Here is a 144,179-nt window from a genome sequence, read left to right as displayed (position 1 = left end):
TATAACTGGTATACTAATGTGGAAAAGTCACATTTTGCTTAGCTGTGCAAATGTTGGTGGGTTTTGGGTTGTTTCCAGTTTTGGGCTATTCTGGATGGTCCTTAAGTAGACATAACTTTCCATTTATGTAAAGGAAATATAAACATCTAAGAATGGAATTGTTTTGTCATGTGGTTAAAGTAGGATGTAAAGAAATGTTTTCAGTTCCAGGGAACAAACAGTTATGACTGGGGAGGCTTGTGAGTAGAAGCTGGAAGCAACTGGTCACCACGATGTAGCCACATCAGGATGGAGAGATGAATGTTGGTGTTAAGCTGACCTTTTCCAAGCCATAAAGCAGGGCTGCCCATATTCAGAGTGGGTCTTCTTAGCTCACTCAGTCCTCTCTGGAAATGCCCTTACAGGCACATCCATAGATTTTTCCCAGGTGACTCTAGATCCTGTCCAGTCTACAATCATCATTGCCCATCACAGATGGTTATTTTGTTCTCAGCAAACCTGTAAGTAACAAGAAGCTACCTCCAAGGGTCTCAAGGTTCAAGACTGCTCTAGAATCCATGTGTTATAATTATAGTTTCAGCAAGAGCCCAGCAGGGGATGGGGCGGTGGCTGGGGTCATCAAAGAGGGGATCCCCGAGTTCTGAACCAAAACCTGAAGGCTATTAGGGTGTGTGTGTGGCCTTCAACAGGGTGACGGTGCATGCTTGTTGCGATTGCTGTCACAAAGGGTGTTGTGAATGGAAGGTCTTTGCCCTGTGCTACAGAGCCAGTGTCTTCTGCTGTCCTGTTATCTGTGAGTCCCTTTAACAACTTCCAATCTTAATCTTTTGGATTTTTTTTCCTTCAAGCTTTTAATATTTTCTCAAAAGCCAATCTTAATCAAACTTCTTAATCAGACTAGCTTCTCTTCTTTGAAATTGCTTCCCTTTGACAATATCTTAATAGTAACTAAGGCATCCATGCAGAAAATTAGAAATGTATTGTGGTTCACCTTCCAGCCTCATCCCCCAACAGGAAGTTAGGAATGGGAAATGGGTGCTTGGCTGCAGCTGAAGGTTTTGACAGAAGAAAGAAACCTCATAATCGCGCCAATCTTCGCATCCACCCTCCCTTTCCTTAACCCGGCTTTCCAGTTCCCCCAACCTTTCTAATAGCAAGAAGCTGCTAGGCTCTGGGTTGCTGGAAGAACACATCACAGCAATGCATTTGGTTTAGGGGAAAAAATAGCCAAAGTACTCAGGAAAGTGCTGAATCCTATAAACCAAAGATTCTGGACTTGGAGCAAGAAAAACCATTCCAACCTCACCTGTCTGTTTCGTGACTGAAATCCCTGGGTAGAACACTCACCACTGGTATTTTCCCATTTGTGAGGGTCAGTGAATAAGAGGGCCACGTGTGTAGTTGTTTGTTGTGGAAGAATTAGATGACATAGAATAGTGTTTGATGCACATTAAGCACTGAAAGGCAATTTTTAGGGACAGTAGGGTAAAATACAAATCATTCCAACAGTGATTACAAAATTAATATTTTAACAGCCAAAAATAATGAAAGGGAAGCAGATACAAAGAATCAGCTGGGATAATTTTAAGGCAGACACATTAACAGCCTAACTCCTAGGAAATGGGTCTCTTTCATAGCTCATGAAACACAGTTCAGCAGAGCACCTCCAACACTCTTCCTGTGAGTCAAGTACAGAAATATGCTGTGTTGTAGTCCTGTCATCCGCACAAAACTCTTCCTTACCTTTTTGTGTCTGTGTACATATGTGGTGTATGTGTGTGACAGTGCATGTTCATGTGTGAGTGTGTAAGGTGTGTGGAGGCTGGAGGTGGTAGATGTGTCTTCCTTCCTGTCACACTCTGCTTTACTTTAGCTTTTTTAAATTTTAATTTGTGTGTGTGTGTGTGTTTGTAGGGTGTGTGGAGGCTAGAGGTGGATGCTGGGTGCCTTCTTCAATCACATTCTGCTTTACTTTATTTTTAGGGATTTTCAAAAATTGTATTTTAATTTGTTTAGTGTGCGTGTATGCATGCATGCTAGAGAGAGAGAGAGAGAGAGAGAGAGAGAGAGAGTCTAGGTAGGTACCTTCTGTGGTGTACTCATGGAGATAAAAGGTCAACTTTTCTCTCCTCCCATGATGTGATTCCTAGGAATAGAACTGAGGTTATCAAGCCTGGCAGGCTTGGCAGATGGAACTTTTCCCAGCTGGCTCTCTCCACCTTATTTTTAAAATGGGTTCTCACTAGTGGTGAAGCTCGCTGATTCCATGAGGCTGGCTAGCCAGAGGGCTCAGGCTCTCTTCAACCCACAGCACCAGGATTGCAGATGTACATTTCAACTTCTGGCATTTTGCAAGAGGGCTGGGGATGGAACTCAGATCCTCACAGTTGGAGAACTTGGCTATTTTAAAAGAAAACATAAAGTCTGAGTAGTGGACCAAGCAGGTTAGCAACACCAGGAGCAGAGGCTGAGAGGTGGCTGGGAGCAGTGTCCTGTTCTGCCTAGTGGCTTTTCAGGGGCAGAGTATGGGAACCTATTTGGCTAGGGCAGGGTATTTGGCTTTGTCTATGCTTGGTATGTCTTTTTGGGAATGTTAGGGGAGCGTCTCTAGTTAAAGGTTAGTTTCCACCATCTCATTGGCTGAACTTAAGCTTCATTTTACTGATCAATTGTTTTTTTAATTATTTTATTTAGTTAGGTTTTTTGGCTTTATTCACTTAGGAACCAAAGGCACCAGAGATATCTCAGCCCGGCTGCCTTCCAGTTAATGTTCTTGATGCAAAAGGAGTGGCATTTTGGAGACAACAGACTTACCCTGTGCTTAGCTGGGTGTCCATAACAATCGTTTATAATAGCAATCACTGTGCCACTTTAAACTGTGATTTCTTTGAAAGCAGCCTTTCAGATTGACAGATTTCCTCGTGGTTGTCAGAAGTATCTTTGTCCCATTTCAATCCTTTTATGCACCCTCTGTGTGCCCAGTGTTGGACACATTGAAAGCAGGTGGAAAGTGAATGCCAGGATAGTTTCCCAGAAATCTTCAGTATAGATGGGAAGCAGCAAGCATCCCAGAAAGAGTAGGAGAACAACTAGGGTTCTGCTTTTTGTGCCCTTTGTACCAACACAACCCACGGCATTCCTGATTGTTTCTGTGAAGCAGACCGTGGATACACCAGGTTCAGCTTGTCGGGTCATTGTTTTCTAGAGTAAGTAGTCTTGAACAGATCGCAAGGCTTGACGCCTTAGGACCTAGGCTCGCCCTTTAAAGGCGAGTTCTTATCTACTAAGTTTAGCAGTGATAAAGAGAGGCACCAAGATGAGAAGGAAAACAACAGAAACTGCCCGTTGAAAATGAAATTGAAAAGCTGTGGCGGAGCTGGAGAAAGCTAAGAAAAGTAGTAGCTTGTTTCCCAACCCTCTCAACAACTTCATTTCCAATCTTCTGGCCCTTCCTCCCCATTTAGCGTGCCTTTTTTCCGCAAGAGTCAATGGAATGCATGCTTAAGATCTTGGTGAATACCATTAAGGAGCCCACACATTGAAGGAGCTTGACATCTTCCTATGGAAAGAAACCAGGCCTTTGTCTCCTCAGTACACGAAGAAGTGAAGAAGTGGTTTGCGGGAGGGGAGCTTGTGAGGGAGAACATCATCCTATATTCACGAAATCAGAAGTCAGAGCTCCAAACAATGCCATTTTCTCCTGCTCTGCTGTGGTCTGTACACAGGGGAGAGTGCACCCCCCAGACTTTTGTCTTCAATGATCAGCACTTACCACAGGCCAAGGACTTTCCTTTCTTCTGGTGGAAGGAGCGGAGGAGGGATAGAGAGTTCTCTATGGTTTTTTTTTTTTAATTCTTTTTTAATCTTATTTTACATATCAATCCCAGTTCCCTCTCCCTCCCATCATCCCATGACCTCCATCAACATCCTCCTCCCCCCAGCCCCACCCCCATTCAATTCAGGGAGAGTGAGGGTGAGGCATCCCACGAGGGATCATCAAAGACTGTCATATCATTTGGGGGAGAGCCTAGGACCCCTGCATGTATCTAGGCTGAGAGAGTATCCCCCCATGGGGAATGGGCTCCCAAAGTCCATTTGTGCACTAGGATAAATACTGGTTCTTCTGCCAGAGATCCCATAGACTGCCCAAGCCTCCTACCTGACACCCACATTCACAAGGCTTGGTTCTGTTCTATGCTGGTTCCTCAGTTTTATGACTGGGGTCCATGTGCTCCCACTTGGTGAGGTCAGCTGTTTCTGTAGGTTTCTCCAGCCTGGTCTTGACCCCTTTGCTAATTCCCCTCCCCTCTACAACTGGATTCCAGGAGTTCTCTATGTTTTAAGCATCTTCTTTTTCTTCTTTCCAATAGTTTTACTTGTTTGTTGAGTTGGTTTGGTTTTGAAATATCTATATTTTGCCCCAATTGAAAAAACAAAAAGGGAAGGTGATCTGGTGATCTTGGTTTATTCTAGGAACTCAGTTACTCCAACAGACAGAATGAGTGAGGCTCAACATTTGTCCTCTTGCAGAGAAGATCCAAAATCTTCACACATTGGAGATGATGTTTGAGGGCTTAGCAGTTTAAGGAAGAATAACTTGGCCCAAGCTGATAGGTTTCACAGCCAAGCATATCCCCAGTTCTAGTCTGGGTTTGAATTGAAAAAATTGTTTAATGGATAAGCCAAATTGCCTCCATCTTGGGCTTGAAAGCCACCTTAGAGTAAAGACAAGCTAGATCCATTCCTATTTATCATTAAATCTGTCTCTTAAGGATTGGGCTATGCTCTTCCTGTAACCTTAAGTACAAATGCTTTTGTATTGCTCATTTCAGGAAACAGAAACCATGCTTTTGTTTCAGGAGTTTGTTATGACTACCTTGCAACCATGCCTTTCTTTCAGAAGGTTGTTATGGCCAACTTGTTATGCTTATGTTATGCTTCTGCGACTCCTGCTTATTTGCTTCCCAAGTCCCCTATTTGGAAAACCCTTGCTCCTGAGCTATAAAATCCTTATCTTCCCCATGTCTATGTCCTGATTTCTTGAATCCTGCCTTAGTGAGAGACAGCCCATGTGCAGGAATAAAGCTTGCTCTAATTAATTTGGTCATGAGTTATGTTGGCAGTCTCTCTCCTTGAATCTATGGGATTAGCATAACCTATCAGTATGATTGTTTCTATCAGTGTGATACTTTTTTTTACCCTTACATTGTCCAAGACAAGCTATTTTTAAGATATTAATTTTATTCACCTAAATTATAATCTGAAGCAGATACATTAGGGATGGATTCTGGGCTTTGTGGATGCTGGGCAAATACTCTACTACTGAGCTATATTCCCAGCCCTCCATTTTAAAATAGTATGCAAGATTTCCCTAAATTGCTCATATGGACCATGAACTTGAGATCTTTCCCTAAATAGAATTAGAGTCATGCCTGACTGCTTAGTCTCCTATTTTTTTTTAATTTAATTTGTATGTACATGGGAATTTTGCCTACATTTGTGTCTATGCACTATGTTTGTGCCTGGTGACTGAGGAGGCCAGAAGAAGGTGTTAGGTCCCCTGGGGCTGGAGTTACAGATGGTTGTGAGCTGCTATGTGGGTGCTAAGAGTAAAACCTTTGTCCTCAGAAAGAGCAGCCAGTGCTTTTAACTGCTGAGTCATCTCTCTCTTTTCTTTATTTATTTCTGAGACAGGGTCTCTCCTAGCTCTGGGATGTCTTGGAATTTACTGTGTAGACCAGCCTGGGGTTCCAGACTCACAGAGGTCAGCCTGCTTCTGCCTCACCAGTACTAGGATTAAAGGTGTGTGCCACCACATCCAGCTCTTTTTAAAAAAAATTTTTTTTAAAGTATAATGTTCAGTGTTGTTGATCCCACAAAGTAGAATGCCAGCATTCTGCTTCCATGTTGATCCCAGAAAGAAATTTCTGCCCTGAACACGCTGGCTGGTCATTTGTGATGTCCGTCTTGGTTAGAGGCCTGGCTTACTGCTTTTTAGTCAATGTAGCTTCAGTTCTGTTAGGGTGTGACGAACATTCTGGACTTCCTCTACACCAGTGGATATTAATCCCATTGCCAAGGCCATAGCCACACAAACATCCAGATGTCGCTCTGTGTGTGCCTTTCTTATTTTTAATGTTTACTTCTATACTGAGCAGAAAGGAAAAGAATAGAGAAAGCCACTTTTTCAGAAGTACAGAGTGAAGAGTCTGGTTAGGGATGGAATCATCTGCTCCTTCGGCAACTCTTGTATATACAAAGATTAGAAGGCAGAACTACCGAGTTAGTACAAGTACGTACCTGAAGACGCAGATATAGATTCCTCTGATGTTCTGGCAGGTAAGCTAAAGTTCTAAGGAAAACGGGAGATTCTTTTGGTGTATGGACTCTAAGACGAAAATGTGGGTTTTCTCACTAGAGTGATAGTAGACTGCATGTTCAAGTGGACGAAAATGCTGATAAGAGAGGCAGGACTGGGAATGTACAGACTCAGACTTGAGTTGTGGTTTTGCTGACATCACAGTAGCTGCACGAAGCTCCCTGGCTCTTATACTTGTGGCTCGCTCTCATTTCCTTCTCAAAAGGCTCTATGACCCCAAGGAGTCTTCACAAAACTCCGCGAATAGGGTATTTTAGTTCTACTCTTTTTTTTTTTTTTTGTCTTTATTTATCAAAACCCTGGGTTTATTACTTCTTCTCCATGCTATTCCTTTTTATTATTGAGAGCTCAGACATCGTGTTCCAGATACCATTTCCTCACCCGCCAGGTTTACGGCAGTTCACATTGTTGCATATTCCTTTGGCTTCTCATCAGTTAGTATGGTTTAGTTCTATGTCCTATGACTCTGAATGAAGGCTCGCTGCTTCTGCTTGATCACCATAGAACAGAAAGGGGCTGTGGGCTGTTGACTGCTAAACAACATGACAGGAAGAACGAGCCGTGCTACAAGCATAGTGCTAAGAAAAAAAAAAATTAAAGTGGACAAAGAAAGACCAGACGGAAGAAGGGCACGAGCTTCTGGAATGTTCTCTTTATTTAGCCTCAGATGATTGGCAGCAAGTTGAGGCCTTAGTACTCAAAGCATTTTGCTGCTATCCAAAAACAGTTGTTGCAAGTGTTCAGTATGAACAGTAGGCCTGTGTGGTGCCTGGTTTCCCGTCTTCTGGCTGGATGGAGAGGAATGTACACAGCCTGCTTTTGATGATTAGCAGTGGTTAGAATCAGCGCCTGTTGCTGGTTTGTAAAATCGATACAGTCCTTACATGGTCTCATTTGGAGAAGGGCCCTTTCCCTCTTTTGATAGACGACATGGACATATCAGGGAACATTTGTAAAGACACAGATGCAAATGAAGATGTATGGCAACCTCAATAACCACACACTTGGAATAAATCTTGTGAGAAATGCATGAGTAAAAGGATATGTACTCACTACAGTTGGCAAAGGAGACCGGGGTGGGGTGGGGGTGGGGAAGCACCCTCTTATATCTACAGAGTCTTTAAATTACTTCTTGATTCCTGAGGGCTTGGCTACACCCACCAGAAGAGTGGAAGCATTGAGGATATTTGAAAGCTAAAGGGGCGGGGGGGGGGGGGGACTGGGATAAGGCAATTTTGCTTTGTAAGAGAAGAGAATCATATTGCAGGCCAAGAAAATAATTTTGGAAACTCAGATAATTGTGATGGTGAGGCTGAGCCCGAGTGTGGTTAGAGATACAAAGGGGATACTGTTTCTCTCCTGTAAGTGATTTCCCGTATGTAAAGTGGGACCGATCCTAGCAGGTGACTTCAGAGCCCTGGAAAGATTTAACCATGCAGGAATAAATCTTGCAAACACATTTGAGGGGGAAAATGCAAAGTATAACCTTTAAAATAAAACCCATGGCTGTCGCATTTCAAGACTGAGAGCTCTGAAAGTGAGGTTTGTCTGTACCAGCCACAGAGGCTAGGGGCTTGCAATTTTATTGCATTTCTCATCCCAGGAAAATATTTACACTTGGAGGAGATGATGCATTTTTAACTATAAAAGCCCACATAGCATATTTGCAGAGAGCCTTGCAAATAAAAAATGGTTTTTATCCCCTAGGCTGACAAAACTGACAGTTTTGCTTAAGCCATCAAAAATGGGTGAAGAAATTGTACTATGTTTTAAATGTGTGAAGCTTTTTATTCTTAATAGAGAAGTGAATGGGTGACCCTGAGAAAGTAAAAGGTCTTTAGTGAGTGTACTGTTGTCTATTGCTACAAAATCCAGGATCCTAAAGTTCTTGGGAAGCCAGATGCGTATTACATTGAGGGGAGGAGGAAAGAAACCCATATAGAAAGTGAAAAAGAAATCACATTAGCATATCCACAGTGCAATAGACCAGAAGCATACAGAATGAACTGGCAGTGTGGATACATGGAGTGAATTCAGAGGAATTTAACAGTGTTCGCCAGTTAATCATCGATAATGTAATTGTTACAAAGCAATCACTTACTGATTTAGAATTCAGTTAGCTTGGGAGAAAAAAAAATGGGGGCCACTAATGCAAACTAAATATTAGCCATAATTACTGGCCATCGTGCCAAACAGGAAAGTCTTTATTTTTAGCTAAAGTCTCGAGGCTTCCAAAATAACAGCGGCAGGAATAAAGCAGAAGCAGCACACAAGCTAGAGAAAGAGATCCAAAAATGGATGCGCCAACACTCGCTGACATTTTGTCTTTCCAAAAGAAACATCTGTACGCCCGGAATTAGAAGGGGCTGAGCAATGTCCTTAGAGTCTTTCCCGTCTCTGGCCGTCTCTGCAGCATTCAAGGAGAGTTTCATGGCAAAATCGAGAAAAACTTTTCAAACTATGCTGTGGGGCGGGAGTTTAACTGCAGGATGGGGAGGCGACAAAAACTTTGCCTTTACTATGGTTTTTGTCAGTGCTGTTAAAGCACTCTGCCGTTGTGGACAGGTGAGTGGGACCGTAAGCATGTGATTAGGTCACCAGAGTGCTGTGTTTGTTGATGGACTGAGATTGAGACGAGAGTGGAGTGACTATCTTGGAGTGCAGGCTGGATGGAAAGAGCCGACTTCTGCACCATTTCTAGGCTGTTTTCTGACTCTTGTCCTTTCTTGCTATTTGTCAGGACAGTGCCCTTGAACTTCCTAGCTTCCAGGACCTTGGGCCAAAATGTGTTTCTATTGTTTGTGTACTGCTCAATTTCAAGTGTTCCATTATAGCAGCGAAAAATGCACTAAAATATTTACTTCCTAGAATTGTGACTGGGCTTGAAACTTAATTGACATAGAGTAGACCAATGAGAGGAAAGCACTCAGGTTTTCCCATGTGCCTATGGGTCTTCAGGAAAATGAAGACCCGAGTAGTCACAAAACCTCATGCTTCGGCAGCAGGTTGAAGTTACAGACAGTAGTGAGCTGCTGGGAATTGAACCTGGATCCCCAGGAGGAGTAGCTATTACTCTTAACCACTGAGCCATTTCTCTAGTCCCCAAAGTTGCTCATTCCTATGTGCAGATTTTTCTGAGCCTTCCTTCCCTTCCTGGGCATTTGTGAGAGGACATTTTCTCTGTCATGGTTTAGCTCCCCTTACGTGGGAGCTTCTCCAGTCCCTGTGGTGATAAGCATGCCTCTCCTCTCTTTACTCAGACTGTGCAGACCATCCTTTTTGTTTGGCTGTTTATAAAATACCTTAGCTCCAAATAAGGTCCTCATGCCACAGTGGCCTATTTGGTGTGGCTTGTGCTAGCCTGTAGCAACAAAAGATCTTTAGAATATGAAAATGGATGAATTCAAAGCTTCCACGTTTGCATTACTGTAAGATCATGATGCGTTTCGAAATATACTAACCCCACATTTGATATAGCTTGGCATTTGATAAACTAGCAGAGGCTGAAGGCTCAGACTCATCTTCTAACTCAAATCTTTCACACTTTATGGAAATTAGCAAACCTTGGATGGCCTCTGTGGTCTCTTTTCTCAAAGCAGCTCGCAAGGCTCTCATTTGAGAGATAATTTGCCTCTCCCTCCATACCATATCCAAAGGAAATAAGTGGCCTGTGTCATAAGCAGTGATAGAGTACTTGCTTAGTCTGAACAAGGTCCTGGGTTTGATCCCCCATACCACAGACAAAACACAGTTGTTTATTTATGACGATCACATTCTTTGTGGTTTCTGTTCACATGTATAAATAATAACTGCCTAGTCAATGAAACTCTAAACCACAAGAACAAAAAAAAAAAAAAAAAAAAAAAAAAAAAAAATTCAGGACAATCTTAATTTGTCCCATGTTCCCTCCCATTAAGTTTTGTTGTTGTTGTTTTAAATTCATTTTGTAGCAGATACTTTTCCATTAGCAAAATATGTAATCGTGTGCATGTGATTGTGCATGCCATGACACACCTATAGAGATCAGAGAACAATTCTCCTTCTACCTTTTGATGGGTCCCAGGGCTCAAACTCAGGTCGTCCAGACTTGTGCATCCTTGATAATCAACTTTGCCTGATGAGCCATCTCAGCCCTCCCCTCCCCATCAGTCACTGCCATGGTCTATCTGTGGTGTCACTTTAGTTTCAGAAGTATTCTAACACATTGCCCACTCTGTATGAATTTTGCTTATCATGAATACAGACTAATATAAGAAATCATTAATGAAGATGCAAACTTGCAAAGCCCCCATGCAAAATGAGGACATCACAATCTCCCATAACTACTTAAAGTGGTTAGATTACAGTGCAGGTTCAGATGCCGTAAATAGAAATGCTAAGCTGAGTGCTGGTGGGGTTGTCTGGAGTCATGAGTTAATTCACAGTTCTCCATTATCCGGAATAGAGTGTCTTCAGATGACACCACCGGTATATCAGACTGGATGGAGGGACCTTTATACCAGCAATGCCAAGTTTAAGCAGCTGTAGTGTAGTTTTCTGTGGTGTAGGCTAAGGATGATTCTAGATGTCTGTGTCCAGAATCAAAGAGCCCCAACTCTACTATATGCAGTGCTTTCAAATGGCTTCTTTCCCTGCTGATGGACCCTGAGCAGCAAGCCAGGCAGCCTTCCATACTTATCCGTATATTTCCCCCTTCTACTCCCCCTCCCCAGCTCTGTCCTCTGATGTTGTTTTTGCAAAGTGTTGGCAAAGAAACGGCAACAGAGCATTTAGGAGAATTAGATATTTCTGTATCGACTCTCATATTCTTCCTCAAGAAGTCTGGAGAAAGTCATGAGATGATACTAAAACAAAGGTAACATTTATTTTCTGTTGCCATAACAACATGTTTAAGACCAGATAATGCATGAAGGTTTATTTAGGTCATCAGTTTGTAGGGAAGTAAAGTCAAGGTCTGGCACTGCTGGTTCGGCCCCATGGTGTTGCAATGCTGAGGGGATGTGTGGAAGAGAAGGAGCATGATGAGACAGGAAACCAGAGAGATCCAACAACCAGGCTTACTCATTTCACAACTTACTTTAGTGGGGACTAACAAGTGTCCCTCAAAAACGTATCATCTCGTGAATTCCAACATGGCTGACTTCCCGAAGCTTGAACTTCCAGAGCAATCTGTGGATAGATACATGGAGCAGGCTATAGGTAAATTATATTGGATGGAAACCAGACTGGAAAGTCTGTCTGGAGCTTATAGGGCTGGATGAATTTCTATCAAAGGGGAATAGAGAAGAGTCCACTGGAATGGAGGTTAAGTTGAAATCTATATGACATGCAAAGCAACCTAGTTTAGAGGTTGGTGGCGTATGGCAGCTGGAAAGGGATTTGAATGTCATCACAGACCTGGGCAGCCTCTGAGTATGGGTCCAAGATAGAAAATTCAGAGCAGGGTCTCCTAGATCTCTACAAGCTTCAAAGCTATAGTGTCTTCCAATCTGCTTTGTCTGAATTGCTTTATTTGGCTGGGGCTGTAGCTCAGTTGGTAGACTGTGCACCTAAACTTACACAGAGTCCTGGGCTCAATCCCCAGCACCATGTAAAAGTGGGTATGGTAGCTCACGCCTGTGACCCCAGTATGGAGACGGTAAAGGCAAAGGGTGTCGATAGCTGGAGGTTATCCCCGTCTGCCTAATGATTTCAAGACGGGTCTGAGCTACAAGAGACCCTATGTCAAATAAATTAATTAAATAAAACTGCTTTATTATTTGCAAAAGCGTTCCTTGTCATTCTGATTTTATGTTGTTTCCCACCCCCACCCCCCACTCCCACCCTGGTCCACTGTTTGCTTCATTTCTAGCACTTTGTTTACTGTGGGTAGAAAACTCTTTTGAAGTCCCGAACTCTGACTCTGTGTGAGATTAATAATCAAAGATCCTCTCAATGTGTAAACTCCTGTGGGATTTAAGCAGATTAGCTACAGTCTAGTCCCCAGGCGTATAACACACCTGCTCATTGCCTCAGACAGTCTGGAAATAAAACCAGTTTGTCCTCTAGAGCAAGGCCTTTGAACTTGAGCAGTTTTTTTTTTTTTTTTTTTTTTTTTTTTTTCTTTTCCTTTTTAACTACAGTGCTGGGAGAATGGGGCCTCCTTACATTTTGGCCCCTGGGCGCCTACTTGCCTCACCCTAATCCTAGCTCAGTTTAACAAGTCTGCAGATACTGCGTGGGAATACAAGGCGAGGATTGTATTGGGGGAAAGTGTATTACTAGGAGGGTGGCCTGAGTGAAGAATGTGATCTGGTGAGTCTCCATCACGCAGATAAGGAGGATGGAGCCTCTGGCAGCTGCACAGTGAATGATATCCTGCAGTGTGCCACCCTTGGAACCTGATCACACAGCTGTGGGTGTTTGTTGGAAGATCCCCGAAAGGAATTCCAAGGCTCTGCCTACACTCACTGCCTTTTAGAATGAAAGCTCCAAGGCCAGGAGTTGTTGGAGTGGGTTCGGTGATTGTATGCCATTGTTAGGCTCAGCCTGTCAACTGACCTTGATGGGTAGACCGTTTTGTTGTTGTTGTTTTTGTTTTGAAAATCACTCACTAGTAAATCCTTAATTATATAGCAGTATCAGGAGTATGTCTTTATGTCTTTGTCTTTGTTTCTTGTGTGAAATGTTCAGTGATAGAATGCTGTTGGTTTCTGTTTTTTTTTTTTTTTTTTTTTTTCCATGCTGGATCTTAAAGAATGTGCAGTCTATAAATGTAAACAATGTAACAGAATCGACTCCGGCTTGCTACCTATTATCTCACGAGGACCTTCACTTTCAGGTTGATAATATAGGCTGGAATTTAAGAAAGGTAGAAAAAAAAACGTGAAGTTCGTTTTTTGGGAGGGCATTCTAGATAATTTTAAACTTTTTATATTTCGTTCTATCAGTGTTTTGCCTGCATGTGTGTCTGTACACCACTTACATGTCTGGAACTGGAGTTGTGACCTGCTTTGTAAGTTCTGGGAATTGAACTTAGGGCCTCTGAAAGAGCAGCCAGTGCTCCTAACTGCCGAGTCATCTCTCTGGCCCCTGTCCTAGTTAGCCTGGTGTATCTGTTGAGGGACTGCCCATATTTCTGTGTGCTGATGGCCTAGACTGTTAATTGGTCTCAAAAGGGCCAGACCACTGTGGGAAGTACCATGCCCTTGGCAGATGGGAAAGGGCTGTATAAGAAAGACAGGCAAGCATGTGCTAGCTAGTGAGCAGCCTTCTCTAAGGTTCCTGATGTAACTTTTTGGCTGTGAAGACAGTTCTTGGTCAGGGGTGATGCTGTATGGAAGAGGAAATAGAGGAAATAAGCCTGCCTCTAACTTTCTGCTTGAGTTCCTGCCCTGACTTCTACCAGTGCTAGACTGCGACCTTGAAGTATAGCCAGATAAGCTCTCTCCTCCTTTTTGTCATTGTGTTGGCCACAGCAGCAGAATGAAAATGGAACAGAAGGAGAGTATGGTATAATCTGCAGGACCCACAACATACACACACACACACACACACACACACACACACACACACACACACACACCCCTACTTTTCATGTGTCTGTACTCATTTATGAACAGCTACCCAAAACATAGGCTTGGGCAGACAGTGACTATGTCACATATGTTCAGCTGACCCTTGAATGACGTGGTGGTTAGTGTTGCCAGCCTCTGAAAGTAGCAGAAAATTCAGCTGTAACCTTTGCCTCCCCAGGAACTTCACTAAGTAGGCTGCTATGGACCAAAACCTTTATAGACAACAAAAAAAGTCTGTGAACAGGTATCGTGTCACCGTAGGTGCTGGAAACTATGCACCGACTGTGAGAAATCGCTTTTGGTTGTGATATGCAGAGTCTTGGGAGAAGAGCAACTCATGTGCAGGCAATTTGTGTCATCACAAGGCTCTAATGACACTAGCTGCCTCTGCAATAGCAACAGGAAGAAAGGGAAATGGTCTCTCCAGTACAGTGCACACTGTAGTGAATGTTGCTGTGATGTATTGCTGCGTCTGGGCTTCTGCTTTCATTTCTCTGATTGTGATGGTGAAGGTGGGGTTTAAATGAGTTCACCATTAAATGATAAATAGGTGTTTTATTGAGGAACAACTTACACAGATAAGAGTAAATAACCACCACGGCCTTCCTGCTCCAGAGGATGTAGTCTCTGACCTTCTGATACTCTCTGCGACCCAAGAGAGGGCGCGCCCACTGCTCCTCTACCTTAAAAGGGTTGTGTCTGCACCAGAAACCACGCCCAAAGGGTGTGGCCACTACTACAAGTTCACTGGCAAGGCAAGATGCCACTACATGATGGTGCCTGCATTTCTATAGGTGGCATGTGATGGCTGTTCTTGGTTGTCAATGCAACTATATGTGGAACTAACTAAAACCCAAGTGGCTGTATATCCATGAGAGATTTATTTTATTTTATTTTTTAACTAAATCATTTGAAGTGGGAAGACCCACCTTTCATCTTGATCTTTTGAGGTGGGATGATCCACCTTTTATCTGAAACACAACTTCTAGTGACATCCTTTGTAAAGAATTTGGGAAAAGGAAGCTCTCATTCTTTGCCTGTTCTTTGCTCTGGCCAAATCCATTCCTTCCCTGGCATTAGATCCTACTTTTTCAGGATTCCAGCACATACTCAAGACCAGTGAAGACATCTAGACTCGAGAACTGAACACCTACTGGATTTCCACTGGTAGACAATGATTGTTAGATTTGCTAGACCAAAGACTATAATATATACAATGAGAACCCTAATACATGTGTATTGGTGGATTTAACCTTTTACAATAGATCAATATAAATTACATGGTAATAGAGGTAAAGTAGATTTTGTCTACATAGATTTTTATGTTATAACTTTTGTTTAGTTTTCTTCCAGTGTTTCAAAGCTGTATAGTTCATCTGTAAGCTTTTGAAAATTATAGGAAATTTCCTAAATAAAATCAATAGCACAGAAACAAAAAGTATTCCTATCTAAGTAAAACCGTGACATTCAAATGCACGATGCTCATGGTTAACTATGTGATTATAAATATAAAGTACACACATACACACACATACACACTTGAAAATTATGTTTGTAAGAAACAGAAAGTCCAACTCAGAAAGTTCTGAAGCATAAAAGAGTTCATGAACCCTCCAGTGGTCCTCCTTCTGTTGTCCTGTATATCTCAAAGCTGTCCCATGTCTGTGGAACATCACTGAAGCATAGTAGGAATGGTATGCCAAATAAACAAGCAAACAAACAAACACAAACACAAACCCTTTTCGGTGGAAGGCAAAATGTTTTTCAGAAGCAGGTGGACTTTCTCTGGCATCTCCAATTCCCATAAACAATGAGATGAGATATGGAGATGGACATAAATGAGTCCCTGGAGATAGTGAGTTATTGGGTGGGACTCTATGTCACCTTTTCTAGAAGCATTTAGGCTGCACAGGACAAACAGAAGTCAGACTCTGCTACTAAGAGGCAGGTTAACTGGATCCAGGGCAACCCAGATAAGCAAATATCTTTGTCCTCTGCTCCTAGAAATGAACCAAAGGCACCACAATAACCAGAATTCTCATTATTGAAGATTGCCATTATTGCTTTCCTTCCTCCAACTATATTTTGACAGACTCTGTCTACAGAGAAACTAAGAATATCATTAAACTGATTTAGCCATGCATTTCCATGCATGAGAAACCGGTCTTATCACAGTAAGTTTATGTAATTCCAATCTGAAGCAATAAAGTTGGTGCTCGAGATTGCCTGGACGGCCTTATGGGAAATAAATTCAGATTTACAAATAGAATTATTGAAAAGTGCAGAATAGTACATGGTTAGTAGGAGTCGCTGGGGCTGTTTAGAAAGTACTTTCATACCAGGGTGCTTCTTAGGTTAAGTGTTGACCAGTAGTAACACTTGTTAGGAAAGTGCTGACCAGATCATGTAGAGTATCTGGATGGCTAAACTACTGTCCCAACAGCTGTAGGATTGGCCTCTTACTTCTCACCTCATTGTGTTCTCTTCCACTTTCTTCATTTCCATTTCCCCTCAATGACACTATCTCACTGATAAGGGACAACTGCTGGAGAAAACAGCTTGGACCCTAAGACACACCCCTACACACACACTCTCTCTCTCTCTCTCTCTCTCTCTCTCTCTCTCTCTCTCTCTCTCTCTGTGTGTGTGTGTGTGTGTGTGTGAGAGAGAGAGAGAGAGAGAGAGATCTAGCTGTTATTCAGAGAATTTATTAGTACCTCTCTGACTGGTGGCTTAGTAAAGTGAAAATGTACTCTTACTAATGGGGTAGTACTAAGGTTTCTTGGGTGGCCAACACAGAGTCTTGTTCCATGCATAGTACAAGTCTCCTTCTGTCCAAATACTGGAGCCTTGACATCTTCCAGTAGAGCCCGTGTCTCTAGCCAGAGGATGAAAGGGAAATGAATGGTGACCCATGCATAGGTCATGAGTCATTGTGTACTGAGATGGTACAGAAGCCCTGTACACTAACCCTGGGGCCATGCACATGCCAGAGAACTGACAGATTATGCTAGAGAGTGGGTCCAGATGGAAACAGGAAGATGATTGCCTTTGATGTCTAGGCACCCTTGCTGTAAACAGACAAATTAATGTTCAGTTGCAACCCTGCTTTCCTGCTAATACACACACACAATGGAAAAATACATATATAAGACTGGAATGATTCAGTTTCTGAACCTCAGTAATTCCAGGAGGAGGTCGAGATTTATGAGGCTGAACCTTTACTTTTTTATTTACTTTTTTAAAAAGCTTCTTTTACAGTTCAAGTAACAGATTTTTTTTTCTTTCATTCTTCTCTCACACATTATATCCTGGCCATGGTTTTCCCTCCCTCCATTCCTCCTAGTCTCTTCCCCAACCTCTTCTCCTGTCCACATCAATTCTTCCTCAAGAAACAGAATTTTTGGGGAAGGGGAAAGGATATGATCAAAATATATTGCATGAAAAAAAACAATAAAAAAATCAAACAACTCATTTAATTTCCTTAACCTTATAGGGTAGAGACTTTATAGCTTTGTTATGAACGGAATGTAAAGTGTCTCCCACAGACTCACATGCTTCAATCCCTGGTCCCACAATGGTGATCCTGTTTTAGAAGGATTTGGAACCTTTTGGCAGAAATAGGGTTCTAGGGGGCAAAGTTCAAGGGTTTTTAGCCTGGCCAGCCCATGAAATGAGACTACGCTGATAGCCCATGGCCGCTCAGACCAAGCTGTTATGATGACTGTGTCTGCTTACTCCATGAACCAAAATAATCCCTCTCACCTGAGGTTGCATGAAAAGAAACTCACAAGTTCTCAGCATTTTCCAGGGCAGGAGTGCTCTTGGTTACCCTAATGCAGCTGGTGGCTCTGATGAGCAGGAGGGAGGACTGCCGGATCTCAGAGAGATTAATGTGAGATTGGGATTCAGTCCATAGGTTAGTACTTCAGTCCAGTGGTGTAAGGGCTGAGTCTGCTCATAGCACTATAAAAACTCAACCCAATCCAAAACAACCCCCTCCCAGCAAATTCCGTAGTCAAAAGACCATGCACTGTAGTGGCTTCCGAGTGTGGGTATCTTGATATTAACCAATAGGGAGAAAAACTGGGAGGTGGAAAATAGGATCATTAGAGACTTTTGAAAAAATTAGTCTTCATAAAGCCTAGATCATGAAATGAGGTGGAAGGGATCTAAATGACAATAAACTTCAGTCACTCTTTCTGGGTGAAGTAATGGAGTCAGAATTCTTTTCTGGCAAAGAAAGTAGAGGAATGCTGTTTGCTGGCTCACTCCATTTCTGCGCCCCCCCCCCATCAACTACTATGTTTATTTTGGAAAATATTTGTCAAGGTCTTAGATAGATTTATTTAATTAGTGCATCCATTTGTTTTACTTTTCTACATATTTGTTAATTCCTTTGTACAGAAAGACTTTAATTTTTTCTCAGACATTTCAGCTCTCTCTGCAATATTGGTTTCCATTGTAGGGGAGTTGATGATGGGGCATGGATGTGCCATGGGTTTTGTGACGCTTGTTATATTTTGCAGATATGTTGAAATTAGTTTGTTTTTGAATTCCTCATCTGAGCCTGTGGGATATTCTGGCATGAAATCTAGCTAGGGTACTGGTTAAAGTTGTTTTGATTTAACTGAAATGAGTTGCTGAAGTGGTCTCATTTTGGTTTTGTGTGAATAGGACCAATAGAAAGACATTCCAGGCACCTCCTTGATTGGCAGAATTAATATTGTGAAAATTGTGATGTTATCAAAATTGATTCACAGATTTAATGCAATACCTAAGAAAATTCCAATATCATATTTCATAGGTTCAGAAAACAATACGAGGGTTCATACAGAGCAAAAAGAAATCATGAATACCCAAAGACGTTGTAATTAGTCAGAACACTACTGAATATATTTCAATACCCAATCTCAAATTATAAAGACAGCCTGGTATTGGCATAAAAATAAAAAGATCAAGATAATAGAGTACCTGTAAATAAATTAACACAGCTATGCCTGCTTAATTTTTAACAAAGAAAGCAAACACACACATTGGGAAAAAAATCCTTTTCAACACATGCTACTGCAAAATTGGATTTCTGCCCATAGTAGAATGACATAGATTCTTATATCTTATCTTGTACCTAAACCGAATCTAAATCGACCCTAATTTAAAACTGGAAATTTCTAGAATTAACTATAAGGATTCTCTTTAAGAGACTAAGGAAGGGAAGAACTTTCTGAATAGAACATCAACAGCACAGGAATTAATTCCAAATATTGACAGATGGGACCACATGAACACCAGAAGTTTCCATACAACAAATCATCAGAGTTAATAGATAGCCCACAGAATGGGAGAACATCTTTACCAGCCACATTCCAGATAAGGGTCTAATGTTTTGAATTTAAAGATTGCAGAAACTAAATACCAAGAAAGTAAAGAAAGAAAGAAAGAAAAAAAGACCAAACAAACAAACAAACAAACAAACAAAAAACCAAAAAGACAAACTGAATAGACATTTTTTAAAAGTAACACAAGTGGCCAATAATTATTCTAAAAGTGTTCAGTATTCCCAGCCATCAAAGAAATGCAAATTAAAGCTACTTTGGGATGCCTTCTTACTCCAGTCAGAAGAACTATCATTATCAAATCTAACAACAAATGTTGGAGAGGATGGGAAAAGAACCATTACTCACTATTGGTGAGGGTGCAAGATTAATACAGCCATTGAATAAACCAATTTGAAAATTTCTCAAAAAAGTAAAAATAGAACTACTATATGACCTAACTATTTCACTTTTAGGCATAAAGCCTGAGTATCCCATTGTAGCGATATTATGTTTGTATCCTAGCAAATAAAGCTTGCCTGAAGATTAGAGTGCAGAGCTAAGCCATTAGTTAGCCCCCACCCCACACTAAGTCACTAGTTAGCCATAGAGGACAGACAGACAGTAGTGGCCACACTTTTAATACCAGCATATAGGAGACAGAAGCAGATGGATCACTCTGAGTTCAAGGCCACCATGGGCTATCATCAGTCTAAAAGAGAAACACAGCTCACATCTTTCATCCTATCACTGGGAATGACACACCATTAATCCCGGCACTAGAGAGGGATATAAGGCAGAAGCTTAGAGCAGTCTGAGGTTTGATGGAGAGCACTGCAGTCTGCAGTCACAGTGAGGACAGGATCACCCCCCCCCCCACTTTGGTCTGAGCCTTGGCAGACGTAACAACTCTCCACTGTATCTGTTTCTGGGTTTTATTAATTGTGCTACACTCTATACCCTACCATAGAGGTATTTGCACCCTGTGTTTACTTCTGCTGTATTCACTACTGTAAAGAATTAGAAACAACCTACTTGTCCATATATAGATGAATGGATAATAAGAATGTGATATTTTGTATATATACATATATATGTTTATATATGTATATCATATATGACTTCAGAGTTGAATATCATTCATACATACATAAATAATATTCAATGCTTAAAAATGTAATTCCCCCAAATTGCAGGAAAATGGATGGACTTAGAATATGTAATGTTGAAAGAAGTCACACAATTTCAGAAAAATAAGATATGCCCTCTCAGATGCTGAGGCTCACCAATAATAGTCAATAATAGTTGTGAGTATATAAAATGCATGCATGTATAAACATATAAACAAATTTACATGTGGGTATAGTATAACATGGAGAAAAGAGAACAAGAAAGTCTAAACTTATAAGAGGGGATGAAGAAGAAATGAATACAGTTAATAGACATGAGTTATGAAGGATGATGTAAGGCTAATGGCTTCTCTAGTTCTAAATCTTGATGGGAGATGTCATTCTGTAAATATGTTTCTCTTATTGGTTAATGAATAGAGCACTGTTGGCCAATAGGAAAGCAAGATAGGTGGGACTAGGAGACAAGGAGGATTCAGGGGGAGGTAGGAGGAGTCAAGATGTAGGACGGGGAGAGCAGAATTCCAGCCCCTCTCTCCGGTAAGATAAGACCATGTGGAAACACTTAGATTAGTAGAAATGGGTTAATATTTAAGACAGAGCTAGCCAATAAGAAATGCTAGCAATAGGCCAACAGCATTACATCTAATATAGCATCTCTGTGTGTTATTTGGGGCTGGTGAGGCTCTCAGACCAGACTGGCAGAAAACTGCTCCTAACAAAGTCTATGATGGGTTTGTCATTTTCTGCAGTGGTAAGTACATAAAATGATATTAGCTCATTATGTGACAGTGTAAAATCCAATGTGAAGATCTACAGCTGTTTCAAATGATTACTCTAACTGGATCAAAGTTCATTGACTTGTATAGTCTTTGCATCTGGTTAATTTCAATGTGTGTTGATTTAAACTTATAATGATTTCTATAACAAAGTTTGAAAGTAAACACAAAAATAGAGGAAGTAAGCAATTCCTACTTCTCTAAGATGTAGATAAAAAATTCATGTTTTAGAGTCACAGAGGCCACAACTCAGGAATCACTAGGGGAATCTGTAAAGACAAGAAGGATAGAGGGTTTGTGGGTAACATTAAAGGTACTAGCAGATGGGCAGGAAGAAAGCGCTGGGAGGTCTAAGAGGTTCTGTGTGTGTGTGTGTGTGTGTGTGTGTGTGTGTGCTCGAGTGCGTTCACACATACTCTCCTGTGAGTACCTGTGTGGAAGTCAGAAATTAACTCTGGATAACTTTCTGTGATTTTACATCTTACCTTTTGAGACAGGACTGGCCCCTAAACTGTGATCTTGAGTCTCCTGAGTGCTGGGATTGTAGGCATGGGCCACCGTTTCCAGTTTCCATTATTTTAAGCGATGTCAACAACAAGCAGTTTAAAAAGTTTTCAGGTTCAATGTCTAATGCAGTATACAGCCATATATATCCCACATTAAAAAAAAAAAAAGAGCCTTTGAAACCTCAGTTATGTTTGTGAGTATAAGGAGTTGTCGATACTGCAAAGCTCTTGAGAGACGGATCTGTGAGATGATGGACCAGGGCTGAGAAAGAATAATTCTGCATTTTGGGTGCAAATAACTTTAGAGACTTTGGATCACAGAGAAGGATGTTGTTCTGTCTGGGCAGGAACCCAGGAATCGCCTAAGGAGTTAGCAGGGTACACAGAGAACACTGGTATTTTGTGTTTTAACCCATTTGTGAGCCTAAATAATTGCAACACTGCCATCTAGTGCTCCCTAATGAAAATATTTAATCCCCTCCCCCTCCCCGCCTGGTTTATACAGACTGTTCCAGAATTGAGTAATTCTTTGGGTTAAATGGGTATGCCTGCATTGCTGATGCCTATGTCCCCGATTAGGTCATTTTAAACGTCTTGAGGGTCTTCTCATCTTCTGTGTGTGTCTAGGTCCTTCTTAGGGTTAGCTTTCCCATGGGTACACCCTTTCACTTTTTATACCCCTCCCTTGTGGAGGCAGCAACTCACTTCCGGGTTGAAGAAACGGGACCACTAACTTTTCTGTAACCAACTCCTTTCTCCACAAGGATATTTTAAACGCCAACTTTTAATTGTGGATTGTTTGGGCCTAAAGAAAAGTTGCAATGTTAGTTTGGAGAGTCCCGAGAATACCCTTCCCACCCGGTTTCCCTGTTAGCAGCAATCCACATCACTATGCTGTGCCCACCCAAGCTCTATCCAATGACAGCAATGTCCACATTTAGACAGAGGCCCGGGGCGGGGGGGGGGGCAGAGAGGGAGGCCCAGGGTGGGGGGAAGACAAGACTGGCTGCATAAAAAGCATAGGGCTTAGGTTGTCACCACACCCCTCCATAGGCATACCATTAGCCAGAAAGCCATGAACCAAAGGCGTCAACCGCATGACCCCCGCCCACCGCCCCATTCCACCACATGCACGCACAAAGGGATTGGGAGGAATTGGTTAGAGGAACGCTCTTGGCGAATTATGTAACTTAGAAGCCATGCCCATGTCCTACATTAAAAGGGAAAATATTAACTTGGTCAGAACCTGGACTATCTAAGTCTGCTAAGAACAAAGGGAGCTGGGAGAAGAAAGTCTAATGCTTATCTTGGACGCCAGGGCTGGGAGTCCTGTCACAGGTGTGGCCACTTGAGTGGGGGCCTACTCCAGCCTAGGGCTTTTCTTTCTTTTCTTTTTTTTTTGTTTGTTTATGTGTGTTCCCCCCATCCCCCTGTGTTGCTTTGGAACCTGTCCTACTGGAACTAGCTCTGTAGACCAGGTTGGTCTCGAACTCACGGAAATCTGCCTGCCTCTGCCTCCTGAGTGCTTCTGCCTCCTGAGTGCTGGGATTAAAGGCGTGCACCACCGACACCTGGCCCTAGCGCTTTTCTTATTTTCTTTTGTGTTTGGACTCTGAGGCTGAGGTCTGGGGTGAGGGGTCACCGGTTTTCACAGCTGCTCAACTTCGCTGGCTGGAGTCCGGACCTCGCCATTAGCTCCTGTTGTTAGCCAAGGGTGACGCTCTGCAGCCATGGCTTTTCCTGTAGGGTTCGGATGGGGAGCAGCCACTGCCGCTTATCAAGTAGAAGGTAGGAGAAGATACTTCTCCCTCACTGGGGCTGGGGATGGATGCTTGCGGTGGGTTCTGTATTTCTTGGGAGGAGGGTGGTGCGTTGAACAGGTGAAAACGGAAGCAAAATGCAAAAATGTACAAATGAAACTGTCTCTCTTTAGACAGAAGAGGCAGCATCCCTTGTCTCCTTCCTCAGATACAGAGTGGTCGGTGAGGGATGAGGATACACGGCTGCCTTGCACTCGGTCCTAGCTACCTGAGAAATCAGTTTATGTTGGATCAGCTGCTGACTGGCTTCTTGAATGAATTTGCCCAGTGTTTAGAAAAGAACGTTTTCTCCCACTGGCTAGAAGAGTGTTGAATAAATTCCTCCCAAGAGCTATTTGTTAGCTGGTAAACATGATCTGTTCTGTTCCAAGTGAGCCAAAGCTAAGTTACCTTGAACATGCCACCTATTTCCTGGGTTAGTTCATGAGAGATGAATAATGAGCTGCACTATCAGGTATAAATAGTAGGTCCAGGTGTGTTTAGTGTCTTAGCTCCAGTCTCCACCTCCCCCCATGAGTGAAGCCATTATTCCCTCCCCTGTCATACACATGATTTGTTCATCTGTGAAACTGGATTCATTTTTCTAAAACACAAATATCCTCTTTCCCTATCAAGGAATGAAGAATTCTTTTGTTTTTGTGTTTGGTTTTTCCAGACAGGGTTTCTCTGTGTAACAGCGCTGGCTGTACTAGAACTCACTCTGTAGTAGATCAGACTGCCCTTGAACTCACAGAGATCTACCTGCTTCTGCCTTCGAGTGCTGGGACTAAAGATGTGTGCCACCACTGCCTGGCAGAATGAGGATTTCCTAACAGCTACTACAGTGAATACCTTTATTTGGTCATAGAAGCATGTGGTGAAACCCTGGGTTAAACAAGAATAAAAGGTTTCTTGTAGCTTTTTTAGGTCGCTGCAACAAATGATGCCAAGCTGTGAGGTTTACAAAACTAAAATTTGTTCTCTGAGAGTCCCAGATGCTAGTACCAGCTATTTGCGTGAGTAATTAGCTACATTCTACTGGAGTAGGGTAGTGCTCTACTGATCCACTATAACTGTCTTCTTACAAAGAAGTTTAGACACAGAAAGAGACCCACAAGAATACCATGCAAAGTCAGACAGGCACACCTTTAATCTCAGAACTTGGCAGGTGGACCTCTGTGAGTTTGAGACCAACCTGGTCTACAGAGTGAGTTCCGGGACATCCAAGTCTACAGAGAGAAACCCTGTCTCAAAAAACAAAACAAAACAACAACAACAACAACAAAACAATACTCCTAATCCTCCCCCAACAAACAAATCAAAAAACTAAAACCATGTAACAATAAATATGGACATTGGAGAGACACAGTTATAAGCTAAGAAACCCCAAGAATCAATGGTCACTACTAGGGTCTGAGAAGAGGTGAGAAAGGTTTGTGGTTAAGGTTCTAGTAGCAGCAAGACTGTGTTGACCGCTTCAGTTTGAGTTGCTCCTTTTAAAAAAGGGATCAGATTTCTGTGATTCTTACTCATTGTGTGGGCCTTCCTTACAGAAAACTAATACCTAAGTGGGAACAGGTCAGTCAACGAATTAGTTTCTGACTGTGTAAGGGCAGGACTGCCAATCAGTTGCTTCGAGCAGTCACGTGGAAGGCTGGAGACCTAAACAGGAGCTTTGGAATCAGCGTTATTTCACTTAAAGCTTAAAGAATGACAAGGGAGCCATTTGAATGGGCGACATTTTCTAGGCAGTGTGACAAGGACAGGTTCATCTCTGCACAGGCAAGGCTGACTTTTGGTCCTCAGCATTTACTGTCACCCTCCAGATCTGTAAAGGAGAACTCTTACTGTGACTGCCATATACAAGGCATCTCCATGGGAGGATGAGAGCTATGACTTAAGTGACCTTTGAAAGGCTATCTGCGAATGCTTTGCTCAGCAGGAATTCCATGCCACATCTTCCCTGAAGGGTCTCTTTACTTCTACATAATTTTTCACTGGTCAGGTGGATTATAGAAAGGGTGTACCTCTCTCACGATAGAAGAGATGATCTTAGTTCCTTTTCTTTTTGGAAGGTGGCCCAACAGGTTAGGGAAGGTGGCATTTCCTTGGAATACAGTGTGCAGGACTAGGCTCCAGAAACATAAGAACATTGTGATTGTGAAGATGGGCCCTGGTGCAAGCCTTTGGAGATGCGGGACCCATCTCTACTCCTTCCTAGCTCTGTGGTTTTGACAAAGTCTTTACTTCTCTCTTCCGTTTTTAACTGTCATTTTTTTTTTTTGAATGTTTTACCTACATGGATGTCAAGGCACCATTTGCTTGCCTAACCTGTGCATTTCCTGGTACTGGAGTTACAGCCAGCTGTAGGCCATTATGTGGATGCTGGAAACTAAATCCAGGCCTTCTATAAGAGTGGCAGTTCCTTTAACCACGGAGCCGTTTGCTCAGCCCCTCTGTTAAAGAAAATTACAAAACAAAACAAACAAACAAAAAAACAAAACAAAGGAGGGCTGTAGAGATGGCACAGTGGTTAAGTGTACTGGCGATTCTTTCAAAGGACCTGGTTCAATTCCCAGCACTCACATGGCAGCTCACAACTGTCTGTAACTCCAGTTCCAGTGGATCTGACACCCCCACAAAGACATGCAGGTAAAACACCAATGCCTATAAAAAATGTTAAGACAAGAGGAAAGAAACAGAATTTGGGCAAATGAAATGAACAGTTTAACTGAGTAAAAAAGGATTCAGGAACCAGGCGGCTTGCAGGGCTCTACATATTCCGAGAGCTCCACCCAGCAATGTGAGCAGACAGTGTAATAGGGAGATGAAATAAAATAATGGAGCGATCACTGGACTGGCATAGCTCAACAGTTGCCATGCCCATGTCTTACAGTTTGGAGCCTTTGGTCAACTGACAGCTTGGCTTTAAGACTGCCCCAAGCTTTATTTTTGTGCCTTCTGACAGGGATGTTATACCCACAGAGCTCTCAACAGCTCTGATTGCTGCATGTAACCTGTACAAGGCCACCCTGGTCAGCATCCCAGCATCCCAGCATCCCAGCATCCCAGCAGGGCTCATAAAGCCTGCCCCTAGCGGAGGTACTACATGGAGTAAGAAGCTGCTGAGGGAGGGAGACTCAGTTTTCTTCAGAGATAAGCCACCTGATAGGTTGCCCATGGCCCAGTAGACATCCCTATACTCTACACCCGTGTCTACACCCATTTACATATGACTGGCACTGATTGAACTCAGTAGGAGCTGTGAATATGTCATATATCATATATACATATACATACATACATACATATATATGCATATGTATATATATATATGAAAAGGACATGAATTTAAGAACAATATAGGGAACAAAGGGAAAGGAGAAATGGATATGAGCAAAATGCATTGTATTCTACTTTGATTATTTTAAAAAGCAAAAACCCTACCTCTTTATTTTTTTAAAAGAAAATATTCTTAGGTTGTAGTTTATTTACATTTAGGTTAAATTTCTATTCTCTTTGTCTATAAAGAACTTTGGGTGAAATTTTGATGATTCTAAGCCTTCCTTGTTAGCTTCTTAATTTTAGAGCTAACTTAAAGCTTGGCACTGCCACCATGATTACCATTGTAAGGAGCTTATTTGGTTCAGTATTGGCTTCAGAATTCCTAGTGTCCAATTAATTGGATGATTCTTTATGTCTTAAAAAGTGTTGATTTATTTATTTTATATGTGTGAGTGTTTTGCCTACATGAGTATATGTGCACTGACCACTCATGCCTGGTGCCCAAGGGTATTTGGATTTTCCAGAACTGGAGTTACAGATGGTTGAGCCACCATGCGGGTGCTGGGAACTGAACCCCCATCTTGTACAATAATTAATTGTAAGTGCTGTTCATCAGTGATTCATCTCTCAAGCTCCTCTATGCTCTCCTCCCCATATCTTTGCTATTTTAACCACAGTGAGGCCACTTGATGTACCAAGGATACTGCATTTGTGATTCTTCAGTAGATGTAACCTGTTGGGGAGAATATTGTGGTAGATATTAGGAAAATGTGATAAGAAATTATTCTTTTTGTTGATATTGTCTATAAGAAAAATTTTACCAAACAACTAAAAGTTTAGGCCATAAAGATGGCTAATCAGTATTTAAGTTCATCTGGTCCTGGCATTTGGGGCATGATGGCAATTAAGACTCATAGTCACTACAAAAAAAATGATCTTTTAAAAAAGTTATCTGTTTTTGTAGTTATTCTGAAAATACAGCTGTAGTCCACCTAAAGAATTCCTAAAAACACAGTCTGAAACTTGTTTTTTCAGAGATATCTTCTTTTAAAAGAAGTTGTTATTTTATATGTATGGATGTTTGCCTGCTTACATGTCAGTATAGTGAATGTGTGTTTGGTGCTCATAGAGGCTAAATGAGGGCATCAGATTCCCCAGAACTGGAGTTACAAACAGTTATAAGCTGCTCTGTGAGTGGTGGGTATTGAATTCATGTCCTTAGGTAGAGAAGCCTGTGCTCTTAACCACTAAGCCATCTCTCTAGTCCCCAAAAGAGATTGCCTTGAGGAATCATGTTGAATTTAACCAAGTTATTTTATTTAATCCTTCCCTGTATTCTGTCTAGTAAAAAGTTGTCAAATAAGGCTAAAGATCCCCCCAAAGCACAAGTCTATGAAGCTCAAATTTGATAGACAACTTACCCATGACCTCATATACAGCCAAATATGAATGGATTGGATGGGTCCTTCAAAATTGTGTTTGGTACTCCTGAGCTTCCTGAATATGTAGTTCAGGTCTCACCTCTGATGACAATCTGTTGAAAGGGAAACTTTAGACAAATTGATTTTAGCAGAGTTTATTTGAGCAAGGAAATGACTTACTAATTGGCTTGTTCCTTGAACCAGCCAAGATTCAAAAGCTCAGCATAACAAGGGCAAATAAAATACCTGTTTCTCAGTTTCCTTAATTGTAGAATTTGAAACTAGCCAGGTTCACTCTATGGATGTTGTCTGGGTGAGCATATGCTCTACTGAATCCCCAGCCTACTACCTTTATCCAGTCATTGATGTGAGTAGTCAGTAATTGAAGACAGAAAGGGGAAGCCACATACAGAAATAGTTCAGGAACAACTCAACATTTGCCTAATTTGGACATGTCTGAATAGTTAGCAGCTTGTGACTGGCTAAGTTCTTGGCTGCTATGATTTGTCCAAGACTCAAGTACTTGCCATAAGTACACCTAGTTAGCTTGCATCTATTTATATATTAAGCAAGGTTACAATTCATTATGTATAGGGGCAGTTTTATACAAATTAATATTTTTCACCTTATAAAATGGGGAGGGGGTAATTATAGTGTCTACTACAGAACAGCCATGTATTAAGTGCTCTGTACTAATAGGTGTTCTAGGTGTAATATCCATATTTAGGCGCACCACAGAGGATTGCTGAGGATGGTCCACTATAGAACTTTATATATAACTTGGCATAAACACATAATTAGTTCTATAAATGTATAGTGGGTTTCAGTCACCAACATCCAGTTCAGTGGAGAACCTGGGGCTACCTTAGCCAGTCTGTCTTACCCTTTTGTCTGTCTGGAGAAAGTCATTTCCATGCTATTCTGCACTGGTTTGCTTCTGCCTTGCATTAAGGTCTTTGTTTGTGGCCTCTAACTTGCTATTATGTGTTAACACTCCCAACAACAGCTTCTAGGCTGGAGAAATTGACCAATGAGCTTTGTCCAGCCCTCAGCCTGCTACCTTTATCTAGTCACTGAATGGCTTTTCTGTGTTTGCTTGTTTCTACCTTAGAAGTGCTGGGTTTGAATTTTACTTTAAACAGTTCTTAGTTTAACAAGTGCAGATGAAATACTCATATCTCAGTTTCCTTAATTGAAGAACGTGAAACTAGCCAGGTTCACTCTATAGATGTTGTCTGGGTGAGCATATGTAATTGGGACACAAGAATGCCTGGTATATCACAGTGCTCATTAACACTAACACAAATGCTCACATTAGCACCAATATCGTTTATCTTTGTCTTTCTGCTATGCACACCCCAGTCTGTTCTGGTGGGCAGGGCAGCATCATCTGCTTCATTTAGTGGGAATGCCCATTTTTTGCTTTGACTACAACTTATACACTACCCAGTCCTTTCATGTTATCCACTATTTCTTTGAGCAGCTACTGAGAGAGGGAGAGAGACAGAGAGAGATGGACAGAGAGAGAGACAGAGAGAGACAGACAGACAGACAGAGAGAGAGACACACACACACACACAGAGAGAGAGCTTCGCCTTCTCATCTACCATTGTTTCAATTACAGAAGCAGGAAGTATGCATCTCAGATCCACACAGTCTGAGTTTAAAAGCTGAGATCAGCTTGTCACTTTTTTACTCAGAAAATCTTTGAATTTTTGTTAGACCTTTGCAAGTCGCAGCCATTGAACAGAAAGGAGGACTGAATGAGAATGCTGTTTGTAAGAACAGTTTAGTAATTCGGTGGTTTTGTTCCGAAATGGCACCACGTGTCTATTTTTCACCGACATTTTAAAGCATGTTTGTCTGAGTAGGTATATTTGTTTTCACTCTCTTGGGAGCTCTGAGGAATTCTTGCACTCAAAATTGAGATATTGTGGATCTTTGGTTTGGAACAGAGGTCAGCATCAGAATATTTACAAGTGGGGCCAACTGAGTCGTCACCCCTCCCCACGTATCCATGGTTTGCTTATATAGATCCCCAGAACCATGGCCTTCCTCCTGTGCCTCTTAGCCATTCTGCCTCTCTTCTGGCCACTTTACTGTTTATGCTTCCGAAGAAGAGTTTAATGTTTATTACAGAATTGTTTGCTGTTGCAGTGCCTTGGGCCTTTTGGAGGAAGGCACAATATAAATCTCATAAATAAATAATAAATAAGAGGTATAAGCAGGAGGAAAATTATGCGTTTTAGGTGAGTTGTAAAGAACACTGCACAACCTATAAAATGTATTTGTTGAAGTAAAGAGGCAGGGAAGAAAATGCCGATAATCATTTTACCCATAGAAGCGAGACTCACCATTTTAAGCATGGAAAACTTGTCACCGCTTTTAACCCTCAATGAGGCTGACTCTGTGCTCTTTTGGGCTAGATGGCAGGTAAGGAACAAAGCTGGGGTCAGCTAGCTCAGTGGTGTGTTTATTTCCTAGGTACGCCACAGAGGAACTATGAAAATGACATTTAGAACTGATACTGTGGCTCTTAGAAGCTTGGAACTTGGGGTTGTAAGTATTAGGTTTTTCCGCCCGCCACCTGATCTTGTCCCACCTCTGCGCCAGCCCCAATGAACACACTGAGACTATGTATTAGATATAATTCTGTTGGCCAGGTACTTGTTTCTTATCGGCTAGCTCTGTCTTAAGTATTAACCCATTTCTGCTGATCTAAGTATTTCTCTTACCGGGGAGCCGGCTGGCATACTGCTTTCTCCAGACTCTCCATATTGACTCCTCCTTCTTATTTCCTCTTTCCTCCTTGTCTCCTAGTCCTTCCTATCTTCCTTTCCTATTGGCCAACAGTGCTTTATTCATTAACCAGTATGAGAAACATATACAAAATGACATCTCCCATCACGGGGTGATTTTGGAGAAGTCACTTAAAGAGTGACTGTGCTCTGTAAAACCCTGCAAGTCCTTAGCAGAGTCAAGCCTACACCACTGAGGCTTCCTATTGAAGCTGGGGTTCGTGTTTCTAAAGGAGGCAAAGGCCTCTGCTTTATGGGGTCGTTATGAGCCTCTCATGCAACACTGGTAGCTGTATTGTGTTGCCTTTTGATGTAACCGTGACTTTGGCTCCATGGTCGCTTTGGCTGTTTCTTGCTCTGTTTGTCAAAGATGGAATTGTACAGCCAAGAGATCTGAAGTTGTGTCTACATTTAAAAAGCAGGAGAACCAACAGGGTAGTTATATGAGTAGGATTTGGTCAAGTTTATGACCATTCTATACTAACTGTTCCTCTTCCCTTTCTTCTAAAAAGTCAGCAAGTCCACACAAGAGGCACATTTCATTTGCCTGCTGTAAACACCAGCCCAAACTCTGCTCTCTGTTTGCTTTTTCTGTTTGCCCAAATCTAGCCACTTGTCTTGTTTCCCATCTTCTACTAATTAGGATTAAAGATCCTATTTGGTACTAGGTGAGTAGCTACCCTTGTATTTTCCTTGGAATAATCCTGGCTAGATAGATCTGTTTTTCATTCAGGTCACCTAAGAAAGAAAAAGGGAAACACATTTCAAGCGTTTGCCTTGTGTTGCATTGGGAAAAGGAAGAAGAAACAAATTTACACATGAAATCTACCATGGTTTAGCTAGTAGAAGTTGTTTCTGTCAGACCAGCTTTTATTTTTTCTCATTGCTGTAACAAAATACTTGATAGGAGCAACTTAAATTGTCAAAGGTTTATTTTGAATCATGGTTTCAGAGATTTCAGTCCATCACAGTGCAGAGAGTACAGGAGCAGCAATTAAGGAGGAGGCTTGCTCACAGGGCAGTTGGTCTGGAAGAAGAGAGAGGAGGGGAAAGGAGGAAGGGGAGAGGGAGAGAAAGGGAGGGAGGGAAGGAGAGAGAGAAGGAGAGAGATAGAGGGAGAGAAAGAGGAGGGAGGGAGGGAGGGAGAGAGAGAGAGAGAGCACGCTAGATGGGAACCAATGGCATGTATGTATTACCTTCAAAGGTCGTTATCCTGTGACGTGTTTCTACCAGCCAAACCCCACTTCCTAAATATTCCACAGTTAAAAAAACAAAGAACAAAACACCAGTAGCTGAGGACTGGGAATTCAAAACATGAGCCTGTGGGTTATGTTTCACATTCACACCATGTCATCATCTTTATTTCATTCTTCTGGTCTTAAATTTGAGAGCCACAAAAAAAATCTCAAATTACTGATTTTGTTGTTGTTGTTCACACCCTGACATAGACAGTGGAAAAAAGTGTAACTTCAGGCTAAAATGACTTTCAAATGTGCATCAGTGGACATCCGCTCACCAACCACATGCCAGATACAAAAGGTAGGTGTAGACCAGAGACACCAGGCAGGGGACAAAAACAAACAAACAAACAAACAAACAGATAGATTAATAAATAAGCAAAAAATTAAAAAAAGTAAGAAAGCGGATCATAATGATGTCGGTTGAATTTCAGCCTTGGGCTCAGGAGCACATCAGGCTTTACGTATGGACTGTACAGAATTGAATTCTAGCTTCTTGGAGCCTCATGTCTCACCTGCAACATTGCTCATGTGATGTAATATGATGCCCATCCTTCTCCCCACCCCTTGCTTATTTCATTGAAGCAATATTGGGGATACGTAACATTTGATGATTCTTCTCTGGGTTACTTTCCCTAACCTTTCCTTCTAAATGAATATCCTTTACCTGTATTAGGGATTTAGCTGCATTCACTCTATTTCTCAACCCCTCTATTAAGTTGTAATAATCCGTTTTATAACTTCTAGGAGCAGCTTATTTAGTTGCCTTTCAAAATTGGTTTTGGAACGTCATGCTTTGTTTCTGAATATGGTTATCCTTATAACTCTTTAGTATTGCTAATGTAAAAATTAAGTTGTCAGTGTAGCAGCCACACTTTTGGGGTTTAATCCTAAAATCTGAAACAAATTTGTTGGAGAGTTCATCTCATGTTCAGTGCAATGTTTTCCATAAGCCAATTGTGGCATCAGCCTGTACTCCCCAAGAGATGAAAAGCCAGGAAAGCATGGTGTTGGCACACTGTAAAACACCATGCAGCATTAAATAGAAAAACAAAGCAAAATCTGCTTCTGTCAGCATGGGTAGAAATGGACAACGATATACTCAATTTAAGAAGTCAGGTGGAAAGAGAATGCTGCAGCAAGCTCTGACTTACTGTGGGATCTAAAAGAACTGTTAGCAAAGTGGAATGGAGGCTGCAGAGTTCTAGGAGAAAGGGGAATAGGTCAATGATGGTTACAGGCACAAAGGCAGGAAAAATACATGTTTACATATAGTTTGGTGAATACAGTTGAAAAGTGAGCGTTGTACGTTTCAAAATTGTCAAGAATGTACATTTCAAAGTTGTCAATGAAAAATGTAGTATTTGAGGGAATGCCTAGCTGGTTCATCCATGAAATAGTCACTTTATAGTCCACAAGTAAATGTAAGTATAACTTGTCAGTTTGCAAAAGATGAAACAGAAAAAGATTTAAAAAGGAAAGGAAGATTAAACAGAGAAAAGAGAAGAGAAAAAGAAAAAAAAACCACTAAAAAAACATCAAAAGAAAAGAAAACAAAATTTTCTTGTTAAAAAATAGCTTTTTATCATTTTGGAGATGTTTTGAGACAGAGTTTTGCTGTGTAGTATATATAAATAGGCTAGCTTGAAATTTGATACTTTGAACTCATGTTTTTTTCTGGCTCAGCCTCCTGAATGTTGAGACTGTAGGTGTGGACCACAGTATTCTGCCTTCCTATTTTTTATTTGCTTTGGTTTTTTCATGTTGGTTGTTTTCATCCTGTGCTGGAAGAGCCTAAGATATTTATGAATGAACTAATAAGCTGCTTAATAGCAGCAACATATTTCAACTTCCTTTAAACTAGATTGGTACCATCAACTAGAACAGGAATGCCTGCAGAGGGACAGAGTTCTGTTTGTTACGTGAGGGGGTTGACAGTCAACCCTCACAGATGGGGTGATGTGTGTGTGAGAGGGGAGCTAGCCAATATTTAGAGCATAGAAATCTCCAGATGTGAAGGATTTAAAAAGTTGTGTTTACCTTTGTGCTGCCACTGAAGTTGCTGCTCCCTCTCTTTCTCTCGCTGCCATCTGTCTGTCTGTCTGTCCCTTTCTCCGTTTGTTTCTCTATTGCCCCATTATGCATGCTAGAATCCTTCCTGATAACATCTGTGACTCTCATGAAGCATCTCTTAGGACATCAACATGGGGTAGAGGTAGCATTTTCTTGTTGATGGAGGAGATGAACCCAGCAGGCCATCAGTGGGACAGATGATGCCTGGATTAATTGCAGGATGGGAGGCCACTGTGCTGTCCCCTGTGATCACTGCCTCAGAGGTTGTCAAGCAGAAGCTTTCCAATCTTTTGCAGCTTTCTCCAGAGCCCGTGAGTCCTTTGTTTTAGTTTCTCTGATGAATTGGTCCTATTTTATTTCCATTTTCCAGAAGTACTTGAGTAAATGTGATGTCCTATTGGGACCTTTTTAATGGAAGCTCAGTTGTGGATCTTATTTTCTGTCATTTCAATGGAGTGTGAGAGGGAAAAGAATTAATATGCATGTTCTACTCTGTTTTGAACTTGAAATCTTTATTAACATAAAGGCGATAATATAATATTCATTTATGTGTAAGTCTTTATTAACATGAATTAACATATGGGAGCACTTCTTAAGCAATGAGGTATTATTTAAAATTAATGAAGTGAATGAGTTCCCTCTTCCTTTTGCCATTATCAGTCTCTTCTCAGCACTAAGGCATCCAAGTTCTGGAAATTTCCTCGGCCTCTGCTTTGGTAGTAAAGATGAGTGCTGCATACAGAATGTCCCCCTCTCTACTAAAGTTGTAGGGAGATATTCTAATCCTCAGTGTGAAGCTTTCATTGATGGGTTCCCTGCCTTATAAGAGAAATCCAGAGGCCTGACTTCTCTCTTCCATCCAGTGTGAGCACAACCCGGGAGACTACCTTTGATCCAGGAAGAAGTCCTCCCTTCAGTCTGACTGAGCTGGTACCCAGGTCTTGGACTTTTAAGCCACTTAGATTCTGGTGTCCTATTATAGTTGCCTGAGCAAACTACGATGAGAAAATGCAGAATCAATGGAATGTTGGACCTTCTAACAGTAGAAAGTAAAAAACTCAGATAATGTGGGGAAGCCTACTTGGGGTAGTGGTCAGTTAGTGTGTCTGAGAGAGGCCACAGATCTGTGCGTTTGTTTCTGGGATAAGTTGTCATCTCTTACTGCTATTTCTGAATTCACAGAATTTTCTTTTGTTTTCTAACATAATATTTCTAGTGATTATTTGGGAGTTTCACATGATGAGTCCTGACCACACTCACTTCCCAGTTTTCTCAGGTTCCTTCCTCCGCCCTTATTGTCTCCCTCAAGTAAAAGAAGAAAAGAGAAAGAAGGAAGGAAAGAGAGAGAAAGAATGAGAGAGAGAGAGGGGGGGGGGGAAGGAAGGAGGAAGGAAGGAAGGAAGGAAGGACGGAAGGACAGAAGGAAAAACCTTCTTGTTCCTTGTTGGCTTCCTGGGTAGGACCACAAAGGAACCATTGTCATCACTACTGGCTATGAGATATGCATCGATAACGCTTCATGTTTCTTCTTGTACATCCTTTTGTATTGACAGGGACCTGAATTGAATGCTTTCTTATCATATATGTTTCTGGAAAAAATATTATTCTAAGAGTAATATAACTGTAGAGCCTGTAAAACACGCAAAAACTCAGGTGAATATTGTCATTTAAGAATCTTAAAATTTGGCATTAATATTTTCAGGCTCTCTCTGCCCATTTACGGAAACATTAGGCACACAAGGTTTTGTTTTCATACCAGGATAGCAATGGTCTGAAAAAGGGGTTACCTTTATTAAGATATTTACAAATATCTTCACAACATACAACATTTTTTATTTTTTTGGAATAAGATACAGCACATTTTGATTTTTTTCTCTTCCCATGTCCTTGTTTTCTTGTTTATCTTTTATAGTTGTGCCAAGGATGTTATACAGAAAGCTAAATGTATTTAACCTTGAGAAACGAACAAGTCATGGTATCACAGTAATTTATTTGAAGGATGGGTTCTACCTATTGGCCCGCATTTGTTCATGAATTCTTTTGCAGCAGTAAATCCTTCACTTAGGACTGAATATTTTCTCATTTGAATGGATGCGTGCCAGCACAGAGCTGGACAAAGAAGGCACTAGTTGTGTTGTTCTTCCCTGGGCTTCCCCTTCTCACAAGGCTTTGCTGTCCAGCTAAGTTTACTGCTGTATGAGATAAAGTGACTCTTCAACATTTACCAGAGCATGAATAGATCCCAGGGCCAGCAGCATGGAGGTCATGCAAAATCTTCTCTTTTATGCCTGCAGTAATTTAGTCATCTCTTGTTTCTGGCTTATGTAAAGCTCTTTCTTCATTATTTCTATTTTTCCATCAGTTCTACAATATATAGTCTCTTAGTCTCCTTCCTTTTCATGCCGCTCTGATCTCTTCTGCACATAAATCCCATCATTCTCTCTTACAGTTCTACCATTTCCTTATTCTTAGAGGTGATGACAGCTCTGAATATGGGGTACATATTGCATTTGTACCCCACCTCAGCCCCCCCCCACTTCCTTGTTTGTAAAACAGGCACAAGAAGAATGCCTATCTCGGTGAATGTAAATATTAAACTTGTTCAATAGTATCAGATGTTTAGGACAGTGTTAGTCAAACTGTATTCTAAACATTTTAATAATCATTAAAAAAAACCTTCATATGTTTTTATTTCTATAGGAATTGAATTTACATTGCAGAAAATTATACTCTTTTCTCAGGTGAGCCCTTCCCACTGTTTTCTGTCTGTTTATTCTCTGCTGGTACCCATTCTTTAACCCAAATGAAGCATGTGTATTTTTTAAAAAATGCCATGACCTTCGTATCTCTGTACCTTTGCACATGCCGTTCTGTTTGCTTGAATGCACATCTCACTTTGGCATGAATAAAGAGAGGCAGAGGACAAAGGTCCAGGTGTTCTCATTTTCAAGCCTTGGATTTTCTGCTCTGTCACACAGCGGTTCTCTGGTTTGTCCTCTGTGTTACTATTCCAAGGCTGTCACTGGGAACCTTGTAGTGATAGTGGGCAGCTTGGTTCTTGTTTTAAGGAAACCCTCAAAAGTAGGAATTTAAACTGCATGCCATCAATTGATAAGTGATCATTTAAAAAATGTTACACTTTAATTAGTTGGTATGTTTGTGTGTATGTGTGTGTGTGCGTGCATGCGTGTGTGTGTGTGTGTGTGTGCGTGTGTGTGTGTGCGTGCGTGTGTGTGTGTGTGTGTGTGTGCATGTGCCTTGGAAGCCAGAGGACAACTTGTGAGAGTTAGTACTCTCTACCATTTAAGTCCTATGTAGAGAATCTGAGCCATCAGACTTGGTGGCAGGTGCCTTTACCCACTAAGTCCTCTTGTTATTCCCTAATAACCTATTATTATACTATGTAGGGCACCATGCCTTTTAATCTGGGAGCGTTTGAGCATAACTCCATGCACTGACGATAACTACTATCATTCTGGATGTTCATATGGATATTGTCACTGTGTGCTTATATTGCAGGGAGGTTGTCTCTGTTAGTGGCAGCTGGAACGCTGCTGCTTTTCTTTCATTACACCCTGGGTCCTCTTCCTTGGGGTGCCTGGAGCCAGCTGGGCACATCAACCTTGCTGGTGCATCCTTCTCAAGGTGTCTGCTCTTCCTTTCATTAATGCGGGTAATCAGAGTTTGATTGTAAAGTATGCCTGGGCCAAATACAAGGGCTTTTGAAATTATCTGCTGTTTTAGATTATCCAGGCCACTGCTCCCCCTTCCTTACCATGCATAATTGAGAGTGGACAGGGCTGAAGAATTTTAAGCAGAACTGATTGACAAAATAAACGAGATTTAAAAATCCTTTACATTAACTATCTAAAAAGGTATTTCTTTTAATTTAAAATAACTTCTTTTCTATTTCAAAACTGTAAATATATTTGCTTATAAGTTCCCTCAAGATAGAAAAAGATTTTCTATGATGCAGGCATTCACAGAATACTAATTGTGATATACATTTAAAGGAGTTATGAGAAGACTTGAAAATAAAGACAGGAGGTCAGGCAGCTTCAGATTCAATGTCAAATCTTATAACCAAGCCTATGTTTCATCTGTGTAACAGCCAGCATACGAGACACTTCAAATTCAGAAAATCTCTTTCCATAGTACAGGCTACAATTGTTTAGCCCTAACGAGCAATGGTCATTTAGAGAAGGTCATTTTGGGGATGTGTATTTAAGAATAAATGGATTACTTCTTGTGCTCATCTTCATATTTTCCCCCATGCACCACTGAATGCGAGTCGAAATGAATCCACACGCCACTAGACTGGGAATTTAAGGGACAATTCCTCAAAGGAACAATGTTGTAAATGGGAGTCAGTGTCACAAAAATACCCTTCAGGTGCACAATGAGATAAATAGATCTCAGAGGTTGGCTTGGGAATTAGGAGCATAATGTAAGAGGCAATGATGAGTTTCTGGGCATGTGACACATAAACAAGGCTTGTGAAACATTACCTGTTTTACACTGGGATTTGCCAAGCTAAAGCTTAAAGTTTCCCATAGCACCTATGAATAATCATTTAAATATAGGCTTTGAGACTTGGGGAAAATGTGCATTATTTACTCTAAAGACAAAAATCTTTCTTGGAGTTATTGCAGTCCGTCATGCAGACACATAACTGGGGAACTTAGAAAACGCAACATTTTCTTTTGATAGCCCATTAGTTTATACATAGTCCCATAAATTGTTATGCAGGGCTAGAGAGTAGTTCTAGGTTAGGGGCACACAATAGTGATGACGGACCAGAGTGTGGGGCACTACACATAATTTCACAGGGTGAAGCTACCCAGAAGGAGGGGCTTTGCTGTTTGCCTCTGGTGTAGTGTACAGAGGATGTGGGCAGAGTAAGTGAAGAGTAATATACTATAGTCTCTGGTTGGACTCCTGCTTAGGACTTGACAAATGTTGGCCCACAGAAATTCCTTTTACCCAGATGGTTTGCTGAAGAGAGAACCCTTAACACAGACCTTACACATCTTACACATCTGAGTCTAAATATCTTTGTTCGATACTCCCAGAATTTTTTCCATGGCTTAAATAAAGGCCAGATTCAGCCATACTAAAGCTGTGATATCTTTGGCTTGTTGAATAATGACTTTTCTCTGGTTTGGAGACCAAAGATACAAATTGTTACAGAAGATGTTTTCTCCATGTTGAATAAGTGGCCTGGTTTCCTTGGTAAGGGATGAGTAATTAAATTACATTATGAATACGTATTCAAATTGCTGATGTATAAGAATTAGTTTATGCCTATTAAGCATATTGTATAGAGGTTACAGCTTGGTTATAGACAGGTGAATATAAAGATCACTTGAATAAAATCTGAGGGGAGGAGGCAGTCTCACAAATATGATATGAAATGACAATGTTTAATAATAAACATACTGTTGTCAATGCCAGAGTAAAATATGTGAGAGATTGATTGTGGTATCTAAATTGCATTTAGAGGAGAAAGGCTTTTCTCCCCAGGATGGGGTTTCTGTGTGTTGGTTTGGAGCCAGTCCTGGAACTCGCTCTGTAGACCAGGCTGACTTTGAATGCACAAATATCCGCCAGCTTCTGCCGCCCAAGTGCTGGGATTAAAGGTGTAAACCACCACCACTTGGCGAGAAGGGCTCTTAGTTTAGTTTTCAGGGAATTACACAAGAGGGGAGTATCAGCAAATGACATATTTTTGAGGCAAGGCACAAAAGTATGAATTCTTGGATTTCATTTGGGGAAAAATACAGTCATGACCCTAGAAGTAGGCTAATGGTTTTGAACTTAAATACTTTAGAACATATGAATATCACTGGGAGTTCTTCAAATCATTTGGAGCCCCATACAAGACTACATAAGGAGAATATTTGCAAAGAACATCTGGGAACATACACGCTTTGAGAAGTATCCTAGATGCCGTTTTGCACTTGACTCAGTGTGATGACTGGGTGAATGTCAGGATCTGAAGCTAAATGGTTGGAATACATGCATCGGTGCTCATCATCCCAGGCTAATGAGTCAATGGGAAGGTCATGTGCAGTAGGCATTTGGTAGCAGTAAAGTACTCTTAAAGAAATGAAATAATTGGACAAGTTCTATATATTGGAAAGAGGGAGGCCTGGGAACAGATGTCAGGATATTTCAGAAGATGAGTACATGATAGTGATGAACACTTGGGATTAAGTGGATGGCACAAAAGGGACACAACAAAAGATAGAGAGCCATCATTGATGAAGACATATTCATGGTGCTCCATGGGTCATGAGGATAACAGGAAAAGACTAATATGTGTCATGTGATTATTTTTATGGTAACTCGCTTAGTTGATGGGGTTAACCAGGAGTAAATGTACTAAAGAAGCAAGTTTTGGGGTTGGATGGATGATACATATGTTACAGGATCAAACTTAGCATTGGCATTCCCTCAGTGTCTTAGAGTTTCTATTGCTGCGAAGAAACACCATGACCACGGCAGTTCTTATAAAGGAAGCATTTAATTGGGGTGGCTTACAGTTCAGAGGTTCATTCCATTATCATCATGGTGGGACATGGTGGTGCACAGGCAGACATGGTGGTGGAGAAGGAGCTGAGAGTTCTACATCTTGATATGAAGGCAACAGGAAGTGAACTGAGACACTAGGTGTAGCTTGAGCATATATGAGACCTCAGAGCCTGCCTCCACAGAGACAGATTCCTCCAACAAGGCCACACCTACTCCAACAAAGGCACAGTCCCTAACAATGTCACTCCCTATGAGCTCATGGGGGCAATTACATTCAAAGTGCTATGCTTGGGATTCTCAGGAAGTGTCTAGGAGGGAGCTGCAGATTTCTTCTTTTCAGGTTAGAGTTGCACCTAGTTATTGTGTGGAAGAGGTGATTGAAGCCATAATTGTGAGACAATGATCATAATGAGATTTTATAGCCAAACAAGAGGAGAAAGGAAGGGATGTCTGCAATAAGTGACGTAGAAGAGTTAGAAACACTTAGAAAGGCCATGTGGAAGGACATTTTAAAAGAATCTTACAATGGATAGGGAGAGTATTAGAAATATTTTAGCTCAGTGGCTGAATAATATGTTTTAAGGTAGCAGCAAGAGTTTTCAAGACTCACCTCATAATTCTCCTTGATGAGTGACCTGGATGGCACTTTTCTGTCTTAAGGGGAAGCTGGTGAGTATTTGGACTCAACCATTCAGGAGTTTTCTTCTTCACTTCTTCCGCATATCTACAAAACATGGTTTTTAAAGCCACAAACATACTTTTCTTGTTTTAGGATCAATGTTGTGCAAGATAACATGCTGCAACAGGAAGAATGAAATGTGATGAGTTGCTCAAGTAATAGGCAATGGGAGGCAATGTGATCTTCCAACACAGACACTTGTGCACACACAAAACTCAAGGACAATGAAACCTTCGCAGTTGTAATATTCAAGAAAATATTTGCAGAGGTGATGCATATTGAGAAATTAAGACAACATGTAGGAACTCAGGTTCTTGCCTATTTAAAACTCAGAGCTAAAGTTTGGGAGAAAGTTATAAAGTGGGTCTTTCTAATATCTTCACAATGAAGGCCTTTGGTGTACATGTTCTAACACAATTACTGCTCCCACCCCATATAAATTCCTATAGTGGTGGAAGTTTGAGCAGGCTAGTCTGAAAATTCAGTGCAAAGAACATTAGTAGTTTTCCTTCCCTGAAGGTGGCATCTTGATAGAGTGCACTTTGGCACAACAATTAGCTTAAAGGCTGCCAAGATAAGGTCATCTCTGCAAAAACATGCACAGTTTTCTTGTTTGCATGCATACTTATATAAAAAAAGAGACTTTTAAATTCGCAAATGGAACACTCCTTCATACTGCCACTTGCCATATAGTAGAAATGATATGTAACTACTACAGCTGGTGTCCAACATGAAACACGCCCAGAAAATTCTGTATTCAGGAAGCCATTTGAAGGCACTGGCAGAAACCTGTTAAGACTGAAACCTGATCCAGTGATTCTGAGGGGATTTCAGGGACCATCAGTTGGCTTGTGAATTCTAAGTTCTGTTGGTGTCATCAGGCTGTTGGATCAGTGTGCTGCTAAAAGTTCTAAGCTAGTGCTCATTTTGAGAAATATACTTATGGGATGTACATGTAAAGTGCATTTTATCACACCAATTCTTTCATTTAGAAAATTTCCCATTGGCTTGTTATTAAGTGTTCTGTTTAATAGTGTCAATAAATCCCTGACATTGGAGGCGTGGTATTACAATTTTGGATGCTTTAATGGTTCAAGTTATTCAGTTACTTGACCTTGGTTTACTTTCTTGCTCTTTGCTTGTCTTAATAGCCAGTGATCAATTTTCAGCCAACCACAGAGTTAATATGTTAGCTATTGACATGTATGGCACAAATCTGAAAAGCACTTTATTAGGGTGACTTATCAAACAATATTTGAATGAATAGATCAGTCCTATTCAACATAACAAAAATGTGGGCAGTTCAAATTTGGGAGGTATTCAAATAAAAAAATCATTTTCTTTTATATTCAGCTGGCGCAGCTACTGTGCATAACAGACTTGCCTCGACATCACAGAGCTTTGCCTATTTCTGCAGCTCAGCTGCTGGGATTAAAGTTGTGCACCATCATGCTAGGCTAAATTTAATTTTCTAGAAAAGGCTTGACATCATACACTTATGACTTCAAATTAACCAAAAATATATGATAAGTCTATGGAAAGAGGGCAGGATGACTGTACTGCTAATTTTTAATATAAACAGATGGATTGTGGCCTGGGTAGATGGCTCAGTGGGTAGCATACCTTCCATGTGTCTATGAGAGCACATCCCTAGTACTTACACACACACACACATAAAATAAGAGTATGGCACATTTAGATCTTGGGGGCTCACTGGCCAGCCAGACAGAAGTGCTGAGTTCCAGACTCAGTGAGAATCCTTACATTACAAAATCATGTGAATAAATCGGCAGCTCAGGATGACACTTGACATTTGCATCCTCACATGCCTGCATGGGGGAGCATATAAATGCATAATCCAAGAGCATGCTCATCGCAGTGCACGTGCACGTGCAAGTGCGCACGCGCATGCACACGCACGTGTGTACACACATACACACACACACAAACACACACAGAGAAGGGGGGAGAAATTCAGTGTGCATGCAGCTTGAAAAATGAGGCAAAGTAATGATTACTGACACCGCTGCTTGTATTTCTATGGGCACAAGAAAGCTGAAAGCCAAAACTGCTTTTTTCACATTCATGAGAAATGTAGTCTTATTTATCTATCTATCTATTTATTTATTTATGTGACCCTCAGTTATGTGACCCTCAGTTCAGTCACACAATCTTTGGGTGTTTATTATAAAGGTGATGTCATAGTTCAGGCAAATTTTTTTTTTTTTTTTTTTTTAGTATAAGGATTAGAATAATAAAAGGCCTCAAACTCCATTAATCCCTATAATTTTATTATTACCCTAGCTCCATATCATTGCCATTGTAATTATCATCCCCATCTCTATCACTATCATGCCCATCTCCATCACCAAAATCATTATTACCATTACCATTATTGTCATCACTATCACTACTGTTACCACTGTCTCTATCTGCATAATTACATGTCACTTACCATTGCCTTCCTCCTCTTAATGCGTGACACCATCATCACCATCTCTAATGCCATCATCTCTATCGCCAGACCGATGTTCATACTGCTGACATTATAATCACCAGCCTGTAGAATCATCATCATCACCATCCCGTCCTATGTGTCACCATAATGCCTACCATCACTATTGCCATCTTTACCATTTCATCAGCATCATCATTATCATGGGTGGAATGTTAGCTTGGGGGATCTGGGAAAAGGTTACCAAGGTGATATCTTAAGAGCAATAGTAGTAGTAGAGAGCAATGAAAGCAAATGAGAAAGGAGCCAAGAGAAACCGGCATGCATACGTTACACATGAAGAACAGAGAGAAGGAAGGCTTGAATGAATCATTTATACTACAGTGCTATTTGCAAAGAAAATCACTAAGGTCTCTGGGGTGCATTGTTGATCCAAAATCACCTGTCGGAAGAGTCTTATATCTTCCAGTAACAACCAACATTGGCTAGGACCATCCCATGGATATGTGGGCTTAATGTAAATATTGTGAGTTTTCATAGGCTCATGACTGGTGCGTTAGACAATGTTGAGCCCAGAGATCTGTTAAGTGTGTGCACCTATATATGTCACAGAGAGGATTGTGGGACTTCAAAAAGCCTTCCATATGTATATTACCTTTAACTAATATTATTTAACATTTTGAGGAAGAGATAAAAATACTAGAAAATATTGCCCTCTGCTTGGGTACCACGCACTGTTGTGGCTTCTCTGAGTCTTAGTAGGACTTGTCTGGCTTTTAGCTTTGCTTGAATGTGCTCACATGCTTTTGCTATTACTCCAAGTGGACCTTTCCATGAAAAGTTTTATTTCTCTGCTCCAACTTTAATTTCTATTTAGAAACCTGATTTGATTAGAGTGTGAAAGTTTAAGTGTTTGTAACAGGATTCAATTAAAATAGGTCATTCTTGGGGCTCTGAAAATGGTAACTGGCCCTGGGCAAATTGGAGCGAAAGTTATAAAATTCAATTGGATGCATCACAACATTTAACATCTTTAAGGAAGACATTTTGCCTAATAGATTCAATTTAGAAATATTTAGTGTAGGTCATCAGCTTAAGTGCCTAAGAATGTGTGTGTGCTTGTTTGTTTCTCTGCTGAGCTATAACAAGAGTCTGGACACCTGGGCTGTGATTGACAAAATAAACAATTTGCGGTGGGACCTTGAAGAAAGTCAGTTTCTGTGACTTTATCAGTAGGTTAAAGAGGAGACTGTAATATTGGTGAATAATGTACTTAGCAATGTTTGCATAAAAGATGCTTTGTCACTGTACAGTATTATTGAATATTTATGGTCTAGCAGACTGAGCCAAATGGCCAGGGGAAAAAAACAGTCAGATTTATGTAAACCTTGTTCAGTGTTCCTGATTCTTCAGGATGGGTGCTCTCTCTATATGAGCAAATAAATAAATGGTATAAACATTATTTTAAGTCTTGAAGGAACATCAATATCATCTGGGGTGTGAGCCAGTGCACCTGACCTATGCCATTGAAATGAAATGTCCTCCTCGGGATAATGATTTCCAACTCATAAATATTTTTAAAGCCTGAGGCAGTGATGGTAAGTGATGTTTTCTTAGAGTTGTGTGTCTACAAATAAACGTAAGTGATATCTTTACCTAAAACCTACAAGGAATGATTGTCTCTCATCCACAGGCTCGCTCTGAGCACTCCCAGGCTGAACCTGGAGGTCATATACATCTCCTGTCCTGTCTTTAAAAAGTGTTTTACCTCCCCTCCGCATAGTGTTTTCCTACCACTTTATTGGGAGAAATAATAATAAAATAGCTGTAAAGGGGGCCTAAGGACTTAATGATCTCACTGAGCCTTGCAGTGCAGATAGCTTGGAACACAAATAGGTGACAGACACTAAGAGGAGCCAGAGTGGTTTGTTTAGATTGGGTCACTGGTCATCCAAATGGCTTCAGCCAAAGAATTCATGAAACATGACAGTGGGCCCAAAGGAACTGACTGTGACATTTCAGATCCCCCACCTCTTCAAATTAAGTGCCTGTAGTGCAACTTCCAGCATTCATAGACCTGGAGCCCCATCTGTACCCAGTGCATGTGGGATGGTTACTACTGCTCTCCTTCAGCAATGGGCTGTGAATCAGTACTACCTCAAGTCAGGCAATTCATTTCTATGATCCGAATCTGAAAAGTATTTTTATTCCTGTGAGACAAAAAAAAAAAAAAAAAAAAAAAAGATATAATTGTCTCATGTAGGCTGTCATTGAGTGTATTTTACCATTTGGCCAAGACGTAGATATCTGGTGAATCCAATGAGGGACGTGACTTGTGAATCTAACACACACACACACACACACACACACACACACACACACACACACTCCCCTCACACAAATAGAAAAAGCATACCATCATGATAATGGCAGAAAAATAACAATAATAACAGTCTTATAATATGACTGTTTGCCAGCAACTGTGTCAGACATTTCATATCTGTCCTGACAACATCACGCAAAGAAAGTATAATTGTTCCTTATACAGAAATGGACACAGATTCAAGGAATTTAAATTATGCAGAATGAGTTTGTGTGTAGGAGTTATAACTCCACATTCCTGTTTAAACAAGCCAGGAATTATTTCCCTCTTAGTTGGGCGGTGGGGGTAAGAATTCCTTCCACTATAATATCTAGTCAACCATCTCTCTTTATGTCAGGCTCCTCAAATATTCACCCCCCCCACCTCCCTGCTCTCATTTCTCTTGGGAAATGGGAGTTATAATTCAAACCCAGAGTTCTGCTTCATATCTGGAACATTGCAGTAGTTGAAAAATGATAAAAGAAAGAACAAGTTTGTCCCCCAAATACTATGATTTTTCCCTAGCAAAACCTCCAAAACCCAAGCCCCTCCTCCAAACAACAAACAACGCTAATAGCCTGTCTCATGACTGTCAATTTACACTGGTAGTCCAGAGAGCATATGCCAAAATGAAATTATTAAAAGCAAGATGTGCATATTTTACTGAGTAAAGAATTATTCCCTCGCCCAATTCCTAGAAAAGATCCAGAGTCAATGTTGGGGCTTAATTGTGTCATGCAGTGGAGACCCGTGATTCATGGCTGATAAGAAGATAGCTCAAACTCAATCAGTGCACATAAATTCTGGAGTTGGTTTGCTTTTGGAATTGGGCCACCGTGTTTCCAGGCATTGCAGTTTCTGATAGCGTTTTCTATTTCATGTGACATCAGCAATAAGATGCAGATCACTAGCTCTTTGTAGTTTTCAAGTAGCAGAGGAAAAAGGGTTGAATTAAGCCCTTTACCTCTTCCAATGTGTGTGTGTGTGTGTGTGTGTGTGTGTGTGTGTGTGTGTGTATTTTTTTAAAGAAATAAATAAAGGCTACTGAAAAATATTATGGTCCTTTTGGGAGAAGTTTTATATTGAGTTTTGTACTGGGGCCATTTTATCTGCCTCAAAGCTCTGGAACAGAATATATGTGCTTCCCAAAGTGCGGAGAGGTCAAAGATGGAGAAGTAACAACCTCAAAGGGATCCAGACATGTGGGCGCAGGATGCAGTGGGCACATCTAGCAGGTCAGGCTGGTCACCAAGTCATCCAGGATTGCTCTCTATGACTCTTCTACTTAGTGAGAGGTAGACAGATGTTCTGAGATCTGTCCTTAGGGATGGCAGGCCACAAGAAGGTCCAGCTGCAGTGGCAGGCACACCCCTGTCCTCAAACTCCTATGACAATTATATTCTGCCTCCCTCCAGGTTAGTTTAGTGACTTCAGTCATACATCTAGTAAATTCATTCTGCCAATGAGGAAGAACAGGCATGATGGGCACTCTCATTTTGTAGATGAGGGCACTGAGATAAAGGAGGTTGAATGAATTTCCGAGGGTTACAGAGGGAGTAATAGACTTAATATGCAGAAAATACTAACTGAAAGGATACAGAGAGAATTTCACCCTGTCACACAATGCTTAGAATTTTTGCTAGCTCCATGACCATTTCCAAGTCCTTGAACTCAAGGAAATCCTTGGTTCCTCATATTTAAAGATGGGCATGGAATTATCATTAGTTATAAAGCATGCAAACTGCTTGGAAAAGTGCACGTCTATTATAAGTATCAATAAGTGATATATGCTACCATTATCCTGGTGTTTACCCCCAACTCTGCTCTTCTGTTCTTCCAAATGTGTCCCCCCATTAGCATGGCAGCAATCAGAAGCTAAAGCCAGACCAGGGGAAAGCTGGGTCTTAAGGGATGGAAGGAAGAGCGGTGGGTTCTTTGCAAACGCATAGAGAAAAGTCTGTGCCTACATAATATGATCTCATACAAAAATAACTGAATGCAGAGACTTAATTGAAACTTAAAAGAATAATTATGGGAGATCAGCACAAACAAAGGCGGTTAAGACAAAGAGCTGCTTATGTCACATAGGACTAACAAAAATGATGAAGGCACCACAGGAGTCTTTGGAGCTAAACCTTCCAACCAGCAGAAAACAAACAGCACAAATACAGGGGTGGTGGCGGGTGGGGGGAGGGGTTGAGTCCAGACCCAGGTTTGAAACATTTCCTCTCCTCCTAAGAATCTATTACTCCTCTGAATTATTTAATTAGCTGTTGTGATTGTTAATCTTGATTGCAACCCCGGGGGTGCAGAATCACCCAGGAGACATACCTCTGGCTGTGTCTGTGAGTCAGTCGTTCCCACAGAGATTTAACTGAATGTGGGCAGCACTGTTCCATGGACTGGGTCCAAATTTAGCAAGGGAAGGTGAGTAGAGCTCCAGGGTTCATCTCTTTGTGCTTCATGACTATGAGTACCAGCTGCCTCCTGATCCTCCAGCCACTCCGCTCCCATGGTGATGGCCAGATGTGAGCCAAAAATCCTTCTTTAAGTTACCGTTGTCAGGAATTGTGTCACAACAGCTAGACGAGTCACAGTTGCTGTAGTTACACTACCACTCCTGACACTGTGTGTCTGAGGACACAATCAGGAATGGAACCGTGTTTTGTTTTCAGTGACCTTCCACACCGGCTCTTCCCTCCCCTTCAGGAGAAGACACAGACGGACATTTTTTCTTGTATAATTAAAATATCCAGACATACTCTCTTCTCCCGTACTTTGGGTCCTGGAGGGGCCACAGATGGGGATGATACCAGGCTCGCACTCTCCTGCGTGCTCTGCTTGGACTTGAATGGGATCACCAGCAAAATGGAGGGCTAGGCTGAGAGACAACCCAAAGCGTTCGGATTTTTGTTTCCCTCTTGTGACTGCAGGGTCTGGCGAGGTCCCTCTGCTGAAGAGCTTTCTTTAGTCAGGCAGCCATTGGCAAACTGCTGTTTTCTCAAGTTTGGAAACCAGTTCTGCCCCTGGTTATTTCAGCTGCAGCAGTGACTTCATGCTTGGCAAGGTGGCCTTGTTGCTTTCGGCGAACTCTTGGAAAGTGTGTTTCTCCTTCTCCTCTTCATCCTCCCTCCCTCCTCTCCCTCCTCCCCTCGCTGTATCCCCTTCTTTACTTATTTATTTATTAGACTTTCTTCATTTACCCATTTACCCTGTCTGTTTCCTCCAGGAACCTTGGCCAACACATGTAGCCATTGTAAGTAGCAAAAGGCACATTCCCGTTTGGGGGATATAAATTAGCCAAACCATGAAAGCCCTAAGACTCCAAATTAGACCTAGGGTTAAATTTCCCTTGGCCCTTTTGGAGGAGGGCTCCCTGTTCTTTTTATTTTGGATTGCAGAGTGTGGTCGATAACAAGGAAGGAGCTCTCGATGGTGGTATCACAAACAGGTCTTGGCAGTCATTCCAAGTTTATTCTTCTCTTGTGGGCATTTTTGTGTGCTAAGATTGGGGGACAATCCTCGTTCCTGAGATGCCCATTGAGCTATGATCTCTACACTGTACTTTCCCTGTCTTTAGGAATCCAGTCCCTTACAAAGGATAGCTATAAAACACAGGTCTGACCTGATTACTGATTCCCATAGATGCTGCCATGTCTTCAAGCAAGTTTTTGCAGGTGCCATTGAGTTTCTTCTCTTGAGAGAAGATCCTTGTAGATTTAGGCTTGATAGGAATCCTATTTGGAGAGCCTTTTAAAATATCAAGCATGAAGTCAGTCATGGTGGCCCACACTGGTTATACAAACATTCTAGGAGGCAAAGGAAGGGACATTGCCGTGAATTTGAGGTCACTGTGGGCTACATCCTGAATTTGAGGCTGGCCTTGCCTGCACATCAAGATAGTTTTTTTTTTTTCTTTCTAAAAACAATGATCCATCAAAAAAAAAAAAAAAAATGCCCATAGGGGAAGAGCAGGTGAAAACACATGGGAAAACTGGCATGATCAGAAGGGAAGGCAAGAGCTGTAAGTTAGGGAAGTGACATGGATAGGTCCTTCATGGTTGCGAACGATGCCAACCCTGCCAACACCTTTATCTTAGACGTCTGCTTTGAGAACAGTGGGAATATAAATTTCAGTTGTTTTAAGCTACTAACTTGGTCATGGTTTGTTACATTGAATCTATAAAGCAAATATAAAGTCCATTGCCATCTTGGGACAGTTGCTGTGACATCACTGTGCTTGCTTCATTACCTGGGCCGATTCTCAGGTGTGAAATGAATACACAACCTTGCTATATCTGGGTCCTGTGCCGTTAGGGGCCCTGACTCAGCTCCCTCTTCCTGTCCTTATCTTTGCCACTCCCACCCCCGTTTTTCTTCTTTTGGTGCTGGATTCACTTGTCAGAAGTCTCGGTTCCCATTCATCACTTCCCTTAAATTTAGGGGAGCAGTACCCACAGCTCAGCTCCAGGTGGTACATGGGAACTCTGGATTTACTTGTGATTGCTGCTACAGCAAAATTCCACAGACAGGAGCCTTCAGCAGCAGCAGGAGCAGTTTGTTTACTTGCTCTTCTAGGGGCTAAAAGTCCATGAAGGTGTTGGCAGGTTTGCTCTTCCTGAGATTTACTGTTTGGCTGGCAGATGGTTCCCTCCACACTGTCCTCACACAACCCTTCTCCACCCCAACTACCTTATTGTAACTAATTAACTCCAACTGAGCCTTCACTTTATATACATGCATATTTCAAAGCTATGGAGGTTTAGGATTTCAATACACACAATTTGAAGGAAGACTATTTGGGTGTATAAATGTTGCCTTCTGAGGTACTGGGTTGGTAGCTGTCTTTCAAACTTTTTCTAGAAACTAAGTTCATGCCATGCTGACATGACACAGACAAGATTTACTTCAAGAGACCCACATCCCAAACATCATTAGCAGTCTGTAATCAGTCCAGGAATTAGGAGGCCTCTTTTTGAGTGTTTGCAATGGGATCTAGCATCACAAAAATGTTTTCACATTGGTGCCGTTGACTTTGCTTTTGGCCATCTGTTCCAAGGTCATGGGATTATTTATATCCATGTCTCAATTTAACATTCAGTAATTCTTAGTATCATCCCTTCTCTTAATATTTTTATTTCTCAGTTCAATAAATGAATATTTATTTAGAAGCTTCATGTAGGTACTGTTCAGTAGAAGAACAATGAATAAGAGAGGAAGTACACCAAACCATCTGATTTATACTTCCTTTAATTTGTTAGCCTACCAGTTACTCATGTAATCTCTGAACTCAGTAAATACCTATCTTATTTCCTCAATTTTAGTGATATCTTTTTATTTTTAAAAAAAGGGAGAACATTTTAAGTAGACTTATGCTATAGATGTATATCTTCTCTCTCTCTCTCTCTCTCTCTCTCTCTCTCTCTCTCTCTCTCTCTCTGTGTGTGTGTGTGTGTGTGTGTGTGTGTGTGCAAATAGGTGAGTGAGTGACAGATATTAGGGGACTAGTTAGTTACCTTTTCCAATCTTTGAAAAATAATTGAGAAAAGTATGGGACATTGTATCTCATGAAGACTATAGAATTGTCTTGTTCTGTAGGTGGTCACGGATACCTCAGAGATACAAACTTAGGGACAGAACTGAACTGCACTTCTCACCATCTGTTAAGTTCCACGATGACATGAAACAGCGATGATTAAGCTTGTGTATTTCAGGAACAAATTGATGTCTGTGCACAGACTAGACAGACTAGACTCTGGTCTGGGGATGACTGAAGAACTTCATTTCTCAGCAAAAAACATCTGAGGGAACTACTTGTCTAGGACTACTCATGGTTATGAGGGTTCTTGAAATACTGGGTTGACTGCACAATTGTAGTAAAATGTCTTGAAATATAGTTATCTCCCAGTAACAGTGTGAGACACAGATAAACTCTACCTTTCATTCAAGATAGTCTTCTAAAAGACTTTGCAATGAACTCTCTAATGGAAGAAAAGTCTGTTTTACTTAAGTACTTTCATGTGCATGTCTAGTATGTGTATAGTTTATGTGTGTGTGGTGTATACACATGCATGTGTGGGCATTCATATGCCTTTGAGTACATGCTAAGTCAGCCAGTAGAGGATGTTGGGATGTTGAATGTCCTGTCCTGTCACTCTCCACCTTATCCCCTTGAGACAAAGTCTTTCTCTAAACCTGGAGAATTTTTCATCTATGCTGGCTGGAGAGCCCACTTTATTTTTATTTATTTATTTATTTTTTACATGGATCTAGGGATCTGAGTTCAGGGCATGATGCTTGTGTAGCTAGAGCTCTTACCTACTCCATCATCTACCCAGACCTTGTTTACTTACTTTTGAGACAAAAATCTTTCTATGTAGTCCTGGCTAAAACTTATACTCAGTGGTATAGCCTGAGCTTGGCCAGAAATCCTTGACATACCCCTGCCTTCACCTCCCAAGTACTGAGATTACAGGTATGAGTCATCATGCTTGGCCAGAAAGTACATTTTAAAGCATATATATCTCCATAGTGGATGGTTTCAAGTTTTTGCCTTTTCTTAAGACAGTTTCAGTATACACTTCCCTTAAAGGCATTTTGTCTTAATTTTCTATGATTTAGTCAGAACATTAAATAGTGTTATGAGTGGATATAATGAGGAAGGCGCCGAGCAGGCTTGCTACTATTTTTGTTTTCCTTCTCCATTTCGTTTGTTCAGTTTTGCTTACTTGTCGTTATCTGTGACTCTTATTTGAAAACATTTATGTTGCATACCAGTTTGAATTCATGTGTATAAACTGCACACAAATACTCCCCATATCCACAAGTGTGTGTGTGTGCACACACATATACATAAATGCAAACACACACACACACACACACACACACACACACACACACGACAGACAATGACATAATCAATTCTCTGTCGGTTTTTGAGAGACCCTCATGTGTGTTTGTAGAATTTTAAAAATATCACTGTTTCAAAACTCTTGTCAGATTCATAAAAAGTTCTTGCCTTCTGTGTTGCTTTGATGGACTATAACTTATTCATATGAAATATCACTATATATCAAATGTAATGGCCTTTGTATTTGCTGTTAACCTACTTTATTTTTGTTAGTATTTGTTATACTTTCTCTTAGTGTATTACCCACGTTAAAACTGAGCCATTCATCAAAATTACAGTTTTTTTTTTTCACTACCATTGTTTGAACCTTTGCCTGACAATTTCCTCTCTTATGTTTTCAAATGCCATAGATTCTTTTTTCCTTTCATTTTATTTTCCTTTAATTTTCCCATCTAGAGAGGTGTCCCCCATGGAGGTGACGTTGGCATCATACCTGGCTATGCCATGGCATCTGCTTCATTTAGGAAGGTCTCTTTACTGCACCTGCCACTAATTATCAATAGCACCCCAGTTGTTGGGGAACTCAGAAGTTCATTTTGTGTGTTTTCTTTGCCTACTAGTGGTATCATACCATGCTAAATTTTAAGCTCATCATTTGAAACCCATTCTTCTAATCTGTCTCCTTAACCCTTTGTTTTTGTCTTTGTAATGTGTGAACATAGTACTGCATGGTGCAGAGAGGACTGGATACTGCTTTGCAAGAAAAGGTGTTTCATACCACTTCTCATTAGTTTCCATTTGTGGCCTAAGGCCTATGTATTTACACATCTGTTCCTAAATGGCATACATTTATGACATTTGTGACTGTTATGTGATTTTTTTTATTGACTGTGCAACATTAACTTACTATCCAAGATGAGTTTTTGTTTGTTAATTTGTTTGCAAACTGACTATGTTACACCTACGAAGCCAACATCTCTGTTTTTCTAATTTGGTTAAAGAACAAATTAATTCTTCGTTTTTACATTTCACTGTGCAAACTGAGTAGCCAGTGCTCTATGGTTACACATTTTTAAAATGGGTTTTGCTTTGTCTGAGAACTGATAATTCCCTGTTGTTACTGTCAGCTTCCTTTTGTGCAATAGTATCAGTAATTCATTTCCACCCTACATGACAGAAGTGCTGATTGCATCTCAATATTTCCAAACACATTGTGTACTTTATTCATTTTTTTAACGTTGAGCTTGAAAACCTTCCTTTGAGGACCTCCCATCCTCTTATAATGTGATAAAGAAGTGTGTTTTATGTGGTATGATGATTGGCCCTGTGACCCTGAATGCGGAGTCCTTCTGGGTCAGCTTGGGTTGCCAAGTTCTGCTTTTAGTTCAAGTAATGATTAATTACTGCTGCCTCTGAGTTTCACAGAAAACAGTTATGCCTAATAGACTTAAAGGATGCTATTTTTAAAATTAAACATTTTCTTTTGCAACTGAATAACTTAGGCTGGCAATTAGTTGGGTTTTCAGGCATATATTTCATCTTTAAACTAAATCCGTAATTTGCTCACAAATAAGAAGATGACTTCTGCACATTCTCAAAGCAATAAAGCAGTAAATATGAACACTTCTATTTTGTGTGAAGTTTGACAGGTGATGAGCCTTTTACGCAGCACTAGAGAGACAGATGAATTGGGAAAATGTGGACCCTGCTTGGACTAGATTTCAAAGCACAGGAGGCAAAAACATGATTAAAAAAAATTAACTCTGGTCCTATGTATTGTTTGTATCCTAGGTGTCTAGAGGAGGACATTCCTGAAGGGAGTGGTATGGTTAGGCCACATTTGGATGTTGGAGTAAAGAGATACAGATGATGCACTTGAACATATCACTGCATCTCATCAGTATTTTACTTGAGATCAGTTCCTTTGTGCATAGGACAGAGGCTTACCCAGATTTCTCAGAGGATGTTGTTGTAGCAATAATAACAGTATCTATAATCACAGGTAAGGAAGCCAAAGTTCCCACACCACCAGCCATCCTAGCCACAGCATGCACTATTAATTGCACAGATACATGCAAATATTGCCGTTTAGAGCACTACCTACATGAACACTATGGTATAAAGAACACAGGACACAAAGAAGCTAAAAGCCCAAACTGGTCATATGTTTTGGATCTGTAGTTATAGTTTATTGCCTTGAGCCAAGAGTAGGAGAGGACAGCAAACATCTGCAGCATGCAATGAGACCCATCATGTGTGCTGGTGCTTTGGTCATTTGAGATTAACCAGAAAGTCTGTGTAAGGCAGTCCCTGTGCTTCCATAATAAACACAGAGAAGTTATGCGAATTATGAACCAGAGAAAGCACAGAGGATTCTCATACCTAGCTGTGGGACCTCTGCAATTTCTGTAACACATTGCAGCCTTGGATGTCATTGATGTTAAATATCAAAATTGTAAATAAAAATTTTATTATGTTTTATATGTTTATTGTTTGTATGCATATACTATTAGTTCCTCTCCTTTTGCTGTGCTAAAACACCATGATTGGGGCAACTTACAGAGGAAAGAGATTCCTTGGGCGTCTGGTTTCAGAGGGTTAGGATCCATGAAGGCAGCAGGCTTCAGAAGTAGAAAGCCGAGGGGTCACATCATGAACTGCAAACATAACACACAGAAAACTTGAAATGGCAAGAGTCTCTAAACTCTCAAAGCTCATCTCCAGTGACATACTTCCTCCAAAGGTCATATCTCCTAAATCTTTCAAACAATGTTATCAAAAATGGGGGCCAAGTGTTCAAATGCCTGAGGCTATAGGGGACATTTTCATTATGTGTATGTGTGTGCGTGTATGTAGATAACATGTGGGTCTTGGGAATTGAACTCATGTCTTCAGGCTTGGCAGCAAATGCATTTACCATTTCAGAGACTCAATATTTCCATTTTTTGTTGAAATCCCTTGTATTTCTTAATAGGACAGAAATTCAAAAGGCAATTTTATTGTCTTCTAAATGTAGTATACTCAGCCAGAATTTAATTTATTCTTTAGTCTTGCCTGATGCTTGGGTTTGTAGAAGCTCCTTTCTCTAGGGACTATAAGCACTAAATGGGAATCATGAATCACTTTCTCCTTATTAGGAATAATACTCACCTTTCAACAAACACCTATGTCAACATGTTTTCTGTAGTGTCAGTCATCTGACTCCCAAAGACAGTTGCAACTCTTGAACACGAATTTTTGACATTTCCCTTAGTTTTCACAGTATTATAACAACTCTGTCTTCATGCAGCCAATGTTTGTATGAGAGCAACAGAATTGTGAGTTTCTCAGAATAGAGTTAATATATAATACTTGTTAAATGTATACATGCTAAATGAAACTAATTCACAAAGGAAGATTTTATATTTTTCCATGCTTACCCAAGTAATAAGAAACCAAGGTCGGAGTTTGCTCAGTTGGTATTGCTATAGGCAGATTGGCATATCACATTGCCATACTCATTGGTATCTGCTATACAATTTTGGGAAAGCCACTCAGTCTCTCTGTGTCCTAGTTTTCCTCTTTGAACAATAATACTTTGGAACAATAATTATTTTGGAGAGTATTCACACTTCTAAGGATTATTATGAGGAATAAAAAAAATGGAATAGAAATAAGATGTCACTATAGGGTTGATCCAAAGCTAATGCTTAACAAGACCTGCCATGAACAGTGAAATGTGTTATAAAGTTGTTTTTGCTAGATTCACAATAGTTGAAATGAAATTTATAATGTATGAGTATTACGTAAAAATAGATATTTTAATACCATATTTTATACCCTATCCATTATTGTCTCCTGCTCATGTATTCACTCAAGTGAATTTTACATTCATTAACTTTGATTTCTTTGTGGTTTTACCACAGGAAACTATAGCTAAAAATCTATAACTCACCACTAATCTTTTTCTTTTTTTCCTTTTTAAGTTTAAATTTGAAACAAGGTTGTTTTACATGTCAATCCCAGTTCCCTCGCCCTCCCATCCTCCCATATCACCCCCACCAAACCTCAGCCCATCCCCTTTCTGCTCCCCCAGGAGGGTGAGGCCTTCCATGGGATATCTTCAAAGTCTGTCATATCATTTAGAGCAGGGCCCAGGCCCTTCCCCTTGTGTCTAGGCTGAGAAAGGATACTTCTATGTGGAATGGGCTCCCAAAGTCCATTCTTATACTAGGGATAAATACTGATCTATTACTAGACCATAGACTGCCCAGATCCACATTCAGGGCTCCTGGGTCAGTCCTATGCTGGTTTCCCAGCTATCAGACTTGGGTACATGAGTTCTCCCTTGTTCAGGTCAGCTAATTCTGTGGGTTTCTACAGCCTGGTCTTGACCCCTTTCTCATCACTCCTCCCTCTCTGTAACTAGATTCCAGGAGTTCACCTAGTGTTTAGTTGTGGGATTCTGCATCTGCTTCCCTCAGCTACTAGAAAGAGGCTCTAGGATGGCATATAAGGTAGATGTCAATCTCATATCAGGGAAGGACATTAAAGGTAGCCTCTCCACTATTTCTTAGATTGTTAGTTGTGTTCATCCTTGTAGATCCCTGGGCATTTCCCTAGTGCCAGATTTCTCTTTAAACCTATAATGGTTCCCTCTATTATGGTATCTCTTTTCTTGTTCTCCTCTATTCTTTCCCTCTCAATCTTCCTGTTCCCTCCTCTTTCTCTTAACTCCCTCTCCCCTCCCTTCATGCTTCCAATTTGCTCAGCACAGACAATTAATAAATGGGACCTCCTGAAACTGAGGAGCTTCTGTAAGGCAAAGGACACAGTCAGCAAGACAAAAGATCGATCAGCCCACTGAATGGGAGAAGATATTCACCAACTCCACATCTGACAGAGGGCTGATTTCCAAAATATACAAAGAACTCAAGAAGCTAGTTCCAAAACACTGAATAATCCAACTAAATAGAGAATTCTTGATGGAGGAATCTAAAATGGCTGAACTTAAAGTGCTCAACATCCTTAGCCATCAGGGAAATGAAAATCAAAACTCTGAGATACCATCCTACTCCTGTCAGAATGGCTAATATCAAAAACACCAAAGAGTAGTTTACTCTGGAGAGGATGTGGAGAAAGAAGCACGTTCCTCCACTGCTGGTGGGAGTGCAAACTCATACAACCACTTTGGAAATCAGTATGGCAGTTCCCCAGGAAAATGGCAATCAGTCTACCTCAAGATCCAGTAATTCCACTCTTAGGCATATTCCCAAAAGATGCATATTCATACAACAAGAACATCTGTTCAACTATGTTCATAGCAGCATTATTCGTAATAGCCAGAACCTGGAAGCAACCTAGATGCTCCTTAACTGAAGAATGGATGGAGAAAATGGTGACATTTACACAATGGAGCACTACTCAGTGGAAAAACACAGTGGAATCCTGAAATTCTCAGGGAAATGGATGGAACTAGAAGAAACCATCCCGAGTTAGGTAACCCAGTCACAAAAATACAAGCATGTTCTGTACTCACTCATATATGGATTTTAGACATAGAGCAAAAGATCACCAGCCTACAACACACACTGCCAGAAAAACCAGGAAGTAAGGAGGGACCTAAGAGAGACACCACTAATCTCACACAGAGAAAATATATTGTATATATTCAGAATTTGTTTACCTTGTTTTAATTTAGTTTGGGGGACTTGGTGCAAGTTCGTTTGTATAAATGGAGTTCATTTATTCTCACTCCCGTGCGGTCTTCTATTGTATGCATATTGTATAGTTTATTTATTTATTGTCAGGACAAGGGTAATTTGGATTACTTCCAATGTTTTCTTTGTTCGTACTTTTTATTTATTCATTTCTTGAGGTTGCAGCCATAGCGATGTGTATCTATGTTCCACATTGGTAGACATAGGGTAGTATGTGAATTGCCAATTTGTACAATGCTGTTTTTTTTCCAGATTTCTAGATGCTTTTATATTTCTTTCCAAAGGACACTGCGTGTACATTCCCACTGGGCACCAGCCCCTTCAATGAGTGATAGTAACTAGGTTTTACTTGTCTGTTCACTGTGTGGGTATAGAATGATGTCTCATTGTGATTGTGTCTTTTTTTTTCTCAGATTTAAGGATTTACTTACCTTTTTGACCTGTAAATTAGATTTTATTTAATTGTTCATATATGAAAATACAGACTTTAGAAGTATTTGTGGTTTCAGGCATCTACTAGGCCTGGACGATATCCTCATGGGTAGAGGGTCAGGGGATTGCAGTACTGTGTAAGGCTAATTAGAGCAACTGTCTGACAAATACCACTTGGGGGTTTGCCACTGAGCAGCTAGCAAGGAAGGCCTAGAATGTAGTTAAGTCATTGGGTCGAAAGAGGAGCGACAGGATCGCTCTCTGAGGGAATTCAGCTTATACAATGGTTGGGTGTAAAATTGTGCACTTCTTAGAAGGCAGGACTTGTATTGGGTTGTTAGGAACACTGTAACATAATGCCCCAGACTCAATAGAAACTGATTTCCTGGTGACTCTGTAAGTTGCGAGTCCAAGATCAAGATGCAGTAGGTTGAATTCTTCTGAGGACTCCCCTTGGTTTCCAGATAGCCTCTTGTGGTGGTTCTGTGTGTATGTATTGTGTGTGTGTGTTGTGTGTTGTGTGTTTGTGTGTGTGTGTGCGTGTGTATGTGTATGTGTGTGTATGTATTTGTGTGTGTGTGTGTGTGTGTGTGAACATTGGTGCCTGCGATCACCTTCTTACTGTCTCTTTGTGCCTCCAAATTTCCTTGTCAAATCTGACTTCAGTTAGACTGAAGACCCACTTATGATACCTTCATAGAGTCATGCCTTTAACATGTTTGCAAATCCAGTCACATGCTCAAGGACTAGGGACTACAAAACATGAATTTTGGATAAGCTAACTAAGCCTCTAGCAGGGAGAAGTTGGTATAGGTGATAGTGATGGGCAGGGTTGTACGAGGGAACACCTTGGCTATCAGGGCTGGTTTACACTTTAGACTTAAAGGTGCCTGCTGCCTGGAAAAGCTCATTGGAAAGCAAACAACCTCAGCTTCCTGTCCCCCATGCTCTGGCCATTCTGGGAGGTGTGTGTTCTTTCGAGGCTGTGGCCCTTAGGACTTGTCACTGGAACCACACCCTAAGGAAAGGTCAGCTTTGACCTTCTTCCTAGGCTGTATTGTCAAGCTGGGTGGGCTCTGGGAGCTTATCAGAAACTTTCTAGAAACTTCTAGTTGCCATACAGGGCTGCACAAAGCCCATGGTGAGTAGAGTTTTATGGACATAGCAAGGAAGAGAAAAATTCAGACTTCTGTCTTTAGTAAAATTAGCATGTCTCAGGAGGTTCAAGGCCTACTGCTGCCCTGGATTCACATTTCCTGCCCTCTGCCTCTCCGCTTACTGTTTTCTTTCTGTAAAATGAGAGCAAGAATCATGCCATTAAAGGCCTGGCCCTTCATGTGCCTTTAGATTCTGAAACCTAGAGGAAGTGGTTGTGGGGGAAGACATTTCCATTCTGAGTCGAGATGCCCAAACTCCATCTCCAAGCCAGCGTGAGAAGGCCTGGGAAACCGCTTTCCTGAGGCACGGAACAATGGGAGGGAGTAGGGGGTGAGGGGATTGGGAAGGAGGTGGACAGGGAAGTGTAATGGCTGCATTTCTTTTATCTCTGCCTCCCCCCATTGAAAACGGATTTTTTTTCTTACATGGTATATCATAATTACAATTGGTCCCCTTCTATCCCTCCCAGTTATACCTACCTCCCCTCACATCCGGATCCACGCCTTTTATATCTCTCAGAAAAGAAAGAGGCTTCTACGTGATGATAATAAAATAACCAAAATAAAATCTAATGAGGTAGGACAACAAAGTTAACACATTACAACAGGAGAGAACAAACAAATACAAAACAAGAAAAGAGCCTAAGAAAAGGCACAAGAAACAGAGAGGTACAAAGACCCCTTGTTTGCACCATTAGGCATCCCATAAATAAGCTTAACTGGAAACTGTAATATATATTCAAGTGACCTAGGGTAAAAGGAGAGTGGTGTGTGTGTGTGTGTGTGTGTGTGTGTGTGTGTGTGTGTGATTAGATTTGAAAACACCATGACATGACATTATAAGGCAAGAAACCTTCAAAGATACCATGGAGTTCATTTTGTTTTGACTATCTACTTATCTACTACTGGACATGAAGCCTTACCCTAAAGAGTAGTTTGTTTCCCCAGTGAGCTTCCTTTGTAGAAAGTTAAATTTTCATTTGCAAGAGTCAGTTGGAGATAGTTTCTGGGTTAGGAACGGGGTCATGAGGTCATTTCTTTTTCAGTTCTAGGATCCCATTTGTGCAGAGCCATGAAGGGCTACAAGGAGCTCCAGTCCCTGTGAGTTCTGTGTGCATCTATCTTGTTGATTTTAGATGGCCTTCTTTTCTTGGTGTTCTCCATCCTCTTAGTGTTATTTCTACCTCCTCTTCCTTGGGGTGCCCTGTGCCCAGAAGGGAGAATTTTTTCTTGTTCTTTGTTGTTTCTCTTCAATTGATTTCAGTCCTGAATTTGATTAGTTCTTTCTGTCTGCTCTTATTGAATGTGATTTCTTTTTGTTCTAGAGCTTTCTAGTGTGCGATAAGTTACTAGTATGGGATATTTTCAATTTTTTTTTTTTTAATGCAGGTACTTAGTTGTATGAGCATGCCTCTTACAACCACTTTCATCATGTTCCATAAGTTTGGATATGTTGTGAATTAATCTTTTCAATCAATTCTAGCAAGTCTTTATTTTCTTTCTTAATTTCAGTCTTGACTCATTTTTTTAAAATCCAGTATAGAGTTGTTTATTTTCCATGAGTTGTTGTTTCTATTGTTGTTGATATCCCGATTTAATACATGGTGGTCTGCTAGGATGTAGGATATTATTTCAGTTTCTTACATCTGTGGAGACTTGCTTTGTGTCTGAATAAGTGGTCAATTTTGGGGCAAGTTTAATAGCGCGCTAAAAAGAAGGTATATTCTTTTGTGTGTGGGGAAAACTTTCTGTAAAACATCTGTTAGATCCAGCATTTCTCATTTCTGTTTAGTTTTTGTCTGGATGACTTCTTGTTGGGAAGAGTGTAGAGTTGACATCTCCTACTATCAGTACTCAGGGTCAGTGTGTGAGTTAAACTGTAGAAGTGTTTTTTGTTTGTTTGTTTTTGTTTTTTTTTAAACTTAGGTGCTCTTGGGTTTTTGTGCATAAATGTTAAGAATGTCCTCTTGGTAGATTTTTTTCTTTGAGTATGTAGTGACCTTATCTCTGCTTATTAGTTTTAGTTTGGTCTATTTTATCAGATGCTAAAAATGGATGGATCACGTTGCTTCTTGGGTCCGTTTTCTTAGGATATTCTTTTTCATCCTTTTAGCCTGAGGTGATGTGAACCCTTGATGGGGAAGTGTGGTTTTGGAATGCAGCAGGAAGGTGAGTCCTGTTTTCACTTCCATTCTGTTTACGTTGTGTCTTTTTACTGGGGAATTGACACCATTGGTGGTGTGAGATATCAGTAAGGAGCATTTGCTTATTCCTTTTATTTTGTTGTGGTGGTGCATGTGTCTTTCCCCTCCTTTCATTTGCTGGTCTGTAATTATTTATTCCTGTGTTTTAGTGGGTGTTGTCAACCTCTTTAGGTTAGAGTTTTCCTTCTAGGGCCTTCTGGAGGCCTAGATTTGTATTTGGCTTTATCATGGAATGAGTTATTCTCTCCGCATATGCTAATTGAAAGTTGTGATGTATATACTATTCCAGGTTGGTTTCTGGTCTCTTAGAGTTTGTAGAATACCTGTCTAGGAACTTCTGGCTTTTCAAATCTCAACTGAGAATTCAGGTGTTATTCTAATAGGCCTGACTTTATATGTTACTTGGTTTTTTTTTTTTTTTCCCTTGCAGCTTTTAATATTCTTTCTTTGTTCAGTACAATTAGCATTTTGATTATTATGTTTTGAGGGGAATTTCTTTTCTGGTCTTGTACTGCGTGACAGGCATCTCCTTTTTTAGGTTAGGAAAACTTTCTTCAATGATTTTTGTTGAAAATATTTTGTAGCTTCCTCTAGTCCTATTACTTTTAGATTTGGTATTTTCATAGTGTCCCAGATTTCCTGGATGTATTGTGCCAGGATTTTTTTTTTAAAGAGTTAACACTTTGACAATTTCTTCTATTGTGTCTTCAATGCCTGAGATTATTTTTTCCATCCATTGTATTCTATAGATGAAGATTGCCTCCGAAGATGCTAATTTTTCATTTCCAGATTTCCCTGTATTTATTTATTTATTTATTTATTTATTGATTGATTGATTGATTGATTGATTGATTGATTCCATTGAACCTTAAGGTCTTGAGCTATTTTATTCATTTCCTTCTACTGTTTGTGTTTTCATTGATTTCCCTTAGGGATTTATTAATTTTCTCTTTAAGGACCCCTTTCATATTCATAAAAGGTAATTTAGGGTCTCTGTCTTACACTTAAGCCATCTTGAAATTCTCAGGGCTTGCTGCTGTAGGATTTCGGGGTTCCAGTGGAGACATATTGTTCTGGCTGTTAGTGTATTTTAATGCTGGCATCTAGGCAACTGAGTTTGAGATGGTGGTATTTTTGATGCTGATATCTGTTCTTGTCTTCGCTGTCTGGGTGTTTGTGGTTTCTGTTGTCTGTTCTGGTTCCCAGTGGAGTATGGTGCTTGTATGTTTCCTGGTAGGGAATTGTCCTGGGATTCTGCTAGGTAGTGGCCACTAGTGTTTTTTTTTTTTGTTTGTATGTTTTGTTTTGTATTGTTTTTTAGTAAAATATGTTTGTGTTTGTAAGCACTGCGAACTGATACTTAGGAAGGACACTGTAATGGAGGTGGGGTGTGTTGGGATAAGGAAGTCCATGAGAGGGAGGGAAGCAGGGGTCTGTACTACAATCTGCTTAAGTCCCATGGAAATGGGGGCAGAAGGTGAGGTGAGGCCATAATTGGAGGTCTGCTACAGAATGGCCGTTGGACTGGGGGACTGGATTTGAGGAGAGGCAGTGAAGCTCTGAAGCCTGCTGGCTGTTTTCTGCCCTACTTGCTTCTCTGGCAGGCTTGGCTTGCAGGTGACTTCTTACACCAACAAACAAGCCGCCACCGCCACCACCACCAAACCTTACTAAATACCTTTTCCCTTTTAGGAAGAAACTATTGATATGTTTTGTCTACTTTTCTGTAGTCTTTGTTTGTTTTAATATTCAAATATAATTGCAGACTTGACATTTTTGTGCATTATTGTTTTTGACTTAGGTATTTTGAATTATTTTATTTTTGTTTTTCAAGACAGAGTATCTCTGTGTAGTTTTGGCTGTCCTGGGACTTGCTCTGTAGACAAGGCTGGCCTTGAACTCAGAGATCTACCTGCCTCTGTCTCTCAAGTGCTTGATTAAAGATGTGTGCCATTATCACCCATTATCACCTGGTGGTATTTTGAAATTCTTATTAAGTGCATTTACGTTTATCACTGTCACATTTTTGGGGGGGTAAACTAACCTCTATGATATTAACAAATGATGTTATACCTGTGATTCTTACCTGGAAATCTATCTACATTGATGTTAACATAGCAATTCTTGTTTTCAGGGTAATGATAACATTTTATGATTTTCCTATCCCATCTTTCATATTTCTCTTTAAAGTGAATTCCCTATGGCTAATCCAAGGTTGTGTTTTATAGTTTCATTCAACATGATAATTTCTGCCTTTCAAATAGGTCTAGACTCATTAATATTTAATAATATTATTGACATGATTAGAGATTGAACATCTGTTTTTTTACTGTCCCAAACCAAAGGGTCTCCAAGCTATCTTTATTTAAAAGTTGAAACTTAACAATCTGAATTTTAGAATACCGTTACCAGAGCCATAATTTTCCTCAGGCTTGCATATTTAACATTAGATTCTTTTTGTAAATTTTTAAAATTTATTTTTGTTCTTGGAAACAGATTTTTGTTTTGTCTAGTAACATTTCCTGATTATGGTTTCCCCTCCCTCTACCCTTCCCAGTTCCTCTCCACCACCCTATGCCATCTGTATCAACTCCCTTCTGTCTTTCATTAGGAAAAAAAGTAGGCCCCTGGGGACCATGTAGATATAAGAGGTCTGTGCAGCCATTGAGGCCGTGTAGATGTTTGTGGTCCATGCTGCTACCAAGGGCTGTTTTGATCCATGATATTACTGTGTTGATATCTGATGCCTGTGTTACCACCAAAGGCCATCCAGATGTCTGTGGTCTGTGCTGCCACTGGAAGCTTTGTTGATGTCCATGGTCCGTCTTACTGTTGGCTTTCTATTTGTCCCATCTGTCTTTTATTTTCCTCCTGTTTTTGAGTATTTTTAGGTTACATTTTATGATCTCACTTCATATTCTTTGCAGGTATTATTAACTATAATTCCTTATTTTGTTACTTTACTGTTCCCTTTATAGGTTTTTGCAGTACATATCTTTTGGCCTGTCACCATCAAATGATATTATATCACTTCAAGTGTAATCCAAACTTCTCAACTACAGTCAGTTCCTATTTCTGCTTTCCTAGCTTTCATGCTAATGTTGAAATACCGTTCATACCTATATATGTTAAAACCTTCACAAAAACCTCAGTCATTGTTCACTCATGCCTCTAAATTTCCCTTCTACTTTGTATTCTCACTTCCTGTGAGATTAGTGATGCAGTTACAATATATTTCTTATTTTAATACAAGAGTTATAGGTATTTAGAATATGGTTCAGAGTATATGGTCCACATGGGAATGATAGTCTTCATCATTAAAGAACAGGCACAGTTTCAGCCTGGGCATACAGCAATGAGTAGAAACAGAATTATTAATATCATTCAATCCACAGCATTTGAGTTGCTGCTCTAGCAAGTGCTGCCTACTCTCTGTTCCTGCCAAAGCTCCCATAGTTAATTCTCAATTCAAAGCTTAGTTTCTCATAGGTGCACTATGTGCCTTGACATGTCTCATCTGTGTAATGTGTATGTAATGAACTGGTCCTCTTTAGCACAATTTCTTCTGTGTGCTTGTCAAAGCATGTTACATGGACCATGTATCCAAAATGTACCGTTGGGCCTTTATACATGGAGTCATAAGGCATGGTATGGTCTTTCTACATTATTCAGAAATATTATGACTAAGGTCAGTATGGCCTAGTGGAAAGACTTGAACTTCAAAGATCCAGATACTATTGTCATTCTTATTACTAATGATGGTGAGCTTAAATAAAATATCAGGGATGGGAAACTGGCCTTTGTTATTTCGTGAAATCCTACTGATGTGATTCATGAGCTGTTGGCTAACTACAGTTAATATTAGAAATAAGTTACATAAACTCTTAAGTGTTTAATTCATAGTAAAGCTCAGCTGATAAGCACCAAGTCATAACATATTTTACTATTACTTATGCTGTGGATACTTTGTGGTTTTCTGTGCATAGAGAAGTTTAAAGTATGTACTACTGTTCATTTTTTTCTCAATCCTGCAGCATTTCTTGGTACAGCATAGGTTGTTTGAAAATGGCCACACTGAAGGTATTTACACCACAGGTATAGGCATGTGCTACAATTCAATATTTGATTTGTCTTTTTGTTTGTGGTCTAGACCTAAGTACATGATAGAGAAAATGTTAGGAATGTAGCTGGAAGTCAAGTCTTTCCTGTCTGTGGCTGGTTTATTATGTGTAGCACAGAGCAGTGAGGGAATAATAGTCTGCTGTGTAAAATGTTTATCTAACTCAGTAAAGAAATGCAAGTGTTATGGGCAAATGAGTCAAGTTGTAAAATGTCTTTCTTGCTTTCTTTTCATGTTGTCTGTCTCTTTAACAAAAATACCAATCTATATTCATGAGAGACCCCATAATTGTGTCAGGTTGAAACCATAGGATGGCTACAGGTACAAGAATTTGACAAAATGAAAACATTCTATCAAAATCAGTTGGTGACAGGAAACTTTACTGTAATGGGCACTGTGTATCATTATTTGCGAAGTGTATTCATATACCCATTCATGATAGACTTCCACATATTTATAAACATCGTCAACAACAAAATATGAGCCAGTGCTATACTGCTTAAATTCTCTCAGATTAAGTCGTTTCATTTCTGAATCCAAGCAGTCATTGCATAAGAATGATACTGGAAATTTATATTTTCATGTTTGTGCCTGTTCCACACTAGAATAAAACAACAGTTGCCTTTTACCCAGTCTCTCCCAGTGCACAGATGGACATGACTGGGGTGACATTGGTATCTTTGTGTAGCTATCATACCTTACCTTAATAGGTGCAATCACTTTTGCCTTTGTCCAATCTCCTCCCTGTACAAGTTCTTCTGTATCCTCTTCATCATTTCCCATTGTTCCTTTTATTATTGACAGGCTGGAGACTACAGTTGACTCTGTTAGACGTATTCACAAAATATGAGCCCATAGATTCCCCATGAGGACCATAGGGTACTGCTGCTGTCACTGCTGTTGACGACTCTACTCTAGCTGGGAACTCTTTCTTACAGAGAAATTAGGATGAAATATTTTAGGTTTGTTAGAGGACTTATAGATTATATAAAAGACATAACACTCATGGATCTTCTATCTTGTTTAAGGAGAAACACATGGGGGAATAAATATCCTTGAAGATCCTTGCATTCCTCTCTAATTACATTTTACGGTTTTTTTTTCCAAATCTAAGCCAAAGCCTAAATCTACCATTTCTAGATATGCTTCTAGACTCAGGCTACATAGTTTGCTTTATATACCCTTAAATATACAACCCTATTATATGTATTCTTAAATCAATACATTTCATACTTTAGGTCAATTTTAAGTTTACAAAATTAGCAAGCAGGATTGTGACTTTAGCTCACAATCGGATAATAAATTGTAATTGGGTAAGTTCCTCAACACTGTGCACAGCATAGTCCTCCCAAGAATCTCCTTCCCAAGGCATAGTGCTTGATACAAAACATCTGTTGATTTAATAGAAGTACAAACAAACATGTTACCAATATTATTATTGGAAGCTCATTGTTTCTTCCCCCAAACAGCAGGCTGGATCATTAAGACCTCCCTGTCAGATAAAAAGGAGAATGAGTTCAAGTGTAGCCAAGGGAGATAAGATCTTCAGATTCTGATAGGCAAGGACAAGATTGTCGGTCACCACCAGGAGTAATGTTCTCAAAGCAGCAATGCTTGCAACTCAAAGCCATTCATAAGCGGGGAACTGCCTCTGTTTACCGGCTGAGAGAGCTTCACATAATGAACCATGAAAGCCTGCTATGCAACGGCACTATGCAATAAGTTTTCATTTGCTACTAGTCAGCATCAGGGATCAAGGACAGTTAAACACATAACCCAGTCATGCATGTTGTTTTAAAGGCACATTTTTAAAGTTATAAATATGGTACATTGAGTTAATGAGGTATGTTCTTTTGGTGACAAATATTTACATTCCACATATGCCTCTTGGTATCAAGACACCATTTCATTTTCTTCCTTTTCTCAGGAGGCTGGGATGCAGATGGAAGAGGCCCTTGTGTCTGGGACACATTCACCCATCAGGGAGGAGAGCGAGTTTTTGAGAACCAGACTGGTGATGTAGCTTGTGGCAGCTACGCTCTGTGGGAAGAAGATTTGAAATGTATCAAACAGCTTGGATTGACTCATTACCGCTTCTCTCTTTCCTGGTCACGTCTGTTACCTGATGGGACGACAGGTTTCATCAACCAGAAAGGCAAGTGTTTCTTAAAAATAGAAGGTTGCAGCTTTAATTCAAGGTTATTGCTGCAGTCTGGCATAATTAATCCAGCATGCTGTTCTGCAGGGCAGCTTTGAAATTGCAAGTTTTCAGAGTGATTATAGGATAAAATTTTTGAAATCGGTTTGCAGTTAGCTTTCTCAATACTATTTTGTTTTGCTCAGGCTGTTGAACTCCTCTTTGGAGAAAGGAGAGGTATGTGGGTAGGAAGAAGACCGGAATAGGGTTTTATTTATGTCAGATGTTATCTCCGTGAAGGCGAATTTGCAAAAGCTATTGTATTAAACTACTCTTTTAGTTGCATCACCCATGAGGAATTATGAAAGCTCCAAAGAACCTGAATGACTTAGGAGAATTTGAGCTGCCCCTTGCTTCCAGTTACAGCACAGGGCTTAGTCCCCAGGTCCCTGGAGCTCACTTATTTGAGATGAAGCATCAACTACATCACATACTGTGTGTAGCAGTTTCTCTTGACATCACTCAGTGACTGAATTTCTTCATGAGTAGAAAAGAACGCTATAAAAGTTTACATTTCAGAGAATTATTAAAGATTACATGGAATAATTTTGTGCTTCACACATGACCTGGCATATCATAAACATTTATTAAACGTTAGCTATTCTTCTTACAATACAAAAATAAAAGAAAGCATTCACCTCTTCATTAGATGCCTTAGACATTTTAACACTTTTTTTTTCTCATCCTCAAACCAATAAGGAAGACACCATGATCATATTTTTAGACGTGGATGTCCAAATTCACATTTTTCACAAACAAATCTGAAATCTACACTTAAGATCTAGCTACACTTTGTATAAATAGGCTCGGAGACTTGGCCTGCGGATCAAATCTGGCCCGCCACCTGTTTTTGTAAATAAAGTTTTACTGGAACAAAGCCATGACCATTCATTACACATCATCTATAGTTGCTTCCCTACTGCAATGGCAAAAGTGAGTTAGTTAGGGTGAAGAGCATATGGGTTACAAAGCTCAAAATATTAATGATCTGGTTCTTTGCAGAAAAGTTTGCCAACCCCATATTCCACAACATATGGTTCCTAAATACACACCCTTTATTATTACTTGGTCCTGGGAAAGAGTTCATAGAACTCATAAAAGAAGCAGAAGATCAAGCACATGAGGTGTAAAATTTAGGGAGCATCCCATAAACACAGGACGGACAATTGCCTGACCTGAGAGTGGCTCTCTTCCCTACATCACCAAACTTCCTGCACTCCCACAGCATTCATGATGCCATGGGATTTATGTGTAAATTTCATAAATCCCTACATGCAACAACTCATTATGCTAGTTCCTGTCTGTGCTTGGGAATTTGCAGGGTTTGTCTCACATAAGGCTGGTGACTTCCTCCTGTTGAAGTATTTGTATAACCACAGAGGCTTATATGACACTCTGGACTTTAGGGTTAGAGCTCCCACAAAAGAGACAACCCAAGATAAGTCGGGCCCTTGTTGAGCACAGGAGACAGTAACCAAAACGACAGCTGTTTGTTGAATGTAGAATTATTGTGCACCATTGGATTTGGACAAGAAGTGCTGTGTTGTTCAGTTCAAATGTGAACCCATAATTTTCTATCTTGCTTGCCCAACATCTCTATTTTTCTTTCTTTTTTTTTTTTTTTTTGGGTGCCATAATACCACATGCTCTGACAATTGACTCTGAATGAGCTCAGTGTCTTCTTTATCTCACGGGTTATAGTTGACTGTTTTTGTGCCTTTGCACCTGTTAGCCTTCTGGCTTGCTCAGTATCCTCCTAACCCTCACCTATTTATTATTCTCAACAAGGGCTTTTTGATACACACTGACAAGTTGGCCTGACATCTCCCTGTTTATCTTCCGGTCTTTCCTATAAATACTACCACATCAACCTTACTAAAACTTAGTCTAATTCAAAGTAGGCTGGGTCATCTCCTGCTAAAACAGAGATTGAAAACAAAAAACATATTTCAGATTTCAAGACTCAATAAGGAACTTTCTTTTTACTGTATCATTCTAGGTTCTATTTGGCTTAGTTTTAACTCACTTCTGAAGCCTTCTAAGCTGCCATTTCCCCTTGTGTATGTGTATGCAATTTCCCAAACACAGAATTTACCCCTTATTAAACCTACTATGTACCTTTCATATTTGGAGGGATTTGCTGACACTTTACTTAATGCTTCAAATGGTTTTCCTTAACCCTTAATTCTATCTGTTAAAGGCCTAACCTCCTGTTCAGGCTGAGCACAAATGCTGCCTTTGCTGTAAACTATTGATCTGTTCTAAGGCAGAAGATAATATTATTTATCACCTGTATCTGTCTGTCTGTCTGTCATCTATCTGCCATGTATCCATCCATCATATATCACCTATCTATGTAACTATGATTCTATCTTGTATCTATTTATCCATTAACCATCTACCCGCCTATCTAATTTACTATCTTGTAGCACTATGCAAAGCTCATGTGGAGTTTCACATACTCTTTACTATTAGTGTTGTGAGCACCGTGTGTTTTATTCCACTCAGAGAATATTGAGTATGACTTATGCCTAAAAGACTGTGCCATGTGCTTATAACACAGATAGAAGGTGATTCCCTTGACTTGCCTACAGGGTGAAGGGAAGATAGTTCTGCCTGCAGAGCCCCATCTAGTCTACTGCCTTCCTTAAATAGTTCCTTAATTTACTTAGATCAATAACAATGATAAAAAACACTGAGTACAGTGATGATCTCCCTTTATTGAATGTGTAGTACCTGTCAGTCAGTGTGCTAAAAACAGCACTTGCTTTTGCAATTTCATGTTCCTAGTAGACCCATGAATGAGAGGCCTCCCTAACACAGGCCATGAGCATAGGCTGGGTAAAAAATTTCCAAGGTGACAAACTTGGTTATGACTGAATTCAGCTTGGATCTGACGTCAAAATCCTGGTGTTTAGAATTGAGTATACCAAAAGCCATACCAAGCCACATGAACTCTGCTGTAATGCTACCAAGACTCTTTCCATTGGTGGAGAATTCAGTGAGATTCCACTTGGAATGGTACAGAACAAAATGATACTAATATTCAGAATTATGACTGCTACCAGATTCATAAGACAGACCTACCATTCCCTCTGTGAAGCTCTAGAATCCCAAGGGTTCTTTCTGAGGACATCTCTACAACCAAACACGCATCATACACAACAGTGAATGCATGTGCACACTTCTTTCACTGTCATACTCGATGGAGATAGTTATATATTTTGCTACAGATAATACTTACCCAAACCCATTATGGTTGCTAACTTACTGTATGATACTCTGCTTTTTCTCCCTAAAATGCCTGAATTCTGAAGATATTTCTTGCTCAAGACTTATGTATCATCTATCTATCTATCTATCTATCTATCTATCTATCTATCTATCTACCTATCTATCTGTCTATCATCTATCTATTCTGTGTGTTGTACAGAGGTAAAAATGTATGTATATGCACCTGTGTACATGCTTGTAGAGGCCTTTAGACTGTGTTTGTTTGCCTTTCCTGAGGCTCATTGCCCCCTTATTTTTGAGAGATTGTCTCCTTTTGGCCAGCAACTTGCTAAGAAGTCCAGGCTGGCTGGGATAGCCCGTGAACTTCAGGGACCTTCCTGTCTCTGTCACACCAGCTCTGACATTACAATGCTGTTCTATCATACCCTACTTTAAAACTATTGTTTCTGGAAACTGAACTCAGGTCCTCAGGCTTACAAGCTAAGCTCTATACAGATGGAGCAATTTTCAGCCTTTCACTAAGATTATCAGCTAAAGGAGTATGGCACTGTATCAATACATCAAACACTGAGAGTTGGCGTAATATATCCAGAAGTCTGTGGACAGTGTGAGTCTATGGTCCAAGAGCAGGGAATCAGAGGAACTGGAGCACGGAGGCTGAGGCACAAAGGTTGCTGAGGTCAGTTAAGTGATCTAGGGATGATGAGGGCATGCTCTTGACAAATGCACATGGTGATCACCCGGCCACCACATAGAGCTCTTTTTGTGTTTGGCCTCATTCATAACTGATTAATAGTCTGGACTTTCTCCTGAACAAGAGGGCACAGGAGGTGCTTACAGGGGTGGGATTTCAGCAAGCAGGTGTTCATTCTTGTGCAATGATCTGTTGAAGAGATTGGAATGGTTCAAACTCAGGAAGGCCATTGTGTGCCCCCTCCATGTAAACGTTTTCTCAAAGAACATGTGAAGAATTAAAACAAAACAAAGTAACCTCCCCTCTCTCCCCCATCTCCCTCTCTATGTTTGACTACCACTCCAAAGTTTGATTATGGGATATTTGGAACCTTGTAAAATTCTATGTTCTCAAACTGGCAGAATCTTTTACAACATAAGATTGTGGCATAGCTTTTCTTTTTCAAATGTCAAGTTTTCAAGGTTTAACAAGAAAAGAATGAGTTGGCAACTGAAATCACATAGCTCTGTATTTTTTAGCTGTCCAAGTGCATTTTCATATCCGCCACAAATGTAGGTTTTATGGGATTACTAGGAGACACAAGTCTTGGAAAGGAAAGAAAAAATATGTGACTATACACGCAGAAATTCTTGTTCACTTTGAGACATCAAGTATGAGAGTATTTAGTAGGAATGACTTGCATAAGATGACTAGCTCACATCTACCTTGTATTTTATGTTCAGCCTAGCTGTAGACTGAATAGTTTCCTTACATGAAAACATGTACTTGTCTTGAATTCTAGACACCCCAAAGCCAATGCCTTAGCGGCAAGGGAAACTTTACAGTGATGACATGAAGGTGAGATTATCTCAGATGATCTGTGTGGGACCGTTGGGATCGCATGGATTATTAAACAGTGGCAGACAGATGACCAGAATCTGAGGGGACATAAGGACTGGAACAGATCGGGGAGGAGAGATGAGATGGAAGGAAGGCGAGCAGACCCCTGACACTCTGCAAAGGCAAGGAAGAGGATTGTGCATGAAGGCTTGCCAGAGGAAGGTGCCTTTCTTGTCACCTTGACCTAAACTATTTCAATTTCTGGCTTCTAGAGCCATTCACAATTTATATGCAATTTGTTACAGCAGCAGAAAACTAAAACCGTCCTTGGGCCACTCAAGAGACTGGTGGTATGAGTCTAGAGGTGTGATAGAGGTTAGACGTGTGATCTAAACTGTTATAATTTCATAGTTGGCTAATTTGACCTGCCCGACAGCCTTCTTCCCCTCCCTCCCTCCCTTCCTTCTCTCCATTCTTTCTTCCACTGGAAACATGCCTTCTAAAACATCTAGCTATCTTCTCTTATAATAGTTTCCCTACTTCTTTGTATAATCCTATTCTACTCCCAGTCACTGCTGACAGGACAAAGGAAAAAGCCATGGCATTAGGGGAAAAATATGGCCTTGTCCAGTTGTTTTATCTCTCAGGTAAGTCTGTATTTGATCAAATGAGAGGATGGAGTTGGCTGGTAGGTTGTGCAGGGATTTGAAGTTATGTTGGCAGGTGCAATGGCTTTGGGGGACTCTAGTAAATGGGTCGCATAGAGCCAGTTGGCTCTGAAATAGAGGAAAAGAACTATATTAAAAAGAGACAAGCCAGCATGTGACACCTCAGTGTCCAAGTTCCTTGGGTTCCAGCTGTAGTTAATTTTTGTCATCGGGTGTCTGATAATGTCATATTATGTCAAATAATGCCCATTTTACCACTACCCAACTGCCCCATGCTGCCCTTGAATGTCAGTTAGTCTGAGATGGTTTATTTTTCCTACATTTCAAATCTACTCTAAGTTTTCAAAGATCAAACAAACAGAAATGGACTTAAAACAGGAATGTGGTGTTGACTGTGGGAGAAGCTTACAGTTTTTCTTCTTCAAAGAGTCAATCTTATATTAAATATCTGGAACAGAAAAGAATCCAGATGACCTTTCAATGTCAGGACCCTAAGATTGGTAACAGATGGTCACTTGAGAACATGGAGGGTTAGTTGTCATTGAATTTTACTTGCCAGATTTACTGATAAGTGAAACTCAACACCTTCAGCAGATCTTATCCAATTCTTATAGTAGCCACACGGTGGCACTGTTAGCACCTCCCTTTCATAAAGGAAGACTATAGGCATGAAAGAGGTCAAGTGATCTGCCCAACTTCCTTTGACTAAGTTGCCTGATATGGAACTCTACTCTTAGGATCTCTTTCCAGCTGGGGATACAACTGAATGGCAGAGTGCAAACCTTAGGTTTGATACCTCTATAGTAACACACACACACACACACACACACACACACACACACACACACACACACACCACTCTACCACCTCATAGAAAAGTTGTAAAATTCTCATTATAGCATCAAGTAAATTGTATAAAGCTGAAACAAAAAAAGGTATTCCATTCTAGGATATTACATATAAATTATGCAGCAGAGCATGAATACCTAAATACATAAAATGTATTTAATGCCAACTCATGATTACCATGTTGCTTGAATTAAAATTGATCGGTTGCCATTAAAGAACCCTCATAAAAGGATAATAAAAATGATCTGATATTATGACCAGGTCTGAGTAGGGAGGAGTTGAGGCTAATGAAAAGTTATGTTTTCCTGCTACAGGAACATTTGTAAACAGGAGAGATGATATATATTGTAGTGTGGGAAAAGTCAGACTCACTATGGGACTAAATATTTTCTGTTCCATTTGATAACACCCAGGATCTCTTGATACCAATTTTCATATGTGTAATAGGAATAAAATTGTTCCTCTCTTGGGCTTTGTGTTAGAATTAAGCAAAAGTGCATGCCATCTAGTATATATGGTATAAATCCAATAAAAGAATGCAAGACAAGCCAATGAAAAGAGTTGATTAGGAGGAGCTTGAAGCAAACCAATAACAAGGGTAGTTAATGTACTGCATTGGCTTAGATACCCAGTTACACAGTGGAGAATGGGCTTAGATACCCAGTTACACAGTGGAGACTGTGGCTTTATATTGGTCAAGAGATGGGTTTGGAACACTTTTTATTATTGTTATTATTATTATTTATTATTATTATTATTATTATTATTATTATTGAGAGAGAAAAGGAAAGCTTTATGTGTATTGGGAAATTATATTCCCTTTCTATTGCTACCCAAATCAATCATCACTTACTCAGCTACTTAAACCAACACAAATCTGTCACCCCAGAGCACTATCAACTAGAATCAAGGTATCTGCAGGGCTGTGCTTCTTCCTAAAGTATATGAGGTGGTCTCTGCCTTGGTTCCAGGGTGTGGTGGACAATTGGCAATGAGGACCTCATTTTCATTCTGGCTATATTCTGAAGGCTACTTTCACTTGATTTTATTGGCTTGGGGTTGTCTTTATTCATTTTCAAAGCCAGTGGTGGCAAACTAGTTCCTGATGATGTATCCCAGTCTCCAACTCTTCTTTATTGCTACATAATCTTTCTATGCTATTTCTAAGGACTTATGTGTTACATTGAGTTCATCTGAAAAGTCTAAAGAGACCTTCTCATGTCAGGATCTTTACCTCAGTTGCATTTGTATAGTAGCCTCCTTTGGCTCTGTTAGGTAATTTACTCATTAATTCCATGGGCATCTTTTGGAAGAGAAGGAGTTATTCTGTTACAATTACAAATAAATGAGTTCCCCCCAAATGTGGTTCATATGCACGACTCATGTTACTTTCATCTTTTCACATGTGTGCGTCATGATTAAAAGTACTCAGACATGTCAACAATACCCTGATGCACAACATAGTTTCTACTTATTCTGCTTTCTTCTCCCATTCTCTCTCCTCTTCTGATGACACATCTGAACTTTCAGTTCCCAGGAATGCCGTTTGAAAGAGAGTGATTATAGAAACACTGGCCAGACATCATATGAAAATAAAATAAAACTCTGACCCACATGAGAAGCCCAGACAGCTAAACCACAACCTCTGTAGCTGTCTGCCCAGAATAGTCAGGGTTAGCTAGCAACTTCCATGTTCTGTAGGTTTTGGTCCCATCATAGGTTTGCATCCAACTAAGGCCAACCAGAAAGAGCTAAATATGTTCCATAAGACATTCACTTCTACTCAGCCCTCTTTGAGCTGCCTGTGTCAGTAACTACAGTTTGGGCACACCCAACGCCATCTGCTTTTTCTTTTCTTTTCCTTCAACTGCTCTTGAGTACTTGCCAAATGTGAATGACGATGGCTGACTTCCTTTCCTATAGTGAACTGAGTACGTTGCCTGTTTTCTTCTTTGGATAGTCTTCATGTTTGCATCTCCTTGGGTGTTTTGGAGATTTGGTTCTCCTTGTTGTCTTTGTTCTTATTGATTTATGATAATCATTTATATTTATTCATCTAACAATAACAACAGCATTAATTAGTAGAATGACAGGTAACCTATACAGAACTGTTATTATGTGTTAAGAAATGTTCTTATCATATTCAATCTATCAACTGATTGAACCCTCACACAGTAATTTACTGATGTAGATTTCTGGTATTATCCATATTTTACAGATGAATGAAAATTATTCAGAGAAAACTAGTAACCCAAGATCTTGGAACTACTAGGTGACAGAGAGATAATGGAATTTAAATAGATTGACCTCATAGTTCAGTCTTGAATCCATTATGGCATGTAGTTTTCAGAATATTCTTGCGGATGCCCCAAGTTTAGGGTGGGCATAGATTATATCATTTCAAAATAAAATACTAAACATTATCTGTACTGTGTAGCCATGCCATCTTTACCTGTTTAGAAGTGTATCTGTTTTATTTGTAGAGTTCGTAGTTCTCCAAGGAAGATGGTCATGCTTACCTCCTAAGGTTTTATGCCCAGCATACTATTGTTTTCCTACCACTCTGAATTTAGGCAGTGAAGAAGGGGTGACTGACTGGGTGAAAGAGTGCAGAAGTCTGCTTTTTACATTCACTAAGCTAGAAAAGGAAAGGAGGCCTTCCTTGTCAGGAAGCCTCCAATATAATCCTACATATGATTTTACACCATTTCTCTTGAAATCTCCTAACCCACATAGCTTTTCTCCTCTAAGTGCCCATCCTGTTCATTATTTTAAACATGAAGCCACTACCCTCTCCTTAGAGAGTCACTTCCAAGGTAAGAGTCATTGTATGAGGCTAGTACCAGTATCTTCTTGGTTTCTGAGGAAGAGCCTCTTTGAAGTAATAGCATTCTCCTGAAACCTGCAACAATTCAGCTAGCATGCAGTGTTTCATGACACCCTGGAAGAATCAGCTGAGAGGAAGGGCTCACTTGGCATTTATGTAGACCTTGTGTTCTTAAGGAATTGATCTCAATAAATACAAAAAAAAAAAAAAAAAAAACCCCATTACATTAGGTGGAAACAACTTCTTCAATTGTATCTGTTTCAGAGCAGTTATCTTCCCATCTTTCTTCTCCATCTCACCATCACTTCCAGATTATTCTGTCTTCTCTGTCATTCCCCATGCTTCTTCCCAACCTTTCATCGATCAACTTAAATACACAGCACAGTTTATTTTGAATAAGACTTATCCCAATACCTGTTTTATAAAACATATTGACATCCTACTAAAATCCTAACTCTTAGTTTCGTACATTTTCTCCTCCCAGGCATAGACTATTACAACAAGATTATCGACGATTTGTTAAGGAATGGGGTGACACCCATTGTGGCCATCTATCACTTTGATTTGCCTCAGGCTCTAGAAGATCAAGGAGGTTGGTTGTCAGAAGCAATTGTTGAAGCCTTCGACAAATATGCTCAGTTTTGCTTCAGGACCTTTGGAGATAGAGTGAAACAATGGCTCACCATAAATGAGCCTAATACTCTTGCTATTTTGGCCTATGACATGGGTATCTTTGCTCCCGGTGTGCCTCACTTTGGGACTGGGGGCTATCAAGCAGCTCATAACTTGATTAAGGCTCATGCCAGATCCTGGCATAGCTATGATTCTTTATTCCGAAAAGAACAGAAGGGTTTTGTGTCCCTATCCTTATTTTTTTGCTGGTTAGAACCAGCAGATCCCAACTCAGTGCTTGACCAGGAAGCTACTAAGAGGGCCATCAATTTCCAGCTGGATTTCTTTGCTAAGCCCATATTTATTGATGGTGATTATCCTGAACTTGTCAAGTCTCAGATTGCCACTATGAGTAAAAAGCAAGGCTATCCATCATCAAGGCTTCCCGAATTCACAGAAGAAGAGAAGAAAATGATCAAAGGCACCGCTGATTTCTTTGCTGTTCAATATTACACAACCCGCTTGGTCAGGCACCAGGAGAATGAGAAGGGAGAACTCAGTTTCCTGCAGGATGTGGAGATTGAATTCTTTCCTAATCCATCTTGGGAAAATGTGGGTTGGATCTACGTGGTGCCATGGGGCATACGTAAGCTGCTGAAATATATTAAGGTAAATGAATGATTTATTTGTGTCTATGTGTGCGCAAGTCCAGAAGGACTCTGGGAAGTCATATATATATCCATGTGCATGAACACTAAAAGGGATGATTTTATGCCTTAATAAGTATATTTGTTGGCTAGAAAGGGAATAGTGAGACTTGAGTTTGTTAGGGTTAACTAGCTGGCTTTATACTAAAATTTGTTATTAAATTCTGTTGTGTCTTTATGGGTACTTGGACATATTTTTTAAGCTAGCATCACTGCTGTGGTTAGAAAAGTCATTTTAAGGAATGAGAACAGGATGCTTTCTGAGTCTCCCTGATGCTGAGAGTTGAAATTACAATTTCAAGGTACCAGTTTTCTGGACCCCTCCTGTGGATGACAGAAAACGTACCTGCCAGCAGGACCAAGGGGTTAAGGAGCAGTGACAATCAGCAGATGCTGATGGGAAGAAGGATATTTCTGTCTTCTCATTATGTTGAGAATCATTTGACTGTCTTCATGGACATTTGCACAGTTTTGCTTCTCCATTGTTAGTCATAAAAGGTCAGTGTGTGGAAAATTAAGTTAATAGGGTCAGTGCAATTTGATGAAAACTAGTTTTGGGGTTGTAGCTTTCAGAAGATAGAGGGTAATGCACCTGATTTTATGAGCTTTCTTTTCTTTCATTTTTAACATTTGTTTGGCATGAAACTTCTGCTCTCTTGTTCTAGGATACATATAATAACCCTGTAATTTACATCACCGAGAATGGGTTTCCCCAGTGTGACCCCCCATCTCTTGATGACACTCAGCGTTGGGAGTATTTCAGACACACATTTCAGGAACTATTCAAAGGTACCATTTGAAATTATGAAAGATCAATTGTGCAAACTTAATATAATTTTCCTATGTGCTTATTTGCATTCAGCAAAGACCATTGGTTTGGGAAGCTGAAATTCATGTAAATTAGTGTAAAGCCATGTAATTAGAGGGGAGAGCAGGTATTTAGAAAAGAGGAAAGTGAGGGTTAGGCCCGGCTTCCACTCTGCTAAAACTGAATCAAGGATAAAGCAACTGTCTCCAGCATTTCCTGGATTGTAGGTGGAGGTAACAAGAAGAGAATGGCAGGAAAACAATTAGATATCATAAAACACCAACACTGCTCAGCTATAGCACACTCATTTGCATATTTTGATATCTTCACTGTCAAAAACAGTTGACAGGATTTACAAGGATATCCATCTAACATTTGAGCTATAACAGAGCAGCCTGGCTAGGAACAGAGGCTTGTGATCACCTTTCCTTTCCAGACAAGATGATGACGATGACAATGACAATGATGGTGATGGTGATGGTGATGGTGATGGTGATGATGCCAATGACCATGTTGGTGATGATACCAGCTCTTCCAAGATAGTTATTTTAATATTTGATAACAAGTGATGAATCATAATTATCAATTGATAACAGGCACTACTAATTAGTCTGCCACCTTGTCTTCCCCCCTTCAGCTTTCCTTGGCATATTGTTGTTTAGAATATTGTCACTCCCTCAGTTTTATTTCTTATTCGTATGAAGGAGTCACAGCTGAAAGTAACACAAAATGAGACTGTGATTTCCTTTTTTAAAATCATAGCATCCATATTTATTTACTATCATTCACTGAAAAGTCCAGGAATAAGTCTTTACAAAATTAGGAAATACCCAAAAGAGATTCTAGAATGTGGTGCCTAGGGGTATATTTCTAAAGTGCGACATTTGTGAAGTGACTCCTCGCTGAGGTCTAGAGCTTATTGGGAGACAGCAATCAGATTCCTATAATCTAACTAAAGCAAAAAGATATTTGTACAAATGACATTCAAAATGTGTTCTTTTTTGAGTGAGGATTCACTTCTGAAAGTCAAGGAAAATTTCTGCTTCTCTGATATTCCTCTCTACTCATCTCTATCAGTGAGTCTGGTATGTTGTTAACCTTCTGATATTCTGGGTTTCATCCTAAGGGAGAGGTAGGCTGCCATGTAGATTTGTGAGAGGTTTACTAGTTATTGCCATGTTGCTATAACAAAATACCAGAAAGAAGAACTTTGAACAGTAAGAGTTAGTTATAGTGTATGGTTTCAGGGGCTTCCGTCCATGTTTATTTGATCTTGTGTACTTGAGACAGACATCTTGTAAATGGGTGATGCGGGCAAGGAGAGTTTCCCATTCCATGGCAAACAGAGAGAGGGGATTAAGACACATTCTGAATGCTTATTTCCCCCGGATATTATTCCACACACCCCTTGCCTAGGAGGTGATATCCCCCTTTGGGGTATATCTTCTCTCTTAAATGAACCCTAAGGTAATTTCCTGACAGGCACACCCATAGGTATGCTTTAGTTGCTTCGTTAAATCTGAAGAAGTCAAATTAACAATGAAGATTATCCATCACAGAAGATAGATACGAGAAAGCAGAATGACTTGTTTAAGATTAGTATATTCACATTTGGGAAAAGAGACAAAAATAGGAATTAGCCTTTTTGTTGTTGTTGTTGTTGTTGTCAATTTTGTATTCTGTTTATTGCTAATTATAGAAAGGCATCTTTGTTGGTTTTTGAAATGTTTTTAAGTGCTTGATACAATCCCCAAGATTTCTCATGCTAAACACTCAGTGGTAGGCCCATAAATGTAGTCATTTAGAGATGTGGGTTGTAACAGAATGTGAGAACAGAAATTGTGAGATAATTTGGGTTTCTAAGGGACAAGAAAAAGAAACAGGACGACAATCAAAATCCTATTCTTCAGCATGCTGACTTCCTATTGTGTCCTTAGATTAGTGGGTGGAAAATGGACAGGATGTATGCAAATGATGCTGCCTTGACTTAAGATATTTATCGTTTATAAAGCAGAGAATGATACTCACTCAGTAGTAAGGGAACCTGAAATACTGAATTTTGATCTTATCCTGGGTGGGTAGTCCATGGTACCATGTTCTGTTATTACCAGGTTGAGAACTATGTCTCTCAATGAGTCTCTAACACAATGCAGATCAACGAAGACCATGGCACACAGTGTTATTTAGGTGGTAACAAGTTAGTTAGGGCTGGTACAAACATTTTAACCTTAACCATGAGTTTATTGAGACAAAACCCCAAGGTATGTTAACTAGAGATTGTATTATATATTTAAATTATCATTTACTTCTAGCATGTATTATCCTCATTTTACAACATACTATGTATTTTCCTTACAACTAATACATAATGCTATTTTTGTTTTCTGATTTGTTGTCTTTTTGAGACAAGTTCTCATATATCCTAGGGTAGCTTTAAACTCATTGCTTGTCAAAGCTGGTCTTGAACTCCTAATACCTTTCCCTCCATAGGTATATACCACCAAGCCATGTACATAATACTATCTTTCTTTGGTTGTCTAAAAGATATGAATGTTTAAAATGTTCAGACATTTGTATATTGACAAGATACGTCTATTAATGTGTTTTACTGAACAAATATCCATACATGAGTGTATTTATTTTGGGATGGGTATTGCTGAGATATTTTTAATGTGTTTCTGTACTAGATTTTAGTAATTTGTTCTGCATGGGATCATTTCTCTGGTAGCAAATCTCTTTTCTTATGTGAAATGACCATGGTCCCGTTTTGAATACTTAGCACAGGTTCGGACTGGAAAACTGGAGAGAGTACTGCCCTCATCAATAAAAAGTTGGTTGGTTCAGATGAAGTTACATGATGCGAACTATGCCAATTCCAGTTCCTCATTGGACTTAGAACTTGAATGGATCAGCTTAGATTGAAGAGGGTGGGGAAGCAAGTTTCTGGGCCGCACTCTGCCTAATAAGCTTAGAAAAAGTGAGGAGGGATATAGGGAGTAGAAAGGGAAGGAACCAGGAAGCACAGAGAGCTCTTTCATGGTGCTTGAGTCTTTCATTCTAGTTTTTCATGGAATCTGCTTGCATTGATTTCCTTGAGAGGCTTTAATTTTACTTCCATAAAAGTTATTGCCTTACTCCAGTCTGACTGGAACAAAATGATGGCCATTATCTCCACTTTAATCCCAAACAGTGGTTTGGGTAATTGCTCCATTCTTACAGATGAGGAAACTGATTCGTAGAGTCCAAGTCACTTACTCGTATCAAAAAGCTACTAAGTAACTTTTCCTGAGACAGCAGAAGGTGTGTTATTAATACCATTATTGATTATTTTTGTGTTTATGATCTGTAAGTTGGGGATTTTCAGAGACACATTGACTGTTGTCCCCGAGCTTAGAGCCTTCTCCTTAAACTTACCATTCAGACCTTACCTAGGTCATCTGCTGTGGTTCTCTCCATGTTTCTGAAAGGGTCAGCTGGTTCTGTGATGTTGGGAAAATACCAGGTCCTTGTATCTGGCGTCTCACCAGCTGGAGCTACTCATGGCTTTTCTGAGACTCCTTGGAGGCAGTGCTGATAATCTTGGTTGGCAAGAACTTTCTTAGTAAGATGCATCCTGTGAGCAATTAAAAATAATAACAGTTCAAGGAAGACATTTGTGGGAAGCCCTGCAGGTAAGAGCCCACCAACAACCCCGGGTGTCAGATGGATGATGGTTTTGTGATTCCTGGGAACAAAGCCTCCCCAACTCCACATCATGAATACAGACAGGCACATAATGACACTATAGATGGAACGATGATATCTGCCTGCAGGGTTTTCAGAGCTCCCCAGGTAAAATCCCACAGCAATTTATTGAGCACTAAATGTAAGCTAATGTTACTGGCTCATTTTGGAAAGGAAGAAAAAAAATGGGGGAGGAAATGGGGAAAGGGAGCACGGGGGGGGGGGCATTCACTAGTACTTTTTATTATTGTGGTGTTTAATTCTATTTAAACATCTTTAAATAGGCCGTATTTCAATTAACTTTGAAACAGGTAAGAGTAAAGCTGCATGCTGAATTTGACAAATGTAGCTTTATATTTTAGTTCTGCACACTGTGCAATGTGGTGCCTTTGGCAAAAAGCTTAGCCTGTTTGTCCCTGACTTGTTTATAGGTAAGTGTGGGAATAATGATTTCAGTGGCAGAGCTGTTACAAAGATTCCATCTCATCCAATAATTTACAGCATAAGACTCTCTATCCAAACCATTGTCAAGCACATTGAAGGTGCATAACCAGTCATTGGCTATTGTTACAAAACGTGCATCCTTAAAATATTCCTATCACGGGTTATTTTTCTGGCTATTTAAAGTCTCACATACAGGACTGCATAAACACAAGCTGAACAAAGACAACAACAGGCATACGCAAGTGGATGAGAGAAAGCTCCCACGGCTTCAACCCTACACAAAGAGCCACAGTCAGCCAATGAGTACTGAGTAGAAAGTGCCTTCTCCAATGAAGAGCACATCAACTGGTCATCTAACATCAAATGACCAGCCCCGAAAACCTACATTCAAGTAACAGTACACAGATCGAGAAAGCTGTACTTATATAATTAATATATATTCTCAACCATTAATTTAAAAAAGGGACATGAATTTGAAAGAGCACAAAGGAGGGTTTAGAAGGAAGAAAGGGAATGGGGGGTGATTTTTATTATAATCTCAAAACTAAAAGAAATACCAAGAAAGTAACATTATGTGGCCTGTGGGATGGCTCAGTTTGCAAAGGTACCTGCTGCCAAGGCTGCAGACATGAGTTCAAACTCTTGGGTGCACATGTTGGAAGAAGTGTCTCCTGCAGTTTGGTCTTTGATCTCCAATCCCCCACAACCACTAGCATAGTAACTTTTTAAACTGAGAAACACCATTGGAGGCGATTTTCACTCTTCCCACGTGGTAGCAGAAGGGTTTCTCATGACCCCATGCTTTATTACTGCTTGAAGCATTGGCCATTTGGCTACGTCCTTCCAGAAATGGGTGGAGAGGCAGATATTCTATGGTTATTTCCTCCTGAGGGGGCACAAAATTAGGTGAAAAACCAAATTCTTGGCAGGTAAAGTTATTTAGAAGGATTTCTGTATGTCTGGAATTCAGTGATCTACAAACACTTGAGTTTTTATACTACTCATGAGTTTAGCAGCAGTGGCAGATACTCAGGGCCAGGGGGCAGTCTTGAAATTCCCTGCACAAATGCTCATGGATAGAAACCGTCCCTTCTCAGTTCTGTGGATGGATACGAGGAAGAAGGTTGGCACAGAGGGGACTCTTCAGGGCAAGCCCGACTCTCACGAAAGTGGTTCTGGGCTGGGCTTATGTTATTCTTGTATTTGCTTAACTTCTCTGTCTGAATCCTGCTTGGTCTGTCTTTGTTTATTGTGAGACTATGGGGCCTTCCCATACTTTTTAATGGTCTGCTCTTGTGGGATTGCGTAGGACAGGTAAACCTATGTGAAGCTGTGCAAAACCTGTTTCTGAGATCTGGTTCTGCCAGTTAGGAGCTCATTAACTGTGAGAAAAAAATATTTCATAAACACGCTTAATTAAAAGTTAGTTAATCCACATGATTTCTCCTCCTCCTGTTCTATTATCTCCTTTTCTTCTTTCTCCTATCTCCTGTTCCACCATTTTTTTTAAATCTAAAAAGTTTTATGTACAATTTGGGGGAGGAAAGGAACCAGCAACAAGCGTGGGAGGAGGGAGAGGGAGAGAGAAGGGCACAGGGGTGAATCAGAACAAAGCATCATGATACCCACAAATGAAGAGGGAGAGTTGGGCATGATGACTTGCATCTATAACCCCAACATCAGGGAGGAAAGTAAGAGGATTAGAGATGAGATTGGCTTTGAATTTCTAGTCTTCCTTCTTTCCTCTCCCAAATGGTCTTCCTTTCCTCTTTCATGTCTGACTTGTCATTACTCTCTCTCATACCCACACCCTATAGACTTGTGCATCCCCTCTCATAGACCCTTTCTACCTCCATGACCTCCATCTGGAATCTGAATATGAGCTAAAATGTACTTACTTGTCTTTATGAGTCTGGCTTGTTTTGTTTAACATAATGATCCCCAATATCATCTATTTTTTTCCTGCAAATGTCATCATTTCAGTCTTTATGACCAAATAAAATTCCACTGTGTATATGCATCACACTTTCTTTATCTATTCTCCCGCTGATGGACACCTCAGCTGGTTGCTTTCCTAGGCAGGCAAGACTCTAGTCATTTAATCACAAAGATAAGGTTTTTAAGAACATGCTTCTTCCAAGAGACAATGACAAATGAACAAGATGATGCATGTAATGCCTGCATTGGCTCTCACCATATTACAAAAGGTTCTGCTAATGGTGGCTAATTTTGGGGTGGGGTGGGCATGAATCCTCTGAAGGCTGAGCTATGTTTTTTCCTAATTATATATTTAGCCCCAAGCAGTGTTCCTATTATATAGTAGTGTGCTACACATGTTTGTAGAATTTGATTGTGTCTATGAGGGAAGGGTTAGTCCATAGATAATGAGAAATAAATGATGAAATGATTGGGATTCTTCCCCTAAAGAAATATACTCTGCACAATAAAAATGCATTCTTGTAGAAAGTTTCCAAAGCAGCCCAACTTTCCAGTTAGATCCATGCCTGAGCTAGCACAGCGGTGGATGATTGCAGAGAAGGTTTGTTAATGACCAGCTTTAGGCTTTTAATGACAAAACCCCTCAGCAAGATGTCATCGAAGTTATTGAAGACTTCACGGAAAGTGTTGAAGCTGATACATGGTAACAAGAAGGTTATAAATCTTGCAGTTGGATATACCACCAAGACAAGATGCTGAGCACAGAGTCTCCCTGCTGTTGGCTGTCAGTATTCTCCCTCCCCCGTCCTCGTCCCCTTCCCACCGAGAGCCAGTAGAGGAGAAATACATCCATTTCCCAAAGTAGCGCAGACCTGGCAGCCACCTGCCTATGCCAATTTCAGATCACAGAGGCCCATTTAACTGGACAAAATTTGTTAAGCACCTGCGTTTTTCTAAATGTGCGCGAACGTCCTAAGGATTAAGGGAAGATCTCAAAAGTTAATACATTGACCTTTCAGAAGCACTAACCAATTAAAAATCCATTGTCAGCTTAGAATAGGGACTCCAGTACCTGATGTAGATTCCTATACCATAGCTATTGTATTTTATTACTTCTTGAATGAGAATGATGCCATTTTAGCCCCATGTCACAGTTCATATATAGTGCACAGAAGGCTCATGTGAGATATATTTTCATGGCTTTGGGGGACAGACTGGTGGCATGTAAGATTGCCTTGATAATGTTGGGAAACCTGTGCTTGGCTTCCTTGGATGGCTGCTGGTAATAACCAGTTACATTTCTCTTTCTATCAGTTCAGCTGTGTAGTTCTGCATACATAAGAGAGAGCAAACAGTTTGCCTTTCTGTGCCGGGCGGTTCTCAGGTTCTCACTGAATACCCCCAGGTTCCTATTGTCACCAACCATAGGGTTGACACCTTCTCCTCCTCCTCTTCCTCCTTATTTTTAAAGCTAAGTAGTATTTCATTGTGTATACGTGTTGATGTGCTGTGTTTTTCCTTATGTATTAAAAAAAATCTGTATTTTTATTTCTGAGTGTTTGTCTGCACATATGTAAGTGCGTATGTGTGTATTGTGTCCAAGGAGGTCAGAAGAGGACATCAGAGTCTTTGGAACCATAGTTACCGGTGTTTGTGAGCCACAACGTGGGTGCCGGGAACTTTGTAAGAACAAGAGTGCTTTTACTGATGCGATTATTTCTCTAGCCCCTCCCTATGCGTTAGTGGAGGTGACTCCTCCACTAACTATAGGGAATATTGCTGCACATCGGAGCGTGTGCATCTCTTTCATATTCTGCTTGCTTGTTCTTTTAACAAGTACCCAGTGTTGGCATTTATTTATTTGATTTCAGAAATTACGGACAAGATAATTTTAGTGTCTGTTCTCTATAGTTAGGACCCACATGAACTCAGGCAGAGAGCCTGACCCTAGACCCGTGACCTTCCTCTGCTTCTCTCCTGTGCTATCTTTCACTCGGTGTCTCTCTGCACTTTTGCACTCCCTTAGGCTTGTGAATGTGAGGGAGGGAGCAGTATCAGCGGGATTTGGGAAGGAACATGGGGCTGAGTTTTGTTCTATTGCTGTGCCTTGTGGAAGTCGTGGTTTTGCCGTTCTGAACCACCTTCACCTGGGAGCTGGGATAAAAATCAACTGCTACCTTCTTAACCTAGTCAGTCAGGAAAACAAAAGATCATTTGTATCTACGAATCTAATCTTTGAAAAAGAAATCTTTCTTTCTATTTATTCTTTGTGCCTTTCATGTCATGCGTCTCCATCTCATTCCATCCCTTCATATCTACCCTCTGCCCTAGCAACCTTCCCCCCCCCACACAAATAAAATAGAATAAAATTTAAGAGAAAAAAAAAGAAAAGGAAAGAAATCTCACAGTGCAAGCTGTAGTGTGACATAGCAAGTTACATAGTAACCTCTTTTATCCCTATATCTTTACTGGCAAGTGTTCATTGCGAAGAGTCACTGGTCTGTTTTGAGCCTCTGGTTTCTGGTACCCTATCAATGCTGGGCCTTCACTGGGACTCCTCTTGGATCTGGTTGTTACCCTGTGTCATGGAGATCCAGGAGCTTTGGGTCTGCAGGACCGGCCTCTTCACATGCTCCAGCAAATCATAGATTGGGTAGACATTGGGGTGGACCAACTCACAAACACCTCTCCTCCTCATCACTATGGTGAGCTCTCCAGCATTGTCCTGGCAGGGATGCGCAAGAGGCAGGGCCAATTCTCCTGCTTTCCTGCCCTCAGGGTTATCTCTCCCACACCTACACCATCAGGACCAGCTCTACTGTGTTGCCCAGGCAAAGTATAGGGGCCATTCTCCTGAGTGCTGCAACTGGTGAGGGGCAGGGACAGCTCTCCCACTCTCATGACCTCCGGAATAGCTTTCCAACCTGCCACGGGTGTCGAGGGGTGGGGTGGGGGTGGGGCAGAGGTCATCTCTTTCCTACACACACCACTGTATGGCAAGGTTCTAGGGTGCCGTTCACCAACACCCCCATCAATAGGGACAGCTCCTCTACTGTGCTGCCCAGGTGAGGTCCAGGGTCCACTTTCCTGAGTGCTGCAGCTGGTAAGGGGGAGGGCCGGCTCCCTTGTTTGATTCATAACAGACGAGCAGTAAGGGCAGCTCTCCCATGCTTCCAACTTTGGGACTGGCTCACATCTCCTGCACCCAGCCCTGCTCTCCTGCAGCTGGACAGGGGGCAGGAGCAGCGTCCCAGCTGTTATGACCTCAGGGCCACCTCTTCCCCCTACCTTAGGCGTAGCAGGGTGCCATCTGGTGGCATAGGCAGGGCCAGGTTTCCCATGCCCACGTTCTCAGGGCCAGCTCGCCTGTGCCCTTGTCCACAGGGTCAGCTCCATTCCCCGATGAGGTGCAGGGTCTGCTTCCCCAAGTGTCGTTGCTGGTAAAGGGAGGTCGGCTCCCTCCTCAGCTGTAGGCAGTAAATGCAAGGGGGGGGCATCTTTCCCTCACCCCACCACAACACCGCGGAAGAGAAAGGCAGTACCGCGTGCCCCTCTCGTGCCCTCAGGGCTGACTCATCCACACCCCTGTCTACGGGGGTCAGCTCTACGATGCTGCCCTGGTGAGGAACATGGCCCGCTCTCCCAAGTGATGCAGCTGGTGCGGAGTTGGATCGGGTCCCCTACCTGCTGTAGGTGTTGAGGGGAGGACATTTCTGCCTCACCTGTGACACCTCATGGCAGATGAGAGGGCCACTACCTGTTTTCCCATTCTCGCGCTGCCAGGGCCGGATTGCCCATGCCACTGTGGGCGCTGTCAGCTCGATTGTGCTGCGCAGGTAAACTGTAGGACTCTCTCTCCCGAGTACATGTGCAGAAGCCGGCTTTCATATGTTCTTTCTCAATTGTCTGCCTTCTATTTTGAGACAGTCTCTCTCTCTCACCGGGACCTGGGGCTCACTGGTAGCCCTTGATTGGATGGCCGGTGAGCTCCAGGGATCTAGTTGCCTTTGCCTCCCTGGAACTAGGATTTTAAGTGTGTGCCAGTACACCTGGCTTTTGTGTGGAAGCTGGGGATCAAATTCAGATCCCCCTGCTCGTGCAGCAAGCACTTTGATAACTGAGTTACCACCCCAGCCCCATACTTTACACTTTGGCTGAGGTTGTGCATCACTCTGGTCAAGATGCATAATGTGTGTCCCAGTGTTTTACAGTACAAATGGAAGTTAGGACTCTGTACTGATTGCTTTCAAAAGCTATGACTGTCAGGTTCTGTGATCTTATTTTCTAACATGTTTTAAAATAATCTTAGAGAATATGTACTGTGACTAAAAGATACTTCAGTAATATCTATTAATGTTCAGACTTACATGTAGCATGTACACACATATACAAGTGTACATGCACACACATATGTACGTATTCTCACAATACACATTCATACACATATATACACACAAAACACATATGGACATATGTACCACGTAGACACACATTCACAAATATACACATACATGCAGACAACTACATACACATATCCACATGCATACATAAATGCATACATGTGCACATAGATACATATACACACACATTCACATTTCATGACATATGTCACCAGACTTGCTGAAGTATAGCTTCCACGGATTTGCTGTTTACTGACCTATACTCTGAGACACAGGGGACCTGACACACTGCATCATGGAACAGATGTCTTAGAGCTGTGCATGGAAGGAGCAGCTGAAAATCCCATGGACCACTTGCCTGGAGCCATCTGGCAAGTCCCCAGTCTGTGCTGTGTTCTTGCTGGTGGACTTCTCTGTGGGCAGGAACGAGAGCTTAAGACTGAAGTAAGCTTTGGCTTCAGTTGTGGTTTTTAATCCAGTTTCAGTTGCTCTGAAGTGGTCATTAAAGCCCTTCACCAGCCCACAAGCAGTAAATTTGAAAATTGCAATTACTATTAAATATCTCTCTCCCTCCCTCCCTCCTTCCCTCCCTGCCTTCCTCTCTCTTTCTTAATATTTATGTATATGGTGCTGTATTCATTTACACCTGTATGCCAGTAGAGGGCATCAGATCCCATTATAGATGGCTGTAAGGAATTGAACTCAGAACCTCTGAAAGAGTTGCCAATGCTCGTTTCTGCTGAGCCATATCTTCTTCAGCCCATCCTTATTTTATTGTAGATTTCACATTGCCTTTTCCCATAAAAGCACTCCTTCATTTTAAGAGAAATTTAGATGATTGATACCAACTTAGTGTTTCTCACAAATCCACCCTGTTTTGTTGTTGGTGGTGTTTGTTTATGTTTGTTTGTTTTGTTTTTCTTTATGATGTAGCAGCCCACAGGAGCTCAGTTTCATCTTTACAGTGAACCCTCAACTAAAGCAGGTGAAATTAGTTAATCTGATGAAAATCTAGCTTCCAAGTATGAAGAACACACTAAACAAAAACTCAGAAAAGTGGAAGAAATAAAGAATTCTGTGGTAATTTTTATTAAACATTTTAGTAAAGAACCATGGAAAAGCAATAGCACCCAAGGAAGGGAGATTTCCCAAAGAGTCCCAATTATAAGTGAAGGATCCCAAACACTTGTTTATATTATTATTACTACTACCGCTACTACATATGCTACTACATATTTTATATGTATGAGTGTTTTTATCTGCATGTATGTCTATGCAGAACCTCTTTGCAATGCTCAAGGAGGCCAGAAGAGGGCATCAGATGCCCTGGGACTATAGTAACAGATCAGGGTAGGCTACCATATGGATGCTCAGAAATGAACTTCCTTCCTCTGGAAGAATAGTAAGTGCTCTTAACCACTGAGTAATCTCTCTTAGCGCAAGAGCTGTCTATATCGTCTCTTGTTTCTAGATCTCCAAAATGACTTGAGCGCTCTGATCTTTGAGGTGGACACGGACAAACATGTTTTGGAGTGAGATAGGAGATTTCTCCTTAGTTTGGTAACTGTTCTGGAGTGTTCTCTTGGGCCACTGTATGCCTCTGGAGACAGTGGGGAATAATAGATGGCCAGCTGGTAGCTACCTTGCCTGGGAAGCTTAACAAAGTTACTGGTGTCTAAAGAGAGGCATTCCTCAGAATACATCCGTGCCTGTCGAGTTAGCTCCTGACACAGTATGGAAATGAACTTCTGGGTTCACGGTGCTGGTTGATAATGCTAGTCAGGGTAGTTCTCATTGGTTCTATGGCCTTCGTCTCCGTGGCCTTGCCTTTTTATAATTCCAACACTGTTCATGGTACTCAACCATCCCACAGTGACTCAAGTTCCGTTTCTGTCAAACTTTCACAGACCCGTCATTGTGCACATTGCTGGTTAGCCATATCCTGATGACACCGTGTGGAGGAAATGTTGCAGTATCACAAACATCAGTATGAACATCTGGTGACATAGCTGCCTCCTCACGGATCCTTGCTTACCTGTCACAATAGGAGGAGCTTATTGTGTAAGTCAGTTGACTTGATGAAACTGGAGAGACACTGTGATTCCTGAAGTCAGTGATTATTAGAAACCATGACAGGGAGGAGGCAAACAATTTCTCAGAAGAAAATGGACATCGTTAAAAGGAAGGGGGCGTGAGCAGACTAGAGTGGTATATGTAAACATTTTAGTCATCGTTATGCAAGGTGAAATTCTGACAGGAAGAGACATTTTGGAATTTTGAGTTGCACACTTAGTATTTAGTAAGTGCTCAGTACATGCTTGGTAGCAAGGAGATTGGGTCAAGATTAGTGATGAAACTGAATCGCTTTTGAGAATTTCAGTCAACTATTAGATAGACATCACCATTGTGTTATTTTTAATGTTTCTCTTTAAGGATGAGTTAATTGTTTCGATTTCCATAAAATGTATTTCAAGTACTGGGATTATGTATGGGTATTAATTATACCCTTCCCTGCACCTTTTGTGAGATTAGTAACTAGTGCATTATGCTTGTTAGTATAACAAGCATACATTATACTAAGTTTGTAAGTTATATAAGTGACTATGCTAGTCAGTGAGTTCTCTCTCTAATTCTCTAAGTTTTGTGATGGTGACTTGTTGTTTTGTCCAGGCTGCTTGAACTGACTTCCTAGGTCAAGTCAGACTTGAATTTGTGGCTTTCCTACTTAATTGCTCCATGCCTCAGTTTCTCTGTTTGAACAGAAGAATAGAAATGGTGATATTTCAGGAATCCCATCAAATTAGGAGCTCAGTGACCCTCTAAATATTCTTTCTGAAGCAGTACACCTTTAATAGGACTCTTGATAATTTCTTAAGCCATTCAATAAAGCCAAAGAAATTTTAGTTAATGGTCTAAGAAAAGAAACGTCTTCATTCTTTGTATCCAACCACTTTGAATTTTAACACCATTCTTGTTTGAACATAAAAAGTAGACTTTACTCTTCAATGCCATGTTTCTATTGACACTGACTTAGGTTCCAGGTTACATGTTCTCCGCCTTCAACAGATGTGTTTTCTTGATCGCTGATACCCAAATGAACCTCACATTTCATCCCTTAGAAAGTTATCCCTCCAAGGAGTTTACCTCTGGCTGAAGCCACACACGGTTACTGTGCAGAACATGGATTTTGCAGAGGAAGTCAGATGGACTAATCAGCAGAAAACATCAGTGTCTAAACCCCACACTGGGAAGTCTACCTAAGTCACTGTACAAGGGAGACATCTCCCTTCAGAAGCGCTCAAGGCCAGTGCCATTTTTTAAACCAACTTTTACGACAGTTATATATGAGTTTTCAAACTTTGCAACTGGTCCCTAATTTAATTCAGCTAGGCAGTGCAGTTCTATTAACTCCCCTTAAATTTAATGTGACCGGGAAACTTTTGTCCCTGGGCAAGATCCTGAATTAGAAGGAGGGATCAAGCTGTGGCAATCAGAACTACTGCTCCACTACCATTCTGTGCAAACTTCACATAGGGGAAGTCTGCTTTTCTATTCTGAATTTCCCACACAGTTTATTATAGCTGAAGCTTCTTTTGCCTCAAGTTATCATCTATGTAATGCTGTCTTCAATACAATGAACCTATCTGCCTGGTTCTGGGGATCTAAGTAGTCCTTTTAAAACAGAAAGTCACCTTCAGGAATGATCTGTGAATGTTATGGGTGGAGAGTTAGAAGGACACCTATCTCTTTCAACAGGGTTGTCTCCTCACCAGTGAATTATCCCATGTAGGACTAAGATTACCTGAAGAAATATCACAGCCTGGGATTCCTTTATGCTACACTGAAGTTCAATTTCACCTTTCTTGTTGTTTGGAAAAGACCTTTGCAATAGTCGTTGGTTCTGTAGAGGCAAATGAAACTCCTGTGGGTAGAGGAAGAGAAAGCATTTGAATAGGGAAGGATTTTAGTGAGGCTGGCAAGTGAAAGTGAATCAGAAGCCATAACAGTTTAGGAAACAAAACAAAACAAACAAACAAAACAGGAATGCACCAGGAATACAAAATGGGTAATGGGAATGGATAAGAGGAGGAGTAAATATGATCAAACCTTTATGAGAACTGGAATCCATTTTTAAAAACGGATTTAAACTCAGTCCCAAATCTTAAATAACTGTTAATGACTGTGTTCTTCTACATGCAATAATCCAGTCAAATGCATTTATACTTTAAAATGAGCAGTAATGTGAGAATTGGACCACCACATAAACATGAGTAAATTAGTCTATTTTAAGTGCATACATTCATTAGCAGATAAGTTTTAAATGAGTGGAGGCTTTATTGGTCTAGTTTCTTAAAATATTTTTCTTCTAAGATGCTCAGGATATTATCTTTCACATTAACATTTCTCATTTTGTCTATATACACCTTCAAACTTATTTTGTAAATTTTGGAAGTTGGCCCTATGGGTAAAGGGCTTGCTACATGGGATGATGTGAGTTTAAACACCAAGTCTCTCATAAGAGCCTTACACAACTATAACCCCAGCCCTAGGTGGTGGCAAGATAAGGGGACATTCCTGGGGTTCTTGCCCACTCAGTATACCTAACTGATGAATTCCAGGATCAATAAGAGACTTTGTCCCCAAAAATAAGGTAAAGGGGGATGGAGGAAAGATGCTGGATGCTGATCTCTGGATTATATACACCACATACGCATAAAAGAGAGCATCACTTTTTCAGGCCAGGCACATTTCCTATAAACACTACAAAGACAGACACAAACACAAAACACACAGGCGCTCACACACACACACACACACACACACACACACACACACACACACACACCCCTATGATCAACACATGTACTGTCTTGTTAAACTTCTGGTTGTGATATGGAATATGGTTCAAAAATATCCTTCAACCCTTTTACTTCTACTAATGGTATGGCCCCATGATTGTGTGTTCATTCTGAATAGCCAGGCTGGCATGTTCACAAATGCTTTATATAACAAATATTTGCTTACTTGAATTTATTCTTTAAAGACAGATTGGTGTTACCCTGTCATGCTGGGAAAGTTACTCTGTTTCCATGGACATCAGTACATCATCTCTCAAAATTTGCTTTTGATGAGGATTGATGATATATTTTGTATCTCAGAAAAATGTTTAGCACATAAATCCTCCAAATACTAACTTTTGCAACGATTTCTTTGCTATCCAGTCTCTTTAACCAGGGTCCTGGAAAAATGGTGACTTCCTGCATAGTCATCAAGCACTGATAATTTATGCTCCTCCTGATGACCCTGAAATGCATTCTGAATAATTAGAGAAAGATTAAATTATAATCAGTTTAGTTGCAGTGCTAAGTGTATTTTAATTTATTCTCATTCTTTAAAAATTTGTAATCCTTCTGCATGTGGCAACAATTAACAAAAAATATTTGATTAGCTAGAACATGGCATTTCCTGACTATCTGATGAATAAAAAGCTATTGTATATTGTTGGATCTCAGCTCTGCCCTTAGATAAACTATGCCTTTGGTAGGTGGGTACGTTTCACACTGGTCATTTATCCATTCTTAGAACCACTGTATTGGTTTACTACCTATTAGAAACTCTAGATTTAATCTTTGGATGTCCTTGAACAAGAGGACATGCTATTCCAGAGTTTGTGCAATGTCCTCTTTGTGTATTGCTCTGATCACAGGTCCTGTTGTTGGCCATCCCTTCTTATTGGGGTCAGATGTGGAAGTCAAACTTCCAACCTGAAGAAGGTTTTCAGTTCTATTTCTGTGACTTTCTGAAGATGGGCATCCAAGCAGTCATTCAATGTATCAACGTTTCATCCACTTCTGCCCTTACGAAGGATGTTCCAGACTTGTTTTCATGAGGTGTTTAATCAGATGCTGTAGTGGTACAGCTATTATTGCTATTCTAGCCAAAGCACAACTATCAATATCTGTTCAATCACTGAAGAGAAGCGTTGTATTTGATAAAGTACATTTACATTGTAGGGTGTACTGAATGCTCTTAATTTTGGTATATTTAAATGATCAATTGCAATTTTTTTGAACAAGCATCTTTCAAAAAATTGTGACATTTTTGCCTTGCCCAGCTTTAACACATGGAGAGGTGCTTAGACTTGCTATAACTTAATATGCTGTATTTCATTGATACTCATATGAGACATGCCCTTTCCTGGATGGAGAAAGGAGAAGAGGGGGTTGGGGGTGGGGGCTTGCAGGGAATCAGGAGGAAGACTGGGAGGGGAGGATGGGGATAGGCTGTAACTAGGATATAAAAAATGAATAAAAAAGAAAAAGAAAATTTAAAATGTGACATTTTCTTAAGTATGGCATGTGATCACCTAGCAAAACAAATGAAATTTTTTTTAATACAAAATGTTAATATTTGAACTAGATTTTTTTATACGGACATATTAGTCATAGAGATACAATATGAAACAGATGTTGGACAGTCTGTGAAGGTTGCTTTATGTCCCTTATTTAGCTATTAGTATTTCTAATAATGGATTCTTATATATAAGGGTTTGTAAGTATATTCACCCTCAATAATTTAATGTTTCCATTTACTGAAGGGAAAGTTGCTTTCTTTAAATAGGTCTTCACTTTATATTTTATGTTAAACTATATTTTGCTAACACAAGCAGTATTAAATTTTTTCTTATTTAGATAATGGTAAGGACAGTTCAGAGATGGTAGCTTAAATATGTAGAAAGTTATTAATTTTGTCAATTATTAAAGATGAGCCATTTTAGTATATTTAGATTCTTGATAAAAAGAAATACTAGATAGCAAACTTGGACTAGGAAGGGAAGAAGGAAGAATAACACAGGGTCTATACCACAACTGTTGACATTGGCCCAGAGAGAATAACTGTCAGTCATATGAGTAGCTTTCACATTGTACTCTATGCAGTCTTGAGTTCTATAATACCTTTGGGGACCGTGTTAGGATGCATAGAGGGAGTTGGAGAAAGTAGGGCCCCAGGGCACCTTAGTTCTTATTGGTTGTGTATATTAGGAATTCTAAAAAAAAAATCATTTAAAGTAAGATTCTTGCTAAAAAAAGAAAAAAAAAAGTAGAAAACCACTGAGTAATTGGGACCTCATTACTAGAGGAGAAGAATATTGTGCTTCCTTTGGGGGAAAATGAAGCTGAACTTCTGTTCTCTTTAACTTAAAGAATGAGTTGCTTTCAAAAACACATACAAAAATAAGGTACCCATATAAGTGTGGCCCATATTTAATTCATGCCAATGTTTTATTAATAAGTTATTATTGACCTGGGCTTTTGTACCTCCCTAAATCTCTTCCTTTTCCTCCATATGTATCAAGAGGTAACCTTTATTCTGAAGCCAATTCTACCTTATACTGTTTCATAAATGATAACCCTCTATACACCCATTTTCAGCATTATGTCCTTTGAGGTTGTTTGATGCTAGAACTTAGGACTTCAACAGATTCTTTCTAAGGGATATTAGTATTCTGAGGTGTGAACAGATCGTATTTACTCATTTACTACTGATGGATATTAGAGGTCTTTTCATTTCTTCACTTTATGCACAGGGCTGTATTTCATATCCTTAAGCACCTCATTTGATTAAAAGGCTTGCTTTTTAAGTGTGGGGATTATGAACCAGCCCAACTGTTCAACCACATGATGTTCTTGTGCTAGAATTAAGTTCTCATTCTCAGAAAAAAAGGGCAATATTTTCTAGAAAATAATTATAAAGGTTATGGAAGTCTGTAAAGAATTTTTTTTCAAGGATGCCTTCTAGAGTTCTTTCTGGTAAAGCCTATATATGCATAAGCTGAAGTTCTGTATGTAGGAGACTATGCAGTGCAGAAATGAATAGAACATAGAGTTTAGGTGAATCAGTGTGCCCTCAGCTTAGAGACTAAGCTAAAGCAAAAACATGTGCTGTGGCTGTAGATGTAGCTCAGTTTGCAGAATGCTTGCCCAGCATACAGTGAGCCCTGGGTTCCACACTCAGTACCATATAATTCAGACAGAGTGACACAGAACTTTAGTCATAGCACTAAGAGGGTAGAGGCAGAAGGATTAGAAATTCAAGGTTACTTTTTGCTATATAGTGAGTTGGAGGCCAGCCTTGGATAAGAGACCCTGCCTCAAAAATATTCTCATCTCGTATATGCAGATTTTCCTAATTATTGTAGGACCTGGGAAATTGTGCCTCCTCTAATGGAAGAAGACCAGAGCAGGTAGACTATGAGCATGTCCGTGTGGTATCATATAGAAATATCATCCATCAATGTCATCCCATTCTAGAACACTGACCTCAAGCCTCTTAGAGGTGGATATGTACAATACAGGCCATTGTCTGGCTTCATCTGGTAGTGTAGCAGTGTGTAACCAGGGCAGGAAATTTTTCTAAGGGAGAGATATTTGCTCTTGTTCTGGGAAATCAAACTACATCTGGCTGAAGTAGTGACTTATGGTCCACAGGGGCTAGTGCTTCAAGTACGGCTTCACTAAAATGCAGTCATCCATGTTTCTTATTCTCACAAGAAAACTTTCCCCAGGAGGAAAGCATTCCCACATCAGGCAAGACAATGCCTTTACTCTTGTTTATAGACATATAGTGAGTGTATTAGTGATAATGTGATAAACCACTACGACTGATGTAACTTATCAAAAGAAGATTTTATTTAGGCTTACAGTTCCAGGAGGATGAGAGTCCCTCACCCTCACAACAGGGACGTATGGAAGTAAGCGGGCAGTTTGACTGGAGCAACAAGCTGAAGGTTCTCTCTGGCATCACAGGAAACAGAGTGGGCACAGTAGGGAATGGTGCTGGCCTTTGAATTTTCAAGGTCTATTCCTAATGATGTACTCACTCTACAAGGATCACATTCCTAGGCTTTTAATCAGCTTTACCAACTATTGACATTGTACTCAAACGGGAGACATTCTCATTCAAATCACCATGTAGGGGAAATTTTAATCTTTAAATGATGTAGTTGGCAAAATCATTGTTATTAGATGCTGCATGAGGCAGTGTAGTAAGGGATGTCTAGGTACCTGAAATATCTTTTTTTTCTTAGTTATGTTCTATGTGACACTTTAATTAATGATGTGGATGAAGAATCTCAAATTTGCAAATGACACTGCTTGTAGATACCTAAGAGAGCTAAAACGTGGTTGCTTTCGACTTTTCTATGGTTTATTTTCCTCAAATAGATCTTAGATCATTGTCTTATATAAGCCTTATTTGCAGTCAATGTCTGCCTATTCATCTGAAACTACATTCCTAGTGTGTTACTGGCTCTCTTACATACCTCCATGAGAAAAGGGATCCTGTGCCTTCTTTGATTTTGGCATTCAATATCATAGACCATTTCTTGGCCCATACCAAGAATACTGCATATTTGTTGATATTGTAAAAGTAGTGGGCATTCTTGTTGAATACAGACTAAGGCATTTCCAAGCTTAGAGATGAAGTCTGGAAGGATAGAAGACATGTTGGGTGTGTGTTTCATGGAGGCAAAGATATATATGGATATTTAAAATGTTTCCTAAATTAGTATGTGATATTATCATTATTTACATCTGGAATTTTGTCTTCAATTTATGTCTTGTTGAGCTCTGTTATTCATCTTCAAATTTGAAATCATGGTGAAAAAACAGTGTGTTGGGTCCCATGTGATCTCAGGTGGAGGAGAGCCTGATAAGCTCATGTTCCTTGAGAAGAATAGAAACAAGATAGAAGAGATTAATTTTGTGTTCTATAAAGGACAGAATTCGGGGGGGGGGGGTGGAATCCCATTGCACTAAGTCAGGTTTCAGCCAGACAAAGCTCTCTACCCATTAGAGGGACCACATAAGGGAAACAACGTTCTTAGGAGGTCATTAGATATCTGTCAATAGATGGTGTGGAAGCAGATGTCAGACGCCCATCTGTCACCTATGCTGTAGCGAAGATGTCTGGTGTACAGGGAAGGGTCATCCCACAACTGTGTGCAGTCGCTTAGCATTTATTGAGTACCCACAGCATGCCTGTTTCTATGGGGATATGGAAATATATAGGGCACAGCTGCTGTCTGGATGTGATCACCTCTGGATTCTAAGTTCAGTGACTATTTGGATGATTCAGCCAATGTCCTGATTAAATAATCACAGATTCTAACTAAATTGGAATGCTCTGCAGCAGTGGGTGGGGGGAGCTCTCCACACTGCTACAAAACTAAAACTAACAGTCATTGACTTGAGGTCCATAAGGATGGTGCCGGTAAAGACTACTACATGGCCACTTTCTGTTCATGTCATCTGCTCTAAGCTCTAGCTTGGCTTTTGTGACATGAGAAATCACAACATATAAAACTGTGATTTCTTTCCTTCAGCTCACTTTCCTTCTGGAATTGCTAAAAGTTAATATGATTTCTGAGCTTGAGACGATATGTGTTAGCTTTATTTAGTGAAAGTCTGTCAATGTAAATATTTTTGCATTATAATTGAAGTCCCTTCCTAATTCCCACTGATGATAGAGGCATGAATTATAAAGTGGAGAATATGGAATTAGAAGCAAGCACACTTAATTCTTTAAAGTCAAGCCTGTACCAACTGATCATGAAGTGTTTGACATGGAAGCCTACTTCAGAAGATGAATAAACAAACACCTCATTGGAACACATCAATTTGGATACTGTATTAGGATTCTAATTTTTGGTTTAAATTCGGTGTTCTATGCATGACCTTTATTGTGGCTGCTGATGGACATGGGTGCTCTGAGTATTACATGCTCTGACAAAATGTGTGTTAGGATCCCATGACTGGTCTAAGCACAATCACTGTAACCTGAAGTGATACACTATACCCTTAGAAAACAGTACCGCACTGGATGCCATGTTGATTCTGAGTGGTCTTCAGCTTTACATATTTAATGTTTATTTTTATTAATATATTAAAACACAAATGATCTATCTATTTATCTATGTATCTATGTATCTATCTATGTATCTATCTATGTATCTATCTATGTATCTATCTATCTATCTATCTATGTATCTATCCATCCATCCATCCACCCATCCACCCATCCACCCATCCATCCATCCAGTTTGTGGGGGCATACATGCCATAGCACCTGAAGTCAGAGAACCACTTACATGGGGCTGGTTCTCCCCTTCCATAAGTAGGTCCTGTGTGTTAAGCTCAGATTGGCAGGCTTGGCAGCAAGAATCTTTATCCACTGACCCATTTCACTGGCTCCTTAACTTATCTTTAAAGTGTTTCTGTGTTCTGTGAGTTCTTTTGGCAAATGTGTCTTTGTGTGTGTCTTGTTTCGTTCATTGATCATGCAATTGATCCAGCTGATAATATTGACCTTCAGATAGACTTGAGATGGTTCTGTCCTGAAGGAGGATTATGATATTGAAAGGGCCTTTGATGGAGTCAGCTTTCCCAAGTCATTGCTTTGCATTTTCTAAGGCTGATAAGGCTGATAAGGCCCAAATATTCATGTATGACATGTAAACATATGTGTGTAAGGGGCACACACAGGTGTGTGTATCAGGTGCTAATGTACATATGTCTGCATGTATGCTGGAAGTCCCAAGCTGACATTTCGGGTCTTTCTTGAGTCATTCTACATTTCATTTATTGAACAGGGTCTCTCACTGAACCCAGAACTCACTGATCCTGGCTAGTCTACCTAGCCAGCTTGCTTAGGAATGCCCTGTCTCTGCCTCCTGAATACTGGAATCCTCAGTGGTTGCTATACCTACCTGCCTTTTATGTGGGTTTTGTGGAACTGAACTAGGTGCCCCATATTAGTGTAACACATCTTTTATCCACTGAGCTACCTTCCCAGACTAAAAACAATTCAACAGGATATTGTCCAGGAAGCAAATCAATTGGGCAAATTAAAAATATTAAAATGAAAACCTGAATCACCTGGGGAGGAATTATTACCCTCATATGACTCCTTTTCATATTATTTTTTTAAATTTTCTGTTCTAGGTAAAGCAAAGATTTGAAGCACTGCTTCTTAATTTTACCTTCAGACTGAAATCATCTGGGGAGATTTAAACACTACTGCCACCCGACTTCCATCCCTAGGGATGTTAATTTATATGTCTGAAGCACTGCCTGGGCATTGGGGAGGTTTATGAGTTCTCGGGGGATTCTAGTGTGCAGATAATGCTGAGGATCACTGATCTAAGTACTCCGATTGGCTAGTATTAAAGAGAAAGCTAAAAACTTGCATGTGGTTATTTGTGCAGGGTTGTTGGTCTGGAACACGGATGTATGGGTCTTAAAGTTGGAACAAAAGAAGCAGCTTCTGAGAGAAACTTCAAGTTGGTGCTCTCATTTCTGTGAAGCTGTGATTAAATGGTAGATGACCCCTGGGAAAGACTTAAAAGTGCTGTGTTTTTTAAGCCGCTATAATGCTTGTAGATTATTTGTGAAGTGCATCTCTGTTGTGTTGCATGTAAGGAAGAACTTGAATGACTCTCAAATTCTTCTCTGTCATCTGTTCCTCTCTCCCTCTCTCTCTCTCTCTCTCTCTCTCTCTCTCACACACACACACACACACACACACACACACACACAAAATAAATGAGCTTAAGAACAGATTCAGAAAATTCAATAGTCTCTATGTAAAAATATCTCGGTCCTCTATGGCTCTTCATATTTTCTTCTTCTAACTAAGGATGGGTTTGTTTTTCTTGGACCTAATATTGAAGGAGAACCTTCTGTGTAAAGAGAGCATTTTCCCGCTTCCCTGCTGGTGAGCAAGCGGCAGTGTGGATGCTTAGAGCACTTGGTCTTGCAGGATGATTGTCCTCTTTTCATCGTGCCAGATTCTGCTGATCTCCTTAGGATACAGTTCCAGAAAGAAAGTCATTGAGTCAAACAGTGTTAATGTCTGAAAGCATTCATTTCTAGAAAGTGCTCTTTCCCTTAACAGTTGTTAAGACAGCCATTTTGCTATATTTTTTATAAATATTGAATGTTCTCTTTAAAAAATAAAACCACACATACACAAAGCATACTTTGATAAATTTTATAGGATGTATTTATTTGCATGTATGGCTTTGTAGTTTTCATTTGTATCCATCACCAAGAAGACTAAATATGTTATATGAATTTCTTCTGTTGGGTATGTGCTTATATCCTGGGTGGAGTTTATGTTTGGCATATACCTATAAGAAAACGATAGACAAGATAATAAACAAATGTCCCATTTCCTGCAACCCTCAGGAAGTTATTTAGATACAAGATGATTTTTATGGATGGAATGCAGTCTATTTAATTTATGTTTTTAAACATTGAATATATTTACTGTGATATTGAATATGCTTCTTAGGTACTATTGTATTTTGTGTTTGCATGTATGTATGCTTTCATGTACACATTACACATATTCATATGTACAAGTGTACATGTACACATGTGTTTGTGCAGATGCACAGGTATGAAGATGACTTTGAGTCTCTATCTGAATTCCTTTCTTTCCCTCTTTTTTTGTTTTAATTTGTCTTTGTGGTACTGAGGATCCAACCAGGGCCCTGAAAAGGGTAAGCAAACACTTTACCTAAGCTACGTTCATGCCCTCTACTTTTCGTGTTCGTTTGTTTTGTTTTGAAACATGGTGTCTCACAGAACCTGGAGCCCACCCATTTGGGTAGAGCAGTTAGGCAGAAAGTCCCAGGCTCTTACCTTCTCATTCCTCATGCTAGAATTAGAGGAGTGTGGTGCCATTTTAAGTGTAGGTATGATGGTGCAGGGAAACCCAAGGGTTTCCTAACTAAAGCCTAGGTTGCTTTTATTATTCCTGCAACATAGGTAAAATTTAACTTGAATCTTCTCTCTGTGTTGCAAGAGAAGGGAAGTCCCTTGTTCTATGTGTTCCTGCTTAGGTGTGTACCTCTGATCTCGGGGTGAAAATATGTTTTTTTTTCTGCTTCTGTAGTGGGGTTACACTTTTCAAACCTCCACTTTATTTCCCTTGCCCATTTCATGACAATGGCTTTATCTTCTCAGTATGCTTCCCCCCCTTTCCCCTTCATTTACCTTTCTGCACATTGCTGTTCTTTCACCCCTACTGTTCTTCTGACTTCAAAATGGGCAAACTCTAAGGGTACAAAAGCACAATTTAGCTTGGCTTCCAATAGCTTTGTGTAAAAATGAGAGTTGTGTTATATGTTATTCAATCTCTAAGAAATAAAAATGATTCTCAGTTGAGTGAAAGGAAGCAACCCATGTTTTTAAAATGATGGGCTTTTAGGGCTAGAAGGAACCATGGCAATCACTGAGTCCATTCTTCTTGTTTCATGGATTAAAAGCGATTATACAATCATTCTGCCATAGGTAAACTCTTCTGGAATCAGGCATCTGCTTTTTGCGTCCTGCCTACCGTATTTCCTTGATTAACTTTAGCCTGAGTTAGAAAGACTAACGCACAGTAGAGATCACATATTTCAGGTTAGACGGAAGTGGATTTAAACCAATGTTGTTCTCCTGTCTTCGATTGTGGGCAAGCGGTAAGACTAATCATATTCACCACATAAAGTTACTAGGAGGGTTGAATTATGCCATGTTTACAAGATATAGTTTGGTAGCTGGCACAAAGTAAGCCTTTAAGTAGTAGGACTTGGTTTTGTGGGTAACTTTTAATGTGCCTGCCTCTTCATTTAGATTGTGAACTCTTCGAGCCATCATATTTTTTTTCTCATTTCTATATGCTCTATACCCATGGCCTAATATGTCATACAACGGCAGCATCAAGCCTCCAAGTACTTTGGGAACCATTGTGGTTTCTCATCTTTCTGTTGTACCCTCTCACACATGTGAGTGTAGACACCTACATACACACAGACCTCTTCTTTTCTTTCGTTCACACTCCCCTTCCTATTTCTCCTTCTTTCAACAGCCAGGATTGTCCTCTTACGTATCATGTCACAGCATAACATGTAAGTATTGCGAGTGGGTCTCATAGCCACACATTCTACATGGAGTAAAGGTTGATGGCTCAGCACTGAAGAGGGAATACTGCTCTTTAGAGAACCAGTTTCTGTTCCCAGCACACACTTGATTGGTCCTCAGCCACCTGTAACTCCAGTTCCAGGGGATTCTACTCACTCTAGTGGCTTTTCAGGTACCTGCTTTCACATGCACCTACCATGCCCCCATGCACTCTTACACACAATAAAAACAAATCTTAAACAAGACCATCTCCTGTTGTTTTCCTCCCTCCTTACCTTCCAGCCATACCTGCCCTCCCATTGTTTCTCAAACACTCCAGGTGTGTAAGTGCCTACAGGGAAGGGAAGACTCTGGGTTTGCTAACCCATCCACTCTGTGTGGTATGTGCGTTGCAAGTTAGGTCCTGAAAAGCATCATCTTTTTCTAATGAGGATTTTAGGTCTTGCTTAAAACAAATATAAAACATTCTTAAAATGAAAGTAATAAAAGCAAATTTTAGAACACACACACACACACACACACACACACACATATATATATATATATATGATATAAATATCAGAGTGATGATTAAAAGACCTGAAAATCAGTTAAGTTATTCACAAGCAAAATGAAATTGGGCAGTGCTGAGTTTCCTGTGTTGCTACTCTGACCATTTTTTTTCTCTGGATTTTACTATCTCTAGCCAATGTGTTATTGACTCCTATTTTATTGAAGAGAGTTTTTCTCTGCGCTATGAGGCCTGCTGGCTTTAATTCCCTGGCTTTTCATCTTGCAAAGATTTGAGCTAGTTCATCTCAGAGATGGCTTAGGTATCACATCTTACTGTTTTCCAGGCCTTCTACTTAATATGAATTCCACCTGGTTTCTTTTGGGGCAACTCAGACTGTATGTGGCTTAAGGCAAGCATGGCCAACTGGGAAAGAAGTGTGTACTCCATCCAAACTACTAGCCTAGTACAATTCAAGTGATTGGGCATAATGTTTATTTTGGAGTCACCCTCCAGCCAGCATGAAAAGGAAAATACTATGGGGTTCATAATGATCTTCGTCTCCTGAAAGGATGAAAGTCAGTTCTCTAGGAGGAAATGATAATAAAAACCCCTGATATATAAATAACAACACACAATGGTCCATGGATTTAACGAACTTACTGAGCATCATATATTATTAGCTGCTATTAAGGTCCCTCTTGGCCTATGCTCAAACTTAGACTTCTATAGTAAGAAAACGAAGACCTATAACAGCAACTACAGTTATGTTAAAAGTACATGCAAGTGTTCCATATTTGAAAAGCAGTAGAAATTTGTATTCTATTTGATATTAGGAGAATTTTGTCCAGGAACCAAAATAGCCAAGTGTGGAATTAAGTTGGGAGTCTTTGCACATGTGGTGACAGTTGTGATGGTCTTAGGGCACCGCTATGGTGAGGTGGAAATAACGTTAGACTTAACAAGAATCTTGGGTCCTGTTTTGAACCAAAACTATATGACAAATCATCCAAGACTCTGTCATTACCTGAGAAGTGTGGGTCACGTCACTTTCTGTAGGCTGCAGGATGTTTTGACTCTCGGCTGCTTGGAATGAAGAAACTATACCCTTTCAACACACAAAGATCTCTTCCATGCTCATAAATAGAGTGGAGGCTGATGCCTTGCCTAGAAATTGACCTTGGTATCCAGCACTGCTGCTGTAGCGGAAAGGTTGAAAATGAGAGGGATGAACCGTGGAGTCCATACTGGCTATTGGGATTGCCCCTTGGAGGCTGTGGCCAGCTATGACCACAGCTGGTCATAGCTGGAAAGTGAAAACCACTAGCTTTTGTAACTATGTGATTTCTCATGGAGTAGCCACATCCAGCAACTTGCAGGTCACTGAGAGAACAACTAACATGTCAATTAACTGATATATGGCTTGAAATACAATTCCCAAGGGCACAGAATATTGATGTCCTTTAGGTGGCATCTTTGCCTTTTTGAAGAAATTGACAAACAGAAGCATAAGTCAAGCTTAAAATGTGTCCAGATGGCTCTGGCGTGGCAAGGCCTAAACAGCTTTGTGGTGTTGCAGTCTGTTGAACCCAGCTCTGTTACAATAGTTGCTCTTGCTCGGGGACTTGAAGAATTGCATATCTAACCCCAGTCCCTGGATAGTCTTGACATACCTTTAAAATTTTCTGAATCACCCCTGTCCCCTAAGTTCTGCTGTGTCCTGGATGACTATGATCTGATGAATGAATTCCTTCCATTCTTTGCTCTCATTTTCTTATACAGGTCTGTCTCCATTGGACTGTGACATTGTCTCTCTTTGTAGATTTTGGTAACGACAGGGGTGTCTTCTGCAGAGCTGCATTCCGATGGCAGTAGTTGCCTACATGTCTAAATGTTGGGAGAAGGCATAGGGAAGTTTTCTGGAAGTGGATGAAGGGAAGACTAGGATCAGGGATCGTGGAGGGCTTCTCCTAAAGCTCGGTAATCTGTTTTTCCTTTGTCCTTGTTGGGTTCAGCCCTGGCTGATGGGTATTCAGTATTTAGCCAATGCTCACAGTAGTCTAGGACTCTCCTTTTGCAGACCATGAATATTTTCTCTCCTCAGGGAAAATAGGATTCTCCAGAGTAAAATGAATTATCTATTTGGCTAATTAGCTAGGACATAAGAGCATTCCCAGGAGGATCGTTCCCTCTGAGGATGCTCTAATGCATACTTGTTTTTGCAGTGTCTATTTTGCTCATTTTCTATCCTTCTCATCCTCTGGCCCATGCCTCACAAGGATGGCAGAACTGCCAAGTAGGCAAAGCCTCTTTCTCTCTCCTGAACTTTCTGCCTTCCTTTCCTGGCTGTTTCATATGACTTCTGCATTCCATGTTATAGCTTCAAACTCTACCAATTTCCCAACTCAGAAGAAGAGTGTGCCACTCAGCTACCCTGTGTTAGAATGATCCCTCCTGTGCACTCTGCACTGGTGACATGGTTGGTTGTGAATCCATATACCAGTAGCTTGATGAAATGTTAAATTGGCTTTTGGCCTTTTCCTTTTGTAGTAGCCTTTTACCTCTTCTGATATCATCCCACATTCTCTTTTGAATAATTTCGAGTTTCTCCGCTTCGTCCGCTTTATTTCAACAAGAATGACCCTGCCCGTTGTTTCAGAGACAAGCTGTTATTCACATCTCGTACTTGAGACATCCCGGAGCATGGAGGGTTTCTCACTCAGAAAGAAGACATGTTTGTATGTTTCTGCATGGAGACCTTTTTCTTCTTCCATGAGAACTACTAAAGAATGTCTTAGGGCTTTCTTTTGGGAGTGAAAAGAGAAGATTCATACCCGGAAAGCTATGTGCATGCACCAGGGAGGTGCTACACCCCCGGGGCTACTTGGTGAGTTCTGAGACAGGAGCAGAGCTTGCTGAGAGCTGGGAGAATTTGGATCCATAATGTGCTCAGTCAAACCTAACCTTACCAGTGTGTTTTGAGACTTTTAATTACTTTTTCATGGCTTGTGTATGCACACATGTATATATGTGTATATGTAGAGGCTGAGATTTGGTGTTGGCTATCTTTAGTTATCCGCCACATTGGTTTTCATTATTTTTAACTGAAGCAGGGTCTCTCACCAAACTGGAAGTTTTCTAGTTCGAACTAGTCTAGATAGCCAGTTTGTGTTTGGGATCTCTTGTATTTGACTGCGAAGTGCTGAGATTACTGGAAGCCCCCATATCCGCCTGACCTTTTACATGGCTTCTGGAATGCAAATTCCAGTCCTCATGCTTTCAGGGCAAGGCAAGCACTTTGTCCATTGGGACATTTTCTTAGTCCTTTAGGTACTTCTCATGTATAGTAATACGTATAAATTACTTTCCATCCCTTTGACAAAATACCCATGAAAGCTACTTAAGTATTTATTTCAATTCTTGACTTTAGAGGTTTCCAGCCATGCTCAGTTGCCTCCATTGCTTTTAGACTTAGGCTCAGTCTTCTATCAAGGCAGAAGAATCATGGTGAAAGAGTATGGGGACATCTGCTCACCTCATGGCAGCTAGAAAGCAGAGAGAGGGTAAGGAAGGGAGAGAGAAAGAGAGAGAGAGAGAGAGAGAGAGAGAGAGAGAGAGAGAAGGACACACACACACACACACACACAGAGCGCATGAGAGATACACACACAGAAGTAGAGAAAAGGATATGGGGATGGCAAAGGAGGCAAAAAAAAAAAAAAAAAAAAAAAAACATTACATTCATTTCAAAGTCATGGCTGTTGTGACACATGACTGATTTTTTCCAAACAGGTTCCACCTTATTACAGGTTCTCCTTTGTCACAGATGATATAGCCCTGAACATCAATAGATTCACCTGTGGATGATGTTAATGCTCCTATGACTCCAATATTACCAGACAGGCCATAAACCTTTTTGGGGGATACTTCATATACAAATGATGGTCAATATACCTAGATTTTTGTTCAGTTATATAGTATACCATATTATTTGTGCCCATTACAGCTGGGCAACTTTGTAGATGACTGCAGGTTATTTATTCCCCACTCTTTGGATTTCAGAGAGCAGTCCTGCCATCAGCTTAGCTCTTGTTAAGAACATAGGGTGGTTAGTTTCATAGTGGTGGGGCGTTGATGGCAGGAAGAACTTTTATTGTCAGACAGGAAGCCATAGAGATACAGAGGACCAGTTGTGTCCCCTGAGAAATATGGAAATACATTTCCCAACCTTGATCTCTGATGACCTCAGGTCCTCCTGTAGAATGTTAGGGTCTTCTTTCTCCATTCATTCCCTCTTTTTTGCTTTCCCCACTCATCCCCCCCCCCATTCTATTCTCATCCTCCCTTCCCTTCTCCTTATCTCCCCGTTCTTCTTTTCTATCAACAGTTTTGCCATTGCAACCATCCCCTATTGTCACTGAAACTCTGCTGGGACTATGAGGCAGACCCCAGAGAAATTCAGAATGTCTAGATAGGCAGCAAGAGCCCCTGAAGAAGAAAGGGAATCCAACTGTGCTTTGAACCAATTAACCTAAGAGCCTCCTCCTGTATGGTGGTCCAGCGGGACGAAAGGGGGGGCATGCATGGTTGGCTGGATGTTCTCAGTGAAGTCCTCAGAGTTCACATTATTTCCCTCTCAGGAACCCCATGCTTGGCTAGCTACACAGCAAACACTTAATAAATACTTGTAGATTAGTTATTTTACACTTGTTTAATGCCTCCCTTTGAAGTGCCTCCAGTTGAGATTGCTTCCACAAATCACATAATGTGAGATAAAATGCCCTATATACCTGTCAGTTTTCTCTAAGACTGTTGTCTAAGTGTTATATGTACTTGGTTCATGGACTGGGCGTTCAGTTGCTGGGAAAATAGAAATCACCCCATTAGTCATGCCTCTGAAAAATTCATATTCTATGTCCCAAGTTTTGTGGTGGGTGATAGTTAAAGCTTTTCTTATTTATTACTTTTGGTCAGCTATTGTATTGCCATGGCTGTATATTCCTCATGGACATTTTGTGGTCTCGCATCTGAGGAAAACGATGATGATCCATTTGTTATCACTTTGAGGGAAGCCAAAAAGACTGTACAGTGAGAAACAGAGCTTAATTAGCACATTGGTGATTTGTATAACCCAGTGTGAAATATCCACTGGTATTATAAGAAAGATCTAAAGAAAAAGGAAGCTTTTGGATTTTTCAATTTCTTTTATTCTTACTCCAAATTCACAAACCTATTTCTATGTCTGTAACCTGCAAACCCCAACAGGTAACATCACTATTTCAGACTTCCTACAATTCCACTGGACCAGGTGTGGGAATTCAGCAGCTCATTGTTCCATCTCCCAGGTCAAATGTCCTCTGCCACACTCTATATCCAGGTCTACACTGGGCTTGTAGAGTATAGATACCCTGAGACAGTACACAATACCTTCACTATATACTGGTTGAAAAAGTTCAAATTAAAAACAAGCCCCTAGTAAGAACTAGGATGTAGCTGGTATTAGACTGCTTGACCCAGCCAAGGTTTGATTCCTAGTACTGCACAAAAACCAAGTGTGGTTATGCATGCCTGTCATCGTAGCACTTGGGAGGTGGAGCCAGAGGGACCAGAAGCTCCTGTTTAACTTTGTCTCTATAGAGAGTTCAAGGACAAACTGGGCTACATAAGACATTGTCCCCCCTCCAATAAAAAACCCAAATAGATAAATATATAACACAACCCCACTTGGACAGCTTTCACAATGGCGTATATTTCATCTAATATACTATTTACCATCTATCTATCATTGGTCACCTGTCTTCCACTATAAATATTGTAATAATATTACATGTATATTTTAAAAATGACACATACATGTTACAAAATAACTGGTCAGCTATATCTCACCTTGAATAATTAATTATTCAGCCAACAGGACATCCTGAGATCCTCTGTATCAGTTATATCACATTCAGTAACAAAGAACTTACCAGAAATGGGTTTAAGTGACATCGGTTTAATTGGTCGAGAAGCAGTAGGTTCAAGGATGTCCTTCTCATTAATGGAATGAAAATGCTCACGTGGACAGATTTAACCTCTGTCTCTTACTTGTGCATCTCTGCAGCCTGTCTTCCACACACAACCTCTGTCTCCTTGTGTTCACTATCAGATGCAGGTTTATACCCACTACGCTCAGGACCAGAGAAAAGAAGGCAACTTCCTCTCACTCTTCCAGCTATTTCTTGGCATATCTCTGAATAAGGCAACTCAACTCAGGAGCCCAGTTTGGGACCAATCACTGTGGCTTGAATTTGGCAAGATGACAGCTGTTGTCTGTATCCACACCATGGATCAGGAGAGAAAGCTCAGTTCATACAAACCAGGGACTGCATCCATTCTGGATAATGACTTCTCCACGGAAATGGAAGTTGGTGGTAGGAACTAGATGTATGGGAAGTAGGAGAACCTCAAAAGAAGTTAACAAGAGGGTTCCAGGAAACATGGCAGTAACAGAATGGGGAAGAGGTGTCATTGGAGCCTGTACAGTGGGTTGCAGATCCATAGAACCTCTGAAGTCCATACAACTTCTTAAGGATGGTACGGTCTCAGAAAAGCAGTGTTATGTCTTTGGAATTCAGTTGCAATGGTAAAGACAGTCAACACCATTCTAAAGCTTTTCCACCAGACAACAATATTTCTTAATTATACACGAGGTAAAAAGTCAATATCTGAAGCAAATACTTTCAGCAGAACTGGGGTTTCAATGGAAAGGCTCGTACGTGCTTGGCAAGTGCTCTACCAGAGATGCCAATATCCCTAGCCCTTCACTTATCTTTTATCTTGGGACAGGGCCTCATTCGGCTGCTGAGCCTGACCTTGAAATCACTCTCTAGTGCAAAAATGCCTGAACTTCTGATGTCCCTACTGGAATTTTGGACTGATAACACCAAGGTCCTGAAAATAATTTAAAAATTTAGAAATCCCCAGGCAAGTGACTAATTTCTTTTTCAATGTATAGAAATTATCTATAAAAGCTCAGTGTTGAATTATTGTGAATTTAATTGTTTAACAGAAAAATATGCATCAGATTAATCAGAGACTTTCAAAGAGGTAGGCACCTCTTTGAAATATAGAAAGTTTTCGCTGGATTCATTCATATCTTATTTTCCAAGACAGGGTTTCTCTGTGTCAGCCTTGGCTGTCCTAGAACTCCCTTTGTAGACCATGCTGACCTTAAAATCACAGAAATCCACTTGCTTCTGCCTCTGGAATGCTGGGATTAAAGATAAGCACCACCACTCCCAGATTGTGATTTATTCATAATTTAAGCAGTGTTCCTGGAAAACCATATTTTTAAGTCCCTTGGTAAACTCTCACTAGAATTATACTATCATCACACAAGCCCAGCAGTTAGAGGGTGCTGAGCTTTCTTCGGGATTTCTCAGAACCAGCAGTCCATCCTGACAGGCTGTCATCCTTTTGTGTGACTGCTTCCTATGGATGCCCCCATGAGGAGCCTTTTTCACACTTTATCCATGCAGCCTCTTGATGTCTCCTTACTAGCTTAAGTTCACACAGTGAAGAGACCACCCTCACCATGACTTTGCCTGGAGAGCTACTCAGTCATGATATAGCTCTTGGGAGGTCCTATTTAAATCCATCTGTCTATTGACATCTGCCCAATCCCAGTATCTTTGCATAGTCAATTATGGCAGTATAGAGTTGTTGCACACTATTGATGTTTCTTTTTTCCTCTACCATCTGCTACTGCCCTTTACTTCTCTACAGTGCCGAGAATTCTGCAATAGTAATTCTCCATCCATTAGAATGGAAATGGTCACCAAACTCCCTAGCAAGGGATTGTTGAAGGAGGTTTTTGACTCTCACCAATATTATAGAAGGTGATGATGCAGAGGTCTAAGAGAAAGCAGTACATACTGCTGTCTAGATTATAAGACACCCTCTTAATTGTGCGGAGGTTTACTATGGTCAATAGAGGTGGTGGCATTCATTATGATGGATTTATAAACTGTCTGGAATGAAGCAGCTTCTATCCAGAAGGAGCTGTCTTTGACCATTAGCATATCCGTTTAGTATTAACAGTAGTGGCTAAGATCTTTCAGTATTAAACATGCTTGCTTAAATCTTAGGATCCTGTTTCCCATTTTCTATCATATAAGCCCTGCATGGGATAAAAGTAAATATCTGAAAATTGTTATGGTGATAATCATTTTGACAAATAAACCTCCAACCACTCCCTCTTTCTTCTGAATTAAGTTTGTAAATCAGTGGTTCTCAACCTTCCTAGTGCTGTAACCATAAAATTATTCTCATTGCAACTTCATAACTGTAATTTTGCTACTGTTATGAATTGTAATGTAAATATCTGATGTGCAGATTATCTGATATGCAACCCCATTGTAAGAGAGATAACTCACAGGTTGAGAATCACTGTTGTAAATATTAATTTCTGTTTATTGCCAAGTGCTGAACTGATTTCTACAGATTCAAATAATAGTGGGGAGGACTTGGGTCTTTCCAACATGCCTTTTACTGAGTACCATAGTATTAGTGCTAGATTTGAATATCACTGCAAGGTTAGTATCATCTTTTCTTATTCAAAATATAAACATATAGAGGCCTAATACCTTATTGAAGGCTTTGTAGCCAGCATATTTGAGAGACAGACTCATGCCAGTATCACCATCAACAATGCAATTCTTTCCTTTTCTTCCTTTTCCCCTTCCTCTTTGCTTCCCTCCTCCCTTTCTTTTTCTGTCCATGTATAGAATGTATTTTGTCATTACTTTTCTACCATTCATCTCCGTTATTTCCCTTACATTTCCTTTGGCCCCTTCTTTCCATCAAGTCATCCTTAAATTTCTATGTCTTTTTTAAATGGCACAATGAGTTTAATTAGGCTTGTTTGTATTCTTGTGGGCAGAGGGTTATCTGTTAGCACATGGGTATCTTACAAATGGCTACTTCGCTGAAGGAAGTGATTTTCCCTCTAGTAGTAACCTCTGACTGCCAATAGCTCTTCAAGGGGGGGTGGTGCCTCATGAGCCCTTTTAACCTATGATGGAATGTTGAAAGCCCCCATACTGTACAGGTCTCATGCAGGCACCACATCTGCTACCAGTTCATGAGGACAAAGGTCATGGAATGTCCTGAGGACAGGGTGTCAAAGCACTCTTCCTCTAACTCTTAATTTACTACAACATGTCTTTAAAAGTTCAACAGATGTCTTACCTTCAAGGAGCTTACCTTCTCCTGAGTTTGCTAGCAAGCGGTCAAACAACAGCACAGGTTTGTTTGCCACAATGTAACCACAGAATACTTTAAAGAGGGATTGAAAGTTTGAGATCCCATTAATTGACCAAGATAATTTCCCAGAGGAAGTCTCAAATGTTTTATTCCTGTCTTGGACTATGTGGATGCAGAGCCTGAAGAAAGGATTCAGAATATGTGGAGGGGTAAGCTGGCTCTGTGTACAAGCTAACAACCTGGAACTGGCCATAAAAGATACAGTGAGAAGATAGGACAGTCCTAAACGGAAGAGCTGTGGGTGTGAGTTTATGTTGATAGAAGGAAAAGTGGCTAGAAGTAAGAATAAAGATGGGCTCATGGACAGTAATCCAGTTCTTGGCTCATTTCTCAGGGAGGAGGAAGCTTGTCTTTTACTGACAGTTGAAGGTTTCCCTTTATTCATTGGAGTCAACCTTCTCACCAGGGAATTATATCTCAAGAAGTGGCCTCACACCCAATGTCCCTTTTCTGTTACTATTCCAAGGAGCAATACAGGTGACACTAAAAGAACAGGGTTTGCTGGGTTAGAAGTTTAAGTGGGGATAAGAAGATAGGAAGAGGAGAAGGTTGGCATTGGGTTAGCCAAAAACCAATGCTCTAGGACTTCTATTAGTTTACAAGCTACTGAATATATAATGCATTTAAAATATATAAAGGAGATTGAACAGAAATACCCTGCATGGTTGGACAATGATATACCAAGAAGACATGGCATGTTCCATGAAAATCTCAGTTCCAAGCATGGGGTACTTCCCTACAGCTTTTTGGTTAAGAGAAGCCCCAGAGGCACCCCAAACAACATAGAGTATTTCCATTGCTCTTGGTTACCCACTATAACTAGATGGGAAGACGCTAATTCTGAATATAACCATTCATTTCAGGTATGTGTCATGAAGAAATCTATCATAATTTACCAGGAAATTCTTTCCCTGCTGGCTAGCTTAAGTAGTGATAAATGGTGCTGTGTAGGCTGGTAGGAGAGAAAAGAAATCAATGGTTTCACCTAATGCTAGACTCTGCATGCTCAATATTGACTTGTCTTCAAAATGTGCCCTCTTGTAGAATAGCAGCATGATGGTTATAGGGGGCTAGCCAATTGTTTTCTGTTTGGCTATCATAGGCTGTTGGGGGAACTTACTGTTGTTATTTTGCTAAATAGCCATGGTGTCAACCTGCTTTCTAAATATTTATACCTGAGATTTGTGCTACTCTTAATCTGGCCAGTGATTCTTGTTCTTATAGAATAAACATGCTGACCACATGTAACTTTGAATACTTAGCTGTCGATGAATCATTTCAGTCAACTTTTCCCCATCCGGGGTTTAAAAGCTATCATGAAAGAGGGTGTGGAAAGAATGTAGGAGCTGGTAGGTGTGAGTTGTGAAGTCATGGAGATTGTATCCATCAACTCATAGCAGTAATGCTTGTGCTTGTCTGCATAAGAGCTACACAAGATCAAGACAGTCAAAATTCCAGCAAGGAGTCCATGTACTTTTATCCCACATCATAGACATTAGAGTTCCCACCACTACATTGCTAAGTTCAGCCCTCATCTTATGTGTGCACATGTATTTGAGAGTATATGTGTGATGCTTTGGAACAAATAAATTCAATGTGTGTCCAGGATTTTTCAGCCTGTTTTAGTTGTGGCGGTGTGAGAACACTTCTTAAGACACTTAGATTCTTACAATCCTCTTTTGTTTTCTCTTGAACTAATCTGTTACAGCATTTACCTCCGCTTTTTAAATAAAATAGCTTTTGCTAGAATACTAGTGACTCCAGTTTTCCCATAAATGCTGATTCCTGATTCTTCACTGTCCTTTTTCCATTTAGAGCAAATGAACATAGTTACTTCCCCAGCCACCTCCCCTGGAACACAACCTTCCTTTGAACTCTAAGGCTTACTTTGTTGTCTTCCCTGCACATCACAGAAGTTTCTCCTCTGCTTCTTTATGGCATTTTCTACATTGGAACCTCTAAACCTGTAACCTCTAAATGGACCAGGACCCTGTCTCTTGGATGCTCTTCATTACGGATCACTTCCTGGATGGTTTCATCATGGCCTTCATGTGCTCCATGTAGCTAACAGTACACATGTGTGTCATTACATTGGCAACTCTACTCCGAGGGCCGGATTTGTCAAACATTTCTGTGAGACATAGGATCCTCACTGTAACAACAGATTCAAATGAATCAGAGTGTGTCAGTCTAGCCAAACTGACTTCTAAAGTTCCTAATCATGAAAAATTCTTACATTCTTATCCAATTTTTTTTTCTATAGGCTGGACAGTTACGATTCTTATGCTCACCTAATACAACTCCTTTTCTGATTCCTGTCTTGATGTTTAAGGACACAAATTCTCATCTGATGTAAATCCTGAGGCCTGAGAGTCCCTGCTTTTATGGTTATGGGTCACGGCTGACCGCCTGCCACTTTTCTATCCTGAAATGAACCGAGAGCCCTGAAATGAGCTGTCTAGTGCCTCTTACTTATCTGTGACTCATTGATGACATCTTAATGTACCTCATCCGGAAAAGTGACCATGATAAGCTATTTCTTATATCTCTACTTGGATCCTGTAATGTTTTCTTTGAAGTGTCAACTTGCCACAGCTTACAATCATCTGAGCAGGGGTCCGCAATGAAAGGACTGATTAGCTTGACTGTCTATAAGTCGATGTGGGAAGACCCATGTCAAACATGGGTGATGCCCTTTGGTCAAAGCCTAGATGAGAAAGGACACAAGGGAAGGAAGGTCATTACCCTTTGCTATCTTGACCTACCCATACACCACCAAATTAACTTACCTCATTGCTGTGGTGATTCCTTTGCTGATATCAGAACCAGAGTTTCTAGGCATCCACAATGGGCTGAGGGCCAATCCTGTTCCAGGGACCATCCAGGCCTTTGTTGCCACCCTTGTGGGCTGGGCAGTCTACTGATGTTAGAAAGGCATGACTAGATTACTTTGACTGCTGAGACACTTAGCACTTTGGGCTGAGTACCTACTGGGTTCTTGGTTGTTTAGTTGTTAGATATCTGTTGTTGGGCTATTTTAACACAACTTAAAAATCTATTTAAACAGACACATACAGGTATGCACGTACACACACACACACACACACCCCTATTCCTCTAGAGAAGTAGTCCTGACTAATACAGAATTGTTTATAGATATCTTAAATGGAAGCGTGCACTTCTCTGTTCCAATAAGTGACAATTTTCATTGTTCTGGGTCAGGACCTTTTAGTTTCTTCACTTTCTGCCACCCTTTATAACCACTCCCCTTACACAAGCCAAGAGACCCCAGTGTTCCCATTTTATTACATTTGAGTCTGTTTCATTATCATCCACAAAAATGGCCTCCTAAGTGCTATGTCTGTTTTATGACCCCTATATATTTACTCTCACATCAGCCAAGCTAGGCTCTGTCATTTCTCTTTTCAAAAATACTCAAGGCTTTGCATCTCACTAGAATAGGATTTATAAGAGTTACATCCTTGCTGTAGCCTATAAGACCCTTGCCTGTTATAGTCCCTGTTGTTGTTTATCTCTGCCACCTTCGTTTTTCTAGTTCAACCTACTCTGGCCATCCTCTTATCCACTTTGTACCCTTGACTTATTTTCCATTATCCCATCATTCACCCCTGCTGTAACATATCCATACTTCTCTATTGCCAATTCCCTCCTATGGGCTTTCTGCTTGGGTCACTGACATTTCTCCTGCCGAGGCACTGCTCTGGACTTGGTGGCTCATGGTCAGTAATTGTTGAGTTGATTAGTGAATAGTAAATGAATGAATGAATGAATGAATGCTGAGTGGATATGGTAAAACTGAGACAAAATAGAGAAACTTATTTCCAAGTTTTAGTTGACTGGTTTTACCTGAATGCAAATTTTAAATTCCCAGCAGAAAAGGCAACTTTTCACTTAACTTTGGCACAATTGTCTTGACTGTTCCCATTTTTGTTAGGATTAACCAGGGAGCTGAACAAATGAAGAGAAGCCCTGTGGGCATTTGGCACTGTACATTCATTTCTTCTTTGTTAGTGGGGCTATTTTTGCATTCCACATTTTTGACTCCCACACACTCAGGTGCTGGAAGCTACAAGACCACAAGAGGTAACTGAAATTTTCTTTTGGTTCTACACTGCATTTCCCCCCATACCATTCCATTCTGTGTGTGCATTAGGAGGGCATTATCCCTCTTTGCTTCATCTGTATTGCTCCTCTGCTTATAACCTGTAGATGGGGCTACTGTGGTCTATGATTTGGAGGACTGATCTTGGCTATGTCTCTCAAAGGTGAGTTTTTGGTGGCTGTAGAGGCTCTTCAATTACGAGTATAATCCAGATAGTATTGTTGATATGTGTACTACTCAGACAAAGATTGTATCGGAGGCTACTGGCTTTCATTTGTAGAACTATATGGTGTTTAGAACTTGAAGGTCACTAAAAAATGACTTCCTTGTTTGTAGGAGGGTTGCTGAGGTGATTGTCTGATTAATTTCTGGAACCCTTGACAGAAAGAAAGGGACTGAGCTTTGTCTAAAAAACACATATCACCATAATTTTTAGTGTCCTTAGCATACGAATTTAGTTTTAATTTTGTCTAAATCAATATAGTTAAGCTTTTCTGAATCTGATAGTATGCGTGTGTGTGTGTGTGTGTGTGTGTGTGTGTGTGTGTGTGTGTTAGGTTTTGCTCTGTTTATTATGTAGGGCTGGAGAAAGATTTCATAGCTAGGTAGAAAGAATGTTATGTTAAGTAAATTCCCAGTAAAAGCAAAGTATAACAAAATAAAACCAAACAAAAACAGCCCTTCCTTGGAAGAAGAAAGTTTATTTGGACCTGGAATGAACCTGTCTTAAACATGATGAATACTGTACATTTCAAAGTTCTGTTGCAGAATTGATTTCTTTCCATATGCTTCTGGTGGTTTGATTTGATTGGCATACCATAAAATATTGCTCTTTGATGTGGGAAGTTGGTCTTCTCATATAGGACTATAGGCGTAAATTTTATTTGTGTTAATAATGTCGAATAAACTGCATTTAGGTGTGGGGTTATTTCTGACTACTGTGCTCTTACCTAATTTGATTGTTCAGTTTTCAGACATGGATTTAAATCTTCCTGCAGCTGGGAATTCACCATTCATGTTGCATTTGCTTCTGTTTCCAGAAGCACAGAAATGGCCAAGCTAAAGCAGAAAAGCTATTTCAAGGTTTTCTTCTGCTTTGAAAATACGAAATGAATTCCACAGTGACCTGGCAATGAGGAGTCACTTCACTCCTTCCTTAAGTCTGTTGGAATGACAGCTTGGAAATATATACTTATGGCTTTTCATTCAACTTCTGTATATACTTGGTGGAGAAGGTATGCAGTCTCTGTTTTGCTTTTAGACAAAATATGCTTTTATTCTTTATATTCATATATAAATATACATAGGTGCATGTAACAACAATTAATAAGAGAGGCCATGAATTAGAAAGAAAGCAACAAGGGATTCATGGGAGGGATTGGAGGGGTAAAGGAAAGAGGGATATTATGGAATAATACCCCATTAAAGAGAAGTTATTAATAAAAACAACATTAAGCAAGGTTGTTAGGTTGGAAGTTCTTTTCAGTTTATTTATTTTGCTTTACTTTGTTTTTTAAGCAGGGTCTCATATAGCTTTCACTGGCCTGGAATTTACTATGTAGCTTCAAACTTGTCAGAAATCTGCCTTCCTCTAGAGTGCTGGTTTTTATCACAATTTAAGTTCATTATTTTCAATATTAACTTTGACAACTGTAATTTTTAATTAGCGATTATTAAGTACTCAACCTATAAAATGGTTACAGGGTTAACATTTCAGTGGTAAATATACTGTGCTCAGATAAGTTCAAATCACACGTTTTTATAGATAATGAAATGATTTGATCAGGGTTTCCCACAGTTAGTGACATTATAATGAACTCGGGCTAAATTTAAGCTCACTTTTTGGGGTATATTGTCCTTCTTAAGTTTTCTGCCCAGTTCCAGAGGAGTTTTGCCCCTGAAAGCGTTTGTATTAACACACTTTAATATTGTTAAGAAATGCTCATGGAATTGACTAATTAGCTTACTTGTGTTCCCCCAGCTCTGTAAACTTCGGGTGTGGCTTATTTCATTGCTATTTTGTTCTGTGGGTGAGTTTTGTTATGGGTTGAATGCATGTGTCTGCCCCCCCACCCCGCCCCAAATTCATATTCTAGAACCGGAGGCCTGGGTTGGTGTTGTTAAGGAGTGGGGACTCCTAGAAGAAGATCATGTCACTCATCAGGGCATTCATGAGTGGGATTAAGTCTTCATCAAAAGGTTGATGGGACCTTGAGATGCTCTGTTTTGCCTGTTTTGTCAAGTGAGGATAGAGCAAGGAGACTCTTATCAGGCCCTGCATGGGGGCCTCTGCATTTTGGACTTCCCAGCTCCTGCAGTTTAAGGCTTTGGTATCTGGGAGTATTAATGTTGACTCACCAGCCTCCCAGATTTTCATCAGGAATGACCATAACTTACTCATGGACACTTATCAACCCATATCCACGGAATATTTATATGATACTAGGGTAGGGAGAGTCATAAAGGAACATGGAATCTTTTCAATGGAGTTAAGTAAAACTGATAAGGTAATTATAGTTAATATTTATCAAATGCGTAGGCAGTTAAGAAGTTGCTTAGATATACAATACAAATTAACAGTAAAGTATACATACATGTCTATTGAGGGATCTAGCAGGCATATGATAGATGCCCTGAGTGAATTAATCTATTCAGACTTTACTAGTCAATCCAAACAAGTGTATTCTTCATTTGCCAACATTAATAAAATACTTCTGTATTAGGCATTTCTCATTATTTTGACTCAATCTTTGACGAGAAGCAGCCTAGACAAGAGAGAGTTTATTTTGGTTTATTGAAAGCATGGTGGCATCAGGAGCCTAATGCTGCATCTAATGCTGCATCTATAGAAGAACCTGGGAATGAATATGAAGTGTTGCTGAACTATAAAACTCAAGGCCTAGTCTCAGTGATCCACTTCCGGAACTTAGGCTTCACTTCCAAAAGATCCACACCTTCTGAAATGGTCCCACAAGTCTTCTAACACAGGGGCCATGGGGGACATTTTATAGGCAGCTGCAATCAGGTTCCCTCACTTAAGATTTTTGTTTGCACATTAACAAGGCAAGTAATAACAATCCCAACGTTCAATCCCAATGTTTGGTGTTAGGAACTCATGAGTGGGTAGTTACTCTTATCCCCATTTCTCAGATGAGGAAACAGACCAGAATACTCACAGGTTGTACATACAAGTTTTGGCATTTGAGTGAGGTGGCCTAGGCCTGGAGCCTGGGGACTACATCACCATTGTGCCCTGTCTCTCCATCATGTCTGATCTTAGAATGTTCCAGAAGGTGAGAAGTAGCTATAAGGAGTTAGCTTCTCCCTGCAACTTTACATTCAGAGGCTCCAATTAGCATATGGAATGATCTCATTTACTAAATGGGCTCTGAGTAATTGTCTGCTGGGGTTGGGGTGAAGACTGTTCCCAGGAGGGCTGTTTCACAGCTTGACGCACTGGGCAGTCAAGCCTTCCCTGTTAGTTCCTCCCAGGGACTGCACAGACCAGCACTAATGCTGTTGGAAAATAGCTCTTAATTTGAAGACTCAAAAGCTCTGTTTCTCAGAACATACCAGGAAGAGACCAGAGAGGAGGTCTGGATTGCCCTCCCATGGGAGCATTCCAGGCAGAGTAAATGGTCCTCACCATTCATACTAGTATTAAACAATGGGAGGCCTATGCCGGGATGTTTTTCTTGACTTCACAGCCTCTGAAGGAAACATGGCTTCCAACAGGAACACCTTGATCTTTCCAGTCACTGAGATTAACTTCTGCATGCTTCATCTTGTGTCCACCTAGATAGACCCTCCCCACAAAGGAAACTGCAGTACGCAGTTTCTCACTTTTCCCAATGGACGTTACTTTAATCTTGCCTTTTTCTGTTGTTCAATGAATATTAGTGATCATCATCTTCAATGGCTGTATCAGATCATACAGTGGGAAGGTAGTGGAGTTTGGAAATGGTTCATAGTCTGGTTCTGCCTTCTCTAGTTTGGGAATTTGAGCAAATCTCATACCTCTTGCTTTGGTGTTCCCATTGCAGATGAGGAAACCTGCAACCTAGGACAGTTGCTTAAGGGATACCAAGGGCTGGGGCTGTAGCTCAGCTGGTAGAGTGTTTGCCTACTATCGCTGAGAGTTGTTTAGAGGAATACCAAGGGCTGGGGGATGTAGCTCAGTAGCATGCTTGTCTACTGACTCTGAAACTCTCCGTTTCCAACCCTAGCATGGCATTAAGAAAAGCAGATATGTTGGTGCGCACTTATGATTTCAGCACTTGGGAGGTGGAGGCAGGAGGGTTGGAAGTTCAGAGTTGGCCAGGGTGAGATGACTCACTAGGTAAAAGTGTGTATTGTGCAAATCTAATGACATGGCCATTTCAATGTCCTGAATAAAACTAGAAGAGAAAAGGCTCCACAGACTTGTCCTCTGACCTCTCTGTATGTGTATTACATGCACACCCCACAGATCAAAAATATCATATGCATATTAACACACACACACACACACACACACACACAAATAAAATGAAGATAAACCAACCCCCACAAACAACAAATGAAGACAAATCCATCCTCAGCTACATAGAATTTGAGATCAGCCTAGGCTATAAGGGTCCTGTGTCAAAAACCTAAGGAAAAACAACCTGATCCCAGAATCAGCAAAACAACACTTTTCTGCTAGTCTCCTTGAGTGAGTTTGTGAGTGAGTGAGTAAAGCCTCATGATCATTGTCATTAATTTGTCAGATCGGATCCTTTGCTTCTTTAGTTTTCCTTTTTAAACCAGTAGACATGGCTATAAAACTGGTGGTTGCCTTTAGTTCTTTTTGCCAATTTGTTCCTGCACATATTTGATAATTTCTCTGATACCTGGAGCCTTGCATTCACCTTATTGTAGCTTCTTTTCTTTAACTTAAGGCTTAGGACTCCTAACTGGGTTCCTGATCACTTCTCGCAAGTCTGCTCCCAGGATTGTTTTCAAGGAAAGCTACTTAAAGTAAAAGTAGTTCCAGCCATGGTTACCAGCAAAACCAGGGGGCTGCATGGGGCCAACCTAGTCCCTTTACATATACATGATAATTGTATAGCACAGTCTACTTGTGGAACTCATAACAGTGGCTGCCCTTAACACTCTGGCCAGCTTTTGGAAACTTCCTACTTCTTAGAACTATGAAGAATGTCTTTCCATGGAATGGTTTTTACACACCTCCCTGGGGTTATTCTTTACCAATGCTTTGTATCACAACAAATTAGATCCCCTTTTAAGACTGTTATTTAAGTGTTATGTCAAGTGTCAACTTGACTAGGCCATGAGGCACTCAGATATGTGGTTACCCCCTGGTGTGTCGGTGAGGATGCTCCTAAGTAAAATTAATATGGGGATTATAGACTGAGTGAAGTGGATTGTGTTTCCTGCAGGGGTGGGGGAAAGTATTCATCCAATCTTTTGAGGGCATAAATGACTTTCAGAAGAAACAAGTGAAGGGCGTGTAACAATCTTTGAGCAGGAGCATATGGCTTTTCCTTTCTCAGACTTGGGCTTGTTACTTGCTCACTTACTTCTCTGTGACTTCGGTTTATGTACCATGCCATTCAGAAATGCTGCCTCTGTAAAGACTTGAACCAGTTACTTAAAATCAGTATCACTACCCTGTCCATCTCTCCAGTATGGACTCTGATGTCACACTATCAAAATGCAGGTAAGAACTGATGGGGCATGTTCAACCCTAACTAGCGTGTGTGCAACTGTTGTAGATGTATCTACCACTGCTATGCTTATAGCTTAGTGAGAATCTAAGAACAGGGGGCAGAAAGACTGTAAGAGTCAGAGGACCAGGAAGTCTGCTCTAAAACAGGGTGTTCTGTATATGATAGGGAAGCTGCACCAAAGGAATCTTAAAAACATGGTTGGCTGAAGAAAACCTGTGCAATGATACCAGTTGACATGCCAGGGTTGATAGGGGATATCTCAAAAGGCCCTATCCCCAGATGAGAATTGCAGGAAAAGAATAACTGTTGAGAAGGGAATAATCAGTATTTTCCATAGATGACCCCCCCCCCGATAAGATTCATTCCCAAGTGGTCACCTCTAAACACATATACATATAAGCAACACTAAGTAGCTTCAACACATTGCATTTATATGTATATATGTATATATGTGTGGTATTACTATGTGGAAGATATATATATGTATTATTAATAACAATACTTAAAGAACAGGTCATTAGTTTTAGACAGAATGGAAGAGGCATGAGAGAAGATGGAGGGAGAGAGGGGAGGAATGATGTAAATGCTGTAGTAAATAGTAAACTGAAGCAGAGTAAGAGGCTTTCTTTGACATGCACTTCCCCCAGCACTTTCTGGTCTTTGCCCTCAGAGTATGTGGTATTTTCATCTGATCACTGCCCTACAGCTGCTCCTTGACATGTCTGTTCTTTCATAGAGTAGCCCTTGAAGACAGAAGGGCCATCCCCCTATTTGTTCTTGTATTCCCAGTAGCTAGGAAGAAAAGCAATGGATATTGATCGAATGCGAGACTAACTTTTATACTTAATGAAAATAGGGTGAGATAGCTGCCCTTCAAGCATTTTCTTCAACTTGCTAATCCATTCCGCAAGAGGAGACTATGCTGGAGTTTTGCACCAAATGCAAGGCCTTGGGCAAATGGAAAGGCTTCACAGTGCCTCAGGTATCTCATTGGGTAAAATGGGGACAATAATAGGATCCATACTATAGGGCTGTAGGAAAGAGCGAGTGCTTCGTGCATGGGAAACTTCAAACAGAGCTTGGTGTCTTGCAAATGCCTGGCAAATGGAAATTTCACCATTTTATTTCTCCAAAGGGGAGCTAACAAATTCATCCCACTTCTCATTTGAGAAAGCTGCTCTCGGATGTAATCAGTAGCAGACTCTTGAGAGAGGTGGTCTGTGGATTTCCTTGCAATTAAGTAGATCATTGTTGGGCATATTTACTGCAGTTGAAACCATGGCAGTATTTAGGCAGTGAAACAACAGAATGTAAAGAGATCTGAAGGGTTCTACCGTGAGCTAGAGGAAACTAAGGTTCTGCACACACACACACACACACACACACACACACACACACACACCCCTCCATGAGCCCGATGGATTCTCTCTGCACTTCAAAGAGAAATACAATCACTTTCAGGTTCTCTAATCTCTCTCCCTTTCTGCTTATGCCTCATGGGAACATTTGTGTCTTTCTTAGTGCACCAACCAAAACCCCATCGGAGATATATTAAAGTCGGTGAGTTGAATAGAAATAGACTCTGCATGGTCATACTGTTGTCAGATATATGTTCAATTGTCACCCTGTGTCCTGTGGCCCTCCTGCAGTGTGGCCAGAGGTCTCTCAAATTCTACAAGAAACAGATTGGCTACTGCTTTACCCCCTTATCAGGATGGCATCATTCTTATTCCCAAGGTTCCTTTAATGTTGGACCATGGATAGAAAAGGGTAAGACGGAATCTCAGTAGGCAGGATTCACATGCTCCTCTTTCTACATAATTATTAGGCTAAACAATCTTCTATAAAATCCTTTCCTAAAATACAGATTGTGGCTTTTGAACATTGTTTGAGTAGAAAGATTCACAGGTCCAGAATTTCATCTAGACTGTCAGTTTGGGGAAGGGGGGAGAAATAGAGTGGGGAGGATTAGGAGGAGTGGGAGAGAGGGAAGGAGGGAAACAGGGGGGAGAGGGAAGAGGGTGGGGAGGGGGGAGAGGGGTAGTTACTAATTTCAGTGTGGCAGACATATAATGACCATTCACTCCAGCCACTGTTAGTCATGAGGATAGTCATGCAGTCTTGGACACAAATGCTTTTTTCACCTTGAGGCTGATTAGAGGCCGAAATAGAAATTAGAGTCTTGAGATGTTTGGGCCCTGAGAGAGACAGTGATTGTGACTCATGAGCATCCTTCCAGTCTTAACATGGTACATACCTTTATTTATATGACCAATTTGTGAAGTCATGTAATTTAGAAATTTCCATTCCTGCTTAAAGATTGCTTCCTGTTCCTGTAGAGATTCAGGCTTGACCTTCACAGGATGGTTAAAGATCCTGTAGGCCCAATGACTTTAGGGCCCAAATCCTTATGCATTCCCTAGCTAATTCTTTTTGACTCTGTCTTCCCTATGAGAACACTGACTCCCGAGGGCAGGTATTGCATGCTCTTTTTGTCTAGGTTAGCACATATAGCCTGGCATCTGGTGCACAATGGCATCTCAGTGGTTAGTCATTGAGTAAATAAGAAACCAACTGTGTGTCTCCAAGATTTGGACCAGATGTGGAATTCTAGGATCCAATTGTGAGGAAAAGCCATTTCCCACCCTGGGTGTTGTTGATAAATGAGGTCCACCTTCAGTTTGTATCAAATGCTCCCCTGCCTTTGCAGGGCTGCATGGGGACTGCTTCTTTGAATTTTGGGGTGGTTTTATGTGCAGTAATGTTGATGTTCCCAAAGTTCAGGTGAAATGATATTTCATGGCCCTCAGAAGTCTACACAGAGTTTTGTTTTCTGAATAAGCGTTGATGGCAGCTTATAAAACATTGCAAACCCATATAATTAAGAAGAATGAGATCAGTCACCAGTGGGCAGTGCTTATCTGAGTATAAGAGAAGCCAAAGTCTTCAGGTGTCTGCGATTTTATAATTGTACTTGCTTGGGAAGCTTATTAAAGCCTTGCAGGTGCAATGTTTCATCACAGAGTAGTGAACCCTTGAAAGATATGCATAATAAACAGAGTTTGAAATATGTTCTTATTCCAGGCCATATGGTCCTGTCTGGAGCTTCCTGGATCTTTGGGTCAGCTCGCTGCTGAAAGATGGGCTTGCAAGGACCCACCTCTCAGAGCAGCTGTCAGAAGCCCTATCAGAATGAATCTGCAGTTGCATGATTATTTACTTTATGTGACTCTCAGATATAAGCCCATCCTTCCTCCAGGGCTGAAATGTGCTGAGCCAAGTCTCTTCCCTGAACAGCTTGTGGCTGCATCACCAAGCAGTGTCCTTCCTTGTCCTTAAGAAGCAGACTGGCGAGACTCGTGCATTAGGCCAGGACGGGCAGTCTGGGTGAGGTGTTGCCCACCTGGGCTTGAACTTGGTGCCAGCAATGTGAAAGCTGAAAACACACACAGTTGTGGTTTAAGGACGTGTCAGTGTCCTTTCTCTGCTCTTTGTTGCTCATTTCCTGAGTTTCTCAACTCTAAGCAATTACAGTTGCTACTGCACTCAGGCATGCTGATATGGTGAGCTTGCTTTTCCTTGGTTAGTGACAGAAGGTGGCATTGACATCCCTGACAATAGCTTCTTAAGGAGGATCAGCTATGATTTGTTTAGCATTTATTGTATACTTGTATACAAGTATCTGAAAAGATACTTGGTCTAGGAATTAAGGAATTACAAGAAGGCATTCTAGTTCTTACCATTCAAAATGTATGTTTTTCTTCTGAGGAAGAGTAAGTTCTGCATCTTCTGATTACTCAGAAAAGTTGAACTTACCAATGAAGTCCTTCACTTTGGTTCTTATACTTCTTAATAACTACTTTCTCTGTGCTCTTTTATTGCTGACAAAATGTCCACTTTAATAACTACTTGATGTCATTCATTCTAAGAAGTGCACATTGAGCACTGGGATGTGGAATTCATGTACTTTCTGACTTTCTGGGGAATAGAACCTGGAGTAAAAGACTTTAAACAAGAAGCTGCATAGAAGTGAAATGTACCAAAGGAGAATCAGAAGGAAAAAGTTAAGACATGTTAACATTCACCCATAAATTCAGGATGTAATTTGGAACAACATGATTTGAAAGACATAGGTAATTCATTATTATTATATATTAATTATTTTCATTTGCTCCCATGTTAAGTATTGTCATGATTTCAACAGTTTCCATGAGATCAACATTCCTTTACTATAACCTTAAAACCTAGAACACAGCCTTTCATGTGAGCGTGAGAATGTCTGCCTCTGTCAATTCTATGTGGGGCACCAAATGCTTTCTTTAAAGGCCACTTATTTAAAGTCTAGTTTAGGGGGGCTGTGGCTGGTTGAGGAGCTTTTTTTTTTTACTTGTAGATAAAGCCATATTCTTATGGACTATAACCATATGTAAAGTGTGTATTACAGACAAGGCCTATGAGCATATGATGAAAGATACGTTCTCCATGAACTCCAGTTTAGACAAAGGATGAAGTGCTACCATTCAAGTTCAATGCTTTTGCTCAGGATAGGGCAATGGCCCTATTCCACGGAATCAAGAGGTTTTAGAATTATCATGGGAAAACATTAATGAGCAATCCTACAAACAAATCCAAGCTCACACAGAGGTCTTTGAGATTTATTGGGAACCAGAGATGGATATGTGGTACCAGATAGTGAGGTAGTAAGGAAGCTTTGTTGAAATAAACAAAGTAGGAAGCTCCAGGGAAGTGCAGATACACTATGGAATAAATAGATGGACAGCTAGAATAACCACAGTGGGACTGGAATCAGAGATCGGTTGCTGTGAGAGATGGTGTCAACCAGATGAGGCAGATTCACATATGAGATGGTGACTTGGAATCAGTAGTTACTGATGCCTGTGTTGTTCATCCTGGACTTGCTGAGATTCTAAGACCAACGCAGAGATGATAAAACCATTGTTTTGTTGAGATCATCTCTAAACAACTCTTCATTCCCTTTCCCCTCGCTTCTCTCTCTGTCTCCTTCCCATCTCCCCATTTTATACTCACCATTCCCATCCCCTTTACTTTTCTCTTTCTTTTCCTTTCCTCACCTTTCCTTCAACAAGTGCCCATTCCTCATCTACCTGGGAGATTGAGAAACTATTAATAGGGGAGCACATTTTAAAGGAAAAGGATAAAGCCTATTTTATTTTTTAAATCATAGGACTCATTTATCTACTCATTGAAATGAGCAATAAAAAAAGTCAATATAAAGGCCGTGGGGTGGGCGTGTCCTCAGCACGTTCTAGGAAGAACAAGAAAGCCAATGTTTCAATGTTTGTGAAGAACGGTAAAGAAGGGGGAGGTGGCTGTAGGACACCAGGCAGAGGCTGTGTGGAGATTTGAAAGAACATGTTTTGCGTAGACGACTGACGTAGCAAGGTGCTCCTCCTACTTCCGTCTACCGTATGTTCTCTGCACCATTTGGCACTGTACTTCCCACAGTAGTTCTGATTCCTCATGATCCGTACAATACTCCTGTTCCAGATTTGCAACATCCCATTGTCTTTCTGGGAGGAGATTGTAAGCTTTGGAGTTTTGAAGCCCCAGCTTCAATTGTTATAATTCTGTCACTCTCATGCCCACATTTTGTTTTGGTTTGCTTTTCTTGTTCTCTTGCTTCTGTTAACAGCCGTGATTTCAATTACCATCTCGGTGTGAGGACTCTAAAATTAAAAAAAATCACTGTCCAAGACTGTGCCTTTATCTTATATTTGGATGTCAAGGAAAGCATCTTAAAGTCATTATAACCAACCTTCACTCTATCGTTCCTGCTTCTGTTCCAAACCTTGACCCTGTCAAGTGTTCCCTAATCCAGGGATTGGCACAATTATTAATCACTCATTGCTTTCATAGTTTCTTCATCAGTGATTATGAGAACACTGCTAAATCTTGTTCTTTAACTTGAGTACATATTGAATCCACTCACTCCTCTCTGTTGTTACCTATGTCACTCCCGTCATCCCTACCTGAACGGATACCATCACTCCCACCTGCTTTCTCTGATCCCATTCTTGCCATGCTCAGATCTGTTCTTCCCAGAGGTCACAGTAAACCTTTGAAACTGCAAACGAGCCAAGACTGTTCCCTGTCTTAAAATCCCTCAATGATTTCCTATCTCTGTTGGAGTAGAATCAAAATTCTTAGTTTCGATGACAACTCCCCTTCGGTTTTCCTTGTGGTTTTTACTGTCGTTCTTGTTGATTCCATTGAATCAACCACCACTTTAATGTTTCTCTCATGGGATTTTACATATCTGAGTTTTCACACATGCTATTCCATCTTTTGGATTGCTTTTGTCTTTGTTCTTCCAGTGTGGTGAACATCTGTCATGTCGTCTGGCTGCCCAGCACTGGTTGAATGCATTTGTTCCACTTGAGAGACACCCAGACTTCTGAGTTTTATCTCTGCAAGGTGTAGGATGAGCAGTCTCTGGTTTCAGTGGACCAGGGTGTTATATGATCTATCAGTTGGATTCATGCATTGAGAATTGAATTCAAAGGTGGACTGCTGGATAAAGGCAGGGCCTTTTATGTTGATGAGGATGGAAGTAGGGAGTCCCAGCTCGTGAGAATTATAGTGGTGGTATGGTCTAGTCTATAGTTCAGCAGAAGCTGAGATACAGTTGGCTTCTGGGGTACAAAGAGAGTTAGTATTTTGGAAGCAAAAGGAACTGTGCCACCCACTTCTATTGATTGGGCTGCTTAGCAGTTGAGATGGTCTCTTTAGTTAACTGGCTCTGCAGTGTATGTTTGAGCGCTGCTCCTGAAGGGCTCATTGCAGCCCATTCCCCCCGACCCCTGCACACTTCTGTTTCTTCTCCAACAGTACAGTGTTGCTGCTGCCTAGTACCTGACAATAATCAACTTAAGGGAGGAAGGATTTGCTGTGGTTCACAGTTGGAAGGGGTATAAATCCATCCTGATGACAGAAAGCTCCAACGGGGACTGGATGTTACTCAAATCTCAATACATCAGGAAGGCAAAAAGGACAGGAAGTACATAGATGATGAACTTGAAGGCTTACTCCTACAGTGATGCACTTCCTCCAAGTAGCCCCATCTTCTAAATCACCAGGGACACCAGCCTATGTGGGGACCATTTCACGTTCAAACTGTAACAATCAGTGACAATCAGCCAGGGTCAGAATCCGGTAAGAAAGAATTGCCTTAGCTAAGGGCACTATGTGACTTGAACTCATTGTTGGATCTGAGTACACTCTTTCATTAAGCAAAGCGGTCCGCTAGCCATGTCCCATACTCTCTGATTAAAACAGATCTTCTGATTGTGCAAGCTCCATGTGTAGGCTTTGTTGCTACTGCCCTCTTCACTTCCTGTCTCAGTGTACTTACTTTGCTGTATGAATCTTGCTAAGGTTTTTTGAACCTTTCCACATTCCCGCACCATTCTCTGTAGAATATAGATGATAATAATATCTGGTAGCTTCATTGCAAAGATGAAAGGTTTTGATGCATAGTGAACTTTGATATGGTGTTCAAAGTTGTTTCTTATGACCCTCCCCTCTCTTTTCATTTTACTTTTCAGAGACTATGATTAAATGCTCACAGAGTGATAACTAGGTGGATATCCTCCTTATATATAGGCTGCAATGTGAATTTAAAAATATAAAATAGCATCATATACTCTGCTCCATGTTTTTGTGCTTGACATACATTTATTTCATAAATATAGAATAGGTGTTGCCTATCTGTCCTAGAATGTCAAGTAGGATACTCCTAACTCCCATTGTTCACTCAACTAGAGGAGCTACAGTACTCCTTGGTGTTCTGGAAGCATCACCCAAAGTTCCATGTCAGTACTGACTCCTTGTCCTGACCCACAGCTGACCCATTCCCACAGAGCATAACCCTGTCCCAGATGCTGTGTTTTCCCTTGGCTCCCAATTTCTCTGCTTCTCAGCACTGAGCACGTTGTGCTGACTCTACGTCCTCTGAAAGCTGTTGCAAACCAGATGGAGGAAGATATAGAACAGATTTTCGCTCCTCACCCTCCCAGACTTGGAGAGCAATAAAAGCCACAATTGCAGCCACTGAGTAGTGTGTATTAGGCTTTGCAAGGAGTCAAGTCTTCTTCCCAGAGCTGTCTGTATTAATTTATTTAATGCTCACCATTATCCTATGAAGATATGCTAATACCTCCATTTTACTGAAGAGGAACCCAAGTCCCAGAGGGAAATAAGAGAGGAAAGAGGGTAGAGAGGGGACTAGGGGACAGAAGGAGCCCTTTTAATGTACCTTTGGCTGGGAAGAACATAGATTCCTTTAATAGCAACTTTTGGCAGGAGCATAAGTAACTACGTAATTAATATAGATGGAGAAATTGTAGAAGGTGATACAGACATATACCTAGTCTCAGATCAGCTTTACAATTGTGAATTTTTATATGATCCCTTTTAATTGCTTTCTATTTGTAGCATTTCCCCCCCCCCCCGTCATGTAATAGAGAGAGTAGGAATAATAGTTAATTAAGAAGTCTGTGGAGCTCATTTCTGGCTAATTGGCATTTTCATATAAAATATTTAAAAATCAGCTCTGATATTCAAAGACTGTCTTTTCTGAGAGTTGTGGTTCTTGTTACCAAGAGTCCAATATGTAAGTGGGGCCTCCTCTATTGGGGTGATTTGGGTCCTTTCACAAACTGCCCTGCTACTCCTACTCATGCTCACTTGCGGAGAGGAGAGTCTTTTTGTGCATCTCTCATTGTTTGGATCATCCCCTTGCCTATATTTTCCCAAAGAAAGAGGAAGCAGCCAGTGTGCCAGGTCTCCTGCAGGAGGCTATCCAGCTAATGCTCTTCTTCAATTGTAATGAACTTGTAGTGTTCAACCAAACTCAGAAAATCACATTTTCAAAGTTAGAGTGTGGGCAATTGCCAGAAAATAGGCTTCAAACTGTGTCCCCAGAAGGCTTTCTTGCTCTGGCTTTGACAGACTTTGAGAGAGATGCTCATATGCCCCTAGCAAAACCAGGTGGTTGGTTTGGGACTCTGAGCCCAGTTGGCAACCACAATGAGAGAGCATGGTGTATTAGTTTCCCGTTGTTGTGCTAGCAAATTCCCCTAAAACTGGTGACTTAAAGACAACAGAAATATATTTTATCACAGTTCTAGAATCCAGAATTCCAAAATTAAGATGCCAGCAGGATCTGAACTTCCTTCCAGAGGTTAGGGGAGGAAATTTGCTCCATGACTCTCAATTGGCTTCTGGTGACCGCTAGCAATTGGTTTTTCTGAGCTCTGAACATTTTACTTCAGTCTCCACCTCTGTCTCTGAATCTACTTCCTGATGTTGCCTCTCCCTGTCTCTTCTGTTACAAGGATACTTGACACACTATTATACAGATCCTTATCTTGAGACTCTTAGTTATATTTGAAAAGATTCCTATTTCCAGATAGCATCTCTCTCTCTCTCCTCTCTCTCTCACACACACACACATACACACAGAGAGAGAGACAGAGACAGAGAGAGAGAGAGAGAGAGCTTTGACTCTCCCTTTGGGGGTCCCTATTTAACCCATCCTTCATGGCAACTGAGAAGATTTTTTTTTTGATTGAATGGGAATGAAAATAGGTTTCAATTGAGCAGTGGGCTGAGATGCATTAGGGCACACGTGAGCCTTTAGCATCTCCATGGTCTTTCAGTGGTGATCCATTTTGTTTGAAGGTGCTGCTTGATGGCATTCCCTGTCCCCTTAGCATAGTGCTTTCTTACCTGGAGTCTCACATATGTGTAGGCCTCATGCACTCTAACTCTTGGATTGAAGCCATGCTAAGCACACTGAAGTAGGTGCTAATGTATGTCATTGACTGGTGAATCTCAAACTTGGTTAGTTATAAAAATCATCTGGTATTGTGACTATTAATCTTTGGGTCAATGTGACTATGTTTAGGAGGAGCAGAAATTTGTTTGCTTAGTTTCAGCTGTTGTGACTTCTTCTGGCCTTCTCTGTTTGGATTGCATATAACCATCTCATTACTGTCACCTCACATGCTCTTTCTTCTGTTCCTCTCCAATCCCATATCTCTGCACCCTACTGTCTCCTAATTATCCGCACCCCCCCCCGGCATGTGTTCTGTATTCTTCCAAGTAATGACCACAGAGGAAAAAACAGAAACTCGGTGTTAGCTGAGCACTGTATTAGGTTTCATGCTATCTCGTGTGACCTTTGCAACAACCTTGGGAGTAGATGTTTCCACAGATTCACCCAAGAGTCAGACTTAAATTTCCTGAATAATTAGGGACCATGCTTCCATATAACTAACTCAAGTCCAATCACTGTCATTGTTAGCCCTAATACTGTGTATCTTACTCAGGGTTTCTATTGCTGTACATAGACACCATAACCACAACAACTATTATAGAGGAAGGTATTTAATTGGGGCTGACTTACAGTTCAGAGGCTTAGTTCATTAGAGTCATAGTGGGAAGCATGATGGCATGTAGGCAGACATGGTGCTAGATAAGGCCATGCCTATTCCAACAAGGCCACATATACTAATACTTTCAAATAACGCCACTCTCTAGGAGCTTACGGAACCCATTTTCATTCAAACTACTGCACCTCAGTCATACATAGTTTTCTGTGTGTGGGTTTGCATGCTAGGCTTTCCACAGGACATGATTCTGTATCTTCAGAAAACAAAACAAAGCAGAACCATTATCAGACTTCCTAACACAGGAAAATTCTTTCAGACAAAAGCGGCTGCCAGCTATTAGGATGGTGGTACCTTCTTGCTTATTGGTTCCATTTGTTTGGAATACTTTTTTCCCTCACCATTTTTCTTAATCCTCTCAGCTGGCTTGTGTCTTTAGATTTGAGAATTGAGACTGCCAATACTTAGAATTATTATTAAAAGGTTCTTGTAGATTGTAATCTTTTTTTATTGTTTCTGGTTTATGTTCTTAGGTATAGTATGTTTGTCAATAAACAACAGCTTCATTGTTTTTCTACAGTCTCTTGGCCATGCTTGTTCCTGTCATCAGTTTGAAGTATTGCTTCTAGTATTCTGTTTAGTGCTGTTTTAGTCTGTTTGGATCATGGGAAGTTTATTTTTCTCCTTCAAGTATGGCAGCTACTTTTGCTCCATACAGTAGTCTAGGCCAGCCATCATTGTCCTTTAGAACTTGGAATGCATTCCTTCAGTCTTTTCTGGTTCTCACTGTAAAGGCAAGTGTTATTCAGGTGGGCTTTCCTTTATATGTGACTTACATTTCTTCTCTTGTACCTGTAAATATTTTACAGTTATGTATACATAGTGCTTTAACTATATGCCATGGGGTATTCTTTATTTGGCTGTACCTAGTTAGTGTTGTTTGTTTGTTAGTTTTTTGTAAATGTATGAGTATATCTTTGAGTAGTTTGGGAAAGTTTTCTCCTATGACATTGGTGAAAATCTAGTTTATGCTGTTTACATGGGATCGTTCTCCCTCATCTATGCCCATAATTTGAAGATTTGATCTTTTATGTTGTTGTTGTTTGGTTTGTTTTTGTTTGGGGGGGACAGAGTTTCTGTGTGTATCCCTGGGTGTTCTGGAACTCTCTCTGTAGACCAGGCTGGCCTCAAACTCCCAGAGATCCACCTGCCTCTGCCTCCTGAGTGCTGGGACTAAAGGCGTTCATCTCCTAGCTTGAAGATTTGATCTTCTGATGGTTACCCACATTTCCTTTATGTTTCATTTTTGTGATCTCCCTCCCCCCATATTTTTTTGCCTACTTCATCTAGATCCTCTACGTTATCACTGAGTTCTGACATTCTATCTTCTTCTTTATTCTTTTTATTCTTAGAAGGATTTCCTTTCATTTTTCTAATTGGGATCTTGAATTTTTTGATACCATCCTAATTTCAGCTTATAGTTCTATTTCTTTATTAATTCAGTTTTCAAATACTTTTAAATATTTTTGTCATTTCATTCAGGCTATGTATATATATATATTTTCTTGGACACCAAGGAAGCAGTTTTTGTTATCTTCTTGAAAGATAACAGGTGTTTTCGAATGTCTTTCCCAAATTCTATGATAAATCTTCCATACAACCCAGCTATACCATCTCTTGGCATATTCCCAAAAGACTGGATATCCCATTTCTATATACTTGTTCAGCAATGTTCATAGCTGCTCTATTCACCTGACCAAGAAATGGAAACAACTTAAATATCCTTCAGAGAATGTACAACGAAAATGTAGCACACAGTGAAATGCTATGCACTTTTAAAGAAAAATAGAAATTTGCAGTAAATGGACAGGCATGTAAAAAGATGATATTAAGAGAAGTAACCCAGATCCAGAAATAAATGCTGTATGTTCTTTTTAATCTGTGTTTCGTAGCTTCAGACCATGAAAACAGGAAAGTATAAAGGGACGATAGGTGAGATTGGGGATTGAGGTGGGAATAATAGGGTATAAGAATTATGATGTGATGAACAGAAAAATGGGAAGGGGGCTCTGTGCTGGCTGGTTTTATGTCAACTTGACATAAGCTAGAGTCATCTGGAAGGAATCCCAGTTGAGAAAATGCCTCTATAAGATTGGATTGTAGAGAAACCTATAGTGATTTTCAGAATGAATGACTGATGGCAGAGGGCTCATGCAGTCATGATTGGTACTACTCCTGGGCTGAGGAAGCCATGAGAAACAAGCAGTAAGCTGTACTCCATGGCCTCTGTATCAGCTTCTGCTTTTAGATTTCCTCCAGTTTGAGCTCCTGCCTTGGCTTCTTTCAATGGACTGACTTTGGATATGTAATCCAAATAAACCCTTTCCTCCCGAAGTAGCTTTTGGTCAAGGTGTTTCATCACAGCAATAAAGACCTTAGCAAAGTTGAGAATGACAGCTACATTTATCTATGGGTATAAGGACACATATTTAGAATATAGTTAGGGGTTATATTGTAGGTTCTCTGCCAAGATCTATGATTACAGTAGCCAAAGATAGATGGCTAGTTTGCCAGTAGCATGTATAGTTTTCCTCTTGTTGATCAGGCCTTAAAACAAATTAGAAAGCTGTTGGTTAAGCATGCCACTATTACTCTCTTATTGTTACTGTGCCAAGCTGGTCATTATTGTGACAGTTCATAGGTCTTCTAGTGGGGAAGGACTACTGTTTAATTCCCTCTTGGAAGCTTGCATGGTGCTTTCTGCTATTATGAAAGTTAGTCCTCAGGGAGCAGGCTTTCAGGTTTGGTCCTACTCAGGTCCTCTAGCCTTTGTGTGTGACCTGAATGTTGTCCTCAGCTGTGGAAACTTACCTTCCACCTCTGAGGGAGGGGACAAAGGCAATAGCAATAGCTTAACCTATAATGTTTTAGAAATCTGTTGGAAACCCCTGCTCAAAAGAGAGGGCTTCTCATGGCTGGTGTTACAGTTTTGTTTAGCAGTCTGTGGATCTTTGGAGGGAGCATTGTCCTCAGATCGTAAAATTTGACCTAAAATACATGTGTGTGCACAGACTTATATGCATTATCAATAATTTTAGGTAATAATGCTTCCTTAAGACTTTTTCAGATGTCCTTACTGTTATCTTACCTTCTTCTCTCATTTTCTGTTTGTCTCCCTCACCCACACGAATTAAAGCACCCTATTTCCCCCCTTGGACCCTGCTCATGCCCTCTTGGCAGCTCTCTCTGACTTTCTTGGTTTCTGCGGTTACTTCAGGCTATACACTCATATGTAGACTTGGAGCCACAGATGAGAGAGAGAGCATGGTGTGTTTGTCTTTCTGGGTCAGGGTTACCTCACTCAATATGATCTTTTCTAGTTTCATTCATCTACTTTAAAGTTTCATTTTTCACTAATGAATAACGTTATTCCATTGTATATATTTACATTTTTATTATCCATATATCAACTGGAGGACATTTAGCTTGTTTCCTAATGATCATGGCTGAGCAAGCACAAGAGGGTTATTTGGGTTAATGTTTGCCTTTATCCTTTTTAATTTGGCTCTTTTTGGACAAAGTATACATAGAATACATAGACATATATACATACAAAATAATATGTATACACACACACACACATATATATATATACATATATGTACTTACATATATACAACTATGAAGAGTACAGTGCTAATGTGTTGTTTTTATGAGTAGAAGACTTTGTCTGGAAACAAGCCTAAAAGCTTTTATTGGTGCATCTTCCCATAGTCTTGTCCTATATTACACTCTGTTTCTGCAGCGGGTACCATTTTTATCCTAGCATGCTGTGGAGCTGTCCAAAGTCCTATTGGTCTGTGTTGACTTTGCCTCCAACTCTGGTTAAAGAAAGAAAGCAAATTCTCAGAAGTGCTTTTTTCCCCTGCCAAGATCCGGGACTTCATAAATCATGGTGACAAGAAATGTGATGATGGTGTCTTTCCGTTCCGAGGAGATTGGACGAGGAGAGGCGTGCAGGTTCCGGTGTGGTTTTGTAATTTTTCCCAGTGATGGCCTGGTGAGAAGGATTCCAGCAGGCTGGCTCCCGAACCTAACTAGGTAATTCTCCACTTGAGTGTTCCTGCAGGGAAAGTGCAGAGACATCCACCAGTGTCACTCGGGCAGCTTAGTGCTTGCGGTTGTACTCCCGGCAGTTAACAATGAAATTGTCAAGATTTTCTTTTGTTCCCTTCCAAGCAGGCAGGGCCTCATTTTTATCCCCTGGTTTAGCACATGAATCAGTCCTTTTGTATATGATCAGTGGGACTGTGTGTGTTTTCAGAAACTGTCTGGCTTTGTACCTGGCAGGCAGGCTTTCTTGTTGGGCAGTGGTAGTTCTACTAGTCCGAGAGAAAACATGCACGTTCTCACGTAGGCCCAGACAGATTTACAAAGCAAGGGGATTACTGTTTTCTATCGGAGTATGGGGCTTTTATAGTTTTGAGATAGAGATGTGTCATTCTGTACTGAAATTGGATCCCTAAAACAGAAATTATTAAAAGAAAGGGTATTTTCTGTATTGTCCTTGGCAAAGGCAGGCATACATGCAAATGACAGCAGATAAGAGAAGGGATTCTCATAAGTATTTTTAGTCTTGTAAGGCTTAATACGGTTGAATGTTCTGTATTTTCATTTTCTATGCATAATTTTATTTTAAAAATGTCAACAGAGCTTGGCTTAATTCTTTCCCTACATCATTTATAAAACACTCCCTAATCAAAACACATTGCTAGTCTCTTGGTACAACTGTATCTGGGGTCATGCATCAAATAGCTTGTCAGGGATATTTTGTCTGCGTAATATCTAACTCTATAAACAAAACTTAAGATTCGGAGACCCACAGATATGTCCTAGAAGAGATGTATAGTGTATCTTAATAAACTTGAAAAATACAGACTGACACTAAAGGAAAAGTAAGAGTCAAGCTTGAAACATTTAGTTACAGAACTCACTCTGGACGAGAACAGCCCAAGTGCAATTAAAATCTGATTTATTATATGAAAGTCTATTTTCTCCTTGCTTATTGAGGGATATGGCCATCTTGTTAAACAAACCAGCCTTTCACTTGATTTCTGAGTGGAGAAATGGTTCTTAATGGGTCATAGACCAGGTACTCTGATTTTTTTTCACACAGAAAATGCTCAATGCAAAGATTTACACAATCTCAGAATTCTGAGAGACTTAAAATAGTAATTAAAAATATAAGCACTATTCCCCATCTCAAACAATGAAAACAACTGGTCCCCTAGCATGGAGTGAAATGATAAACTGAGAGAACTCACAGAAATTGAGAGAGAATATTGTATATGTTCGTGTGCAGTTTTGGCTGAAATGGTCATGTTTATAGTTTTTTTTTCCTTTTTGTTATTTGAGAATTTCAGACCCGTATTTATAATGTGTTTTGACTAATTCTACCCTTTATTTCCTTCTCTTCAATTTCTCCTATGTCATTCCATCACTTTTCCCTCCTAACTCCATGATTTTATATTTTAACCCACTTGTCTTAGTTGGGGTTTTTATTGCTGTGAAGAGACACCCTTACCATGGCAACTCTTATAAAGGAAACATTTAATCGGGGTGGCTTGCTTACAGTTTCAGAGGCTCTGCCCATTATCATCTTGAGGGGGAACATGGTGGTGGTCAGGCAGATGTGGTGCTAGAGCGGAGAGTCCTCTCTCTTGCAGGCAACAGGAAGTCAACTGTCTCATTGGGAGATATTCTGAGCATAGGAAACCTCAAAGCCTTCCCCCCATAGTGACACACTTCTCCTCCAACAAGGCTGTACCCATTCCAACATAGACACATCTCCTAATAGTGCCACTTCATATGAGATTATGGGGGCCAATTACATTCAAACTACACCACTGAATTCATTTAGTGCTGCCTGTATATGAGTTGTAGGACCACCTACTGGAGCATAGATAGCCTTTCAGAGGCCACATAGCTGAAGATAATTGATACTCTATCTGCCAGAAGCCATCAATGGCTCCTCACCTAGAGGTGAGACTTCATGAGTCTTTTCTCTGCCAGTCATACTGGCATTTTTGTCTAGTTTGATCTTGTGCAAGTCTTGCGTATACAGTCCTGTCTTTGGTTCTTAAAGGGCTGAAGCATCACTCTGAGTCTAGATGGAAAGTTATAGGAAATAAGATATAGAATGCATGCTGAGTCTTTCCAAAATTTGTGTTGAGAACCTAGCTCTCAAGGCAATGGCACTATAAGGTGAGGGGGACATGAATGAGTCATCATCAATGGGGTTGATGACCATATATGAAGAGACATGAAGGAACTCAAATGCCCTTCCTGCCACATGAAGATATAGCAAGAAGCTGCCATTAATAAAATTGGATATAGTCCCCCATAAGACGTTGACACTGCCATCATCTTGACTTAGGACTTCTTGTTTCTTTGAACTATGACAAGTTATTGGCTGCTGTTTATAAACTAGCCTGTCTTTGTTATTGTGCTATAGTGGCCAAGTAACAGAGGTTGCTATGGAATTTTCAAGCTTTTCATACTTTGTTAGAGCTGTGTACTCACTTTTTTTTCAGTTTAACGATTCTGATTTTACAGTTATAAGACATGTGCCAGCTTGTTCATGGGAATATAAGGGATGCTACTGTCTTCCAACTGACCAAGGGATTTTCTTGGACATTAGAAGCTATACTATGATGATTGATGGTGTTTGTAACTGAATACACTTCTAGGAAAGCTCTCTCTCTCTCTCTCTCTCTCTCTCTGTGTGTGTGTGTGTGTGTGTGTTAGAAAAGGCATGAAATGTGCATTAAGAGAATATAAGAATGAAACAAATGTCTAAATGACTGATTGCTTTATTATAATAACAAGAAACTTCTTTTAATTTCGGGTTAAGGTTTCACTATTCCATCCAAGATGATCTCCAGTTCATTAAGCAGAACCAATTAACTATGAACCTGCATCTACCCTCCTGTGTCAGACTTCCCAAAGTTGGGGTTGTGAACACTATGTCACCCATACTTGCTCTGTGACTTAATTTCTGAGCTGAAGCTCATGTTTGGGTCAAGCATAAAGCTGGAAAGGGGCACTTTTTTTTTTTAAGTGACAGCAATTCCTTTATGCTCTGGTGTGGAGCTTGATATTTTGATCAAGGTGCATACTATGGAACAACTAAATCAAGATAATCAACATATGCATTAGATCCTAAAGTTTACTTTATTTCAGTTTTGTGTTTGTAGTTAAAAAGACAAAGATGAATTTTGCTGTCCCCACTGAGATCCCCAGCAGAGCAGGAGAAAGAGGTGCCCAGTGCCTGTCAGTGATATTTGTACTAAGGACTTACTTTAGCAGAAGTGCTAATGGCTCTTTTAAAAAACAATTTCAGCTATCCATGTTGATGAAGTCAACCTTCAACTATACTGTGCATGGTCACTTCTGGATAACTTTGAGTGGAATAATGGGTACAGCAGACGGTTTGGCCTCTTCCATGTTGATTTTGAAGATGCTGCTAGACCCCGAGTTCCATACAGATCAGCCAAGGAATATGCCAAGGTCATCAGAAACAATGGCCTGGAAGGCCCTCTGTAAGAAGGTAACTCGGAAATGTCCTTTGTAGAAGCTGCCACTGCTGGAAACATGGATGTTGTCTCAATGATGTTGTCTCAGATAATCTCAAGTTGCCTCAGTCCTCAGTGATCTGTGATTGATTGTGAAGCCTGGATCCTAGGCTTTGAGAACCTCCACTGTATTTTCTTAGAAGTGTCTTAGGTAGTGAAAAAGAGAATTACAGAAATTGACTTTCATTTAAATGATTAAGTATATTTGAAAGCCTCAATTTAAACTCCTAAAAATTTTTCCTGGAAAAAGAATGATGAGTTTATGAAGATAATGCACTGTTGACTCTACCTGCTCTAACAGCAGACTTTTTGGTATAAGGGTAGATTTGTGCACCTGCTTACTTTGGGTACATAGATATTTTTGCTCAGGAGATCTCTGTTAGTGTGTGATTCGTTAAAATTTCCAGTATTTAATGAAGCACAAAATAGCAAAGCTAAAAGCCACAGTATCCATGTTGTCCAACAAAGGAACTAAAGATGTATTTAATTAAATGTACTTGTTAATATGCTTACAATATATTTTGTCAATGATTTGTTAAATATATATATCTTTCTTTTGTCTAGTGAACTTTGGAAAATAAATAATAAAATGTGTTAGGCTTCAAATGGAAGGAAAATACTTTGCTTTGCCTTGTTTTTTTTTTTTTTTTTTTTTTTTTTTGCAAGTGTCAAGGATGGAACCCATCATTTGGTGCTTTCTAGTCTTTACCACCAAGCTGCACTCAACCCCAGAAGCAGTGTTCCAATTAACATAGCAACACCAAATTCAAAGCAAAGTCACAAACAGGGTATGGTCTCCATCTTTATATGTTTTCATATATT

General features: G+C 40.4%; 1 protein-coding gene across 3 annotated transcripts; it reads left to right on the top strand.

Annotated features, from left to right (window-relative positions):
* The first annotated feature begins 23,381 nt into the window (after positions 1-23,381).
* Positions 23,382-143,384, top strand: LOC127213633 (cytosolic beta-glucosidase). Of its 3 annotated transcripts, none has more exons than XM_051174093.1 (6): positions 23,382-23,450; positions 68,696-68,923; positions 78,541-79,337; positions 80,041-80,164; positions 139,721-139,824; positions 143,126-143,270. In XM_051174093.1, the coding sequence occupies exons 1-5, from the start codon at positions 23,393-23,395 to the stop codon at positions 139,774-139,776; spliced, it is 1,263 nt and encodes a 420-aa protein (XP_051030050.1). In that variant the 5' UTR covers positions 23,382-23,392; the 3' UTR covers positions 139,777-139,824; positions 143,126-143,270. The 3 variants fall into 3 exon arrangements, with proteins under 3 accessions (XP_051030050.1, XP_051030049.1, XP_051030048.1); XM_051174092.1 differs by having other exon boundaries at positions 139,718-139,824; XM_051174091.1 differs by lacking the exon at positions 139,721-139,824 and having other exon boundaries at positions 143,126-143,384.
* The last annotated feature ends 795 nt before the right edge of the window (positions 143,385-144,179 follow it).

This window comes from Phodopus roborovskii, unplaced genomic scaffold, assembly GCF_943737965.1.
Source record: "Phodopus roborovskii unplaced genomic scaffold, PHOROB, whole genome shotgun sequence".
In the NCBI taxonomy this organism is placed as follows: Eukaryota; Metazoa; Chordata; class Mammalia; order Rodentia; family Cricetidae; genus Phodopus; species Phodopus roborovskii.
Note: the sequence above shows the minus strand (reverse complement) of the source record. Positions and strands in the feature narration are given on the sequence as shown.

Coding starts and splice junctions, on each gene's coding strand:
- LOC127213633 (XM_051174091.1), top strand. CDS start 23,393: ATGGCTTTTCCTGTAGGGTTCGGATGGGGAGCAGCCACTGCCGCTTAT. Junction 23,451..68,695: donor TGCCGCTTATCAAGTAGAAG/GTAGGAGAAGAT, acceptor TCCTTTTCTCAG/GAGGCTGGGATGCAGATGGA. Junction 79,338..80,040: donor AGCTGCTGAAATATATTAAG/GTAAATGAATGA, acceptor CTCTTGTTCTAG/GATACATATAATAACCCTGT.